The 144179-nt window shown below is 38.6% G+C and overlaps 2 protein-coding genes and 1 long non-coding RNA gene across 5 annotated transcripts; 1 reads left to right on the forward strand and 2 right to left on the reverse strand.

Moving 5' to 3' along the window:
- Positions 1 to 2842: 2842 nt before the first annotated feature.
- On the reverse strand, positions 2843 to 55043 carry LOC134527912 (kelch domain-containing protein 1-like). Of its 3 annotated transcripts, none has more exons than XM_063360943.1 (10): positions 54701 to 55043; positions 50880 to 50968; positions 50704 to 50792; positions 46534 to 46687; positions 43664 to 43810; positions 40932 to 41093; positions 39441 to 39556; positions 29651 to 29811; positions 10401 to 10453; positions 2843 to 3706 (listed from the first exon to the last, which is right to left on the reverse strand). In XM_063360943.1, the coding sequence occupies exons 1-10, from the start codon at positions 54821 to 54823 to the stop codon at positions 3598 to 3600; spliced, it is 1203 nt and encodes a 400-aa protein (XP_063217013.1). In that variant the 5' UTR covers positions 54824 to 55043; the 3' UTR covers positions 2843 to 3597. The 3 variants fall into 3 exon arrangements, 2 of the variants coding, with proteins under 2 accessions (XP_063217013.1, XP_063217014.1); XR_010074313.1 differs by lacking the exons at positions 2843 to 3706; positions 10401 to 10453 and adding exons at positions 25848 to 28780; positions 29090 to 29244 and having other exon boundaries at positions 54701 to 55030; XM_063360944.1 differs by lacking the exons at positions 2843 to 3706; positions 10401 to 10453 and adding an exon at positions 20733 to 21018.
- LOC134527913 (uncharacterized) lies at positions 13668 to 35141 on the forward strand. The gene is made up of 3 exons (XR_010074314.1): positions 13668 to 14974; positions 20369 to 20478; positions 34552 to 35141. It is a non-coding gene; the product is annotated as an uncharacterized LOC134527913 (long non-coding RNA).
- Positions 55044 to 60209: 5166 nt separating the features above from the next.
- LOC134527946 (uncharacterized) lies at positions 60210 to 63250 on the reverse strand. The gene is made up of 5 exons (XM_063361036.1): positions 62295 to 63250; positions 61020 to 62181; positions 60677 to 60854; positions 60330 to 60631; positions 60210 to 60242 (listed from the first exon to the last, which is right to left on the reverse strand). The coding sequence occupies exons 1-5, from the start codon at positions 63248 to 63250 to the stop codon at positions 60210 to 60212; spliced, it is 2631 nt and encodes an 876-aa protein (XP_063217106.1).
- Positions 63251 to 144179: the final 80929 nt, after the last annotated feature.

Here is a 144179-nt window from a genome sequence, read left to right on the forward strand (position 1 = left end):
TTTAGACAGGAAATTGAAGCCACTTTGGGGAATTTTAGTATTTTCAAAGGAAAAAGTCTTTTGACGTTTATGTAAATCCTAATTATTTATTTTTTTACGTTTTCTTACCTAGATAATAGAATTTTTGAATTTCCAATTTTTTTTTAGATATTTTGGTGAAATTTATTTCCAAAAACTAGAAATATTGATGAAGTTTTGGCAAATATTGGTAAAATTTAAACTAATTTTGGCCTATTTTAGTAAATTTTGACAAATTTTGAAGGTCAAGGTGAAAGGTCCAGGTCATCCAATATGGTCGCTATGACGTCATCGGAGATTTATGTTCTAAGGCAGCAGACACCGCCACACACACCATACCCAGACAGAACCCAGTAGCCGGAGCCCCTTTTATATACTACTCTCATCTCTCAAGCCTTAATTTCATTGGCTACCACACCCACTATGCTCATCCCCTATTGGCCGGCACCACCACCCTCTTATTAATTCCAATGCTATTAACTACCACCCCCCACTATGCTCATTTGCTATTGGCCGACATCCCCACCCTATTAGTAATTGCAATGCGATCTGCAACCACCCCCTACTTTTCTTATTTTCTATTGATTCCCCACTTTATTATTGCTATAGCCTTCCCATGTCTTATTGACTAGCACCCACCCTCAACCCCTTCCCCGCCTTGATTTTATGCTATAAATACGGAATCAACCCTTCAGTTCGCAGCAGATCCTCCGCTCAGTGCGAGTTGGCCATGGAAGAGCCAGCGAATTGAAGCATGTGCAATCCTCTAGCAAACGCGGAAGTTAGCGACCAGTTCCCGGCACCAGCTGAAACTACACCAGTCGAACTGCACCAAGCGATCGTCAAACTTGCATTCGGATACGACAGTATAGAAATGGACATTGTTCGCAAAACGGTGATGTCCATCAGCGAAGTTTTAAATGAAATGTTCTTCACCGGCGTCGTCATCACCAACTTTATTTCAGTAGCAATACGAACGCTCTGCGAGGAGAGGAGGGCAGCACACACCGATGACGACTGCTAGAGCTGTCAGCATCACCACCGGGGGGGTCGTTTAAGTGGACATGCAGATGAAAGATTTCATCGATAACCAACGGAGGGCTTTGGGCTTGCCGATATAACCACCGTCCGTCCTGGACGTCCTGTGGCACTTCGCATGGCGAGCCGTGGCAGCCCCACATTCTGGACAAGACATGCGCCAACCCCCTTGCACGCCAACACCCAGACACCCGCCGTCGTGACCGGGAGCTCCGCCACCTGGTTTGCCCAACGAATATCCACGTCATGGACGTCGTGGACGAAGACAGCGGAGGCGACGAAAGTGAGCATGACTTCTCCACGTGGTGCTGGGACCTCTGTCCAGATCCTCGTCCGTTAAAGATGAACAAGTGTGCATGGTTCTAACGTATACACATATACTACTCTTAAACTTTAAACTTTTTTTAATACTAGCGCATAATGAAGCTAAATAGTAAATAGTCATCCATTTATTGCATTCAAACTAAATTTGATTGAAGTTTTTTTCCCATCAATGTATCAGTGATGAGGTTTTTGAAGACAAAAACTACTGAGTAAAAACTTTTTAAATTATGTACCTTAATTGATTTGGCAACTAAAACAGTACTTGTAAAAGTTTTTGACGTGACGTCTAATAAATCGATGAACGCCGGCTGCACGCACGAAAGTGTCCCGTTACGCACATTGTCCCGTTATGCTCATTTTATATTGCTCTTTGCTAACCTGAACCTCCTAGCATTGCGACCGAGTCCGTGGCGTAATTCTGTTTTCATGCATTTCAATGTAACATTTTCAGTGCTCTTTGCTAACCCGTTCCTCCTAGCATTGCTGCAGAGTCCGTGTGGCGCAAATATATTATTTTTGACTGCATTTTGGTGTTGAGTAAGCCATTTTCCTTCACATCATCCTTGAAACACTCCCAATCGTTTCCTACTTTTCCTATCATCGTCCTATCCTTAACAGAATAACACAGATTGGATGAAGTTAAATAGCAAACATGTATAAAAGTTATAGTTAAAATAATCTCTTTGTTAAAGTAATAAACATATTTGAATTAATGACTGCAAATAAAAGTAAATTTATCAATTAAATTGTAGATTTCATTTCACTCCATCTTTGTATCCATACAAAATAGTGATAATTCAATAAAAAGATTCAATTTTATTCATAAAAGTATGCAATCATTTCATCAATGTTTTGTTATGACGTCACGTTAAACTATCGTCCGTAAACCGACTTTACAGACAACCAATTTTTTTTTTAAAGAATTTCTTGCATACAGTACTACTGGTAATATAAGTATGGCATGGGTCTTTTATCTTTTTAAGTCTCGTCTATTTTCAAATGCCTTACTACTTCTTAATCTCACTTCTGGAAGTGAGAATATATTTTGCTTTGCAATGTACAAGTTGTAGACTTTTATAAAGAAATAAAACCATTCAGTAATTTCAATATTTCACTGAGATTTTGTAATTTCATTGATAGCAAAAAAAAAACCATATTCCTTGATATGAATTGAACATTAGTAGTAAAAATACTTGTTCCCGACAAATATTTAAATAATTCTATGCTTAAAAAAGAATTTTTTGTATCCCTTTAAATTATTATTTCTAAAAGCTCTAATTTGGGTGAAAACAGTCTTGTACACTGCCTGGCAGATACTCTTGTTCTGCCAGATTTGGTCATGGGAGAATGCACGCTCTCATTTGACTAGACAGCAATGATAAATGATCCAAAAATGTCATAAGCAGTTATTTTATAATCATGTAAAACATACCATTTAATTGTCTAGAAATAAAACTACAAGTAACACAGCCAAACAATTTTAATGATCAATGTACAATGCAACTTTGATCTGACCACTGTGAATGAATTAAAATACACCCGTTTAAGCAGACACTGTGAATTACTATTGTTACAAAACACCAGTGAAATTTTATTGTAACATAATAAAATGAGAATGTACATACTCTTCATTACTACTATTATGAAAGTTTAGTAATATACATGCACATTTAGCAAGTTTCCATAATAAAATTTAAATATAAAATTTTATTCATACAAATTGCTTAATTTCATGTACAAAACTAAATATTTATTAAATTGTACATCGACAGAATAAATTATAGACAAGGAAGAAATCATTAACGTAATCTAAGAAAATAAATTAAAAATTAGTCACAAGTTCCTGATTTAGTACAGTTTTAATTGGAACAAGATGCAACAATGTGGAATACTCAAACAAAAAAATATTTTCTGCTTTTCAACAACAACATTGCATTCGTCTACTCTGAAGAGATAAAGAATGGCATAAAAAGCCAAAAATTCTTTATAAAAATATATTAAATGCTCCAAATGATATGAGCAAGGATACAAACAGCTTATTAAAGTTCACTCAAGCAACATGTTAATGTTTAAATACAATTCACTCACCCTTTTAACTTATGAGTTATGTACAAATATGATATGGCAGTTTGATCCCTTTCAAATAATGAACACGAGGAAAACATCACAACAAATATCAAGCCTGACAACAGCAACAACAACTTAACTCTATAATGTTTAAGAACACTGCAAGCGCCGGTCAATCACATCTACAAGTTGTGTTGGTAAGAGTTTGTAGTCGGAAGAGAACAAGCCTATGTGCTTCACGACCATGTCCAAACACCACCTACAACACAAGCACAACATTATACCATAAAGTCATACTGTCACAGCTAGTCAAAAATAATCACACAAACAAAAAATTTTTTTTGAATTCATTGTAGTGAAATAAGGTTTTTGCAAGACTTAATATACACGAGTTTTGAGATTACAGTGGCAAACCATTAACCAACCCATTTGGGTGCTCATAATTTTTGAGTACGAGGTTAGGCTTAGTCCCTGTTAGTGCTTACATGAAGAAACCTAACAAAAAAAAAAACTAGTATCATCTTCATTATCAATATTCAGTATCCAGGCAAATTCTATCAAAAGTATACGAAGTTTCTAATAATAATAAGATAAAACTTTTAACAAATGAAGTTTATAAATAAAAATAAATTCTACAAAAATTTAATATATGTTGACAATAATGGTAACAAAAGAGAGTGAGATATAAAATAACAGTAAAAGACTTAAGGGCAAGTTTCCAAAAACAAGATTAACTTTCACAACTTAGCAAAATTAAAAAAAAACAATAAAAAATTTAATTTGAAATGAAGTTTCGGTTGTGTTTCATTTTTTTTTTAAGAGTTTAATTTATTTAGATTAGTAAAAACTATGTGGCCTTGATCATGTTAGAAATGCCAAAATTCAAATCACATTATACTAAAACTCAATTGGATACTACAATGGTTTAAGAAAAAACCAGCAAAGGAAAACATAAAAAGAAATTGTGGGAAAGGAAACAAAGAAAAGTAATCTTTATATTTACTTGTAATAAATATATATAGCTGGGGAACATTTTGCTGTCAATGGTAATGGTTTTATCTTAATTTATTTGTACTTGCCTTTTCCCCAACCTCATTCATGTGGCAAGAATAACTATTACTGTTTATTACTAAGTACTTTTTTGGTTGTTTCTTGTTTTAGGTTTTAATAGCAAGCAATAACTGGAAAAACTTGCAATGTTTACCAGATCATTGTTCTACTTACTCTTTTTTTTTTTAAAAAAAAAACCCTAACTAAAAAAAGTAGAAATTTTGCAGTGACTCAAGTTATTGTTTGGAATTCATTTATCAACATACAAATACACCATGATTTGGTTTTTAAGTTATTGCAAAATATTTATCTATCTATTTACCAATCATCATTTGTTTTTAATTTAGCAATACAATTAAAAGATATTACACCTGCTATTAGATTTTGGTAAATTAAATTATCATCAAATCTTTGTAACCTATTAGGAATCACAATAAAATAAAGACTTAATTAATCCTAGAGATTAATTTCTAAGACTAATCTGAGTTTCAAGTCAAATAGCTTGATCAGTTTTTAAGTTGAGTCATATAAAACAGACCGACCCCAATTCTTTAACGCTAGATTTGTTTATGAATTTGCCAGAAAGAAAAATATTTAATGTGTAAAAGTTTGAAAATTACAAACAGACCCTATGATTTTATTGATCTGTATTAATTAACAATGAGTTTCATTGGATGAGGTCTAGAACTTTAGGAGGCTAAGGAAAGCTAAATCTGTAGATTTTATTTATGTTTTATATATCATACACTACTATAAGCAATACATGTTTTTTAAACAACCTGTATACAGACATTTTAACAAAGGGAGCTTAATTTAGTTAGCAATGTACTAATAACAATTTTTCCTAATATGGGAGAGAAAATAGATTGAAGGCATAAATCCTATCAGTTTTACATAGTACATTAGGCTGAAAAAATGGCATGTAATTTTTAATATCCGTAACTACAAATTGCCTAAAATAATGCAATACCAACGGCAATAACGAAGGTTTACAAATATCTTGATAAAAATAAATTTATAATTGGTAAATCTGAGTATACACTAGACCCATATACATTATAGTGATAACACTTAATGCATTTCTAATACAGTAAAACTTGCTTAAGATGTTCCTGCATAAAACATTTTCTTGCCTATTACATTCACAATATTATTTCCTTCATCACTTCCAAATACCCCCTTGTTAATTCTTTCCATTTAAAATGCTAGTTTTTATAGATGCTTCCCACATTAAGTTCAGTGTTTGAGGAAAAAATTAAAATAAAGTTTATCTTTAAACTTTTATAGTTAAACTTAAAACATTTATCTCTAAACAATAAAAAAGAATTTTATGATGGCACACAACCTTTGTCACACCCAACAAGCTGTAACAAGTTGAATTTTTCAACCAATCATTAGCTTGCATTTGTATCGACTTTGTGAGGCTGTTCCATCTGTACACCATTTCCTCATTTAAGACAGAACGTCTGCCAAATATACAGCAAACCACCAGCCATTGGCGCGACTGTGATGTAACTGGCACAGCAATTTTGTGGAACTAAACACAGTTTTATTGTTTGTTGAGCGCTTTAATAAAAATCTTTGTGTGATGGATGTAATGCTGAACATTTTAATTTACAAGTCTTTCTATGATTTCCGTTCTTGGCCAGACGTTGTCTCTTGTTTTAAGGTTTGAGATCCGCATAGTACTTGTTAGGGATGATGCATGTATAGAGTGTCCGCACGTAGTATAATACAGATTTAATGAGATCCCTGATAACATGCAGCATGCACTTGTAACGTTGCAAGAACCCTGCCCTCCTAGCTAAATATTTTTCTTTTAAACTATTTTTATGCATATAAATATTTCTTAAAAAGTCTTTCCAATGATATTTAACCGTTTTTATGTGTTTAAGGGTTGATATTACACTTGCTGAGTGTTTTGAGAAGGTATTTTGTATTTTATTAGACATTTTCAATCATTACAATTTTTTATGTAATTATTCACCAATAAGTCGCTGTACTAGATTTTTGCCTGTTTAGGCCTACTTTTTCAGGTTTTTCTCAATAAGTGGAATTTTGTCAAGAAATTTGTATTATGATTGCTGTTCTTAATTTTAATTAACGTGTTGCAATATAATTATAGATCACGGGACTGTGTCTGCTGGGCTGGGGTGATGTGTAGAAAGAGAGAGGCATAAGAGATATGTAAGTGCAAGTGAGAAAGAAACCGTGATTCCCCAGTAAGAGAGAGACAAAAGCTGGGATTCCCCACTGGTCGTGGGAAATGTGTGATAACTGCTGTCTCACGGTGTGGGAGAGAGAAGGAAAATATAAAGTCCCGGGCTCTATGGAGAGAAAACTGTTTTCAATGTGTGTTCTGTTTTCCTATTGGCTTGTGATTTGTAGAGTGAATGAAGCATGCGTGTGATTGGTCGGTGAGGTCATGTGACTTTTCCTCCCTGCGTGGAGGAGACAGTGGCAAGACTTCACCAGTCGTCTGCCGATTGCTGCACCAGTAGGTCGCGTTCGGTGGCTTCTCGCCAAATTATGTAGAATTTGTGGAGAGATAATTTAACGTTGGTGGTCAGAGCCATGCTGTGTATTAAGTTAACCTAATTTTTTTATATTTCATTCGGACAGTACCAAATTAGAAATTGCGATCACCTTCCTCGGCGGTTGGCTCGGGGCGAAATTCATTTTCGCTGGGTGCGGCCACGTTTGAGGCCGCACTGACTTCTTGTACTTACAGTAAAATATTACTGAAGGACGCTATTTTCGTTAATTCTCATCGCGCAAGCTGCGTGCGTTTTTCGACAGGCGGATGTACGATTGGAACGAGTAAGAAAGAATTGAAAAGGGTTTGGATTCGTCTATGAATTCTATTTGAAAAAATAAAAACAACAAAATTACAATCGGCGTTGAACATCTGTTTATTTCTGTATGTAACGAACCGTTACACACTCTTGTCGGGTGCACTCTTTCGTAGTTAGAGTGTACTAGGACAATGATAGTTATGAGTATTGCGTACGCTACATTAGTTCCGTCTCACGTTCGGATAACAGTTTCGTTTTATTTTAAGCTGAAAATAAATATATATTTGTTTCATAGTACTTATTTAGTAGTAATTTGGTGTAAAATAAAAGTGGGATGAAAAGCAATGTTAGAATGTATGTTCCATGTGTACATTCTTTCATAGAAACTTTTACAAACACAACCTCAATTTGTATTTTTCTTTTTTCTTTTTGTTTTTATTCAACCATAATATACAAGTAAGAATTAATAAAAAAAATAGTAACTTTCTGTTGTTTTAGAGGTTTAGGCCTTAATTATCATAAGAAAACATTACCATTTGTCAGTTTATTCATGTTCACTTTTAACAAACTACAAAGGGAAAGATTTTTTCCCCTTTCCCTTCTAAGAAGTTTTCCCTGATAATATGTTTTTATCATCTAGTCCCTTGAAAATGTCCTAACAGGGCTTTACTTAGTTTTTGGCCGATTCCTAAAATATATGGATTCAGATTCCTCAATTTTTTTTTATGATGACATTGAACAGAATAAGATACTCAGAAAAAAGGATCCTTCTGATTTTAAAAATGTAATTGCATTACTTTTCATTTTCTGTGCACAAATTAATATACAGCTTACATCATTTTAAAAAGCATGTTACTATTACCTTGAATTTATAGCACAAAAAAAGCCTTTTAACCTTGCATACAGTTAGATGAACCAAGTGCTGAACACTGCCAACAATCAAAGATGTCTAAAGATGTAATTGGAAATCATGTTATAACTTACAAACTTTATAAACCTTACATTATTCCATCAATGTATTTGATTTAATGCAGTTTTTTGGACATACGCCATTGCAGTTTTGCACTGTTTGTTATGGAAAAATTCCAAAAATTAAAAATATATATATAAAAAATATGAAGATAAAAAATTCACAGAAAACAAACTGAATCAGCTGATGTCGGACAAATGGAACCAATGATGAAACTAAACAAGTATTATGGACAATACGACAACAGCACGGACAAAAAATGTTCAACATATAAATATCATACAGCACAAGAATTCAGTTGAAGAAACTTAGTCATGGAAGAAGTAATCTAACATAAATGAACCCAGTGGGCTAACAACGACGAGACAAATTAAAAGCAGGCAGACAACAAACCTGGACAATGCAGCAAACATATAAACACAACGACGAAGATAAACAAGCTTTATGGACAACACAACGTTGATAGCACTGATGATCACAGAAGGTTTCCAGTGACAACAGTTGCGACGTTTCGGGAACTGACATCTGTTCCCATCAGGCACAAACAGACTGATCTGCACTGCATTGCATCCTGAGCTGCAATGGCATATGTCCAAAAAACTGCATTAAATCAAAATTCCACATTGCATGAATGATTTAAACAACGTATCAATGTATTTATTGTGAAAAAAAGCTTGTATGGTTAGGCTAAAAATTATAATTTCAAATGTATCTAACTACTGATCCAAAATAAATTATGTATTTTAAAAATTAGAAATAAATGTCCAATTTCTTTATATTGTCACGCTGTAAAATTTGACGTGAAGAGTTTATTAAACTTGGTGTTGTGCAGTGGTGCTTTGTGAGCCCGCTTAAGTTCCTGATGCTTGCTTGCGACACTCGTTTTTTTTTCTTCGCGGCGTGGTAGATTGCTAACGCTCTCTGTTTTTCTGGGACTGTGGCGTGATTTGCCGTCCGGGGCCTGGCCAGCTGCGGGCAGTTTCGACATTGTGGCCTGGAATCTCCGGGAGCGTTGGCCGCCCTATTTTGTTTCCGCTGCGTTGCTGTCTCTGCGCAGGCGCGCTAGCCTGTCGCGAGGGTGTCTGTGTCGCAATCTGGCGGCAGGAATGCGAGTCTGGCATGGCCGGTGGAGAGGGGATAGCGTCGGCTGGCTGCATGGCCGTTGTGTTGTGAAATCGCGGCCGGGATTTTTGCTGTCGCGTAGAGTGTTCTTGACTTGATGACAATGTGAGAGGGAATTAATAAATGGGCCACCCAGGGTGGGCCTGGGGTGGTCCTTCTCGGTGAGGTGTTTGGGGACTGTCGGAGCCTCCCTGGCGGGTAGCGACGTGCTAACGTTCGGAGAAGGTGTTGTAAGTAATGGCGAACTCATAATTAATTTCTTTCAGCTAGAATAAAATGTAGGTGTAATTTTAATTGTGTTAGGATGGCTTAACTTTTTTTGTTTCTTTCCAGGAGTGAAAGCAGTTTGGTATCCAGAAATGTTAGCTACATTCCTTTCGTTAATTTAGCTTAAGGAGGGGTCGAGGTGTTTGTAAACATTAATCATTTCGTTTTAAAAGTTAATACTCATGCTAAGAAGAGGATAAATTATAGTTTATTTATTTCAAAGAAGTATTTATTTATTTATTTATTGTGAAAAGAGTAGTTTGACATTATTTATTTATTTATTTATGTGTTGGTCATAGTTTACCGGAAATAAACCTGAAATGATGTGGGATGAATAATACTTTTTTTTTCAGTCAACACCCTACACCCCGTGTTCCAAGGAGGTTAGACGTACCTGTAACAGCTCTACTGCTACCCCCCTCCCCAATGTTTTTGAAATCTTAAGATATTTTATTTTTTATTTTGAGTGACATTTTGCAGATCTTGACGGAGTCCAAGGGCCTTCCGTCACAATATTTTCTTATGTTGGGTAGAAAATTTATTTTGCAAGCTTACAAAAACAGTAAAAGAATCGGACACGGTCAATTCCAAAACCATTGTATTCTGAATCCTTAGATTATAGTGAAATTGATGCAACCAACCGATTCCGGAACCAGAATCAACTTATAAATAGTTTTACTGTACATGAAGATGACACAAATTACTTTAATTTTTTATAAAAACATAGAAGCATATTAAAAAATACTTACTTTACTAATGTTTTTGGAGAAAAGTTGATGACTATCATTTCATCTGCATGGTCCTGAAATCAAAACAAATATATAAATAGATATTAATATAGCTCAGTCATACATATTAGATTCATTAAACCAGGGTTTCCCAACCAGTGGTACACAGCAATGTTGCAGGTGGTACTCTATTAAATGCTGACAAGTTAGGTTCCATTAACCCTGATATTGAAAGTTTGATAATGAACAAACAGCAACAAATTTCCCATTAAAAATAATGTTTTCTATGAATCTTGATTTTTGGACTCAATTAAAAATAATTGTCTGAAATTATTTTTTTGCAACATTGTTCAATTTGAATTAATGTCTATAAATTTTGTTTTCAAAGTTATGTGCTATAAATAAAATTGCCATTTTGCAATAGATATTTTATTTTTTCCTAAATTTCCAAAATAACCAAGCTTATATATTAATATCTAAAACTTAAAGATTAAGTAGGCCCAGTGCCTAGTGGTACACCAATGTTTCTAAAAATTTAAAGTGGTACACAGTTGCTAAAATGTTGGGAATCCCTGCATTAAATCATAACTGGTGTTTAAGGTTATGTATGTATGTAGTACTAAAAATCTTTTGTAACCATCATCAACAACAAATTGTTATAATATAAAATTAATTTGTTTCTAAATTTATCAATGGACTAGAAACTAATGTTTTTTTTCCCCCCCAGCTTGTTGCTTGTGCGCTTGTGATCAATACAGAAGCTAACTAACAGATCCCAGCTCAGTGTCTCTGCACACCATCCATTATTCAACTACCTATACTCAGGTGGCATTTTTCCCCAGGTACTCAGGCGTTTTTTAATAACCATATTGTCAATCTATCCATTATCCAATCCCACCCCATCTTATTTCTAGTGCAGTCAATTGCATCTATAAAAAAAAAATTTCTCATCAGAACCAAAGTACAGACCTTATTTTATTACCTAATGAAAGAAGGAACAACCGTTTTTAAAGAAACTTCTGTTGAATATATTCAGAATTGAAATAGAAAAATCTTAATAATGCAATAAATGGCTCACACCAACGCAAATTGCAATTTACAGGCCTAATTTTAAGAAAGAGAGTGCATCTATAATTGATTTCAGACCTAAGCCTGCATAGTATATTAAAAAATTTTAAACAAAAATTAAAAAACTTAATAACATAATGTAAAATCTCGAAATTCATGTTTTAAAGATTGTACTACTAACTGGCAATGTTAGTGCCACATTTATCAGCACAACATATTGTATACCTCCATGATGGCTGTAACTTAAATGAGAAGGAAAAAAACAGTTTTATTTCCACTCAAACAAAAAAAATTGTTAGATATATTTCAGTAAATCAAAAGGGATTATGTTCATTTGTAGCTTATGGCATTAAGCCACATTTAAATCGTTTTAAATTGGTTTTATACTAAAAAAAAAGTGTGTATGTACTTATGTATGCATTTTAGAAGTTATACTTGGCATAGTAATAATTTAACTTCAGTTTTGCATGCAAATAACTGACAGAAATAAAATAATAAAAGGACTGGAATGATCTATGAATACATTTGGTAAAATATATATTCAATCAAATAACATTTTTTAATAAATACTTGTATTCAATATTAATATATAGTATAAAAATAGTTATTTAATTTAGTAAAATCATAGAGATAAATTTTAATAAATAATAAAAATCAATAAATATGCAAAATTTATATTCTAATTGATTAACTTTAGTTATGTATTAAAAAATGTAATTATTTATCATTTAAACCAATCCCTCACTTGACGTGACTAATGGGTTCCTAAAATTGTTTGTGTTATTTGAAATTGCATATTCTGAAGAATTAGTCTCCCTCCATAAATAACAAGGCTAATTTACTTAATGTGTTCCAAAATGTGAAAGGAAATATTCTTTACGTAATACAAATCCGTAGACAAACACGATAAATACATCACACCATTTATCTTTATAAGCCTACCATCGAATCCTTTGTATGTCAAATATGACACCTCATAACGGGAGATAGATCATCAGTCAGCTGGTTGGCTTGCACACCCGGGCGTGACCTTCAACTCAAGTCACGTACCTTTACACGAACTTTCCAAACCATCCTTTACTGGCAGTGAAACCAGTATTACATACTGTCCAGATATTTACATTTTAATTTTTCAAAAAATAAAGTGCTTATTCGCATATCACTGCTTGGTTCCCATCAATCCTGTAAAGCCTGTGATATTTATTTTTTCATTGAACCATTCATTTAACAACCTTTGCCATGCGAATTACCTGTTCATTTCTGTTCCGGTATCTAAGGTCAAATATATTCCCGCTAGTACAACCAACAGCATCAGATTTATATAAATGTTTGGCAGAGTCCTTATTTCGTACGATTGTGCACACAGTTGACTTGCTTAAAACTAAAGTGCGACCAACATAAGTGTGGCCTTCATGACATTCTGCACGCCGTAATACTTCTAGTTTTGTCTCAAATTCTTGAACACGATGCATTACGCTCTTACTTGGAAACCATGATTCCAATACAATTCCAAATGCAGATGCTTACGTACGTACAGTTACCAGCAGACGACTGCTTTGTGTTTGTGAGTGCGAGTTCCCTGCCACTGGCTAGACTGAAGTTTATCACTGCCCGGTCTGAGGCCGGGCGACAACGGTACGGCCCGACGGCGTATGCGCGTACATAAGAACATTTTGTCCTTTACACACCATAGCCGCAACTGAACTTGCCATAGCTGATGTTTGTACAACAGCCAGTAGTGTAGTCAGACCTGTGCGTACATCTCTTTCCCCCTTGTATGGCTAACTGTATGCCACAGAACATCTGTTGTTTACCGAGTTGAAGCAGACTTTGTGGAGTCATACCCAACTTTATTTTTGCCTGTGACCATTTCGTGGTAACTGAAATTTACAGACTGGGACAGTAAAATGAATTCATGCAATTTGAAGATGTGCTGAGAGATTGGTGTATAATGAAAATAATTATACAAAGAGGAACATAACTTCACTTATAAGTTATAAAAAACCAATTGAAAAAGTTTATATACACAATTTATATCACTAATATTAATAGTAAATAAATGGTTTAACTTATGAACCAGTATTCAATATCAATCACTGAAGTATACATTTTAAAAGAATATGCACAATTTTTACATGCTTTTTATTAGCTTCACCTGTATGTTTGTTTGTCTGTCCGTCTGTAACTCTTTCGACTAAGAGTGAGTGGCTCATCACTAGAGTCCCGTAAAAATGGTTTTATTTTTCCTTAAATTTCGTTTTGAAAAAATCAAATTTCGGTTTTATTTCGCTGTTTTGGTTTTTCATGTTTACTTTAACTTTTGAGAATGGTTTTATGACCTACAAGTTTTGCTTGGCTAAATAATAGTGGCACGGCGTATACTCGTATACTGCACTCTAAAGTCAACACTATTGGCAAATAAAAATTGTAGGCTTGAAACAGCTCGGCACGGCCCGGTGCCGCCTAGCGCGCTGCCTCGGCACGGCCCAGTGTCGCCTAGCGCGCTGCCTCGGCACGGCCCGGTGTCGCCTAGCGCGCTGCCTCGGCACGGCATGTCTCAACTTAGTATTCTTTTAATATTTCTTGCTGCTGTTCTTTGTCCCGTTGACGCCGTATTCACTTGCTCTGCGGTCGTATTGCATTTGCTGAGAAGTGTAGTTACGGCAGTTAAAGGTCACTGATTTTGCTTATCAATCGGCGTAGTGCCATGTGTTCATGTTTACGAGTAGTAGAGGTGTAAAAGTAACGAAAAAAAGTGTACCCGTATGTATTCGTTACTATAACAATTAGTACTCGTTACTATCGTGTCGCTACGTTACTCGTTACTTCTGATACCGCATAACATGCAATGTTATGTTGCAGCAACGAATCGAGTCGTATTGCGTACGCGTACAGTATGACGTCACGTAAATAATAATAAATAGAATATAAACAATTAACAATATTTGATAATTAACAGTTTTTGTTAACCAAGAAACAATTAAATCTCATTAGAGCGGTTTTATTATATTATCTCTTTTAAGATAAAAACAACAAAAAACGTGAAAATACGCGATAATAAATAACAAAAACATACATATTTCTAATTTGTAAAAAATACTTTCTTATAAACAGTAAAAAACTTGGACGACAAATTTCCATATTATACTTAATAAACAAACATCGTTCTTTGTAACGTAAATTCATCGAATATGCGCGCGCATGCGTAAAACATACGAAAAATGTGAGTAACGAAATCCAGCCGTGTGTAACGTTTCGTTACTCGATACTAGATGGCGCACCCGTTACTCAGTCAGTACCGAATACATACGGTTTGCTACACCTACAGCTCTAACGAGTAGGTTGCCAAGCCAGTCAAACGTAGTTGAAAGCATGAGGTTGTTAACTGTTCAACATGAAAAGAAGAATTACAATTTTATATTTCTCTACAAGATTAATGTGTAAATACAGCGGGTTGAAAATCATGGCAGCTATATTGTGTTGAAAACATCGCCGGTATTTTTTATTAACTTTGTGTTGATGCTCAGGTACATTTTTCTCTTTTTAATTAGTTTATGATTGCAATTACTGCTTTCGTTTCAAATTGTAATGATTACGTGACGGGAATACTGTAAATCATTATTTACTTTCATTTCTACAAAGCGGCCATGTTGAAACTTAGAAAAATGGCGATGTGCCGTCAACGTCGTGTTTACTTGTTTTTCGCGATGTCTTGCATGGGTGGTCTAATTCATTATTATCAGTTTTATTTCTCGATGCTGTGCGATTTCGGTGTTTTGTCGCGAATTAAGGTAAATTGCGGTGTTATTTCGCGATATCGCGATTCGCGAAATTTCCGTGTCTCTACTCATCACTATAAAATGTCCCACTAATTTCATTATGTTCGTTAGCCGAGCGGTCTAAGGCGCGCGACTTCTGTGACGTCAGCTTTCGGATTCAGCGATCGTGGGTTCTACTCCCGGCCACACCGAAAAAAAAAGTTTTTTTTTTTTTCCCCGGTAAATTCTAAGATTATATCCATACATCTAACTGTAAATGATTCGGAGAGACTTTACCATTTCTTTGTTACGTTGCAACTCCAAATAGTTATCTCAGATGGTAATAGGTAGTGTCGGTAACTCATTTCCCTATGATAATTATAATTATACATAAATATAGTTTAAAAAACTAAAAAAACATGCTTTTAAAGAATATCAAACTAAAAAGTTAAAAATAAATATAGTTTAAAAAACTAAAGAAACATGCTTTTAAAGATTATCAAACTAATAAGTAAAAAATAATTTTAAAATTTAATTTATGACAATAGTATATAAGCAATACTAGTATAAATGAGAAAAAAGCATGGGGCGCTTAATATACAAAAAATATGGCACAAAGCGCCTCAAGCTTTTTTCTCATTTATACTATGCACACACATAGTAACAATTCACTCTCATCATTTTTTCATAAAGCACCTAAGAAGTAGAACTCAAACAATGTATTTTTACATTTATCATTTCTGGAATAGTGTATTTATTTCTACTGTTGGCAAATTGGCTATTAAAAATTATTTTGAATTATTAAATATTTTTTGTCAGTTACCTTTAATCTAAAAAATGCTTTAAAAATCTAATTTTTTAAATTTACTTTCAATCATATAATATAATCTTTGCATTTATTTAAGTCATTGTGAAATCTTAGTTGGATTTAACTTTACAACAAACATAGGAATCTTGGTACTGTAGGGAAATTTGGTTTTACATGTGCAACAAGAAATAGTGCCAGTGTGCTGTGGTGTGTTGAAAAAACTTAGCAGCGTGGGCAGTTGGCATTGTTTGTGGTGGGGCGACATGATCGAGTGAGCCTTGGTGGACACCACAGCGTGAAAAAATGGAAACTGACGCTGGTGTGCAGCGCCTAATTACATCGGTGCTGCATGTTGGGAGCTTCCCAACATTTTCTACGGAAGCTAAGACGTTCAGACCTGGCAATGCAACATACCATGAGTCACAGCAATTCAATTTATTTATTTTTCGCATTACGGGAATAAACATTTTACAGAGAAGAAATCTTCTGGTTCTGTGGTGTGTGCAAGCATTGTATGGCGTAAATTAAATTTTGCGGACAGAAGCTATATTTATCTTAATCGCTACTTATTTAAAAGGAAACTGCTATTGCTTTTAAGTATGCAAATGTGGTGGTGCTGCAAAATTATATTGTGCCTTTTTTTGCACCTATACTTTGGTTTCAAGATAAAGACTTTTTCTTTGTGGGACTGAGATTTCAGTGGCATTGAAAGGTGGAACAAGCACCAAGTTAGTTTATTCGTTTCCTTCAAAAAATGTTCTGGTTGTACCTTACATTGTTTAGCCACACTCATGCAAAGTGCAGTGTGCCCAAATAAATAGTTCATATTGCAGTCCATTACAGTCAAATTTCTGAAGAAATAAAAATCATTTGAGACTTTAGACTTAAAGATTGTTATTTGCATGAGAGAATATAAATTTAGGCAGTGTCAAATAAATTGGAAGCAGATGGCAGACCAATTTGTTCTTTTTTAAAGTTGGACTCATCCCAAGTTTCAGTGATAACCAGAAGAAATAAGTTGTCCAGAAGTATAAACAATATATTCCTAAATTTATAAAATTACAAAATTACAAAAGGAACATCTCAAAAATGCTTCATAAATCAATTTTTTGGTAGGTCGAGCAAGAACCAAAATTGAAACTACTTGAACCCTCAATTACAGAACCTTAATAAGAATTTCTAATGTTACCAACTATGTTGCCCAAAAGTATTATTTACAAACTCTCTTACACAAAAAATAAAATAGCAATACAGTAGAACCCCTCATATCCGACCTTCCCACAACCAACTCCTCCGGATATCCGACCTAGTCTCCGTGGTTGGCGAGTCTGTTCAGACTTGAAAAAGTGACGCATCTACATGTTTTCGTGTCGTAAACTGTCAGTTCCGCCGTGATTGTTGGTGTAGAATGTGCTCGTACTATAATCTTGTACTGTTCTATGTTTTTTAACGTCAATACTGTTTGTGTTTATTCACGACTACGCATAGCTTAATGGTGGGGTTACATGTGTGACAGTGGTAACTCAAAAACGTAAACATATTTGTGTTTCTCTCAAACAAAAACTTGATGTGTTACAAAGATTTTACCAAGGTGAGTCTGTTATTAAGCTAGCTTCTCACTTGGGTGTAGGGGTGGCTATGGTAAAAGATTGGTAAAAGAACCGTAAAGATTTGGAAGCGTACTCAATGACTGTTCAGACAGTTCATGCGTTAAAAAGTAGAAAAAAGTTGAAATAACCAAAACTTGAACTTATGGATGAAGAGTTATGGGTATGGTTTTGTCAGGAAAGGCGCAAAGGAACAACTTTGTCAGGCCCTATCATAAAGGAAAAAGCCAGAAAATTATATGAAAAGTTGGGAGGTGATCTAAAAATGTTTTGCGCTAGCGAAGGGTGGCTTCATAAATGGAAGTTGCGTCATAGCATATGACATGGTATAATAGCGGGGAGAAAACTCTCAGCTGATAATTATGCTGCTGAAGAATTTGTACAAAAATTTCAGCAGTTGGTTACAGAACAGAATCTTTTACCTGAACAAGTCTACAATGTAGACGAAATGGGCCTAAATTACAAAATGCTTCCAAAAACCACCCTTGCTGCTAAAAAAAAAAACCTGTGTTAGGAACAAAGCTTGCTAAAGACAGACTCACAATTACAACTTGTAGCAATGCCAACGGATGCCATAAAATTCCATTGTTCATCATAGGAAAATCCAAGAAGCCAAGAGCATTTCAAAATCTAAACATGGCAACACTTACAGTTTACTATCGGAATCAATCATCTGCTTGGATGGATGCTGCATTGTTTAAGGAGTGGTTTTTCGATGAATTGTCCCTGCAGTAAACAAACATTTAAAGTCTAAAAACTTACCTGCTCGTGCTGTTTTGCTCTAAGATAATGCTCCCAGTCACCCCTCTGAATGTGAACTAAAGAAAGGAAACATCAAGGCTATATTTTTACCGCCCCATGTGACACTTTTAATACAACCCATAGATCAGGGCGTCATTGAGTGGTTAAAGAGAAGATACAGAAGAAAATATGTCGGCTCTCTGTAGGACAAAACAGAAGGATGTAACCTTTTTGAGGAAATGAAAAATTTAAACATTAAAGACGCTATCTACACCGTTGCTGCAGCTTGGGATGAAATTAATGAAAGCACCCTTCAGAGGGCTTGGAAAAAAATTTTGGCTATCATTGAAACAAGAAGAACCTGAGACTGATCATGAGCCGACCTCGACAGAAACAGAACTTGAGACAGACACAACAGAAACATTACAAAATCTACAAGTGTTTCAGCGTGATCTCCAGATGACAGATGTAGAAGAGTGGCTTGTTGAGGCTGATGTTTCGGAAATTACCAATGAAGATCTCAACGATGACCAAATCATTGCTGTTGTGCAGAACAAAGCCGAGGAAGAAATCGACTCGGATGAAGACGAAACAGCCAGTGACAACGTAGTGAGTCATTCTGCTGCTAAGGACACCTTTGGAGTTGCACTGAAATACATCGAGCAACATCCAGAAGCAACCCCAATGGATGTATTGTGGGCAAAAAAGTGGAGGGACACTTCCGCAAAATCAAGATTGACAATACTGAAACAAAAATCCATTACTAAATTCTTTAAATAAGGTATGCTTACATTGTATTCATCTTCTGATTTATAATTTAACAACAGTAAATGTTTAAAATGTATACAGCAACATTTTTACAAATAAAGTTGTGTTACTGTACATACTGTATAGCTGGGAAAGGCGTTTTTTTGCTCCTACGGATATCCGACCTTTTGGCCGTTTCAACCATGGCTCGGTCTCACTATGGTCGGATATGATAGGTTCTACTGTATTTCAAAAGTTTATTTATTACAGGTAATATTAAAATCCCAAAAACAAATATACACAAGTATTTTCACACAAAAAAATTAGCAAAAAAATCAGCAACACTTGTCATGCCTGGTAAACCAAATTGTGAAGTTATTAAGCAATGAAATGTTGATATATTTATTTACTTTGCAGTTTTGTTTTGGCTAAAACTACATAATCTGTGCAAAATTGACTACATAAATTAATTAAAATTAGCCAAAGATTGAGCTCCTGCACTGCGAGATTTTTTTTGTTACTGAAAATGTTAAATTTTATCAGTGAACATTACCACAGCTGAAAATGCTGAGAGTTAAGATAAAGAGATAACTGATATAAAATGGAAACAAAATATGTAGGATTAAATAAAATATACCAACAGACATGACACTAATATATTGTGATTTTTAGTAATGAAATAGTAATAATCTAAATTCAGGTGTGCTCCAGTTACAGCTATAATCAAGATATGTAGATATAAATAACAATTGACACTAAATTTACCATGAAATTGGGCTGCAACATAGCCCCTTTGCTAGATCTAACCTATACCCACCTACCTGGTATATGATGTCAAACCAAATTTTTTAATAACTGTAAACAGAAAATTGAACTTTTTAAGTAAAAAAACTATAGTTGTATTATAACACACCATTTTGTTTTCATTAAAAATAAAAACTTTAAAATTAAGAAACTAAAAAAAAATATCGAAGTAAAAACTGTGCAAAAATATTATTCCGATTTTGTCTAGTAGGTAGATTGCATCGGAAAAAACATTGTTTAACTGTTTACAAGAAAATTTTCACAAACAAAACATTAACTGTCTAACAAGCAGGTAATACAGAGAACTGAGTTTTCATACTCTATATGCAAAATTTCATGTGGCTCACTTGCAGTTAATAGAAACTAGGGAAAAAAAACCTAATTTTTATTATACATTTTTACTATTTTTATGTCAGAGATTGTGATGATAGGTGTTGATGGTTCACTGTTTTCTAGCAATTTTCACACATTCGATGGATGAACAAAACTCATCATGCCTATGCAAGGTGAATGACGGCACGTGTGCAAACCGTACAGAGCAGGAAGAAAAGGAACACTTATGAAAGGTTTGTCAAAGTGTTAAATTGAACACAAAGCAGTTACTGTAAATATAAAAATCCCAGCAATAAGAAAGAAAATATGTTATCATTTCTAGTAAATGAAAATGTTAACTTAACAGTTGTAAATGTACATACGTGTGTGTTCACAAGCACTGAACCCTCCTCCCCCACCCCAGCACGCGCACACACACAAAAACCCAAAACAATGTGCACCTCACAATAACATGTAGATTACAAATAAATAATATTCACACACAACAAAATGAAAAAAACATACAGCACATCACACACGTCTTAAACCAACTAACACAACAACCCAGGGCACATTACACACTTCACACGAAACACCTCAAAACGGGAGCTTTACTTGCAGCTTGAGAGCAGTGCAGTAGTAGGGCTGGGTGAGGCCCGAGTGAACGTACAGTTCCCCGCGAGGGGTCACACACGCCCTGTGGTCGCAACGCGGCTCCCCGTGGTCGTACGGCAGAGCCAGCTCCCGCCACGCGTGGCCCGCAGGTCTTGGCAACTCCATTACCCAGCAGTCATCTGCACGCGCAACAGCCCATGAGGTTTGGGGGCGTAACATAAACTGATATCCCAGAACTCAACCTCAAGCCAAGAACAGTCAACAGGCCAACTGATGACGGTTCTGAATAAAAAAAAAACACAAACCAAATTACTAAATACTGTGATTACATGCACTGAGGCCAGTACCAAATAGTTTTACCATTTACTTTAATTTAATAAAATAATTTCAATGAATTCTTAGATTAATTTTGAATTTCAATGTCTGTCTGACTCTAACTCAGTAGTGTATATATAATTAACATGTGTATAAAATTAATTATTTAATTTAGTAAAATAATCTAGATAAATTTTAATTAATAATAAAAATCAATAAATATGCTGAATGTTTGTTCTAATTTATTAATTTTAACTACATATTAAATAATAATGTAATAATTTATAATGCAAATAAGTTATACATACAGGAAAATAACCTCATAAACACTCCCATGAAAATAACCTTCTTACTGCCAGTCTCACAGAAACAAACTGAATTCAATATTTGAGCTTTTAAATATGAGGTATGTATATATTATCTCAGTATGGGAACAAAAAAAAAATATATTTTTTTTTATTAAGTGTTCAGTGGTGTACCATTTCCGAATCTTGCTTAAATGAGCCATCTTTTAAAATTACTTGCATGGTTAGCGTAGAACAATTTTTTTTAGATTATAAATAGTCAAAATTACCAGCTTAAAAAGTAAAGCAAGTTTGGATTTATTATGAACTGTTTTCCAAGATTGTGCAGTAAAAATTAAGAATCCATAAAAAGGATATTTGTAGTCACAGTAAAAAAATAATTTGGTGTAGGATGGGGATTTTAAAATTTTTTGAAGAAAATCCTTTAACTGGAAAGCCTTTTTTTTTAAATCAGAATCTTTTATTTGGCCTATTAACTTTTTTCGACCTGATGTTGAGTTAACTATGTAATTGGAAAAAGAGAGATAAACAACTTTTCATGGATGTGCTGGTCTCCAAAAGACCAGATGGAAAACTGGGCCGCAGCATGTATCGCACACCCACACAGACAAAAACAGTCATGTCCACCCTGGTCAACATAGTTCAAGAAGTCTGTAGACACTAAAAACTAAGCTAAAAATTGAAACTTCTCACCATTGAAATTCTGCCCACTAAATACAAAAATAAATATATACAGCAAGTTAACAAAATAAATGCTACAAAAACTGCAGACCTATTTAATAATATAGCAGAGCTCCGATAAATAAAATGAGCCACCAATCATCTAGCCTGACTTTTGAAGAATCAAAATATATACACAAAACAAATCCTTGAAGAAAACTATAAACCTGTCTACTCTCACTAAAGAATAAAACTGCATTCGAAAAACTTGCTGGAATCTACCAAGTACCATGATCTTGTGGTCTGCTTTACATAGGACAGACAGACAGACAAGTAACTACACGAATCAAAAAACACGTCAGGGACTACAAACAAAGAACCATCAGTTGTCCATTGTGCACAACATTCACCCATTACCAAACACAGAGTAGATTTCAAAAAAATTTAATATTATTGCAAATAAAGAATTACATGAACATGATAGTCAGAAAACCTCTAAAAATAATCAAACACTTTAAATAACATAAAAAGAGAAGATGGATATAAGCTGAGTAAAATATGTATGTGTATCAGGGTGTATGCCAGTTACACCCCTTTCCAAGGGCAAAAACTAGCACTATGAATGCAGGCCAGTGAACTTACGGTGTGCCGCGTGGGTAGGGGACCATGGGAGAATAGACTTAGAGTCTTATTAGCAAGAACAAGGAAAAAGGTTCCAGAATTAAATGATGTCAGCCAGCCGGGGAGCATAAAGAGCAGGCTGCAGTCTGCTACCACAGCAAACTATATCAGAACCTCGTTCACAGCAGATCAGATCAGATCAGATCAGTTTATAACTTTGAACACAGCACAACCAAACAAGACACTTTGTACAACAGAGTAGCCAAATGAGATGTCCGGAACCAAGAAGCAGTAGTACGAGATACCCGAACCAGCGAGACGAGTACGGCACTCGCTCGGGCGGTTAGCAGTTGGACACTTGCTGCCCAACTGACCATGCGGCAGACATCAGAAAGTAAACTTTGAGTCATCCATTTGTCAGTACTGCCAGCAAGTACTGACCTGGCAGGCGAGGTGAGCCAGAGAGGCGAAGCTTAGGACAAACTCGCACTAGCTGTTTGAACTTGCCGTGCTGGAGAGCAAGTGTTGTGCTGTAGTGTGCCACATAGTCTGCAGTATACTCATCGCCCAGATGCACACTGCCAAAGGGGTGGACGACTACCTACCATGTTGACTCAATGGGTGAGTTAAACACAATGAACACAACTTGATGTGGCTGTTGTGAGACACCACGGCGGTGAAATGAAGATTAAGGTGTAATGCAAGTCCCTTAAGTGCTTTCAAGAATCTGTACCGGTTGTTTCACGCCTAAAAATTACTCTGAAAACATGCTTTTTAGCCATTTTAACTCTTCTAAAAATACAATTAATTTAAAAACTTAATCCGAAATCAAAAGTACTTCTTGGCCCTCAGCAAAATCTTAAATGCTTTTCGTAACAGCTCTACTCAGATATCTTAAGTAGTTTTGAAATCGCGTTGTTTTTCCTGAAGCTCTGCTCACCGTATGTGTGCCTGTGTAGACAAGGCCCTTAAAGTTTGAATTTCACAAAATAGCAGGGTTGGTTTGGACCAGTTTTTTTTTATTACATAAGTTATTTTGGTTTTCAGTATGTTCAAATGAAAGCTATACAACATCCCGCTTTATGCCACTCAAGTTGAATAGGAAAAGTTATAACATCAAAGACCTGGAGTCTTAGGATAGGTATAATTTACAACTTATTCATATAATTTAAATTATAAGATCTTGATTAGTATATAATTATTTGTTCCCAAATCACAAGAAACATTAATGAGCAAAATATTGTTGTTATTAGAGTGGAATTATACCTTTAATTAAAATTATTAAGATATTCTATTTAAAAATACATTAAAAAAAACCACTTGGTTTAAACCATGGTGGTTTAAATCAGCCAACCCTGCAAAAAAGAAAAATTTTAATTGGTAGTTTTGGTATGTTTATTATCTTTTCTTATGCTAGGTAAGTTGCCCCATTTTCACCCCCTTAGGGGTCCAATTCTGAAACTATATATAGCCTAGATTTTTATCACCTATTAACAGTTTTGAAACCCCAAAATCACTAAACATGTTTATAACTAGGTGACGACATATAAATAATTTTTAAAATACAAAATAAATACCTAATGTTTTTTTGTATATATGTGTGTATACACACACACATATATAGTCAGTCACACCCACACATGTACTTGGATTCTTCTCTTGCTCCGTGCTTGCTCCTCTCTTTCACATGCTCATGCCCATATTCACACTCATGCCCACATACCCCCACCCCCACCCACATACATGCCCACACACACACACATATGCCCACACAGCCACACCTACACAGTTTTTTTTAATATGACATTTAAACTAAGTTACTTTCTATTGTAAGTGTGAATCAAACTGTTAATCATAAAGGCAAGTAAAAAGGAAGCAGCAGAAATGCATAGGAAACCTTAAAAATCTCAAATAAAAAAAGCAAAAAACCATTACTCATGAAAAACCCATTTAAACAAAAAAATCTATCATTACAATAACTGTTAAGTGTAGAAGGCAAAACAACATTAGTCATAGTAATTGGTACATTTTAAACTCAATGTAAATATGTTATTGATTTTTGTGGTTAATTAAATTCATGCCACAAAACAAAGGTTTAGTAATAACAGTAAGTAAATATTGTATTTTGCACATATTAAGTATTTTTATTGTAAGTTAGAAATTACTTTATCACAAAATTTTATAACATAAGTTGTATATGCAGTCAGCCAAAAATCTTCAATGAATTTTTGGTTGATTACAAGTAAATTGTTTTCAATTGTGCCAATATTTGGTACTGAAGTGATGGCAGAAATACCAGGAACTATCAAAAGACATTCTGGGGCTGTACTTCTGAATCACCTCCATTGAAACACTACAGAGAATGGGCAAAATAAACAAAAACTCAAACCGAATGAAGCGAGTAGCTTTACCCTGAATCTGCTAGAAAGTCCAGTTATTTGTACTCGACCAGACAAAACTCAACAGTATTTTCTAAAATCTGGATATATTTGATACGTGCAACAACATAAAATCATGTACCACTATTTTGCAAACATCTTACAGTGAAATCTCTTATATATGTTCCTACATAAAATGTGTGACTGCTTTTATTTAAATTAGAAATTGCTATTACGAATTGTACATCTGGTTTATATTAAACACATGATACAATGTTTGAAAATTATTCATTACAGTCATTTTGAGACTGGAAAAATTGTATCTTTTTTTTTTTTTTTTACTTAAAATACATATATTTATAAGTAAAGCAAAAAACATAGTATTGAATCTAGATGCTGATAAAAAATATTTTGTTAATATGTCTAACTTAGTACCAAGCTACTTTCGACATTTACCAAAATAAGACCTGTATCAGTAAGTTTCTGCAACAATTTATTTTAAATAATAATAAAGTTTAATTAAATTTAATACCTTTTATTGTATCTACCTTAACAAAACATACTTCAGCTTGACACAATTTTAAAGGGCTCTACTAAAAAATAATCAATTTTGGACCTAACTCGACAGTAAATTTACCTATCTTGTAAAAAATATCCATAAAAAGAATGTAATATCAAATTTTTATTTATTCAACTAGTTAAACTAATAAGCAGTATTTTTTTTATGGTAACTGTTCCCCAAAATACTTTGATTCCACTCTCTATGGTTCCTTATCGTGAGCTAATCTTTAAACTCCTACAAGGCTAAAACATTCTATATTGATTGTGTCGGCTTCAGATATTATGTTTCTTCATCAGACTAGCAAACCATATAATAATTTTTTTCTTTTTTCATTAAGATAAGGCCTCAACCCATTGTCAGATAATTTCAGTTTTACATAAAAAATTTTTAGGATTATTGCTAAAAATTTTTTGTAGTAAAAGCAATTCAAATTATTTTTGTTGCCCGTCTAGTTGAAAAATGAATGCTCAAGGTAATTTGCTGTCACTGAAAAGTAATGCAAGTAACATACAGAAAACTCTGAGTAATTAAATCATAGCCAATTAGGCAATTAATAAAAGTTTGTTTTCTGAGTTTCCTAGCTCATTAATGCTGACAAATCAAATAATATAGTTACATTAAAAAAAACCATTTTCATTCAAATCTGTAACTAAGAAAATATATATAAAAAAATCTGACGTGACTGAGGAAGCACCTCAAAACTTAAGATCTCTAAAGGTTTCTACATTTAAATTTTGACTATTGACTACACAATATTTCTGAACATTTACCTCTATATATAAAAAAAAACTTGCCTTAAAATGTATGTTTTGTGGTAAAGTAATGAGACAATGCACTGAGATAATAAGTAAATGGAAGGCAGGAGTATGCACTTGGTAGACATTTAATTGTATCCTAGGAAAAAAATAGACATCTATATTATATTCTAAAAAGTATTTTTATTTAAGTAGCTATGAAACATTAGAATAAATTTAACAAAAATAACAAACATACAGTCAACTATAAAAAACACAAAAATTTCAAACAGAGGTTAAACGTACGCATGAGCAGTAATTAAAAAGAATGGCCCACTGACTTCATGAGTTGAAAAGCCCTCATGCCACCACTCGTCCCAGATACCACACAGAATATTGTTTTAACAGCAACAATGTTCACATCATGAATCTTGGGCAAGTAATAGATTCATTATTTTATGGGCCAAACTTTTAGTTTCATGTAGGTATTCATTTATAAATTTCACTTCTTTATATGCATTCAATTTCTTCTTAGTAAACCTTATGTTTTTTCACATGCCTTTCTGCCTTTTGAAGAGCTCTTTTTGCCTTTGCCTTCTCTTGGTTTTTTTTTGTTCCAAGAGATTTTTTGAAGGAGAAGAGATTATTATTTTGACTTCTGTGAGAGTCCTCTTCCTTTCTTAATCTTCAGTTTCTTTGAATTTGTAATGTTAATGTGGCAAAATCAAATTAAAACTAACAAGTATTCTTTTTAAAGTCAAGTTTTGTAAAATAGTCAGTTTATCTTCTGGTAACAAATTGTCAGCTTCAGGGCTTGAACCAGCAGATTTAGTTGGAACTTTAGTGTTTGATTTTCACCCAATGAAGAGGCAAAAGTTTCTCATTTATTTGAGCAGAATTAAATGGTTTGACAAAAATTCCTGCAAAGTAAATAAGCCTTATTACCTCTCCTGGATGTTTAAAGTACCTTCTCCACTTCACTTGCATAAACACATTTTCAGAGGTGCAAAAAATCCTTTACCTAAATGCTGCATTATATAGCTTTGTAAGACATATGAGTCAGAAATCTTTTGACAGAATAAAACTGCAAGTGAGAAATATAAGTGAACAAGATTGGCTATACAGGTAATGGCTTCACAAAATGCACAAAATGTTTCAACCAATCTATAAATATATCTGAGTTAACATAACATGTTACGGTGGCACAAAAATTCCTGTTGTAATAAAGCAGCATACTGTAGAAATGGCATCACTTCTTACTGCACTAGATATCTTGCAAGCAAAGTTTTTACTCGGAGTCAATACTCATTAGTCATTAGCTCATTACCTTTAAAATCAGTTTGGAACTGCTGTCAAGCCTGTCTCTACTGTATTAAACTTCTTACTAAGAGAAAACTTTTTTGTCAAGACACCAATCTTTTACAGTAACATAAATGTTGCCACGTGGACAGAATTGAATTTAATTGCTCTTGCCATTTTACACTGCTCTGGGTTCCGAACAGACAATTAATTTTGTTTAAAATATCCTTTCAACAAGTCTTTGCTGGCTATTATTCTGTGGCTGGCTATTATTCTGTGTTAAGTGAGTTGGATACTCCATTCTTTTATAAATAATTGATTTCAAATTTCATTATACGTTTTCTTGTAGGTCTGTAGAATCGAGAATGCAAGTGTCAGCAATGTTAGGCCAGCTTTAATTCAATTTCATAAGTAAAAGCCCGTTTGAAACGTCCAAGGGATACTGAGATGGTAGGTGCCCTGTAACAAGCAAACATATGACTACTAATTGTAAAAAAAAAAATCAACAATATGTTTTCAAAAAATATATATATTATTCCTTTGTTTAATCCTCTACACAAATTAATAGTCCATGGCGCCTGGACTGGTGAAGTTTAAAAAATAATTAAAGGAGAAAAACTATAAATCAAATTTTTTTTATCTTTTCCTCAAGGTGCACTCACTGATTTCCATCTTTCTAGCATTTGACCCTCCCCAGTGTCCAATTTCTACCGAAACTCATCAATTTTTGCTGTATTGGCACTAATCTTCATTTTCAAAGAAATTAAAAATTTTATGATAAAACCCTGCACGTTCGTAATTCAAAAATTAAGTGATCAGTTGTGTAATGGCTTACATAACTAAATACTTTATTTTTTAAATGCAAACCATATTACTCATTTCAATGAAAATTGTATGCTTGCAACTTTAACATGAAAGAGATTAATTACAGTTTATGGAACACTGTCGCAGCCATTCTGTGGCAGCATGTAATCTTGGTGTAGCATATCTTGTGGTCACAAGACATGGTTAGGTGAAACTGCTTGTGTTTGATGCTGAGCCATAGTCCATTATGAGAATGTAAAAACCTACGGTCAAACAAACAGTACACGTAGTCATGAAAGAAGTCCTAAAACTACAAACACAACAATGCCACCTTGTAAACTGATCACACTTTCAAAACAAGTTGCCCGATAAACAATCCCAGGAGGATGCCAATGCATGTCAACAGCAAAACACCAAAATGAACTGAGCCATTTTGTTAAAAAAAAAAAATAGTTTATTATGATATTGGTTGAAACAGTATTTATTTTGTGCAACTTATGCAAAAAAATATTTGTGCAACACCTCACACTATTTCTGAAAACATTAAAAGACGTAAGAAAAGTGTATTTTACCTTGTACATATTTTTGAAAACAAAAGGCAGCAGATCAAATTCTTCCGCTATTGTGGGCACAGTAAATCATCACTCCGCCAATCCCTTGCAGATCTGCTGACAGCATGATTTTACTGTGCGTACTCCTGCCGGTAGCTGGGATCAAGTCCGTGTCCCTAACCACATGAAAGTGATACGTCGGCAATCATGACCATGAAGAACCCTTCACCTTGATTACAGGAAACACAATGTCGTCATCGTATAGTAATATTCGATTTCCTGTAAAAAATACTTACAAGCAACTATGTACATACTCCTAATATTGTGCTTAAATTAAACCTTAGTTAAAAATAAAAGATAATTCTAGACATTTTTTTTCCAGCAATTTAGGCCAGGAATTTTTCAGTTTTTGTAAAGAGTTATTACACGTATTCAACAATAAATTTTGGAGTGCAGCTTGGGAGTAGAGACAAAACTGTCGTGATCAGCTAGAAGACAGCTCTGTTCAGTTTTAAAGCGATCCTGGCAGTGGATTCCTGTGGTCAATGCTATGAGCAGGAGAGTGTCAGTGGCTCAACTCACTTTCTTCATCATAGGGTTGAGGATGTTGTGTTTGTGGCCGCCGACCATCAGCAGTTGGCAGGACTGCACGTACTGTGCCTTGTGCCACAGCCGCGGCTTCTTGTGCGCCAGCTGCACTTGGGTCCAATGCCTCGTCGCCAGGTTCAGGCACCAGCAGTCACCTGAGTCGCCAACCACAATCATCTGTTGGTGTCTCCAGCACACGTGTGCCACACTTCACTCATGCAGTACTGAGCTATCTCACAGAGGGGCAGCCGGACTAAAACTGACATCAACTATTAACACAGAGTACTTAATCAATAAACTTTTAACTGTTTTCTCATTTAACTGTTTTCACATTTAACTTTCACATTTTCTCAAAAACAAAAGAAAATGTGTAAAATAAATACAAGTCTATACAGAGATATAAATAACAACTGTAATATAATTTTATTAAACACACTGAAATTTTCTAAACAAAATAATAACCAAAACTATGCTGGTGAGTCCATTAAGTAAGTCCAAATAACTGAATAATGGTTTCATATTTATTTGGTGCCTGACAAGGCATGGTTGAATTGTTTTAGAAAAAGGATGTTTCATGATGATAAAGTCATGTATTTAGGAAGGTAAGGATGTTACAATTAATATATCCATAAGTGTACACATCACTGCATATATCACTGTATATATCACTGCAATTTGGCCAAGCACATCATCTCTAAAAAAAGAAGTGTACCATTTAAAAGAAAATACATTTTTTTGCTATTATACATTAATATTTGAAATGTAAGACTTCAACAACAGGACCATTTTAATATATGGCGCCCTTGAATGGAAGATCACAAATTTTAGGGAAAATGTTTTATATTTCTGAAATAACTTGCACCATGAAATAAAACCTAAATGAAAATTTTTCTTTTTTCTCTCATTTCCACAAAAGTTTGTTAAAGAATAGCACTTTTCCCTCAACCCCAAAAAATGTGATGATGTCAAATAATGAAAAGTATATAATTCATTAATTTAACATTCTGGGTTTATTCTTGTTAAAGGGGGGAGGGGGATACATAAGATATTACATATTAAACATTAAGATATAAATAAATATTAATATATGAACCATAAAAAAATGTGCCACAAGACCACGGCATAACTTGTACCTGAATGATACATTTTACTTTTTAGTGTTTGTGAAAAAATGTGATGCTTTTAAACAATAAGAATGTAACATAATAAGATATAAGTAAATTTCAGGTTAAAAAAAATCTACAAACTGCAGATGTAAGAAAACATCATTATAAAATCTTTGAAAATATGAAAATGTTTTGGTTTAGCATGCCCTGCCCAATGGAACTTGGTTTGACCTAATTATTTTTACGATATTATTTTTAGGGATGTCAAAGTAAATTCCTCGATTCTCGCAATTCTGTAAGTGTTGACTATATCAAGGATTGTACAGCCTCCATACTTCTTTTATAATTTAGCATATTTTAGCCCAAATGAAATTCCATTATTATTTTCCTCAGTCTATTTTTCTTTTGAATTCACAGTTTTTAACATGAAAAGCTATTCAAAGCATATGAAGAATTAAATTTCATATAAACTTGTAGAATCTCAATTGGTTTGAATGAAAAATATAGGGTCAATAGAATATTTGAATTTTCAGAAATAATGTTCAAGTCTGACAATTACATTTGTACTATGATCACAGTGTGTAACAAGTCACAATCGTGCCCGACTAAGACGACAACTGTTCCTTGCACAAACAAAAACACTCAAAGAAACTGTCTATGACTGTTACAGGTATTATTTCTCCAAATTGTAAGGATGTAATTTAAATAAAAACATTTGAAATTAATTTCGTGATTTATTCTTATCAAGACAATACAATCGCCGAGTCGCTGGGACAATATCCGGCCCAGCGTTCAAACAACGACTGACGAAACGAAGTACATCACCAAGCTTACAGAAAAAAATCACTTAGGTGGGGACTTCCCCGTGAAGCTGCCTTGCTATTGGCTACAATACTTATTCTTACCATTACTATTTAGTCATTCCCTATGCAGCTGGCCTTCCCCCAGTTCTCTCACACTCTCACGTCTCTGTACTTCTCTCACACCTCGGTCTCTTTCTAATCTAATACACAATTGGGGGATTACAGTCCTGGTGAGCGTCTGTCTCTCTCTTAAACAGGATGCGATAAATTATCATCTTATCATTTCAGCCTTGCTGTGACACAGCACGTCTCTGTTTTTTTTCCCACAGCACTGTCTTACATTCTAGACATGTCATAACCACACCAGGAATCAGACACAAAAAATTATAGTTATGAAAAGAACATTTAATTGAAATAAACTTTAAAATCACATTTACATGATTATCAACCTACCTAGAAAAGGAAAAAAACCAGTAAAAATATAGTTAAAAGATTTTTATCAATACAAATAATTAAATATTCAAATCAATTACCAGAATTTTACTAATTACAAACCTAGGTCACTGTGACCTTGAAGGCTGTATAATCAGATAATATACTGCAGTATTAAGAAAACCCAATATGTATTTATTCCTTTAAAAAAATATTTCTAAAAGCTGGGGAGGACAGGTTCTTGCAACGTTACAAGTGTAAATACTAAAAAGCATGTTTGATTTTAGGCAGATTTAGTAAGTAAATAAATGTAGCATGTTCTTAAATTTATTAAAATATTAAAAATACAAACAGCATCGACAACATGTTGCCTGTTGTGAAAATAATTAGTTTTCATGTTTCCACACTGTAATATACATCCAATTTGTTGCCTTTTCTTTCCTAACGTATTTTCTTCCATGAATTTAAATAATTTGAAGATAAAATTAACTTCAATCGTGATATTTTGAAATAACAACATGCTAAGTTTATTCATCAAACTTCTTGGTAACGAAACACTACATGGCATCTTGGCATCTTAGATAAATGTACACACATGACGTAAACAGAGTGGTGGTTCGCTCAGTGTCATTCAATGTAATGTTTGTCCAGATCATGCATTTCGAAGCAGTATTGTAGTGTACTTGCTATTTCCAAAATTGCGTTGTATGGTTACATGGTACCACGTACAGAAACATATAAAATATGTATTAATTGTGTTATTATTATTTATGTCTTCTTTGTTATTATTAATGTTACGATGTTTTTAACACTTCTATATATAATACTGTGACCATCAAACTACGGAACTGTCATGCTACAGCCTAGCATCTATAAACATTGAACTGACCATAATACCATCAAACCTAACCTGATTTAATATTTATATAATTGTTGTAATTTCACTTCTGTGACTTCTTGTATTTTTCTCACCACAGATATTTTATGTTTAATAGTTTTACACTTTGTTTAGATGTGATTGTTAATCACCTACATTATTTTACCTGTTCTTGGCTGCAGTGTTTACAGCCGCAGGCTATCTTGGATAATAGCATACCGCCGTGGGTGGAAATGCGTCCGTGAATTATGTCATGTAAAAAAAGGGGAGTAAGAAAAGGCGTCTCTTTGTCAGGGCCTATACCGACGCCGGCCTTATATAAATTGTTATATTTTACATAATCTTGTAAAATACTGTAAATTCCGTGTATTGAAACTAATTGGTATTGTTGTAACTACGACCGTGAGCGTTTGCAACCAGATCCGGCGGCAAAGAGATAAGTTATCTACTAATTAGATGGAGGCTTATGCTATAAGCTGAAAGTAGCCATTTTTGAGTTTGGTAGCGTCCATAGTACGGACTTTTACGCGATTGTACGGTTGAATATTATAATTATTTCAAAGTCAGTCACACATACTTTGGACATTTTAGACATATGATTGAACATTATTGCAAATTTCAATTATTATTTCAGAGTTATTTACAGTGTAATTCTACTCAGTGGTCCTATTGCAGAACTCATGCAAACCCTGAGCTATAGCCGAGGTAAAAACATTATCTATTGAAGAAATATTTATTTATTTCACGTATTTTTTTTTAACTAAACTGAGCTACGGTAATTTACGTAATTTGAAGAATTTGACCACTAAACTGTCTCTCGTACACAAACTTTTGGTAAAGGATATTTTTAATTTAACGAACTTTTGTATTGACTATAAATCTGTGCCTACATATATCCGGAATTTTTAACCAGATAAACATAACAAGGAAAGCCACAATAAACTATATCAATTCAGAATTCAGTCACTATCAACCTGCAAAATATATCCCTACTCATAATAAAACAGTTAATCACAGAGTATTGCAATTGAAGTGTTATTGTTTTGTTTATTTATTTGTTTAGAGTTAGTATTGTTAAGTGCATTTGCTATCGTTGTGTGTTTTTATTTGGTTATTAAATTGTGTTGTGTTTTCTATTGCAAGACACATACCTTCTGATCATTACACTTAGCTATTATTATTTTAATTCATCTTTTTATTTACTTATTTAACTCCACGCAACCCATATCATAGACCTTTGTTTAGTATAGCAACGGCGCCCAATTCACTACAATACTATTTATTCAGCTATACTACACACATAGGGAAATTGACAACACTACGAGAGGCAGATACATAGTGGTAAGTGTATCTACATAATACTGTATATACTCAACAGTATAGTGTTGACGTAGCATACCAGCGTGTTTCATAAATACGGTAGGTTTGAAGGTTTCTATGGTAAATTTTCAGTTTCTAGTTGGTGACGTGATTTATGGTTATATAGCTACATGTGCCTGAAGTTATTTTAAACTATTTTATGTATTGGTTACTACAAGTTTTTTTTTAACCTGATAATAATCAATACAATGACGAGTGAAGTGTGGAAATATTTTTATCTAGATAGTCGGATGTGAACTATGCTGAATGTAATCTTTGTTCCACGAACATCTCATATTACGTACATTATTATTTCAGGCATGTAGAGCAGAAACAGTTCCATCCAATCCTAAGTGGCAGTTCTACTTTGAGATTCAGACCAATGTTGGTGGGCACAAGTCTACGACGTCAGCAGCTGATGAAATGAACGTCCATCTTCAGGGCAATCTGTTGCCATTGGCATCAAACGTGCCTCAGTTTTGGAAGGGAAAAGTAGAGTTTCCAGCGCTGCAGAAATCAACTAAGAAATATCCAGCTATTCCTCGGTTACTGTGTTCTCCCAGCATCTTCCTGTATAAAAGGACTCATTGCAGGAAAAAAAAAAATTGTTTGGACCTTGATAGTGTCAAAATGCTAATCTTCTTAAAAAAAAAAGTGAATATTTATACTTTTTTTTTTAAATTTAGTTTATACTTTGGAAAATATAAAATTTTGACATAGCCATAGTGCTGAAATGAACAATTTGTACCCAAATCATATGTGCTAGTTTTTGTTTTTGGCTCTGTAAGACAATAACTTAACTTACACAGCTGTCACACAACACATGAATTGGAATTGAGCTCGAAATCGAGGTGAGAATTGATGTAAGCATCTAAATCAATAAAATTTCTGTATTTTGAAATCCATAATTATTTTGTAATTTTCTCATAATTTAAATTGAACTTACTGTATTTACTCGCACGAGTCGTCCCTTCGCATGAGTCGCAACCTTAATTCTGGGCAAAAAAAATTTAACATTTCCCGTAAGGGTTGCTCTCGAACATGAGTCGCACCATATAACTGTCTCCAGTAGAATAAAAGTGTGGTCCGTGTCTCAGCTTATTGCCACGCAAGGAATGACTGATGTCCTTCGTCTTTCCCCTCTTCTTCCTTTATGGCCCTTCCTCCCCCAAAAAGGAAAAGAATGCTATTTTTAATACCCATGTTTCCCTTCCCCATCTTCCTCAAGAGAGAAACGACCAAAGGTTCATTGTCATTGCTTGTTTCCAGAAGGTTTTTTTTCTTTTCAAATTTGTTTTAAATGTTTTTACTGTTGAAAGATGTAACTCTACCATATTGAAATCAAGTATTGTCATTATAGGTTACATATTTGTAAGCCTGTGCAGATCCCCAATTTTTTGGTTATGGTTTTGATTCCTTTAAAATACTCAACCCAAAACTGACTTTTGAAATCTTTGATTTCATTTCCAGGTATTTTTTTGTACATTTCTGTTACTTCGCTTAGCGATAAGTTTAAATTGTGTGAAAGGTAAACAAACACATTCTTTCAATTTTACCAACATCTCACGCTGTAATAATGCACAAAAAATGGTATGTCATAGAGCATAGTTACAATGAATTTTGCAGGGTGTCTAAAAGATCTAGTAAATGAAATTCCCAGATTTTTCCAGGTTTTCCAGGTATGAAACGGAATTTTTCCAGGTTTTCTGTAACACAATTACGACATTCCACGAAACTGAAAAAAAATGCATAGCAGTACATTCACTGGTTTCAAAGTAATTCAACTCACCTAAATAAGTAAAAAAAAATTACCTTTTTCCAGACGAGGCCGAAGTGACTCATTTAATGACAAATAAAACATGCTGCTACAAATATTTTACACACTTACTTTTGCAAAAACATTAGTAAAAGGAAGCTCCCATCAATTTTGCAGTGAATTAACTTTTGCGTCTATTGCACTTGCTTCATACCGAGCCAAATCCAACACTCGAGCCTTCTTCAACTGCAATGCCTTGATCTCCTCTTCAACTCTTCTTTTTTCTGCTTTCTTCTTGTCTGTAGCTTCCTTTTCTTTTTATTTTGTTTGCAGGGCTTCCTTACGCCTACAACTAGCATTTCTTACATACTGTAACATGGACTTGGTGATATCAACATGCTTTACACCTCCAGAACGTTGAACAAAGTCATACACTTGTCTTTGTGCAATCAGTGTTACTTCCTGCAAGTTTTCAGTTAGCAGATTAGAATTCACAGAAAATCCTCTATCCAATTATGCATTTCCATGGGAAAGTACCAACATCATCCTCACAAACTTTAGTAGGCCTGTTTTGGCAGCTACTGCATGTGCCTTAAGAATGAGCATCCACAAGTGATCAAGGCGCCCGTCTTCTCGAGAAAAAGACGAGAACAGTGCTTCAGAATCTTGCGAGGAACATACGAACTCATATGATTGCTCAATGTTATCAGCTTCTTGTCCTGATAGCCACCTGTTTTGAAGATCTAAACTGTACTTCAAACGCTGTTTCCTCACACCCGAATTTAAAGCCACAGACGTACATAAGCAGGAAATTCCCTTGGTAAGTTTGTACTTCAGGGGAATTTTGTCTTGAATCATTTTTACCATAACCTTTGGACAAGTCCTAACATCATTTTTCAGTAGCAGGACAGACTTTTCTGGTACTTTCTCTTTCTTGATGGTATGGCATACTGCATAACCCAACTTGATATTGTTAGCAGTCAATAGATTTTCCTGGTTATCTACATCCAATCGAGATACATTGCGTTTCTCCTTAAAGCAATTCAGTACCTCTGCTTTCACAAACTTTCCTGCCAAAGCTGATAAAATGTCTACCAGTGAATCATAGAGAAAAGGTGCAATGGGTGCTTCATTTTGGAACATTGTAAGAAACAATTCCAGCTCCAATGCCAAAGAGTGGAAGAATGTCAATTTTACTTCTAGAAGATTATCTTCAAGAGCACTTTTCATTACACTGAAAGAGACAGATGAAATAGAAACTTCACTAACAAATTTCTTCAGGTGGGGTAACTTTTTCATTGCATGCTCAGCAACTGCAGTATTCATCTGATTGCTCAAAATTTCTTGGGAAAATCTCTGATCCAGTTATTCTAATGTAATCTGCCCTCCTTGCAGGTAGGTGCTTAAACAAATAGTAACTGTGCCTCAAAAAACTAACTACGTCCCATTGCGTAGCAGAAATTCCACTTTTGAAAGCACCATGGACCGTATGAAGCCCACAGCTACCAATTTCTAGCAATGATGGCGAATCTTCACCAAAAGTGTCTGTAATATGTATTTTCAAAGCTAACAAAAATGCCCAGTTTACGTTGAGGGCGTTCATAAATACTTAAAATGAAATGCACCTGTCGGTATAATCTGAACGTGGGAAGCACATGCTGCAGCACGTCACGTCAGCAGGATAACAGACCAGCTTGAACCAGTTTGTATCACGTGATTTGACGCCACTTCCGAATCCGATGGTAAATAAAAGAAAATGGACGTGGGAACTGTTCGATATTTGCCATTCAAAAATAAAAATGGGCGGGGATACACTTGATGCTACGCCAATGCAAGCTGATAAATAAACAAAAAAAAAAGTATTGCCAACTACAACCTCCCAAACAAAAATTCCCTGATTTTTAAAAAAAATCCCTGATTTTTCCCTGATTACAATATTCCCTGATTTTTCTAGGTTTTCCAGGTTTTCCAGGGTCGGTAGACACCCTGATTTTGGTAAAGACAGGAACAGAAGTATGCCATCATAGATTAAACCATTTTTTGGCCATAATTTAGTTTGGTTAATTTTTGTCTTTGTTATAGCATAGTATAGCTAAATAGAATTCCTGAAGTTAAATTGTCTGGCTGCTCCACACGTTTTGCATGTGATCTCTGCTTTAACAAAGAAAAAATTTCAAATAACAAAACAAAATGTTATGGTACAAACACAATTGAAACAATATGGCATCTTTGAGTCCCTTCTGGCCATTCGTAAATTAAAGGCCAATTACAATATTCACAAACCATGCAAGCAAAACACATTGCATTAATTATAAACCAATGTACATTAAAACTGTAGAATATAAGGAACAAACTACATTTGAATTGTACGAATAAAATACATGTAAATGAATGCCAAAAATGTTAAACCAAAAAATTATATGTATTGTATTTTCGCTGTCATGATTTACATGTCAGCAACTACTGGCCTACCTATTCGAAGGCTTGAGGTTGATTTTAAATATTTAATAAATAAAGTTTTAGACTAAGCAAAGAGTGTATGCCTCTTTTCTGTTTTTTTTTCCTATTGTTTTTAATAAACAAATAATAACCCAGTTAACCTCATACATATTTGGTGTAGCGTTGAGATTTTTTTTTCTTTATAAGAACTGCAACCAGAACCACTAACCCAGTTTCTTGATGTAAAACCGAACAACCAATAAAAATCAGAAGCACACACCCCGTTATTTGTTATTTAACTTTCATCTTTGTTTATTGACTTAATTCTTTGAGGTATTAAATTGCAATTAATTAACTCTATTTGTATCTCCGTTTGTAATTTTAATTTATCATATCGTTATATATATATATATAGGGTCTATGACTTATTTTAATCAGCTGTTGTTACTCTTGGTACAAATAGTTGTTTGCAAGTTTCTCACCACTGTGTTTGTCTGTTGGTGTGGCTCAAGCGTGATCAAGAAGCCGATGGTGGAAGCACAAATGCCTCTGCTGTTTTTGTTTTTGCCTTCGGGGAATGACGAGAAACTTGTGATTTGGGAGCTGAACGATCAACATGTAAAGAAGGACTATAGGAATACGACTGCCTGACAGTGCTTTACAATGCCCAGTAGTCATCTTTCCCACACTTCACAAATTCTAGTACGCTGTGGGACAAGACCTGAGTAGCCAAACACCATGTCATCAAAACGACCTAAAGTTAGAAGAAAGGTGCAATTTTTGTGAGCCATATTAGTCTAACACCATTCTATAAAAAATAACTGGCTGAATTATTTTAGGCAAGATTTGAAGAATCTGTAAAAAAAAAAAAAGGTATACCTGACACCAATGAAAGAAAATACATTACAAAACAAGCTGTCGGTCATGCAAGTTTCTCCTACAGATCATGCATTACTTGCCGGAGAGGTATCGCGAGAGGCAAATTGTATGTACATGCTTGCAAGACACTCACTCAGAACTGTGTTGTGGCTGTTGAGGCCGCCGTAAATGACAGCTTTCTCCGGACACGTGAAGTTGAAGCTGTGCCACGATCGCCCAGGAGGAGTAGCCTCGCTCGGGTCCGTCAAGCTATACACGTCACACATGCTCACTCGTCACTGTTCACCACGCACTCAACTGCCACACTTGTGACCTAACACCAGACACTTGTGAACACTGGGGAACAAAACAAGTGAATGGCAGATTTAAATCATCCCAAAAGGCAAGCAAGAGCGAAGTACCCTCTTTTATCGCATAATCGTCGCACCTATATTTTTGGCCATCAAAATTGGGATAAAAAAAATTCTCGCGTAAACATCGCATGATGTTTTTGGTCCCGCTATTAGATGCCGAGCGCTTTGTGTAGGTATCTTTTCCGTATAAAACAATGTATTTTAAATTAGAAATCGAATATTTATTCGGACATTACCACTTACTTATTTAATTAACGGAAATACGAAGTTGTCTGACGTGTAAATGTTCTTTTAAAGATGTTTTTAAACATTATTTTCTTTATCTGATCATCTGCGTCGCCGCGGTGTACCGCTTGTAAACATATAGCCAGCGCTAGTTGGCAAAATTCATGTTTGGTTATGTTGCTTCCTGTATAGAGCGCACGCACGTAGTCGAATATCGATATCTCGCTGACTGCATGCAACGCGTGCTCTCTGTCGAGTGCCGAGTTAACTACATTTGATAGCCCGCATTCTTTCGCGGGAGTTACGCATTAGTTCACGTCACAGATTCAAGTCGCTTGCGTTCGTGTCACAGATTTTGTTTTTATATTTAAAGTTGAAAAAAGGTTTTTGTTTAATGAATTATTAATATAAATAGTTTGGCGTGTTCTTGTATACTCCACCTTTTTTTTAAAATAAATGTACTTTCCATGAATGGGTTTTGTTTTTACCTACTTTACCTAACAATTTTTTTCTCCACATAATTGTTGCACCCCTACTTTTCAAACTTGATTTTAGAATAAAATGTGCGACGATTATGCGAGAAAACACGGTAAATTAAAACATATATAATATACTAGCTGCAGTAACTGGCATTGCCTGGGCTGAACACAGGGTGACATATTGACATATTGTCTGCGAATAATGGATAGCGCTATATGACAGTGTGGTGGATAGAGAAATTACTGTTTGTATGCCTATGACCTATGATTTTCCTGTTTACCCATGGCAATCGGTTGAAGAGTTTAGAAGTTGAAGCTTTGCAGCGCCATCTAGTGGCGAGTTATAGCAAAATAGATAGCATGAAAAATCACGCAAAGGTGTCAACTTTCATGGCGATCGGTCAAACGGTGTCGGAGTTTATCAATGTCAAACATACGAACATCCTATTTTATATGTATAGATTACTATAACAAAAATAAATTATAATTATTATAATTATAATATTTCCCAAAACTGAAAAAGTCCAATGCATATCACTACAAAACAAGAACTAGAAGTGAATTTACTTGCTACTCCAGGTGAGCGTATCCAGATGAAGACAGTAGAGGTCGTTGACTCTAATCATGCCCAGGCGGCCACCGAACACATACACACAGCTGCCCGAGATGTCCGCTGCATGAGCTGCCCGAGGCCTCGGAGTGGGTCCTTTACTCTGCGGCCACTCCCACCTGTACCATCACATGCCATTACACTAGGAGCATTTTGTTACAAACAATAACACACAAAAGTGAGGGTGCTTCTTGTTGATTCTCTAGTCTAATATTTTCGCTCGTACTTAAGTAAAAGTAAACATATCACACATTATTATACGGTGAATTAAAATAAAACAGAAATTACACTGAAAAGCACGTTAATACACAACAAAGAACTGAAATGCAATTTAAATTATGAAACTAATTGGCATTTTCAATCATAACTTAACTCTAATGACAATTACCTAAACTTTGAAATATTAAATTCAATTAAAATTATTCATTTAGCATGATGTTTGTACCACAATTTAATATTTAAAAAAAGATTGGTAAAAGTTTACTATTTTTAACTGTTATTGGTTACTCATTTTTTACATTATGACCTTAGAACATTTTTTCAAACACAGAAAAACTTAACCAATTTTTTTTTTTTTTGTTCCAAGAAGTTAGACATGCTTAATACAAATCATTAATCATTATATAGAAAAAGTGAATCATGTATCAGTCAAAATGACACCATTTTGGAGAAATTAGTACCATAGAACATTTAAGTAACATATTTGATCTGTAATATATCTTTTTTAATAAACAGATTTCATGAAAATAAAAAATAATAACATTGAAAACCCTTGATTTAAAAATGAAATTGGTCTAGAAATAAAACCATAAAATCTTGTCTCTAATTATTATTAGGTACTGTATTTTAAGGCTCACTGAATTGAAGTTACACACTGATAAAAATTTTCTATGCTGATATATTTTTGGATGTTTAATGCCTAAAATAATATTTTATTTGCAGTACAAATTTGTAAACCACTGATTTAATGTATGGTTTATAATAAAGCAAAATAAAAATCAGAATAATTTCTAATAATTTACTGAGAAAAAAAAATCAAATGTCAAGTACAAGTCATTTGAGATAGTAAAGTAATAAGAAAGAAAAGATTAAGAACTGGAAACAGTAGAAAATAGCACAATCAATAGTCACAATCATGCCCAGTTAAGACAACAACTGTTCCTTGCACATATATACACACACTTGAAAAAATATCAGCTGAAGTCGCATGTAGTTGGGTGTAAATTTCGGTCTCTGACTTGAAATTTTTACGATAATTATCTAATAAAACAGTTGGAGTGATTTTAAATTTGTTATGAATTAAATTAATTCGAAAAATATGGAATAAGTTAAAGTAAAAGTTACAGAATACTTTTGTATACCGATAATAGTTATTAATTTTAAGAATTTTTTTAATGGTTGTGATGAAGAATTGTTTTTTTTTTTTTATATATCTTCTTGAGTAGTTTTGTTTGCTGTGTTCAGTATTCTTGTACTAACCAAGGTATCTCGATCTCGATCCGGCGCATTACGTCATGGCACCCTCGCTTGCTTGGGACGGCCTTTTGAGTAAGACAGGTATGTGCTTGGAACTGATATTTATCTTGTTCCTTGAAAGCGCTGTGCATGTTGGTATCACAAACATCAGTCAGTGGTACACAAAGGCCAATAACCATTATATGGCCGGGTTCGATCCCAGTCTGCCCAAGTCATACAAGGGCACACGATGTTGGACAAACTTCCATTTGGCGGCTTCGAGTGGGGGCAGAAATCTCAATACAGTCAGTGGAGAGTGTTGTGTGTTGTTAATGTATTTCATCATTTGCTGGCCAAGGTGTGCCATTGTCATCATTGTCTTGTGGGTAAGAGTGAGCCAAATTATGTTCTTTGTTGTTTTATGGACCAAGAGTACCTAGTATTTCTTCGTTGTGTTGACCTAGAGGGTCTAGTGTATTTGTGTTGTCGTCAATTGTAATTTTTCACTATGGAAGACAACTGCTAGGGATTTGTTGTTGTACATTTTTTGGTACAGGCATGGACTTAAATTACCACATTGTAACATGGCAGATGTGAATTCACTCAGCAGCGATAAACGTTGGGTAAACTTTTTATTTCTTAACATTGTTGTTCACCAAGTTTTTTATTATTGTAAACAAATTTTGAAGCAATTATGGCATAATAAGATGACTTAAATTTTAACAACCGAAAGTAAACATTGATTTTTTTATTTCAGGTGTAACAAGCTGGTATGATGATGTTTTCATTTCATTTTTCAATGAACAATGAATTATCTATGTTAATTGTTCAGTCAATACTTATGATAGAAATGAAATTCTGAAATGAAGTGATATGATGAAATGTTTCTTAATACTTTTGATGAGGTAACACTTCTGTCTTTTGAACTTTTCAATTAAATATGTTTTTTAAATTATTGTTAAGTATGAGTCATTCGAGATAGAGTGTAACAGGAAAAAATAGATTAAGACCCGGAAACAGTAGAAAACAGCAATCACCTACAGACCCAAACCTATCAGCCTTTACCAGCCTAGTCCTCGTTCAAACCTCTGCAGCGCTCACTGCCAACAATCACCAGATTTCCCTGAATGTATCTGTGTTGTCTGGGCCTCACGCAGGAAGCCACATGTGAATGTGCTTGTAACTGAAACAGGCACAAACTCTCAAGTTAACAGATCTGTACAGCCATTCACACCTGTTGCTGGTGATGTCGTACGCCACGAGCTGGTTGTTCCAGCCTCGCGGCCAGCCCGTAGTCAACGACGGTGGGTCCATGATGAAATCAAAAAGTGATACGTATGCCACAGTTGGAGTTGGTCCAAAACCACCGAAGAAATACAATCTGAAAAATAAGAAAACAAAAATCTAAGAAGCACAAATTTGCAAAAAAATATGCAAGTTGATTATGAACAAAACTGCAAGTTTTCAGAAAACCTCTTAGATAAAAATAGTTTTAACTCCTGTGTAATGAGCTGGATAATACAAATAAAGAGTTATTCAGTAATTAATTTAGGAAAAAATAGTTATAAAAATTGCAACAAATTTTACGTTCACAGTAGTAATGGAGTATTTATTCAAAACAAATTTTGAAAAACTGTTGTAAGTCTGAACACTTTACCAGAACTTCAATGACTAAAATTTTTATAGTAACTTGATAGTTTTTGTTTAACAGCTGCACAGCAACAAAACAAAGTAAAGCTTATTTTCATTAATTATGTAAAAAATTAAAACACAGCAGAGATAATAATCAAAGCACAGGTTTCATAAGCATGCATAATTTTCCTTAAAATTATTTATCGTAGAAATACCAGCCCTTATACTTATAAAAGAATATGTAATCTCTAATGATGTTACTGTTGTATTTGCTTGTGACAGAAACAATGTCAAAGACGGAAGGAGATAACATGCTCGAGAGAAAACTATTGGGAAAGGACTGCCTTGGCCTATAGAATAGTAAAGGAAAAAAAACTACATTATTTGAATGGAGATATTTCAGGAAACAAAGAAAAATTGGAATCAAGATGGCTGGTACGGAAACCGGACCTGTATCATCCATGACAGTCAATAACTGCCAATGACTACCTCGCTCTGTGTAATCCGGTTCAGTGCATCCTCTGTCATATGTTTAGGTTACACTGGCTTGGAACTAGTGACTGGTATTCATGCATCATAAAAAGTGAATTTTTTTAGAAAAAAAAAACAGCAGCGGGAATTCTAAATTTTTATAAACAAACAAGTTGCCACCAATTCAAACACTGCTTCTGTATTTGCACTGACAGTAACAGAACCACTAATGTGTGTATAGCAAGCCACAGTTATTAATGCACAGAAACATTCTGAGAGTTCATTCAGTTTATAGACTTGCACACAGTTATTCACTAGTAATAAATAGTGTTCAGGGCTAGATTTTAAGGAATATTTTAACCTGCCCAACGGACAGGTGTAATCGAAAATTTGCCTGTCCGCCATCCAATTTGCCTGTCCGCTGTTTTACCCAAATAAAAAAATTTTCAAAGTCGCTGAAAAAGTGAGAATAAAAGATTTTTGCTATATTTTGCACCTATTTTTATCACACACTTAACATCCTTATTTAATTATCATTTTCAGACGAGTCTCTGTCTGAGTCACTGCACAAATTACTTTGCTGATTCTCTCTTGAACATCTTCGATAAGGAGGCTGAAAGGGTTGCCGTTTTCTCTGAACATTATGATACCAGAGATTTATTGCTGGTGCTGGATCAAACTCACTTTCAGAAGGTGACTGTATTTGAACATGCATGAGGGCAGACAGTGTGTCATCATTTAGACAGTTTTGCCAGTCTGTCTTTATAGACTTCAGTCTTTACAGACTTGAGCAGCCCGTAACAAAAACTGATCCAGATGATTTTGAATGCGTTTCGCAGACTTTGCAAAACATTTGTTTTGTTTCTGTGTCGTAACGAAGCCAAAGAAACTCGGAACACCAAGACGTTAAAAAGTTACGGGACCGGGCGATTTTGTCATATTTAACATTATATTCTGACTTGTCCTAGTCCGTCTTTGTTTTCTTTTCTGGTGGTTTTGAAGCACCAGTAATGAATTTCCACATTGTGTAACGCAGTTAATTAAATACTTAAACAATTGCTGTGACAAGATAAACTGTAAAAGATTACCGTGTCCTCTGTAAACAAGTAATGTTTATTTTTTGATGCAACAGTTGACAGGCGAATTTTCAAGCAGTCGCAGTCACTGCGGCCACTGTCAGCTGTATCTGGAGTACGCCGTGAAATGTTAACCACGCGAAAACGCTTTTCTGTTAACAAACTATGTTAAAGTAGAGCAAGGAATTAGTAAAGTCGCGATTTATAAAGACAATAAATTTAAAAAATTATATCTTGAAAGTATACAACGGTAAATTACGTAATTGTTGGCTGCACTGGAACGAAATTAATATTAAAACATGGCAACAAAAACAAACATCATCGGTGTGAGACGTTTAGCATCTCTAGCATACGAATACGACTATGTTAGTGAATCATGACGTGAACGTAAGATTTTAAGAATTATGATTCAGAAGATTTCAGCACGGTTTGTACATAACCTACTTTTTTTCCCCGCGGTAAACAATAGCCAGAGTTGTCCGTCACAAAAGAGCAGCCATTATTGTTTATTTATAGATATTGTCAAATACGTTTTATTTGCGGTCGCGGTCGCATAAATGTTATTAATCACCTCTGCTGCATTAGTGCGTGCGAATAACCTCGGCGTCACAAGTTGCACCTGTCCACCGGACAGTTGCCTTTTTTATTTTGCCTGCCCGGACGAGATTTTGCCTGTCCCGGGCAGGCGGACAGGCGCTAAAATCGAGCCCTGATAGTGTTTGCTAGAGTCAATTTAAGTGTAGCTGATTTATAACAGAGTAAACAAAGTTCAAGTACAGCTAGGATACTACCTATCTTGAGTTAAACACAGAAGAGCCTCAGACAAGCTGTCGGCACTCGACTGGCTTCTCACTACTCGTAAACCACGCCACGACACGAGGGTAGCGACGCAGAGGCCGCGACAACGGAGGGAGCGCTCACTCACTTGTCTCCGTAGACCCACCCCACCAGCTTGTCGCACGGCGACGGACTCAGGCCCTCTGGGTGCAACAGGGTCCACATCATCGTCGGGATGTGAAGCCGATACAAGTCGTCGCTGTTGCCATCCAATGTTTCGTCCTCGTCATCGTTCTGGTATCCTGCACAAAAGCAACAACAAATAAATATTTTAGCACTGCCACATCATATTTAATTATTACAACTTTCTACATTTTTAACTGTGGCTGTTTTTTAAGTGACATACCAATGCTCAATGTCACAGTTTTACATGTAAAATACATTAATTATAAAATATAATACAAGAATATTTAAAAAGACTTAGGCATGAATAAAATCATTAAAGAGACTGTTAAACATGAACATATTACATACACGAAGCCGATTGCAATAATATGGCCGCCACACCACCTGGCATACATCAGAAGGACTCTGATTTGACATGAGGGCTAGGCTAGTGATGCCGCTGGGAGCAGTATTGCTTGTTTGGGCACTGATTACTAAATCGCAAATAGAAAGTTGACGATCCATAAAAGTAACCAACTGGGTCACAGTTGCATAATGAGTGGAGTGTTAAAAGGGCAGCAAAAAGCAAATACAATATTAAAATGTACAGTAATATTATTTTACTTACCAATATTCATTTTTAGATCCATGTTTATCCTTGCCATCGTCTTTAGATTTGTCAGAAAGTCGTGAAGAAAAAGCCGATTGTGTAGAAAATATTGTGTACAACGGTTCTGAGGAGGTACTCAATTCGACTGATGGCTCCAAATCCAGTGGAATTCAGGTAGGCCTAATAGTATCACTTAAGTTATTTATTTATTTTATTTTGTTCTGCTGAACATAATTAATCAATCTATTGTTCCTTTTATGTATAGACTGCCAGCATACCTACAGGAAGCGACCTTCCATGTGGCGAAAATAATAGTCAGAAGGACCAACAACAACTACTGGAACTTGTCATGGAGTTAGAAGTAGAACAATGCTCAGCTGCACAGCAACCATTGTATATATTTGATCTTCCTGATGATGATCCACTTCTTCAAGGATCTACAAACACTAGTCATGAGAAGAAAATTGATGACCAAGAGACAGAAAGAAATTGTGACATTCAACACAAAATTTTGTTGGAGGTGGATTTAGAACAACATGTAAATACTCTGCAGCCACTTCATGAGTTTGATGTTTCTTTATTCCACGAGTCAGGAAATGAAAAGCCTGCATTACAACAGAGTATAGAGTGTGATACACCCCAGGATGAAGATGTTGATGAACGTGTTGGCATTGAAGAGGAAAATGATGGTGTCGAGAAAAAAAAAGGAAGAAACAAAAAGGGAAGAAAACGGAAACATGCTCAGCAGAACAGAAGTGATTGTAAGAAAAAGCGGGACAGTAATGAAACCTACATAAATAGTAACGGAACAGAAGTAGCACCACGTGTATTTGAAGATTATGACTGTCAATGCACAAACAAATGTTCGTCAATAGTTGCTGTAACAAAAAGAAAACATTTGTTTAATGAATTTTATAGATTGGGGTCATACAACAATCAAACAACTTTCATAACATCTCTTGTCTCAGAAGCACCAAAAAAGAGACACTACAGAGGAAATACAGAAAAAGTACAGTTTTCTAGAATATATAACTTGGACGGTCAAAGAGTGTGCAGAGAAATGTTTTGCAAAACATTAGGTATCTCAACAAAACGTGTAAATACAGCACTGAAAAAACTACGGAATAACCAGTTGTTGGACAAAAGAGGTCAAGTTCAAGGTGGAAAAAATGAAGTCTGCGCTGAACGTGTGAAAGTAGTGATTGACCATATCAAGAAAGTGCCCAAATATACATCACACTATACAAGAGAAGAAAACAGTACATCTGAATTCTTACCATTGGGCATGACCATATATAAGATGTATGAACAATATAAAACAGAAACTCCAAATACTGTGAGCTACTCTAAGTACAAGGATGTGTTTTATAACAACTTCAATCTTAAGACAAAAATTCTGAAGAAGGATACATGCAACAAATGTGATTCTTTATGCTCTCAGATAAAGAATAAAAAGGACCAATGTCAGAAAGAAAGGCTCCAGGAGGAACACAAAACACATTTGTCATTAGCAAATATTGCCAGACAACAGATGAATGCAGATTTGCTTAGAGAAAAGAATGAAGAAAACATTGAATGCTGTACTTTTGACCTTGAAAAAACTTTACCATTGCCTCGCCTGCAAACAAATATTGTCTTTTACAAACGACAGCTGTGGGTGTACAATGCAGGAGTACACAGCGGCAAAACCGACGATGGCTTCTGCTATGTATGGAAGGAAAATGAAGCTGGAAGAGGTGCGCAAGAAGTGGGTTCTTGTCTATTAAGACATCTCAAAGAAAATTTGACAGACAACATAACTGAACTGATACTATGGTCGGACTCATGTGGTGGCCAAAACAGAAATATAAAACTGATATTGATGTTGAAATGTTTCTTAGGGTCTTCCGAAGCACTGAACTTGCGTGAAATCACTCTTAGATTTCTAGTATCTGGCCACAGTTTCCTACCGAATGACACAGATTTTTCCCACATTGAGCGATCATTGAAGCACCATCAAAGACTCTACAGCTGTTCAGACTACATTGACGTCATGAAAGCAGCTAAGAAGAAAAAACCACTAAAAGTAACAAAAATGGCAAGTAAAGATTTTGTTGGGACAGCAGCTGTTGAGAAACTCATTACTAACAGAAAAGTTTCTGTAACACATGACAAAGTGAATTGGTTGTTTGCAAGAGAAATAGTGATCAGAAGAGACGAACCATTTCTTTTCCATATGAAATATGAACTAGGTTCGGAAAGATAGTACGAGGTTGACATTTCTAAGAAAAGACCAGGAAGACCGATGGAATGTGGCTCTTCCCTAACATATGATCAGCTTGTTCCTTTGTGGGAAAACGGGAAAACCATAAATCCTGCAAAAATATGAGACCTGAAGAGCCTAATGCAACTTGTACCGCCATGCTATCAGGGGTTTTATAAACACCTGAGAGCATCTGCTACAGAAGAAGGTGAAGATGTCAATGGTTTAAATCAAGACCTTGACTTCGAAGTAGATGATGAATAAACACTTAATATGTTGTAGAGCTGGTTCGCAATACAAGTTCAGGATTTTGATGTACAAGGTATTTTTAATCTCACCAGCATTTTAAATTTGGTTTCTAAAATGCCCTAAAATATTTTTCATGTTTATGCTATAAAAGATTATAATAGTTTCTATTTTAAATGTCGTAATGACATTCTCATGTGTAGTGATGCTTATGACGGATAATGCGCAAAAGTGTAACACTGATATTGTTTTCGCATTATCAACATTATTGGTTGTAACACTAGTTTATAATGAATTATTGTCATACTATTTTTTTTAATGTATAGTGAAACTTAGAATATTAAAGTAATTCATGTAGAATGTTGTGCATTAGTAGTTTAAAGACAAAACATTAAAATTCCTTCGAGCCTGATAACAACAATATTGCATAAGAAAAATACAGAACACATGTTTCCTTTCTGCAAAATTCAGATGTTGTAAATACCTATTTCTGCAGAAAAGAACCAATCAACAAATTACACTATTTTTAACTGATAATGAAATTAAATGTGGTTATGTTGTATGAGATAAGATAGCCTGTTTTAATCTGCTTTGTTTGAAAACACTATAACATTGATCTATGTTATGTGTGAATTAAAGTAAACCTCGAACTTTGGGCCTGTTTTTCTCAGTTTGGTTTCATTGTTGATTGGTTCCTTTCTGCATAACACCATCCAATTGCAGCATGCATGTAAAAACTCAGAACATCTATGTTTCCCGATGACCCTATCATGCCACATTAACTAATGAGTCTTGCTCATTTGGTGAAAGCTGTGGATTTGATCCCAACCAATGGTACGAGTCAAATTTGAGAGCATAGAGTCAGAACAAATGTGTTTTTCATTTCACTATATGTATGGAAGTCTCATCGCTTTAAACCTCTGTACATAACCACACAAAATAAAAGCATACTGATCACTGTGCATGACAGCTAGTATGGAACATATTTTCAATTTTAACATTGACAGTTATACTCAAGGAAAATGCCTGTTCGAGGTGATCGAAATGAAACCCACCTCCAAAAACATACATGTCATCTCCATGCACCACGGCACAGGAACCAGAAGACTTTGGTGGTATATCACCATATGTTTGCACACGATCCCTGTAAAAAAATAACAGTTGTAAATATTTGAAGTTTAAATAGTGTGTTATAGTTAAGAAAAAAGGTAGTAAAATATATGATACACACCACATTTCTGTGAAGCAATTATACACGTACACCTCATCTGGCATATGATAAACACAATGGGGCACCACTTCATCCCCAACATAGTATTCCTGTAAAATAACCAGTAACAACACAATATTAATGCTCACATTTGGACAACAAGCCTGTTATAATGGTTGGTACACAATTACATTTTCTCTTAGAGCTTTATTGACTGTACGTAAGTCTTGACTCAGTACCTACATTATATGGTGTAAATTCTCATGGGAAGTTATGAATTGTAGGTATGTATGTATATTTTTTGGGCACTTGGAAAACAAGGAAAACAATTTACAATTGTAATTTTTTTTTCAAAGCATTATTAAGAAGCACAGATACTTAAGAAGTAGTTCTGGTTAAGTAAAATAGTTTAAGTTTATCATTCATAAATACAAAAAGTAATGAATGTTTATTGTTTTGTTTTTAAATGTTGCTGCGAGCAGTGGAGACAAGCTGACCTTGAGTCATAAGTCTAAGCTATAAAGCTGGAGACGCACATAATACAGGTATAACAGCTTCATTACGAACAATGGTTTGAAAGGTTCTTGCCAGTAAAAGAAATTGTTTCTTGATGATGAGAATATTCAAGAACCTTGTTTAGTACCTAACTTAAAATATTAAAATATTTTCTATTAAAATTAAAAAAAAAATTATTGCTTTGTGATGTCATAACATTTCTAGAGTATGCCAATGTAGCATAGTGACGTAAAATCATTAAAACCTTTCCTCTCCACAGTTCTTCTTCCATGTTTTCCACCTTTCCTACATAAGTTTTCCAGTTTTATTTGATATGTGGTCATAACCTTGTGTTATTAAGGACTCCAAATCAGGCACCTCTAAAGTTGTGTTATGCAGTCTTATAAACAATTTCACTTGGGCCCATACAATTTCAATTGGGTTAAGCTCGCAATGATATAGGGGCACGCAAAGTGGGTTACAATTCAACCTAGGTTTTTCGCCATTTCTTCAATTATGTATTATTTTTAATTAAGCCTTTCCCGTCGTACTATGTGTAGCAATTCCCGCTTAAACATACTGACATCATAATAAATGCTTTTCTCCATCAGCCACTGGTTATATCCCCCCACACACCAACATTGCATAGGAATCAGTTCACCCATCTTGATATGGTATGATGCATTATCTAAAACAATAACAGATCTCTCTGAAGTGTTTGGCCAAAGTTGTTTGGCAAACCATGTTTCATACCCATCTGCAGTCTTTTCATCATAAGCTCAGTTGTGTTCTTTTTGCACAAGATGTAAGGGCCGCATTTCGAACAAAACCGTCCTCATTACTTGCAGGTATGCTACCACCAAATTATGCCATCACGTTGTACCCCTTTCTCGGGGTACCGTTTTACAAGGAAATTAAAAGGAAGTTTATATTATAGTTTTCCTTTAGTATAGTTTATTTGAGTATTGGTGTTATCCGTACGGCGGTATTTTTGAAATATTGGTAACGTTTTTCAGCGCTAGTGTCGCCCGGGAGCACCTGGTAACAGTTAGTGAGAATATCAATAAATAATTGTGTTTATTAGTTATATTTATAATGTAGTTATATATTTGCATTTGTATAAAACTATTTTAATTATTAATGCGACATAGCAAAGTTGGACAAGTGGTGATCGGGGTAAAATGAAACAAATCACGAGCACAGCGCGCATGCGAGCGAGGGAGACAGACTTTTTCCCCTCCCTTTTTTGAAGGAGGGGAGGGGAGGCAGGCGATCAGCGGTTCTGGACGACGGGCCGGTGCGTGAGGTGGTCCGCGCAAGCGGCCTCGCAAAAAAATGACTTTTGCGAGTGTGGGGCCGGCTTGGGCAACAAAATAACTCGTTGGTATCTGTGTGCAAGAGTAGCTGTAAAGCTCGTCAAGAAGATGGTCGCGGTACTATCGCGGCGGAACGAGGCTCCTTCCGGCTAGTATAGCCGTCAGCACCGACTGGCTTGAGGACCAGTGGGGTTTAGCGAGGATTCGCTAATCCAACGGAGACGACGAGCCGATACGTGAGTGACTTCCCTTGTGATTCCCCTTGTGCAACGGGGTTATGCTGCAAGAGATTGGTGGCAGAAATAATTACGTCAAGCCTGAGAGTGTTATTTTACGTCGGAGGTCTGTTTTTCCCCAGCTACATTTAACAACTTTATGATATGGACACGTGAAGTAAATAATTGAAACTTATGAAGAAATTCAAATGGTAGAGACTCGCGTCGAACGTTTTAAGGGTACCCATCCCCCGAACACTTGAGCACGTCGCGTAACAAGGAAGGTGTTAACTAGCTTGAACTTGGTTTATCAGAGATTTTAAATCACTATAAGGTGTCTATTGTAACTGATGTTAAGTTTAGGGTATTTTTATATTTCCTTATCATGTGCTGGGTATGAATATATATATATATATATAGTTTATAGCATCGGGCCCGATTTAGTTAATATGTACCGGCGAATGCTTATATTCTTTTAATGCTTGTAATAGTTTGATTTCAGAGGTTCAGATTAATTTATAATGTTTTGTCGTACTTGCCGCAAAAGTTGTGCTTTCTCAAGCAAATTCCTTTCTTTCGCTGTTTAATTTAAGCCCTGATTTTTTTTATACCCGTGTTGAATGCCGAGAGGTTTGGTGAACTGTGTGCCGTAACCTATTTTTCTGATATGTCGGATGGCGATACTCTATACCAGGTAATTCCCGGCAGTTGTTCGCGGTTTGCGACGCTCCCTTGGGGCTTACGGGGGCGTCAACGTTATAAAAATGCTAACTTGTTTCTCCTTCTTAAATGTTCAAATCCAATGTTGTAAATAAATCCATGCAGGGTGGTACAAGAGAAATTTGGCAGTGACTTAACTCTATTCACTTTTGCTAGATTAACATTTTTGAAGTGGGAGGAATATTAGTAAAAAGAAAAAAAATGTAAACAATCCACTGTAACCCACTCTGTAAAATACCATCATAAGTTGGTTTACGGGAACTTTTCTGTTTGCCACTGTATTTCCGGCCTAAAAGCATAAATTGTTCGTTCGGAACAGCCGGTTCCTTTGGTAGCTTCCTTAATTACATTTTGCATTCTCATATTTTTTTGAAATATACTTAAATACTTTCAACACAATCTTGTACTCCCTCCCTCATAGCCTACTAATGTAATTTCTCTTCTGTGTTCTGACGTGTGTATGTGCCGTGTGCGTGTAAATGAATATTTCTTCATCATACATATGCATTCCTATATCATTCATCTGATTACAATGAAACTTTGGTGAGTTGTGCGCATGCCAGATAAAGTTTCTGAATTAGTACACCCATTTTACAATAAGAGGCGTGTATTTCCATGCACCAATGCAGCCTCAGAATGGACTACAGTGAATATTAGGTTAGCAGATTCTGTGATGTATTCTCCATGAATAAGAACATAAAAAAAAATTGCCACGGATGCATTGATGCATATGTATTATAATGTAACCTATAAACAGTGATTTCACAGAAACCAATTAGAATATAAAGGTGCAGTTTTCAAGGTAAACATAACTGCTTTTCTAGTTTATAAAAGAAACAGTGCTTACTGGATTTTATTATTAATTTCTGGAAAAGCCGTAACACAAGAAAATTAAAAAAAAAAATATTGTATTATTTTCACGGAGCCGTTAGTCTTACATATACCCAGTTATCGAAAAGAATACTTAACTCAGTTCATACTAAAACGTTTAAATTACCTTTAATCCAAAACAGTATACCTAATGCATAGCAAATTTTCACAATTACGAAAACACTGATATTAGTAAACAAAGACCTATAAAAATTGCAACACTCACCATATACCCTCCCCACAGTATTAGAAAGTCATTGTAATAAACCATTGTGTGTCCACTTCTTCGGTGAATACGGTCGTGAATGTTGTTAAGCGCTGCATCATCATTTACGACAGATACGCTCATTTTAAAGTTACACAGTTTCTCCTTCGTTTACTAACTGTGATCATGTAGATTTAGTAGCCTGCACTACATTTGATTAGCTACTATTTTAATGCATAGTATATATGTTTAAATTATAATGCCTAAAACCAACTAACAAGGTCCGAAAATAAACGAGAGCTAAAATTTCAACCCCTACATTGGGTTACCGTTTTGTTAGTAAACACAAAATCCGGGACGTCATAGATGAAATAAAAACATAGTGTTATTATCAGTGATTGCTACTACTGACACAGGCATATAGATAGGTTTGAAAACTTCTTATTCTTTGCCTTGGCATGTCGCGGCGGCCTACAAACTAACGATGCTAGTATTACAAGAACCCATCATTAACATAGTGTTAAATGAAAGTTTTATATAAAATATGATATTATTGCTAATTCCATCTCAATTTTTGAAATATTTTCCCGAATACTATTTTCTGATATATTATATTTTAGTTAAGTTGAACTTAGGGCCGAATTCAGAGAGCTCTTTCGACGGTCATCCACACACCGAAAGGCTTTTCCATTGAAGCTGCTCGGCAGAGACGTTTTTCAGTGGTTGGTTGACTGCTGGATAAGGAGAGCCAACCACTTGAAAGTGAATGTGGTCTGAAGCTCATTCGAATGCCTGTTCAGTTGAAAATCGGTGGAGCAGTTGATGGTTTTAATATATAATTCCCACATAAAAACGTGTTCATGTATGTTTGTAATTGTTTAAAACATTTTTGTCATATGGCAGATATGTAAAATATGTTTTGGAATTAAATATGCGTTTTCAAAGAAATCGTTTCGCCCGCAAAGTGTGCATCAGACAAGTGTTTTGTAGCGATGGCAGAAGATTTTGATGAATTTCCAAATCACATTGACGAGGTTTTTGAATTTTTTGATGATCTTAAAAATGAAAATCCGCGAAGGTATATAATAAATTTAGCAGACTCGTTTGATTTTTGTCGGGATCAAGAGTTCGAAACACAATTTTTTTTCTCTGTAAGAAACTGCATCTGTTTTTTTTGTTTTGTTTTCGATTACGGTTTTGTGCTTTCTCACGAGATCAAAAATAATCGCTTTTTCATCTGGAGAAAACACTTGACTTGTCCCGGGCTTCTGAGAGGGGCACAGGGAGGAGCGGGAGCGGTCCCCGAGCAGGGGTCGCTGCCCAAGAGCAGGGAGTGGTAGGAGCGGTCCCCCAGAGAGGTGGCTGCCTACCAGAGGAGGAGGGAAGGAGGAGGAGCGGTCCTGCAGAGAGGTCGCTGCCTACCAGAGAAGGAAGGAAGGAGGAGGAGCGGTCCTGCAGAGAGGTCGCTGCCTACCAGAGGAAGGAAGGGGGAGGAGCGGTCCTCCAGAGAGGTCGCTGCCTAAAACAATACTGCTCAAGTATTCAGTCACTTTTATTGGCCCAGAAATACTGGGAAGAGCTTTCTGCCTGGCTTAGCTCAGCCAGGGTAAATATACAAAATATGTACATATTCAGTAGGGAGGGCACATCTGTACCCTTCCTGTGCATACATATTCGACTTACAAAACTCTTTACATTCACTTGTATCATTAACAGTTTCTTGTCACAACACCATATATTTACATATTTGCCCTGAGTTAGACGGGGCAGGTAGACAAAGTCACCTTACTTTACATTCCCCTTTGTCTGCCATCTAGGGGCGGGTGGCGAACTAAATGTCCTGCCCATAGAGTGTGTAGGAGGGGTGGCGCACTTGGGGCTTGTGCTATCATACCAGCCGAGGCCAAAATGGTGGACATGACAATTCGCCCCCCTCCCTCTGTGGCCTTGGCTGGGATCGTTGCACATGCCAGGAGTCAGCACGCTGGGCTTCAGTCCCAGGGCTGGCTCCTCTACACTGGCCACTACACTTCGCGGAGGTTAGTCGGTAGCGGGCTGGGCTGCCCAGCCGTTCCCATGGTCGTAGGGTCCTGGAGGTAGTTGTCCTGGTGGAGAGGGGCTAGTAGGTTCCTGGGGTTCGGGGTTTTTGGACAGATCTGTTTTCCGTCTCCATGGCTGCAGGTGAATCCTGTTCTGGGGAAACCATATTCCTCGGTCTGGAAAAGGCTCTTTCTTCCAGTGGCATCTTGCCTTTGAGAGGGTGCCGCTCAGCGGCTGTCTACATGACTGCATGGTCGATTTCCCCTTTGGGGTTCCTCCTTTCTGGCACCACTGAAAACCACTGCCCGAGTTATTTTGGCTTAGCTTGGTTGTGGCAGAGCGAAGGGAAGGAATTTCTTGAGGTCTCTGGTCCCCTTGCGTCAACACAACCATAGGTTGGTCTCTGTGTTGTTCAGTGCAGATTCCAGGATTAGGGTTAACACCACTTTGATTAGGGGCATTCAGGTCACCCATTCCTTTGGTGCCCCAGTCAAGAGTCCGGCGGGACGTTCGTCCAAAGTGTATAGTTTGATCTTCAAAGTCCAATATCGCCTGCTGCTGCGTGAGCCAATCTTGGCCCAGCACAAGTTCTTCTCGAAGGTCCTTTGCGACTAGACATGGGATCTCCATCTCCACATCGGCTATGCAGCATTGTACCACAGCATTGCCCAGTAAGGTCATGGTGGATCCCTGGGTGGCAAGCTGTGCCATTTGGGGTTGGGAATTAATAGGGGTCCCTATTATCTGCACAACACTCTCGCGCACATAATTAGTGGTGGCGGCTGAGTCGATAAGAGCCTGAATGGGCTGTGAGTCCAGTTGCACCTTGACTCTTGGCAGTTCTTGTTGTGGGTGGTGCTGTACGCACATAAGGCTCGGGGTCGGTCTACCTTCGAGCCGAGCTTGGGAGTTGAGGTCTTCTACCTTCGGTGTAGGGGTAGGGCTCGTTGGCACCACTCTTTCCCTCCAGGGGTCTACTGTGTTGAGGCTGTTCCTTTCAGACTGTTTGCAGCGGAGCACTGGGCAGTCTTGGTGAAAGTGTTGTTCAGGGCAGTGCCAACACTTCGGCAACCTTTTGTTGGGGGTAGCATATTCTTGTACCAGGGTTGGTGGTGAACAAGGTTTACTTGTTACAGTGCCCCTAGTTTCGAGACAGTCTCGCTGCACGGCAGTGGCTCAAACCATAAGTTCGGATAAATTCTCGGGAGGCGGATGCCGTAGAAATGGCCGTAGGTTGGGCCGCACCAGCTCCAACAAGGTAGGAAGAAATTCATTTGGGTCTCTCCCTGGGTGTAGCCTCTTATAAAGTTTCCTTTTCTGTAGTAAGAAACTTTCGACATCCTCTCCTTCCTTTTGTTTGGTACCATATAATTGGGCAGTAAGCTTTGCCAGTCTTGATTGGTTTCCAAAATGGTTCAGGAAGCCCCCTGTGAACTCTTCCCAGGTGTCATACAGCCCTTCATGGTTATTCCACCATCTAGAGGCTTCCCCAAGTAGTAATGGACCTATCTGGTCCACCCATTCGGTGGGGTGGATTGCATGTGCCCGTAGGGCTTGCTCCCATTGGAGGACAGATTGCACAGGGTCCTCATGATCCTGCCCTCTAAAGGGCCGAGGTACACTTGCAGATCCTGTACTTGAAGGTAAAGTGGGATTCACTCTACACTGGGCGCAGGTAAACGACATCCCAGCAAGGTCCAGTGGTGTATCTTCCCAGCCTAGACAGGCGAGATGGTAGTCGCGATGGCAGGCCTGGCAGGTGACGAGGACTAGGGCTGTCTCCGGGCAGTTTGGCGCGAAGCAGCGCCGGGGAGCTGGAACTGTTGGCTTCTTCTCTACCAGAAGTTGTCTGCAGGGCTGGCACATGTGGATATATGCCTGTTCACTGACTTGTTCCACGATACCAAGGCATTGTAGGTGAAACTGGGCATTGCAGCATACACAGGGAATGCTGGGTCCATCCGGTGCACTGCAGCGAGGTGCGGCACAGGCTCCAGAAGACATCCTTCAGTTGGGTTGGGCGCCACCAGGTGTTTTCTGCACTCCTGGAAGTGAATGTGGCTCCGGCTGTGCTGATAGCTCTCGTAGAGGCAGGGCGTGGTCCTCAGGTTATCCAAGCTGACTGGCCCCACGTTGGGCGCCAAATTGACTTGTCCCGGGCTTCTGAGAGGGGCACAGGGAGGAGCGGGAGCGGTCCCCGAGCAGGGGTCGCTGCCCAAGAGCAGGGAGTGGTAGGAGCGGTCCCCCAGAGAGGTCGCTGCCTACCAGAGGAGGAGGGAAGGAGGAGGAGCGGTCCTGCAGAGAGGTCGCTGCCTACCAGAGAAGGAAGGAAGGAGGAGGAGTGGTCCTGCAGAGAGGTCGCTGCCTAAAACAATACTGCTCAAGTATTCAGTCACTTTTATTGGCCCAGAAATACTGGGAAGAGCTTTCTGCCTGGCTTAGCTCAGCCAGGGTAAATATACAAAATATGTACATATTCAGTAGGGAGGGCACATCTGTACCCTTCCTGTGCATACATATTCGACTTACAAAACTCTTTACATTCACTTGTATCATTAACAGTTTCTTGTCACAACACCATATATTTACATATTTGCCCTGAGTTAGACGGGGCAGGTAGACAAAGTCACCTTACTTTACATTCCCTTTTGTCTGCCATCTAGGGGCGGGTGGCGAACTAAATGTCCTGCCCATAGAGTGTGTAGGAGGGGTGGCGCACTTGGGGCTTGTGCTATCATACCAGCCGAGGCCAAAATGGTGGACATGACACACTATAATTTTAGGCAACGTATCCATTTTAAGAAAATTTCTCAACCTCGTGTAGAGTTACCAGACGTCTGGCAAAAGGAGGACATGTCCTCCTTTTTATGTATTTTTTTGCGTCCGGCCGGATTTTCCTTAATGCTCCAAAATTTTCGGCTTTTTTTTTATAAAGTGAGATAATTCCTGCAGTTACACTCTGGGCAAAGCGCGCGCTGTCCGCAGAGTCATCCCACTAGTAAGTAGTACTATGACAGCTTGACAGGTAGCAGCACATGCAGAAGCACGTGTTTTTAATATGCTGTATATGCGTAGTTTGTTTGATTCTTTATACTGAAACTGTATTAAATGCCAAATATTGTAAAATATCGTACTCCATTGTAATTAATTCATGGCTTTTTTTAAAAAATATATATATTGTCCTCCTTTTGCGAGATGAATGTCGTCCTTTTTTATTATCAGTGTCTGGTAACCCTAACCTCGTGTCCAATCCAAACAAAATATTATTTTCAGCGGGAGAGCAAACAAAAGACAATCGAAATGAAATAGGGCGCTTTTCCACACACACTCCAAGTACTTGATCTAAGAAAATTTTTGTGCCATGTTGCCAGATCTTCACTGAAAGTGGATGGGAACAAGCTTTCAGCTGGCAGTCATTCGAAAGGCGTTTTTGAAGTATGAGAGGTGGAGAGTCTGCCAGATGAATGAGAGTTGGATGCGCTTTCGAAGGTCAACTCTGAATTCGGGCCTTAGACTTCCTTCCCTGCATTGTGTCAAGCCACTTTAAGCACTGACTGTCTGTGTGCAATGTGAATGATCTCCCCTCTAGATGGTGCCGGTAGCGGCCTACCGCCCACACCACGGCCAAGCACTCTTGTTCATTCACGTCATACCTGCGTGCTGCTGGGCCGAACTTCGCGCTCGCGTACTCAATGACCCGTCGCTCACCATCGGGTCCCAGCTGATATAGGATGGCCCCCATACCGACCTGACTTGCGTCCGTCTGCAAGTACAGGGGCTCGTCCGGCCGCAAACGTGCCAGGGTATGACTCTCCCTGAACAGGCGCTTGACCGTGTTCAGGGCGTGGTCGGCCTCCGCCGTCCAGCGATACTTAGTCTTGGGCGATAAAAAGTCTGTCATAGGGGCTGTGACTGAGGCAAAATCCGGAATGAAAGTCCTTAACCAGTTAAGCAGACCTAGCAGCCGCTGCAGCTGCTTTCTCGTTCGGGGGGCTTGTTTCGCGGCGATCAGGTCAAGATGCTCTGGGAGAGGCCTGCACCCCTCCGCGTTGACCAGGTGTCCCAAAAACTGAAGCTCCCTCGCCCCCAGACGGCACTTGTGCGGTGCGAAGGTCAGCCCATCCCTCGCCAGCCGCTCGAGGACCATGGCCAAGTGACGTGCATGGTCCTCCCACGTTCGTGACCAGATGATCACGTCGTCCAGGTAGGCCGTGACAAACTTGCCAACGAACCCATCCAGGACGCGGACCATCATGGCCTGGAACATCACGGGGGCATCCATCAGCCCGAACGGCATGACGCAGAACTGGAACCTGCGGCCGTCGGGAGCAGTGAAGGCTGTCTTTGGGCGGTCTGCTGGGCGGAGAGGCACCCTCCAATATCCCGACTTCAAATCGAGGGATGAAAAGATGGTGGCATCGCCAAGACCCGCCAGAGCGTCTGTGATATTTATTAACGGAGGTGGGGCCAGAATGGTGACAGAATTTATGGCTTTAAAATTAACACAAAACCTCAATGTCCCATCCTTTTTCCGTGCCATGACGACCCGGCTGTTATAGGGCCCCTCGCTAGGCTCGATAATGCCATTCTGGAGCATTTCATCAATCTGCTCCTGAATGACCTGTCGTTCCTTGGTTCCAAAGCCGTGAGGTTTGACAAAAATCGGGGTGTGTGGTTTGGTTGGAATACTATGTTCCGCTACCGTGGTCCGCCTCAGCAAATCAGTGGTGGCGAATACCCCCGGCTGCTGGGCTAGCACATCCTCGAACAGCTCCTGGTACTCCTGTGGAACTTCATTGCGGATTTCCGCGAGTCTGATAGGTGTGTGGGGAACTGGGGTTTGTGGGCGGCCGACGCAGTACACCATTCTGCGGCCCTGCCTTCCCACATGTAGCTTACCCTCACTGACGTTGATGCTCGCCTCCTCCTGGATCAGCCACGGGAGGCCTAAGATCAGGTCCTCCCGTAAGTTCCGCATCACTAGACAGGTGATCCGACTGCACTGGTTACGTATCTCGATGTTTACCTGGGCGCGCCCAGACGTGGGCGCGCTGGCTCCCTCCGTTGTTAGCAGGACTTCCTCCCGCTCCGGCTGACAGCTCCCCTCCTCCACCAGGTGAGCCACGACGTAGGAATGGGTAGCCGCCGGGTCCACCAAGGCGTGGATGGGTCGCCCATTCAGGCGGACAGGCACCCGCAGAAGTGCAGCCCCGTCGCTGCCCAGCCTGCCCAGGCTGGCTGGCTCTGCCTCACGCACCGCTGGCGCTGCTGCCGCCCCTGATAGGGCCTGGACGTCGCCAGGTGACGCGGCGTGGGGGGCAGTGGCCCTTGCTGCGTTGCTGCTGCTGCGCGGGGTGTCTGCCACAGCCATCCGCGCCAAGTTGGTTGGCGGGGACAGTGGTGCTGTCGGTAGTGTCTTGGCCAGTGGTACTGTTGTCCGCACGCCGCTCCTCGTCGGGGACCTGGGGCATATTAGGGGCGGGTCGCCCAGGCCCCGGTCACATCCGGTCGGCGCCGTGTTGTCTCTCTGTTGATCCGCCGGGCGGGAGTCCCAGGGACAGTCACTGCCCCCTACTGGGAGTTTCCCGGACTGTGTCCCTCCTGCTCCATCTTGGCCCACACGGCTGCACGAGTGGGGCACTCCCCATGCCAATGGTATTCTGTGCTGCGGCAGTACTGGCAGCGAGGTGGTCGGCCTCCTCGTTGTTCCCTGTTCGCCCGTGGTTCGTCCCCCCTGGCTGCTGTCCCTGGTCTAGGTGCCGTCGGCGTCCTCGCACCGCGGCTGCTGGTCGGTGTCTGGTACGGGACTACTGCCAAAGCGTCCTCCGGTGTTACTACAGTCGCCGCTCGTGGTTCGCGGTGGGTCCTCTGATGTCCACTTCCGAGTCTACTCGCCTGTACATCTGCTTCCACCTCACGCGCCCTTTCCACGAATTCCGACAAGTCCAGTTCCGTGGCACCTCGCATAAATGGCCTCAAGTCCGCCAATAAGAGTTCACAAATCACTGGCATAATTACACTAGTAGAGCCCTCTGGATCCAGGTGGCGGTACAGGCGCACCTTCTTATGAATGAAAGCTTCGACGCCCTCGCCCTCAGCCTGCCTCTCACTGTACAACATCTGTTGACAACTGACTCGTGCTGACTGCCCGTCAAAACGTCTCTCAAGCAATTTTACGAACTCCTCCCACTCTACCACATAGCTTCCCGTGTCCGTCCACCACGTCCACGCCCCGCCTCGTAGCTGTCCACACACTTTGTCAACCCAGTTGTCGTTTGACACGTGTCGCAGCCTGGCTTTGCACACCCTGACGAATGGCCTAGGATTCTCATGTGGTTCTCCGGCAAACTCTGGTAACAATGTCGAGTCCGGTACAAGGCGCATGGCAACTGGCAGTTGTCCGTAGTTGTCCCCACACATCACACTGTCCCTGGCGCTGCCCGCGAACTGTCCGTCACTTGCCTCTGGAGCCTCCCCCTTCACCGCCGTGCCCCATGGACACCGACATGTCTCCTCTGTCTCCCCTCTCATGTCACTCGTCACTGGATATGTTAAGTCACACCACGCACACGTGTTTCCCGTGTTCCCTGCCGCCGATAACATGTTCTCCTTTTCGCGGTTGTTATCTCCGCGTTCCAGGCTCGCCTGACACTTTCCCTCCCGGCTGAAGTTACGCGGTATCTCCGCCGCCTTATCGCTCAACCGATCCCGGCGTGAGACGCGCCATAATACAAGCGGACTCATTATCTTGCGCTCCGCGCCGGTCTGTTGCGCCGCTCCGTCGCGCCGACTTCCTCTGCACCTGCGCGCCTTCCTTCCCGTCCCGTGGCATACGTGACCTGCACTTTCACTGTCTTTACCAGATTTTCCCAAATTTGAAAAAATTTGAAACTTTGAAAAATTTGAACATTTGAAAATGTAAAAAGTTTGAAAGTTTGAAAGTTTGAAAGTTCGAAAATTTGAAAATGTTTGATAGGCCACCAAGTTGGGCGACACTTGTCATCGCCTGGCCGACTAGCCCCTGAATGATAGAATTTTGCCGGCTACTCAGTGTTCGGTAGGGAGGGGTTCGGGCCGCGTGGCCAAGGGACTTAGTCACCAGGATAGCAATTGATACACTCAAAGACAGTTTCCAGGTTCTTTATATACGGAAAATCAAACCCTTTACAAGGGGCTGCCGCGTTCCCGCCTGTGACCGATCCTGTAGGGCGGAGCCCGGTTCCGCGCACTGTTGCTGTATGGGAAAATACCTGATGTCCCGTTCGTGAGGAGCAAGACCCGAAAATTACCGTGCAAACGAAGGCGAAAATCCAGTCCGCAAAAGAACTCCGTGACTCGTAAACTACCGGAGAAAACACGCACGCGAGAGAAGTGACTGACTGCATGCCGCGACTGAATGACACGATGACACACCTAAATGACCACACGACTATGACAGAGGAATCACTTCCTCTCGGCAATGCATGAACTGCAGCGAGACACTGCGCCCGTTCTCACCGTCTCGGAAAGCTCTCGTAGACACGTCTGTCGCCTCCTGAGTCCAGCTGCCGACTGACTCCCTCCCCGCCTCGCGCGACCCAGCGCCCGCGTCCCACCCCTCCTCGCGAGCCCGCGGAACACGCTGATTGGTCACAGGCGGAAGTCACGGCCTTGGCGCCCGGTGAACACGTGAGAACTTATTCTACATAACATTTCATACAATGTAATATACTATTTACAATAAAGAAAACACGACCCTTCAAATAATAATATAAACAATTTACAAATAAGAATGTTTCTTATGTATTTTACATTAAACTTCCTCTAGCGTGCGAATCTCTCCCCCCCCCCCCCCCTGCCCTACCCGCACTGCACATCGGCGCACACGCAACACAGGGCAGGAGAAGGCGTTGGCGTGGCGTAACGGGCTGTGAGAGATGTGTCGACGTCAGTTTTTATACCTACCTAACGAATCCAGTTAAAAAAAAATGGCAAGCTGCAGAACCAGGAAAGGGTCCGAGTTGGGGCTCACCGATTGGGCTTAAATTGTGTGAATAGACACAGGTAGGTGCCCCTTTCAACATCCTAAATTATCTGGCCTGAGTGGGCCCTACGAAGCGAGAAATAGCTAATTGAATATTTTAATGTATATTTATACAAATATTTTAAAAATATTGTTAATACAGTGGCTTGGTGTAGTAGTCAAATGCTTGGCCTATCTGTGAACTCGGGTTCGATTGTCACTCAAAACATTCTCTTATGCATTTTTTATTTCTCACAATATTAAACAATTAATTACATGAATTAAATATACTTAAACAGTTAAATGTGTCGTTACCTTCCTTAGCACATTTAAAGCTCATAGAGCTATGTTACTAGGCCAGAGAGGAGTGCCCTAGTTTTCAACATCATTTTCCTCTCCACTGTCACTGTCCTAGGGTTCCTCCACACCAACTCGGAAAGAGGAGTAGCTATGTTAAAGAACAATAAAATGGCCATCTATGGTCCGAGAGGGAACCTGTTTGAGTTTGGAGGAAGAGGTCAATCTGTTCCAATGTACGCGATGCCACATCTCTTGTAGTGTCCCTAGTGTGGTTGCATTGGTATGAATGTGGCATAGACCCTGGGACTGGTTCGCCTTCAATTTCCTGGTGGCAACCACCTTCCAATGGGCTCTCATTCTGCTCTTATTCCTCCTGTTTTTCCTTGACACCGAAGCTGAAAGATTTCTTGTGCATGAGAGTATGGGGAACTGTGGGGATCGCATTCTCAGCCATTTTGTATGGTATGGCATATCCGCTGTGGCAAACACTGATGGCTGTTGCTGCAACACTGATTCAATGCATGTCCGCTGCTCTTGTGGAGAACCATGTTTCAATTGGGACAATGAGTTCCTGACCTCAGGAACTGTGGGTTTCAGTGCTCCCAAAACATAAACATATGTATATGCATGTAGTTGCCATTGGTACCCAGGTGTACATTTCCCCCTCAGGTCTCGACCACAGCATCCTCCTGTGTCAGCCATGGGATTTTGTGGATCAGGTTGCCTCAAAGTCGAGGATCAGCAAGCACATTAGTAGTACGTACAATGTATCGGATCTGGATAGCAAGCTCTGCATAACCCACCATGGTGCTGACACCATCGTGTGTGGCCAGCTGCGAGGGCTTCCACTCACTCACAAGCTCAGCAGAAGGAACCAGGTGCTCTACGCAGTGGCGTAGCCAGGATTTGTGTATGGGGGGTGTTAAGAAGCATGGGCCCCTCGTATGAAAGTGGGGGGTCCGGGGGTCCTCCCCCGCGAAAATTTGGATTTTAGGTATAAAAAGTGCTATTTTAGCAGTTTTCAGTACTTAAATTTAAATATTGTAATGGTAAAATTTTTATTAATTTTAATATGAAATTTGTTTGAGTGATGAATAAGAAATTAATTAAAGATTTGGTGCTAAGGGGGGGGGGGCTTGAACCCCTAAAACCCCCCCCTGGCTACGCCACTGGCTCTACGACGAAAGAGTGGCTGATGGCCATGTCAACTAGTGCCTGGACGGGTTGACCTCTAAGCAGTAGTGGGATGAAAAAAAGATTCCCTGTTTCGGGATCTCAGGATCTGGTGCTCTTCTCTGATGGCTTGGTGTCTGCTGCCCCAGCAGGGCCCGATGTGGAAGGTGTTGCTGGTGTCATTGACGACCTGCCCAGGATCACAGCTGGCTGCCCCGAAGCAAACCGAGCACTTGGAGGTACACAGTGTGCCGCCCCAACAAGCTCCTGGTAGGGATTATCATTTTTGGTTGTTCTATGTATATTAGGTGAGTGGCAGATGGCTGTTCCCTGAACTGTCCTTTCTTCTCTGGTCGCTGGTCGTGTGTGGAACAGTCCGTCGGCCAATGGTAACGTAAGTTCGGGTGTTGCTTATACCGGTTTGCCCATCCCCATGGATGCTCCCTTCTCCGATTCCGAGTTTGCTCTTGAGACCTCTGGGCTTCTTCTCTCAGTTCTCCAGGTTGGGTAGGAAGCGAGCTATCACTCGGCATTAATGCCCTGCCTCTGCTACCCCAAAGTACTCCCGAATTTGGCTCTCCTTGATAGTACGTGTTGTCCACAACTTCAGTCATAACCACCCTGATGTCACATTTAAAGTCATTTGCCTGCGCGATAATCATGTCGCAGTCACTTTCTATCACTCCCTGTAAGAATGGATGTATCTGCTATAATACCAGCGCTTTAACAGTCGGCACTAAGTCACCATATGCCGCCTCTGGATTCATGCATCTGAATGATTGTCCCTTCTTCATGAGTCTCCAAAACAGAGCTTATCTCTACTGTCACTCATTCGTGGCTGAAGCATCATCGCCTGGATACTAGATGTCGGGTGTGTGCACTGGAGTGCAAAGTGGTGACACCTACCCCTCGTCTACGATTCTACACTGTCGCTCTTCCGCCGACACGACTCTCGCAGACATGCTACGAATATGAACTGTCCCCTCTCTATATTAATTTCGCCCATGCGAAGTCACCCGTAAACAAACAGTCTGTCAAATGAGGCCAAACACGATTCGCGCCACTCCTAGTACTTAGCTCACTCTTGCGTGCATGCCCGGAAACCAGTCCCGCATCACTCTTTCTCTCTTTCTTTCCTGCACCGCTGCGAGCCGACTTAGAAAAGGGAGGGAAAGAAATACGAGCCGAAATGGTTCAACATGTAGATCCATGATAAAAACTGAAATGAAAAATGGCAGCCGAGTTAACTCGAGTTGTATAGTCTTTGTATTGCACTGTGTGATATTCCAGCTGTCTCGCTGCCGTGCTGCGAGCACATGCGTATACAGTTATGTGCACTCTAATAACATGCACCTGCTTCTGCCTGATGTGCCGAGCTGTCACAATGCGTGTGATGTCACGCCTGAAATCTTTGCGGGTTACTGCATACAGAGGCATCTGGAACTTTCCGACCTAATTCACGGCAGTTAACTTGTCTTATGTGCACCTCAGTAAGGCCTCATGTTAGGTGTCAAGTGTCATATGTTCAAAGTTCCTAGAGCTTCGTTACTATTTACAGGGCCCCAGGTGGAGAATAATATACAATTGACTGTGTTCCAGCACACAGTCAGGGCATGAGGCTATTCAAGGTCAGGGGTTCGAAATCTAAAGGCCATGTTAGGGTGTTCTGGAGGTACGATGCACGACAGGTTAACTCCGGGTGTTCTGGCCACCTGAATGCCACACTGACAAATAACACACATACACAGAGACTCTGAAACACTTTTATTACTAACAATTTCACTATCAAAACTACAACGACTACTTGTAAAAGTGGTAAAATGTAGCAGGTCGACAATTTTAATAATGTATTACAGAGCTGGGGGAAAACTATGATATTTTATCATTATTGTGCTTATATTAGCTTTTAAAACAACTATAAACTAGCATCACAATAATACTCATTACCTACATAATAAAAATAATATAGAATGATAAGACCATCTCCTGTAGATTGCAGAGACTTTGCAGATGTCTCTCAGTAGTGTCGTGATTAGATGTTGTTGCAGATTTCTCAGTAAGAGCAACTTCCTATTGGAATAATAGTCGTGGAACATTCGGTCAATGTGGCTTACCGAGAGATGTCACGTGCTGGAAAATGATGCTATGAAGCATAGCCTAAACCCTCATTTACTCATGTGTTGCAGGCCCATGGGTATGCCCTTAGCTAAACGAGAAGTCTTGTGCATACTTACTGAGACAGGATAGCGATCGGGGTTTAAATACAGCTAAGGGTTAAAACAGTACTTACATGTCAGATAGTAGTCACATCCGACTTTACTGCAACACCCACATGTACTTACAAGTATAACTGCACAAATATCTTCACTCTTAGGGTAAATTATTACATCATGTATTTTATCTGGAATAATTCATGTATTTATTTTCTAATATTGCTGGGTGGCATGGGTTCTCAAAAATGTTATTTCACTTCAAATGTCCGCATCTGACAACAGGTTATCTACACAGTAGAGCTAGTGGACAACCTAAACTCGCAGTCTCAACACTCCAGTGCCGAGCTCCATCTACACGGTACCAAGGTCAGTTGCCGACTGACTCGCCACTACTTAAGCCCGCCGCAAACGGTACAATATTTCTTACAATATTGTATTCTGGGAGTCGTACTGGCTCTACTACTTGTTTCTTCACTCGAATTCAAACTGGATACTAGTAGCTGTACTAGCTGGGCTACTGGTTTTGCGTAATATACTGCGTCCTATTTTCGTTGCTTGCTGTGTTACAATATTTAAGGAGTGGCCTATCAGAACTCACGAAAACAGCACGAGGGGTTGTTTACACTTTTAAGCGCGCATGTCGTGATAAACATGGACGGAAAGAAGTGGACTAGTGACCAACTCCTCGTTTTAATAAATGCATACAAAGAAGAGCCTTGTTTGTATGTAGTAAAAAATGTGAATTATCATAATAAAAATTTGTTGTGGAAAATATTCTCTTAACAAAACTAGTAAGGCAGCTAGAATCGTGTGCAGCAGAAACTTGTAGCGCACCTAGTGTTTCAGCTTGTAGCCTACACATTACAGAAACCAGTAAGCATTCTAGTAAGCAAACTAGTAGAAAATATTGTACCGTGTGCGGTGGGCTTTATTCTCTGCTCCTCCCACCGTGCCGCCACCGATGGTGCGCGAATCTTCCCGAAGTCTACCTCGGGCAGCGCACTATTTTATATAATACTGCAGTGCTTCATAATACAAGTACAAAATACATTTATAACCATGCAATTACCCTTAAGAACTTACAAATATACAGTTACACTCTTAAATACTACAGTCCTGGTCCCTTTATATCTTACTAGCTGCAATACCCGGCGTTGCCCGGGCTGAACACAGGGTTTAGTTAGTAATTGTCTTCTTAATTTGAATGTCAAGTGTGAAAATTAATTTATATCACTTTCAGATCCCGACAGACGTTGTTCTGTCTGTTTATGGTTATTTACCTGGTCTGCATGTAATTTAGACTTTATAAAGCAATATAGAAAAAAGCTGAAAAATAAGAGATTACTAATATTGAAAAGATTCCATTATCTAGCTTATGTTCGGCCTGCATTGCAATGCCTCATTCCGTTTTGTTTTGTAATATGTTTGAAGTAGTTCCACATATACAAATCATCTATCCATCTCTCTATATATATTTATCTCTATCTACATCTATATATATCTATGTATCTCTCTATCTCTATTTATCTCTTTATATCTACATATATACTTCCCACTATCTCTATATCTTCTATATACTATAAGTCTCTATATAGCTCTATACATATATAGGTATATCTCTTTATTTAACCCATTTCATTCTCTATACCTCGCTCTATCTCAACTTATCTCTCCGTCTCTATCTCACACTATATATATATATATATATATATATATATATATATCACTCTATCTCTGTCTCTCTTTTATATTTAAATAAATTGTGTCATGCATGCGCACTTACAACAAAAACAGACGAAGTGCCGCTATATAAAATGAAATAAACACATTTTTTGACACGATTCGTGCTCCAACTATTGAAAAATAGTTATACCGTCTCAGTAACCTTCATGGGCATGTGCATAATAAATCACCAAAATTTCATCGCAATCGGATGAATGGTATAGGAACGCATACGGCACAAACAAACGAAAATTAAAGACATGACAAACGCATCAAAGGATGGTGCGTTTAAATTTCAAGGCAACTCTATCTATTGCCGAAGTTAAGAACAAAACTGTTATTAGCGTCTTTATTTTGCTAGCCGCTGCGAGCTCCACTAAGCGGACTTGTCTCACCCAAGGGCGTAGCCACGGGGAGGGGGGTTGATAGGGGTTCTAACCCCCCCTCCCCCTTAGCCCCCTTTTTTTCTTATCTGAAAGCAGGTTAGCTAAAAGCCTGGGTGTCTTACTGCTATCACCGGCCACTGCACTGTAGAGGAAGAGTAAACGAGCCCTACCGATTCTCCTTCCCTTCCCCTACCCCTGTCATGAGCAGAAGTTATAAGGTTGTGACGCCGTGACGGGTCCCAAGTTTTCAAATATCTTACACCAATTGTATTTAACCATCGCGGTAATTATAAGCAGGTGGTGACTGGGTAACTCTTCAAGCTAAAGCTAATTGTTTCCAGGAATAGGCCAGTTCTGCCGAAACCCAACCATTTTTATTCCTTTTTTTTTTGTATTGTCGAGCTTCGAGCATGATTTATGATTTTGAGTGGCCGTGGACAAGGCACTTGGATTGATTAAAATATCTTTAATTAATTTCTTACTTCATCACTCAAAACATTTTTTTATTAAAAAATTAATAATATTTTTATCATTACAATATTTAAAGTTAAGTACCGAAAAATGCTCAAATAGCACTATTTTACACCTTAAAATCCAAATTTTTCCGGGGGAGGACCCCCCCGACCCACCGCTTTAATATGGGGGGGGGGGAATTCTTCTTAACCCCCCCCCCCCCCATACACAAATCCTGGCTACGCTACTGGTCTCACCAATGAGAAAAATATCAATTTGCCAGACCTTACGATTGTGTGTCAGACATAGAGAAATGACACTCATTCACTATTTGTATGTCTATGACCTATGATTTTGTCTGTTATAAAATGAAATTATCACTTTTTCACTCCCTTAGGGATGGAATTTCATATTAATATGGGGTCTATGTGTTAATCCAGGTTATTAGCTAGCTGTAGGCCAAATTTCATTCAAATCCATTCAGTAGTTTTTACGTGAAAGAGTAACAAACATCCATCCATGCTTACAAACTTTCGCGTTTATAATATTAGTAGGATTGCAAACATATACATTGGGTGGCGATGGTCCATGGTGGCCTCAAATGTCAGGAGGGCAATGGCATTGCACGTCAAATGTATGTATTTTAAATTAATATATTCAATTTAGTACAGTATGATATAATTTAGTTAATATATTTAAAAAGGACTTGTTTGATACATTTTTGTATTGTATTTACTGTATTACATTGTTTGTGATTTTAACTTTAGTCCTTCAATATCAACATTTAGCAAGTTTTATGGTGATATATCTCCATTTGATCCTTTTTTTAAAATTCTCTTTTGTACATTCAAAGTACATGACTCTGGCAGCTGTTCCAAATACCCTGTATTCAGCTATTATTACCCCTTTTACCTTACAGTTTGTAACAGTCTCTACAGTTATGAACAGCATCTCCCCACGTGACTGCATTATTTGTCATAAAACCTATTATTTAATTGGAAAATGGATAAAAAAAATGTAAGGTTTCTTCTGATATTAAATATACAGCAGAGTAGATAATTACCTACCTACTTACTGGATTTTTCTAAATATTTATTTTAACTACAATATTCACCCGATTATTTAATTTAATTGTTTAAATATATTTAAATTTTGTAATTAAAAGTTCAATATTGCGAGAAATAAAAAAAAGAAAGAAAAAAGCACTCTGTGGTAATCGAGCCCGAGTGTGCAAATTGCCAATCCATGCATCTGACCACTGCACCAAGCCCCTGAATTGAATAACATTGTAAAAATTGTTTTCTTTAAAATCTGTAAAGAGATATTTCTTGCTTCCTATGGCACACTCAGACGAAATATTTTAGGATGTTGAAAAGGGCACCTAGCTGCTTCTGCTCGCACAGTTTAAGCCAAATCGGTGATCCCTGTCTTAGACCCTCCCCTTGTTAGATTAAAAATAACTACTGGATTTAAAAAATAACATTTGAAATAGTGACAATTACTCGAAGATTACGTATATGATATAGCAAATGAAAATTTTTGATTTAAATACGGACTTAACATTTAAAACATGCTTTCTTATGCTTTGTTTGGGATCTGCATTCTTAATATTAAAACTTTTAGTTGATAACTGCGGAAAATTTACAAGTTATTGCGATGCTCTCAAATAAAATAAAAATGCTAAACTGTTACCAAAATTTAAAACTAAACAGAAATATAAAAAATATGTTCACTTTATTACGAAACCCCCATTGAACACAATGTTAATAATGGGTTAAACTACAAGTGCCGTTAGATTGCAGACCACCGTGAGCTTAACTAAGCCGACGGAAAATGAAGGTAAGTTTCCAGACCTATCTATATGACCATAGTTACGGGAAGATTTTTTTTTTCTTTTCCTAACCTAACTAAAACTAAGTGTATTTTGGAGGGGTCCGGGTTAGGGAGGGACCTAGGTGCGTCTCAGGCCGAAGCCTATACGCCTAGTTATGCTGGGATCAGCCATGCAGGGAGAGGGTCGCATGCATCGTGTGCTAGGAGGGGATTGGCCAGCCATGGCAGCGATTGGCGCCATGACTAACTCCCCTCACTCTTAAATCTAGACTATAACTAGAGATAGGTTGGGCCCAGGTAAAACCTGCATAGACACAGGGGAAACTCTGAGCACATTCATGCGGGATGCAAATTGGCATGCATTACGTGTAGGAATTTACAGGAGACAGAGGATGGTCTGGATGAAGTGTTGGACAGAGTAGAAAAGAGTCTACCATGCGGGGGTTGGGCACTTGGACTCGTGGTCCGCTTTTCCAGTTTTCCAGTACTGGATTTAGTGACCAGGGACGCAAGCGCCCCTGGTGGTGAGTGGTTGCACTGACCACTCACTCCGCCGCCAGTCAGCACCTAAAAAACTAAGAAACTAAAACAGAAAAAAGATAAATGACTTACAAACTAGGCATTTCGTTACGAAATATGCAAACAGCCAACTCAGGGATGGACGTGCAGTGCTTAAGATAAAACTAAAATAAGAACTAAAAATATATATATTTTTTTTATTTTTTTTAAATTTATTTTTAGATTTTTTTATTATTATTTTAGAAATATATATTTTTGATGTCTATTACTAAGTATCTAGGACTTATTACTAATTTACAAATCTCTAATATCTACTACTATACTACTAGTTAAATATAGAGGAACTGTCGGTGTATAAAGTTACAGGTGTATTAAGTCAAGACCTATTCGCATTCTGGCATTTGTTGCAAGCTTGTAATTCAAAATCCCATGTATTTCAGAAACACAACCGGCACTGGAGGTGAAGCCTGCCAGGCGGGCCATGCCCATCGTGCATAGGGAGTCAGCCCTAACACAACAGGCAGTGAGCTCCCGGGAGCCAAACCTACACATGCGTGCTTCGGACCATTTTGAATTAGCTAATTATTCATTAATGTCTATAATTTAAGTTTCAACTCGCGGGAGACTGATTGGCCGATCGCTCAGCCAGCCACAGCATACTACGGAGGTCTGTGAGCCAAGATTGAATTTGGCATTTTATATTTTCCATGCAACTCTGGAATTTGTTCGCCCAGTGATGAAATATATGGGTTTCTGCTTATGGCACATTTATCATAGAATTTTTGCGCAGTTCGGAAATAATAATGTTTTAAAAGTTCGAGTTTGAGCTCTCTGTGCATAGCCCTTACGGGGCAATACACAGGCGCATCTGTCGCAATACGAATACTCTTATTCTGAATTCTCTGTAGCTTGATTAAGTGAGATTCCGCTGCTGTTGCCCACACCGGCGCTGCATACGTGATTATTGGTTTTATTAGTGCGTTATAAATTATTATTCCGTTTTTAACAGAGCTACCTAATCGTCTGCTCATGACGGGGTAGAGGGCCATGAGCCTAGTGAAAGCTGTTTTTCTTTTCGCCTCTATGTGATCGCGCCATAGTAGTTTTCTATCCATGTGCACGCCTAAATATTTAACAACATTTTTGTGAGGAATTTGCTCATTGAAAAGTGTTAGTCGTGGTCTATCTTCGAGTGGCGGGAGATGTTTACGCGTAAAAACTATAGCTTCTGATTTAGTAGGGTTTACCTTAATTCGCCATTTTGTACGGGAAGACTGTACATTCCTAGGACCGAAAATTTCCGATGTTCACCGAAGTTGGCAGGTTTCGGCTTCCCTTCCAGTGCTGGTTGTGTTCCTTAAAGGCATGGGATTTTGAATTTCACATTTAAAAACTTATATATTATGTACGAATGCTTTTTACAGGTGGTTTCATCTGAAGATTTACTAGAAAGGGTATTTGCAAACATGCGCGAAAGAGCGTCAGCAACGGTATTTAGTAATCTTCGGATATGTAGATATTTAAATTTTATTGAAGAAATCCTCATCGCCCAACGATAAACTTTACTTTACTCTCAAGGGAGAGTCAGAAGCCTAGATAAAGGTTGATTATCTGTCGCCAATAAAAATTTCACAAGCTTCAAATAAGGTAAAAATTTGTCAATTCCAAAGACAACACTAACTCTTAAATTGTATGTCTTATTTTCCTGTTGGCTAGATACGAAAGCAATGGGCTACTGAACACTGTCAATTTCTTGGGCCAGGACAGCTCCTATAGTTGAACCAGAAGCATCCGTTTGTAAAATGAAATGTTTCGGACGTACGAATAACTGGATAACTCATAATATAATTTTTAAATGTTTCAAAGGCCTTTTCCCACTCAAAATTAACATTAATTATTATGTAAATAATTCAAAGGGGTGCCTTTTCAGCCAAATTGGGGATAAATTTTCCAAAAATCTGAACCATTCCAATAAAATGGTCTATGCCCTTAACATCCCATGGCGAATGAAATTCTCTGATAGCTTTAGTCCATTCAGGATCTATAGAAATGCCTAAATAAGATATTTTGTGGCCTAAAAATGAAATTTCCTGAACTGCAAACTTTACATTTTATGGATTTACAATCAAACAAGTCTTTTCGAGGCCGAGACAGATTTCTTTCAAAAGCTAAAGATTTTCAGCATGATTTTCAGAGTACACAACAAGAACATTCAAATAATTTTATGCAAACTTAAATTTATATAACGAAATATCTGATCCAATAAGCATATGAGGACCTATGCACTAGTAGCAAGACCGAAATGCACATGCATATACTGATAAAGATTCTAGGGCACACAGAAAGGTGTGATGGGCTTAGACTCTTTTTTTTGAAGGTATCTGGTGTCATTAAGTGTTTAAATTAATGTTTTGGAAACATTTAGCCCTGGTAACTGTGAAAAGCTGAATGTAAATCAGGAAAAAGCCCATTTCTATCGTTAACTTTTTATTAATGCCTCGGTATATACCATTAGGTTTAGAAATCAAAATAGCAGGACTCGCATACTGTGAAGTAGTCTGTTCAATGACACCTTTATTTAGTAACTGCTGTAATTATTTTTCAAAAGATTCACCTGAAGCAATGCCAACAATAAGGTAATCTTTTAACAATACATATACTTTATCATAAAACAAGATCTCATACTCAAGAAGTTTATTAAGGCTTAATTCAGGGATTAGAGTTTTTGAAAATGGTTCAGATTAATTTTTAATAGCATAATGCTGTTTTTTTAGTTAGATTATTTAAGCAATCACATACATTAAAACTTTTGTCTACACTGATTTTTTCAAAGTTATTATGAGACTGATTACTATCTCAAAATTTATTTTAAGTTAAGTTTGGAATTTAAATAAAAAGGATTTCTCTTGCATGTTAAGAATAAGTTCAGATTTTACGATAAAATCTGCTCCGAGAATAAAATCTAAACCTACATCTTTTTACACCAAACAGGGAAACATCCAGGTAAGCTTTTTTGACGTAAGGTCTAATAAATCGATGAACGCCGGCTGCACGCACGAAAAAGTGTCACGTAATGCACATTCTCCCATTATATTATGTCCCGTTACGCTCATTGTACGCTTGCGCCGCATCTCTCTTGCACTCGATTGGAACAACCATCGATTTGACTTTTCAATCATATTTTCGTCGTTTGGATTATTAATATTATGTAATTTAACGATCGTCCACCGATTTTCATCACAATCCGTACGGTTATTTAAAAGTAATGATGAATTTTCAAATACGTTTTTGTACGAACAATGGTGTTTTACAGTTACGCATAATAATTCAAATTACACCCGGGATCTTTTGCACAATGTTTTAAAAAATATATTGTAACACATTATAAATAAGTTTGGTGTATTCTGGATGTGTATTTGTTATAAAATCGTATTATAAAAACGAAATAATATTATTCCCCTACGGTGCTGTCATCTATGGTGACAAACGCGAACCGAACGAATCTCGCTATCTATCAGCTTCCACGGCAACCAAGCACTCGTTAACACATATTTTCCAAGCAATCGTTAATACATATTTTCCTTTGTTTATCGCGAGGGGCGTTATTATTAATGAATTATAAATAAAATTTCGTGCCCGGGGCCACAATTGCATATCATTTTGAACACTGGAAGACATAAAAACGTAAAATATTCTCGACAAATTTTAACCTCGGCCCCAGCGCACCACGAGTGTCTGGGATGGAGATTAATGCCGAAATTCTTTCTTAAACTTACTAATACTTATTTTATTAACTGCAAGGGCATTTCTATTAAATTCTACGTTTAATTTCACGACGAACAAACTTCGTCGTTAAATGTGTAATTGCGAAAAAACGTAAAACATTCTCGACGATCTTGAAGTTAAATAGCAAACATATATAAAAGTTATGGTTAAAATAATCTTTTCGTTAAAGTAATAAACATATTTGAATTAATGAGTGCAAATAAAAGTAAATTTATCAATTAAATTGTAGATTTAATTTCACTCCTTCTTTGTATCAATACAAAATAGTGATAATTCAATAAAAATAATTCAATTTTATTCATAAAATTATGCAATCATTTCATCAATGTTTTGTTATGACGTCACGTTAAACTATCGTCCGTAAACCGACTTTACAGACAACAATTTTTTTATTTAATAAAAAGAGGTGTGGCACACTAGAAAGAACGACAGTCACCAATGTTCCAATCATCTCCCCTCCCCCCTTAATGTTTTTTATATTGAACCCCACATTGTTTTGAAACTGTAGTTGTAGATGTAGTTATAACTGTATAATGGTGTATGGTTATGTCTGACCGGGATTCGAACCCAGAGCCCCCGCACCATAGCCCGATGCGTTGCCGACTACGGTACAGAGGCCGACCCACTCCGATGCATCCACTAACGGTTGAATGGGAAGACGACAAGGCGGGGACACGTACATAGTGTAGCATGCTATATGCTAGTTGTAACGGCCGGAATGGGAGTCGGCAGGGGATAGGTAGAAATAACACAGCAGCAATGATGGTACGGAATTCTCGTAACACTGATTGTGTTTGTCTACTCATCAGTTTCCGTGACCGCTAACGATTGACGCTAACATATTTATTTAATTTAATTTAAAGTATCTACAATATATTTATTCGTGTGTAAAAGAGTTATTTTATGTGAAATTAACTTTATATGTAAGTAGTATAGGATAGGGGCTACTGGCACACGGGTTCTGGGTGTGGTGCCATTGCCGGTGTCCGCCATATTGGATTGTGACGTCACGGCGGCCATCTTGGATGGTTGTAACGGGACACAGCGTAACGGGACAAGTTTGACCTTGACCTTTGACCCTCAAAATCCGCCAAAATTGGGCAAAATATGCCCAAAATTCGCCAAAATTTACATTTCTGTGGAAACAAATTCCGCCAAAAAATCTCAAAAAATTCCACAATTCAAAAATTCCCGTTTTCGAGAGAAAAATTCCCGTTTCGAGGGAAAATTTCCCGTTTTTAGTCCTTAAAAATCCCAGCGGCTAGAAATGTCCATATGTAGGCTTAAGCATCCATGTCTACAGCCTACGATAAGCCTCTGACGTCATATTGGATGATGACGTCACCGTTGCATTTTCCGTTACGGCCGCCATTTTTAACTTTTTTATTTATTATCCGATTTTAATGAAATTTTTTTAAAAATTATAAAAAAATTAAATAATAAAATTTTAATAAAATATTTATAAAAATCATACATTAACGACACGGAGTTCGGAGTCCTCGGTTCAAACCCGGTGAGGGCGAAAAAATTAAAAATGACGACTGATCCTTCCCCCTAGGTGGGTGCTAGCAGACTGACTCCCACCACTTTTTTAAAGCATATATATCGTCACCTAGTATGACGTCATGTCCGCCATCTTGTCTTCGTTGCTGGAGACCACCATCTTGTTTTCGTCGGCGAGAGTGCGCTGACGCCATGTTAGTTTAGTTCTTATCCGCTAGAGTACAGTAATCATTTATTATTGCTGTGACACCCACCATCTTGAAATTTGGCCGCCATCTTGAAAATCCGTAATTATTTAGCTAGAAATTCGGGAAAAAATCCAAAATTCATCAAATAAATCACTCATTAACTTACATATTGATTCGATCGATTCCTGTCCTCGGTTCGATACCCGATCGATGCAATAATGTTTAATTTTATGTAAAAAATAATAATTTCAATAAACCATGTTCAACATTCGTAAAGAGACTTTAAATCATCTACTACCATCATCCTATCAGACAACAAGACCACCATATTGGAAATTCGTAATTGTAATGCTAGAGATTCGGGAAAAAGTTCAAAATTCATTAAATAAATTTGTAATCCATATAATGATTGATTGGATCGACTTAGGTCCTTGGTTCAATCCCTGGCCGATACAAAACAACTTTAATTTAAAAAAATACTAAAAAAAGTGTTAGGTTTGAGAAAATAAAAACACCACAAGTTCTTTTAAAAAAATTTTATTACATAAATTCAATACACTACTACAAGTACAAAAAAAAAACACTGACAAATTACTAAAGCCTTTTGGATTCCTCGATTCAAACAGTCTTCTTATTGTACGGACTAAGCCTTTTACATGACTTTAAATGTCTATCCGATCCGGTCATCACCGCAGCCAGAGACGGACTGAAGTTCATATCACTTATATAGTCTCATTAGCCGGTACAACACATGAGTCAAATCAATAACCATGTTCATTATACGTCTCGGAGCATTTTTTATAATGACGATGTAAGCTATAGAGACGTGAAATTAGTTTATTGCACTTATTGCACTGAAATTGTATTCTTTGAACATTATAAGAACAACCGCTTCTTTCATGTCTGCGAGCATTTGAGGTGATAGTAAATGATGCACCACAGTATTTGCACTGATGCGAAGTACGCTCTTCATTAATTGAAGTATTCAATGCTGACGAAACTTCAGATGATGGTGGATCAGCACATATCGAAGTCTCCTCCAGTGTTGTCAGAGGCGTTGTCAACGGGATCTGCTCCAAAATCGTCGGCGCTGACGTCATGGTTCCCGTAGTCGATGGTGCATCCTCCATCGAGTTCGACGTTAAAGTCGGTAAAGATGCCATCGAAGTCTCAAGAACAGGCAATTACACGACTTATTCACCAGAAGAAACAAACTAGGTGATCCGTACACCGTCGACGGCAGTAACAAACTGAGCGTCCTGCTGTCTAGGACCCGCTTATATACATGCACCGGCTGGAATAATACGCTAGTCAAATCAAGAACAATTTATTATAATACTAGAGTCAAAACAACATTAAAAAAATAGAAGCACCATCAACAAAAAAAAGGAAGCACATTTAAAAGCACCATCATCAAAAAGGAAGCACATTTGGAAGCACCATCATCAAAAAGGCAGCACATTTGGAAGCACCAACAACGAAAAGGCTGCACCATCATCAAAAAGGAAGCACATTTGGTAGCACCGACAACGAAAAGGCAGCACATTTGGAAGTACCGTCAACGAAAAGACAGTCCATTTGGAAGCACCGACAACGATAAGACAGCACATTTGGAAACACCGACAACGAAAAGGCAGCACCATCATCGAAAAGGCAGCACATTTGTCATTAGCACCAATATTCATTGGCTTCAATATTCATTGGCTCCATTATTCATTGGTTCCATCAGTCTATTGATTCCATCAGTCTAGTGACTCCATCAGTCATTGGCTCCTACAGTCATAGGCTCCAACTGTCTTTTGTATCATCAAATCCAAATATATTCGGCTAGAATTCTACGTGTCTAAGAGACTATGAGGCCACAAGGCTACGAGTCTTAAAAAATCTAGCTGGTTAAGAGTTATTCATGACCGCGAGACTGCATGACTAAACGAGCGCATGGCTACGAAACTACAGTTCTATGAAGCTACATGGATACAAGTCTACTCGGCTCCAACACGCAATGTACACACAGTACACACAGGAAACGGAACGCACACACAGTACACACAGGAAACAGAACGTACACACAGTACACACAGGAAACTGAACGTACACACAGTACACACACAGGAAACTGAACGTACACACAGTACACACACAGGAAACGGAACGTACACACAGTACACACACAGGAAACGGAACGTACACACAGTACACACAGGAAACAGAACGCACACACACACACAGGAAACGGAAACGTACACACAGTACACACACAGGAAACTGAACGTACACACAGTACACACAGGAAACGGAATGTACACACAGTACACACAGGAAACGGAACGTACACGCAATTTACGCAAAGTACACGCAATGTACGCAATGTACGCAATGTACACAATATATATGCAATGTACACACAATGACTACGCTTCGTTCGCGCAGGACAAGCATTTAATGAAAACGAAGCACGTTTGGACGGAAATTCTATAAAACGAAAGCTCATTTAACGAAAATGAGGCACATTCTCTCGTTCATTCAACTTGGTAGGATACGATCGTCAATGATAAGTTAGGATATAATCTCTCCAACAGTCTATGAATCCAACAGTTTATATTTCCATTAGCCATCGACTCCAACAGTCATTGGCTCCAACAGTCATTGGCTCCAACAGTCATTGCCTCCAACAGTCATTGGCTCCAACGGCCTTTTGGTTCATCAGCTCCAATGATATTTGGTTAGAATGCTACGACTCTAAGAGACTATGAGACTACAATTCTACGAGTGTACAAGACTCCTCCAACTACCTTCAAGTGTACAAAGCTCCAACTACTTCAGCAGCATTATGTTATAAGATTACATGACTGCTTGTTTACATAGCTACAAGTCAACGAGGCTACTTGGCTACGTAGCTACAAGTATACGAGGCTCCAAGCCATCATGACTACGCGACTACGAGCCATGAGGTAACGAGACTACGTGACTACGGGTATTCAAGCTTACGAGACTGCGAGGCTACAGAGCTACGAAGCTTCTAGAACATACGTTTACGAGACTGCGAGAATACAGGACTACAAGTGTACACGAGTACTTGACTACTTCTTAGCTTCATCAGCTCCAAATGGCTCCAACAGGTCCAACAGCCTCCAAATGCTTAACACAGCTCCAAATGGCTCCAAATGCTCCAAACGGCCTCCAAATGCTTGACAGCTCCAACAGCCTCCAAACCACCAAAATATTGACAAGAATAATCAGGAGCACACGGAGAAAACCGCCGCAAGTTTTCTTTGATATCATAAAATTTCAGGAAAAAATAGTAATAAAAAATTTTAAAAAAATAAAATAAAAAAAATACATAAAATTCTGGCTTGTACTAGAACTCTATCTTTGTTCAACAATGAGAAGTTCACAAGCTAGCAGAATCTGTTTATGTATTTTTTTTTATTTTTTATTTTTTTAAATTTTTTATTACTATTTTTTCCTGAAATTTTATGATATCAAAGAAAACTTGCGGCGGTTTTCTCCGTGTGCTCCTGATTATTCTTGTCAATATTTTGGTGGTTTTCTCCGTGTGCTCCTGATTATTCTTGTCAATATTTTGGTGGTTTTCTCCGTGTGCTCCTGATTATTCTTGTCAATATTTTGTTGGTTTTCTCCGTGTGCTGCTGATTATTCTTGCTAATTTTATGATGGTTTTCTCCGTGTCCTCCTGATTATTCCTGACTAGACATCTGATGGTTTTCTCCGAGTGCTTCTGGTTACTGATGAGGAATTGATCTCTGCATGAAGAATTTTTTACTTAATGAGTCATGTCATTTTTTATTCAAGGTTGCATTTAATTACTGAAATTCTGCCAATAAATCAGCACTTGTAAATTTTTATCAGGTGGAAATTTAAAAAAAAAATATATCATTATTCAGTCAAATAATCTCTGAGAAATCTAAGAAGCACTAACAGGATGGACGAACTTCCTTCTCCTTGGTGTCTAGCGAAGCCCTCCTTCTTTTGCGATCGTTAGTGAGCATCCCGCATCCCACATAAAATAACTAATTAATATTCACCTGCAAGCAACACGTGGCTACATCTGTTGATGACAGCCAGAACTACTTGCATCAATTTGCTTTGCATTAGATAACCTAACTCTCACCACTGAGTGGTGCTATTGTAATCAGTTAGAGTCATGTAGTCTCGTAGCCATGTAGCCTCGTGTCCTGGAAGCTTCGTAGTCCTGTAGCCTCGCAGTCTCGTAACCTTGTGTTCTGGAAGCTTCGTAAACATGATGCATTGGAACCTCGTAGACCTGTAGCTACGTAACAAAGTATCCATGGAATCATATAACATAATGCTGTTGGAGCAGTGGGAGCAAAAGAGAAAATGTCGACGAAGACAGATGCGATAATTGGAGCCTTTTGAAGCATTTGGAGCTGTGTTAAGCATTTGGAGCCTTTTGGAGCTGTCAAGCATTTGGAGGCCGTTTGGAGCATTTGGAGCCATTTGGAGCTGTGTTAAGCATTTGGAGGCTGTTGGAGCTGTCAAGCATTTGGAGGCCGTTTGGAGCATTTGGAGCCATTTGGAGCTGTGTTAAGCATTTGGAGGCTGTTGGACCTGTTGGAGCCATTTGGAGCTGATGAAGCTAAGAAGTAGTCAAGTACTCGTGTACACTTGTAGTCCTGTATTCTCGCAGTCTCGTAAACGTATGTTCTAGAAGCTTCGTAGCTCTGTAGCCTCGCAGTCTCGTAAGCTTGAATACCCGTAGTCACGTAGTCTCGTTACCTCATGGCTCGTAGTCGCGTAGTCATGATGGCTTGGAGCCTCGTATACTTGTAGCTACGTAGCCAAGTAGCCTCGTTGACTTGTAGCTATGTAAACAAGCAGTCATGTAATCTTATAACATAATGCTGCTGAAGTAGTTGGAGCTTTGTACACTTGAAGGTAGTTGGAGGAGTCTTGTACACTCGTAGAATTGTAGTCTCATAGTCTCTTAGAGTCGTAGCATTCTAACCAAATATCATTGGAGCTGATGAACCAAAAGGCCGTTGGAGCCAATGACTGTTGGAGGCAATGACTGTTGGAGCCAATGACTGTTGGAGCCAATGACTGTTGGAGTCGATGGCTAATGGAAATATAAACTGTTGGATTCATAGACTGTTGGAGAGATTATATCCTCACTTATCATTGACGATCGTATCCTACCAAGTTGAATGAACGAGAGAATGTGCCTCATTTTCGTTAAATGAGCTTTCGTTTTATAGAATTTCCGTCCAAACGTGCTTCGTTTTCATTAAATGCTTGTCCTGCGCGAACGAAGCGTAGTCATTGTGTGTACATTGCATATATATTGTGTACATTGCGTACATTGCGTACATTGCGTAAATTGCGTGTACGTTCCGTTTCCTGTGTGTACTGTGTGTACGTTCTGTTTCCTGTGTGTACTGTGTGTACGTTCAGTTTCCTGTGTGTGTACTGTGTGTACGTTTCCGTTTCCTGTGTGTGTGTGTGCGTTCTGTTTCCTGTGTGTACTGTGTGTACGTTCCGTTTCCTGTGTGTGTACTGTGTGTACGTTCCGTTTCCTGTGTGTGTACTGTGTGTACGTTCAGTTTCCTGTGTGTGTACTGTGTGTACGTTCAGTTTCCTGTGTGTACTGTGTGTACGTTCTGTTTCCTGTGTGTACTGTGTGTGCGTTCCGTTTCCTGTGTGTACTGTGTGTACATTGCGTGTTGGAGCCGAGTAGACTTGTATCCATGTAGCTTCATAGAACTGTAGTTTCGTAGCCATGCGCTCGTTTAGTCATGCAGTCTCGCGGTCATGAATAACTCTTAACCAGCTAGATTTTTTAAGACTCGTAGCCTTGTGGCCTCATAGTCTCTTAGACACGTAGAATTCTAGCCGAATATATTTGGATTTGATGATACAAAAGACAGTTGGAGCCTATGACTGTAGGAGCCAATGACTGATGGAGTCACTAGACTGATGGAATCAATAGACTGATGGAACCAATGAATAATGGAGCCAATGAATATTGGAGCCAATGAATATTGGTGCTAATGACAAATGTGCTGCCTTTTCGATGATGGTGCTGCCTTTTCGTTGTCGGTGTTTCCAAATGTGCTGTCTTATCGTTGTCGGTGCTTCCAAATGGACTGTCTTTTCGTTGACGGTACTTCCAAATGTGCTGCCTTTTCGTTGTCGGTGCTACCAAATGTGCTTCCTTTTTGATGATGGTGCAGCCTTTTCGTTGTTGGTGCTTCCAAATGTGCTGCCTTTTTGATGATGGTGCTTCCAAATGTGCTTCCTTTTTGATGATGGTGCTTTTAAATGTGCTTCCTTTTTTTTGTTGATGGTGCTTCTATTTTTTTAATGTTGTTTTGACTCTAGTATTATAATAAATTGTTCTTGATTTGACTAGCGTATTATTCCAGCCGGTGCATGTATATAAGCGGGTCCTAGACAGCAGGACGCTCAGTTTGTTACTGCCGTCGACGGTGTACGGATCACCTAGTTTGTTTCTTCTGGTGAATAAGTCGTGTAATTGCCTGTTCTTGAGACTTCGATGGCATCTTTACCGACTTTAACGTCGAACTCGATGGAGGATGCACCATCGACTACGGGAACCATGACGTCAGCGCCGACGATTTTGGAGCAGATCCCGTTGACAACGCCTCTGACAACACTGGAGGAGACTTCGATATGTGCTGATCCACCATCATCTGAAGTTTCGTCAGCATTGAATACTTCAATTAATGAAGAGCGTACTTCGCATCAGTGCAAATACTGTGGTGCATCATTTACTATCACCTCAAATGCTCGCAGACATGAAAGAAGCGGTTGTTCTTATAATGTTCAAAGAATACAATTTCAGTGCAATAAGTGCAATAAACTAATTTCACGTCTCTATAGCTTACATCGTCATTATAAAAAATGCTCCGAGACGTATAATGAACATGGTTATTGATTTGACTCATGTGTTGTACCGGCTAATGAGACTATATAAGTGATATGAACTTCAGTCCGTCTCTGGCTGCGGTGATGACCGGATCGGATAGACATTTAAAGTCATGTAAAAGGCTTAGTCCGTACAATAAGAAGACTGTTTGAATCGAGGAATCCAAAAGGCTTTAGTAATTTGTCAGTGTTTTTTTTTGTACTTGTAGTAGTGTATTGAATTTATGTAATAAAATTTTTTTAAAAGAACTTGTGGTGTTTTTATTTTCTCAAACCTAACACTTTTTTTAGTATTTTTTTAAATTAAAGTTGTTTTGTATCGGCCAGGGATTGAACCAAGGACCTAAGTCGATCCAATCAATCATTATATGGATTACAAATTTATTTAATGAATTTTGAACTTTTTCCCGAATCTCTAGCATTACAATTACGAATTTCCAATATGGTGGTCTTGTTGTCTGATAGGATGATGGTAGTAGATGATTTAAAGTCTCTTTACGAATGTTGAACATGGTTTATTGAAATTATTATTTTTTACATAAAATTAAACATTATTGCATCGATCGGGTATCGAACCGAGGACAGGAATCGATCGAATCAATATGTAAGTTAATGAGTGATTTATTTGATGAATTTTGGATTTTTTCCCGAATTTCTAGCTAAATAATTACGGATTTTCAAGATGGCGGCCAAATTTCAAGATGGTGGGTGTCACAGCAATAATAAATGATTACTGTACTCTAGCGGATAAGAACTAAACTAACATGGCGTCAGCGCACTCTCGCCGACGAAAACAAGATGGTGGTCTCCAGCAACGAAGACAAGATGGCGGACATGACGTCATACTAGGTGACGATATATATGCTTTAAAAAAGTGGTGGGAGTCAGTCTGCTAGCACCCACCTAGGGGGAAGGATCAGTCGTCATTTTTAATTTTTTCGCCCTCACCGGGTTTGAACCGAGGACTCCGAACTCCGTGTCGTTAATGTATGATTTTTATAAATATTTTATTAAAATTTTATTATTTAATTTTTTTATAATTTTTAAAAAAATTTCATTAAAATCGGATAATAAATAAAAAAGTTAAAAATGGCGGCCGTAACGGAAAATGCAACGGTGACGTCATCATCCAATATGACGTCAGAGGCTTATCGTAGGCTGTAGACATGGATGCTTAAGCCTACATATGGACATTTCAAGCCGCTGGGATTTTTAAGGACTAAAAACGGAAATTTTCCCTCGAAACGGGAATTTTTCTCTCGAAAACGGGAATTTTTGAATTGTGGAATTTTTTGAGATTTTTTGGCGGAATTTGTTTCCACAGAAATGTAAATTTTGGCGAATTTTGGGCATATTTTGCCCAATTTTGGCGGATTTTGAGGGTCAAAGGTCAAGGTCAAACTTGTCCCGTTACGCTGTGTCCCGTTACAACCATCCAATATGGCCGCCGTGACGTCACAATCCAATATGGCGGACACCGGCACCGGCACCACACCCAGAACCCGTGTGCCAGTAGCCCCTATCCTATACTACTTATGTATTATTTATTTTTATATGAATAGAGTGATTGCAAATTTAAATAATGTTTCACTATTTATCCATACCTTATAAGCAAGAAGTTTCACTTGTGACTCGCGCGGACTCCACGCACACGCACCTTTTTTACAGTGTAAATATGAAAAATTAGTTTTTTATGTAGGGAAGTAATTTACTGAACACGACCCCATATAATCCCCAGATGAATATTGGTGAGAAGTACGGTTAAGTTTAGAAAAGAGAGCAGGCGAATCAGGTAAATGGGAGTAAGAAAAAAACTACATAGTGGTGGTGAGGGCTGTAGGTTAGAGGAAATGGCAGAGGAATCAAAAGTTAGAGAAACTACGTAGTGGTGATAATGTTTGTAAAGCAGGAGACAGAGGAATCAGGAAAAAGAGAGTAAGTTGAAGAAACTACGCAGTGGTGATGATGGCAGTAGGTTCGCGGAGATGGGAGAGAAAAAAAATGGGAAAGGAAATTAGTTGAAGAAACTGCATAGTGGCGATGATAGTAGAGAAAGAAAGAAAGGCGAATGAATCAAGGAAGAGGGAGTAAGTTTAATTAACTACACTTTGGTGATGATTGCAGTAGGGTATATGAGAGAACAGAGGTATTGTGGAATAGTGAATAAGTTCAACAAACTACACAGAGGTAATGATGGTTGTGGGTTATAGGTGAGTCCAGGTAAATCAGGGAATAGAGAGTAAGAGTAAGAAAATTTCCAGTGGTGATGATGGCAGTAGGGTGAATGTGATAGCAGAAAATCACGGAAAAGAGAGTAAGAATAAGAAAATTTACAGTGGTGATGATGGCAACAGGGTAGAGGAGAGGGAATAGGAAGTAAGTTTCGGAAACTGCACAGTGGTGATGTCAGGGGCAGAGAGTAGAGGGTCCAAGGATCACTGACGAGGGAGTACAGTGTAAAGCAAATGCACAGTGGTGATGCTCGCATTGGGGTAGAGGAGTTGGCAGAGAGGTCAGGGAAGAGGGAGTTAACCTTAGTCGCTGCCCCACACAGCACTCCTAGTGGCAGGGCTGCCAGCTCTAAATGTTTGAGTGCTGGAGTAAGCTAACCACAGTGCCTCCGCTGCACAGTTTCCAGCATCAATTATTCCGGGCGCTGGCTCCGGACGCTCCTCGCAGTAGCCGTGAGCCTGTCATATCTTATTCTCCTTTCTTTTTGCCAAACCATTAATTTTATGTTCCGACACTGGATTGCCAACAGTAAAAAAATCGTGTTGGGAATTCGGGGGGGGGGGGGGGGGGGATTCCGTTTCTTTCACGTAGGGCCAAAATGTAGTGATAACCCTCGTTGAAAATGCGCTCCCCCTAGATTTTTCTTTTTTTCTTTTTTTGCGGGAACAGGGAAATTTCAAGCCTCCCGGTAAAAGTTACATTGAGCAAAATTGTTTGCGGTGTAAAGTTTGCGAACAAACAGGTCGTGTGAAATTCCCAACTTCTATTTTTATCAACACAAATTTTATTTCCGCATATGCTTATAAAAAAGACTAAATTATATGGTCATTAAAATATTTGATTTTTCATTTAACTACAAGTATCAAATATATTTCTGTCAAATGATGGGATATTCATGCCTGATTCCCTTATCAAATATCCTTTATTACCGATATATGTATGGATATATATTGTTACGAATCGCGGATTCGTAAAGGAAAGCCCAATTAAAGATTTTATGACACTACAGTTTTATTGATTTCCCAATATTTACTTTACTAACAAATAATCTAAAAATGCCAAATAATTAATTACACTTAAAGAAATGTCTCTTCCCCAGTCACTCGTTTCTCACAATCCACACACCTCGCTGGGCTGCACCTCTGGCGCCACTCTCGCCACAGCACCCCTCGTGGATCTCCGCCGCGGAACTCCGTCGCCGCACTCCGCCGCCGCCGTCGCACTTGCCTTCACCGAGGGTCCGCGCGACGCCTCGCTCGGAACTTCGCTCGGGACTCCGTCGCGCCAGCGACACTATCGCCCAGAACTGAACTCTCTGCCCTGGAACCTTCGTCCAGGGACTTCGCCGCTTTATCGCCCGGAAAAACCGCCGCGGGAAAACTCCCGACTCCACTCACTCACTCACTCCCTTCCCTGAAACCTTCATCCAAGGACTTCGCCACTCTGCCGCACCCGCGGCACTGTCGCCCCGGAAACTCCGCCGCGGGAGAACTCCCGACTGAACTCTGACTCCCCCCTGAGGCCGGCGTCCTCGTCTTATATATCAGCACAGGTGCCTTCCAGAAATCACGAGCGCGGCTGGGGCCAGCCGCGTCATTCCGCGCCGACCCGACGGCAGAAATCTCTCGAAACACGTGTCGGCAGCTGCCAGGTGGCGCGCAAGACTACCCAGCTGTCAGGTGTCAGATATCAAACTATCAGCGCCGCGTGGGGACTTTGGAAAGGAGGGGGGGTGGGGGAAGCGGCAATCCTTGTAATCTTCCAGGCGCACGCAGCGCATCTCATGTTGCGGCGGCCACGTGACGTCAGTGGCCGTGTGGGGCTGCCAGCCAGCTCTGTACCTGCACGTTCGCGGCCTTGCTCACGTTCGTAACTATATATATATATAAATAAAATAAGCTCAATGTTAAAGAGACATAAAACTATATCAGAAAGGCGAAGCAGGTTTCGGTAGTTAACAGTGCTTTGAAAAGATTATGAATATTTAATGAGTTTAAGACATCCGCAAAAAGCATGAGAGTTGCATGAAATTATTTACACGTATTCCAATAAGACTTTGTAACAAGGTATTTTACATGTAGAAAAAAACATATATTTATAGCAAAGTTCACATATTTTTATCAATCCGAGAAGTACCAAATATACACAGAAAACCAAGTTCATATAAAATTATTAAAATTTTAATAGGATTTTGAGAGATAGACAAATCCAGAGGATTTTTTAAACTTATAATTTTCACTCAAAAAGTACGTGATCTCCAACAACTATAGGATTCAAGTTAGTGATATTCAAATGTTTTGCATTCATAAAAATGTTTGTGGTTTAAACAAATATTGAGATAATGGTGTCTTCATTTCTAAGGAGATGATGTTAATGGTATTGTACATGTTAACATTCCAAACTGATCCTTATTTCTCTAATTAACAAATTCTATGATTGAAGACACAGTTACTTATTGTTAGAAAGCAACCCCTCACCACTGCGATAAAATACATGACAACCACCATAACACAAAGCAATAAGTTTATCGGGCCGATTCAATTTTAAGTAATCGATATTTGGATCTAAACTTATAAACAGTTATGTTCATCACTTACTCATTGACTCTGTAACGCCAAGAAATATGTATACCTGGGAGACATGTGTATCATGAAGAACAAATATTAGCCTATTCCATAGAGATATGTATAAAATAGAAAATAGAAGTGTAACGTAGAGTACACATTTGAAATACAGCTACATATTTGGAAGACTTGTTTGTTATTAAATTAAAGTGTTTGGTATGTTCATCATTCGTAACCTTACTAATAACTATTATTATAATTACTAAATAACTACAAAAAAATTGGTTGTCTGTAAAGTCGGTTTACGGACGATAGTTTAACGTGAAAACGTCATAACAAAACATTGATGAAATGATTGCATACTTTTGTGAATAAAATTTATTCATTTTTATTGAATTATCACTATTTTGTATGGATACAAAGAAGGAGTGAAATAAAATCTACAATTTAATTGATAAATTTACTTTTATTTGCACTCATTAATTCAAATATGTTTATTACTTTAACGAAGAGATTATTTTAACCATAACTTTTATACATGTTTGCTATTTAACTTCAAGATCGTCGAGAATGTTTTACGTTTTTTCGCAATTACACATTTAACGACGAAGTTTGTTCGTCGTGAAACTAAACATAGAATTTAATAAAAATGCCCTTGCAGTTAGTAAAATAAGTATTAGTAAGTTTAAGAAAGAATTTCGGCTTTCATCTCCAACCCAGACACTCGTGGTGCGCTGGGGCCGAGATTAAAATTCGTCGAGAATATTTTACGTTTTTATGTCTTCCAGTGCTCAAAATGATATGCAATTGTGGCCCCGGGCACGAAATTTTATTTATAATTCATTAATAATAACGCCCCTCGCGATAAACAAAGGAAAATATGTATTAACGATTGCTTGGAAAATATGTTTTAACGAGTGCTTGGTTGCCGTGGAAGCTGATAGATAGCGAGATTCGTTCGGTTCGCGTCCGTCACCATAGATTGCAGCACCGTAGGGGAATAATATTATTTCGTTTTTATAATACGATTTTATAACAAATCGCATCCCGAATACACCAAAATTATTTATAATGTGTTACAATATTTTTAAAACATTGTGTAAAAGATTCCGGGTGTAATTTGAATTATTATGTGTAACTGTAAAACACCATTGTTCGTACAAAAACGTATTTGAAAATCCAACATTACTTTTAAATTACCGTACGGATTGTGCTGAAAATCGGTGGACGATCGTTAAATTACATAATATTAATAATTCAAACGACGAAAACATGATTGAAAAGTCAAATCGAAGGTTGTTCCAATCGAGTGCAAGAGAGATGCGGCGCAAGAGTACAATGAGCGCAACGGGATACATCATAGTGGGAAAATGTGCATTACGTGACACTTTTTCGTGCGTGCAGCCGGCGTTCATCGATTTATTAGACGTTGTCACATCAAAAAAAAAAAATTAAAGTGACGTCGCTGCTGATGCACCCTCCACATCTACCGGTTGTCCCACCACGTACCTAACTATCCCCCTCATGCAATTGGAACTTTCGTAACGCTCGAAAATTGTAGCTCCCTCAGCAAATAAGTTTCACTTCAAAATTTGTGTTATTTTACATATAATGCATGTGGCAGTAGATTCTCCACCGATGCAAGTGTAACTTCACACATTATGTGTTCATGTATTTTTACTTAAACACAAGAGTAAAAATACACCAAAACGTGAGGTGTAAAATTACACTAACATCGGTGGAAACTCTTCTACCACATTTATTTATTGTAAAACAACAATCTGTATGGTTTGTCAACCATGCCTTTGTTGTTGGTGTATTTTTACTTTGTGTTATATAAAACTTCAAATAATTGCATTTGTACATTTCCAAAATCGTCAGTTTATTTTACTGCATAATTTACTTTTTTTACACAAACACTTTAACTACTTTCAAACATATTTTACTTTCTGTAGCTTATAGTTTGTTTTTGAAAAATGTATACGCTACATTTAATTTAATTTTTCCATCGTTTTATGACCAAGTTTTATGACCTGTATTCTCAGTGATCAAGCGGAGGATTGAAATCACAACTTAATTATTAGTCAAGCATCTTAACTTTGCTATCATAGTGCACAAAAACAACCACGAAGAAATTATAATACGACTTTCGAAACCTAATGTCAATGAAATGGGCTTTTTTCAGTATGAATATTAAAACAAATAGTATTTTTGTAGTTTCTTGGTCGTTATAAATTTACTATGACAAATTTTATTCACTTTTACAAAGACTTAGGTAAGTGGGTATGTACAATAGCCCAGTCAAAAAAGGGGTCACCCTCGGAATGAAAGATAATAAGCTGCAAATTGGAATAAGCCTTTGTTTTGTCGTTCTAAATGTTGTCTCAAAAGCCACAAATGTTATCGTGTCCGCGTCTTAAGATATTGAAGGTCAAAGGTCATAAAAATCTGTTTTTCGCTAATATCTCGCTTTCTATTGCTTAAATGAGATTTGCACCTATTATAAAAGTTATAGAGTATAAACTTCTCTACTACTTTTGTTTGAACTTTGTTTTCATTCGATCAACCGTTTTTGCGGTAGACCGCGAAGAGTGCGCCGCGTACAGTCATATATGGCCTAATGCAAGGTCAAGCGTGAGTTACGGTTATACAGTATAATTATTAAACAATGCCCATCATTTATGTACTAATTATTAATTATTTATATTTAATTAAAATAAGTGACTTAATTATTTATATTTAATTATTTATATTTAACTGTTTAACTATAGTATATTAATAATTCTGTAATGTATATTTTAGTTATATTTTAAGTTAAAACGACATTATATACGTTTTCTTTAAAACGTGTAAATTTTTTAGTACTTATATACCTGGAAATACTTGTCCCTACCCTATGACCTTTTCTATTTATAGCCGGGACAGATGTTCTATTGTATTCAAGGCCACTTTCTCTTTTAAGGGACCACTTTGTATTAGTCAAGATTATTCGTTAGTTTAAAATTGCATCTTCGCAACGACGGACGTACGGTTTTAAGAGCTATGGCTGATTTGTGTTTTATATGTGATAAGTCACTTTCAGAAGGTGTTTATGTGAATGTCTTACGTGGCCATATATGACTGTACGCGGCGCACTCTTCGCGGTATACTGCAAAAACGGTTAATCGTATGAAAAACACGTTCAAACAAAAGTTGTAGACAATTTTATACTCTACAACTTTTATAATAGGCGCAAATCTCATTTAAGCAATAGAAAGCGAGATATTCGCGAAAAACATATTTTTATGACCTTTGACCTTCAATATCTTAAGTCGCGGATACGATAACATTTGTGACTTTTGAGACAACATTTAGATCGACAAAACAAAGGTTTATACCAATTTACAGCTTATTATATTTCATTCCGAGGTGAAACCCCTAATATGACTGGGCTACAACTACAGTGTACTGACAAAGAAATGGAATAATGACTAATAAAATATGTATATATGTAATTTTACATATATATAATTTATTATTAAACACAAGTTATTGAAATAAAATATTTCAATTAATGTATTTTTAACAAAGACTGAAACACATTATTTAAATGATTTTTTAAGATTTTTTAGTGTAAAATGACACGAACTGTACTTTATTTAAAAATTACACTACAAATATTTAATATTGCTAAACGTTTGTGCATGTAATTCTACGAATAGTTTTATAATTCTGTCTGTAAAACTTTTAAAAGAATCGTTAATTCACATGGCAACTGTGTATTTCACACCAATGTTGAGTGTCTTAAAATAAATACACATATATTTGGTGTAAAATTACGCGATATTGTTGTTATTTTGCACGAGGAATGTTGCCTGAAAGGCATTCAGAGATAAAAGTGAGTAAATTTACTCTTGCTTATAGTGTTTCAAAATGCATACTCTTTGTGTAAAATTACACACACCCCGTTGGTGTATTATCACAACGTAAGGTGTTATTTTACTTTATGTAAATGAAATTGTGGGTGCAAAAACTATCAGAAGAATCGTTAGTTTATACGGCAACTGTAAGTTTTTCCACAAATGTTGAATGTTTAAAATATCAACCCATATTTGGTGTAAAAACACATGATGTAGTAGTAAATTTGCACAGTAACTGTGTAAAATTACACAGACTATATTTGTTTCAAATAACAAGAAAAAATGTAAAAAAATTACTAACACCGAAAAAAAAATTAAACTATAGTATGTTGATGAGAAATAAGTGACGTGGTATAAAACCATTAAATCTGGTGATCCGAAATTTTGAAATTGGTGTTGCCTAACAATTCTGCACATTTCATTTAACTATTTATAAATGGAATTTATTTAATAAAATACTAAGGTGGCAGTTAAACCCGAGGTGGGTCATCGCAAATAACCCTATATATATATATATATATATATATATATATATATATATATAATATATTATATCTGTTATATATCATATATAATCTATATGTGTGTGTATATACACACACATATATAAACTAGCTACATAAGATACATTTACCTTCAATTTTGTCATCATCATGTGCTTTTGTCTTTTGACATTTTACCCAAGCCTGACCTCCCTCTTTACCTCTTTACGAAGTATCGGCCAAGTAAAAATCATTAATACAAGCTGAGGGTTTATCTCGTCCTTTATGACCTCTAAAAGGTGAAACAAGATAATATTAAAAACATGCTGCGAGCTTCTGCTGGTGCAAAAATAAGAAATTGATCTGCTTTGGTAATCAAATCTATCAATCCTTTATTCATACTGCATTCTTTGGTGCTTTTGTAAATGGTAACCAAAATCTCCTGACATTCGTTTTTTTTTTTTACATTATTTCGTTTTAGATTTATTTTAACTCTAGTCTTTGATTTGACTAGTTAGTGTCCCGCTTCTGAAGTAATTGCCGTGATCTCTCTGAGTATTGAGATATTAATATTATTATATATTTTTTAGTGTAAACATTGAGAGTAATTTTTCTAAAAAACTGTATGTTTTGATGAATTTGTTTCTGATGTCTACGTTTTGTTTCGTGTTTCTGTTGCGTCTGTCATCGTGACGTCAGCGCAGCAGTGCACCAATCATAACCTCTGGTTTGAAAACTTCGAAGTTTTGAACTTTTCGAACTCACAACTGTCTTCTGTGTTCGGCCGCCATTATGAGTACACGTGGCTTCGGAAGCGCTACAATTATCTGAGAAAATTGTCTTTCTGCACTAGCATTCATTGCAATTTAAATGGTTAGCGAGATTATTAAAGTGTTTAAAATCTAAGTATCCAGGACAAAACCTCACTGTGTTGATATTAGGAGTGAACTTTTACGTGTAAAATTGCATCGCGTAAGTCCTCATGTCTCAATCCCGTAAATTAAAAACACGGAGTGGGTAGTATCACTACACTACCTTTTTTTTTTTTGCGTATAACGTCTCCCGTTGACCATCAGGTATCAGGTATGATTTAAGAGGAAAGGAATGGAACTTACCTTTTATTGCTGCACGCGTACCCGAATTCATTCTCGATAAACAGGCGCCTAAAACGATTATTATCACGCTGCCAGCACGTGCGATACAGATCCGTGCGCTCGTATGGAATGAGCTCACTTGGGCACTTGGCTGTAGACTTGTATCGGAATCACTAAGAACAATATGGTACATATTGCCCCGAGTATCAGTTTGAGGTGTTTCATTCGCTTCGTCTTCGTCCATCTGTATCGGGTCTCTTATAGTTCGGGTTGATATCAGCCATCCTAGCATCTACTGGTCGACGCAATCGGCGGCCCTGCGACAGCGGCCAGCGCTTCAAGTCTGCGGTGCTCACGAAGGCGCCTCACTCGCTCTGTTGGTGAGTTCTGGCGCTCGCTTGGTTCGGTGCGAACCGGCCAGAGCGCCAGAGCACTTAGCCGCTGCCTCTGGGCTGAATACTTCTGTGACTGCGCGGCGTTACCTGAAACAAGCAATTGCAGAACGTTTTTGTAAACTGTCACCCGGCACAACCTTTCACTTGACAACTTGATTTTTTTCCCTGCTTATCTAACTTTTTAGAGCACCTAAATATCCACACGACAAATAACTCGTGTAACCCTTTCCGTTTCGGAGTTACGACTAATTCTTTGGTCGCGCAGAGTGAACTTCGAGGCTCTTTTTCAACCTCCCTCCCCACTCAATGACGTAGGAGCACAATGACGTAAGCCCACTAACAGGAAACGTAAAGTGGTCTATTTTCAGAATATATACAACACTTGGTAATACAACCCTTGAGTCACGAGATATATAAAAAAAAATTGCAACAACAAAAGCATTTCAACTGTGGCGGGACCTTAGTATGGAAGTCTTTTTAAAAACTATTTCACGTTTAAATGGCGATGCCAAGTATAAAAAATTAAATATTACAAACTAGATAACCCCATACTGTTATAAATTACAGTAAACTAGAAGAATTTTATAATAATAAAATAAGAGTTATTCGTAATTTAAAATTAATGAATATTCGTAGATATTTCGTATATTTCGACTTCCGAGATGTATGTTTCGTTCAAGGAAAATCCACACGTGGACAAAAGAATAGTGTTATTACTGTATATTTCACCAGGTTTTAATTGTTTTATTAATATAACAAGAATATATATATATATATATATATATATTGGATTAATGTTCAAAGTTCAAAGTAAGTGAACTCAGTGTCTGTGAGTTAACGAAGATAGCAGTTGATTTACGAAAAATCCTCGATAAATTATATACAAGGTAAATAGAAGATGAAAAATTTCGACAATGCAGCTATAAGTGACAATAACTTTAAAACTTGAAAGTCAAGTTTTTCATTTTTAAATAACTTGTTAAAATCGCAGATAAAGAAACTTGTGGCATCAGAGCTCCTGGTTGAATGATATTGTGTTCAACCACCCATAACTGAAGCCGGAGTTTATCGAACCCTTATTTAAGCAACTATTTTTTTCATTTATTAAAATACTAGCTGCAATACCCGGCGTTGCCCGGACTGAACACAGGGTGTTAGTAATTGTCTTCTTAATTTGAATGTCAAGTGTGAAAATTAATTTATATCACTTTCAGATCCCGACAGACGTTGTTCTGCTAGTTTATAGTTATTTAACTGGTCTGTATGTAATTTAGACTTTATAAAGCAATACCTATAGAAAAAAGCTGAAAAATAAGAGATTACTAATATTGAAAAGATTCCATTATCTAGCCAATGCTCGGCCTGCATTGCAATGCCTCATTCAGTTTTGTTTCGTAATATGTTTGAAGTAGTTCCACATATACAAATCATCCATCCATCTCTCTATATATATTTATATCTATCTACATCTATATATATCTATGTATATCTCTATCTCTATTTATCTCTTTATATCTACATATATACTTCCCACTATCTCAATATCTTCTATATATAAGTCTCTATATAGCTCCATACATCTATAGGTATATCTCTTTATTTAACCCATTTCATTCTCTATACCTCGCTCTATCTCAACTTATCTCTCCGTCTCTATCTCACACTATATATATATATCACTCTATCTCTGTCTCTCTTTTATATTTAAATAAATTGTGTCATGCGTGCGCACTTATACAACAAAAACAGACTAAGTGCCGCTATATAAAATGAAATAAACACATTTTTTGACACGATTCGTGCTCCAACTATTGAAAAATAGTTATACCGTCTCAGTAACCTTCATGGGCATGCGCATAACAAATCACCAAAATTTCATCGCAATCGGATGAATGGTATAGGAACGCATACGGCACAAACAAACGAAAATTAAAGACATGACAAACGCATCAAACGATGGTGCATTTAAAATTCAAGGCAACTCTATCTATTGACGAAGTTAAGAACCAAACTGTTATTAGCGCCTTTATTTTGCTAGCCGCTGCGAGCTCCACTAAGCGGACTGGTCTCACCAAGGAGAAAAAAAATCAATTTGCCAGACCTTACTATGTGTATGATCGTGTGTCAGACATAGAGAAATGACACTCACTCACTATTTGTATGTCTATGACCTATGATTTTTTCTGTTATAAAATGAAATTATCACTTTTTCGCTCCTTTATGGATGGAATTTCATATTAATATGGGGTCTATGTGTTAATCCAGTTTATAAGCTAGCTGTAGGCCAAATTTCATTCAAATCCATTCAGTAGTTTTTACGTGAAAGAGTAACAAACATACATACTTACAAACTTTCGCGTTTATAACATTAGTATGATGTGAGTAGTATATGAATGGGTGTACTGGAACCGGCTTCTAGGCTGGCGGAGCTTGGAGCCGACCGCCATCTTGGATTATGACACCAATGTGGCCATCTTGGATGAACTTAACCTTGACCTTCAAAATGTGCCCAAATTTGCCAAAAATGACTCTAAATGTACCAAAATTACCATTTTTTTTACAAAAAAATTCCGCCAAAAAATATGACAAAAATAGAAACTAAAAATCTTTCCTATTGCTAGGGAAAAATTCCCGTTTTAGTCCTCAAAAATGTCAATGGTTTGAACATTCCCCAAAGCGGCTTGAATTCTCCATGGACAAGCCGCTACAAGCCACCGAGATGATGACCTTGTCAATCAGGAAGCCATGACCACCATATTGAATTGTTGCGTAACCGTTGCAATTATAGTTATGACCATCATCTTGAAAATGCGTAATTGGTATGCTAGAAAATCGGGGAATACTTTAAAACTCATAAAATTATTTAATTAAATTTTTTTTTATTTAAGTAACACTGCTGTATATATCGTCATGGTTGCCATCTTGTATTCTAGAAATATTACACATTTCGTTACGATCGCCATTTTGGATGTGCATGACGTCATCGTTGTGCGTTTAATTACGGTCGCCATTTGAATTCTAGATAGTTGCAAATTTCGTTACAACCGCAATCTTCAAAATCTGTATTTTTATGCAAGAAATTCAAAAATAAAATTATAATATTAAAAAAATAATAAAAATGTAAATAAAAAATTCCGCCATCATGGATTATGATGTTACGACCACCATATTGGACAATGACGTTACGCCTACCATCTTAAAATCCATATTTTGTATGCCAGAAAATCAGGAAAAACTTCAAAATATATAAAAAATCAATTAATGAAATTTTAATCAAATATAAATTTTTTAAATGTATTTACATCGTGAAGCTCGGAGTCCTTGGTTCAAACCAGGTGAGGACAAAAGTTTAAATGGCATCCTTCCTCCACGGAAGCCACCGACAGACTGATCTCCCACCACTTATGCCAACGTTTATATATCGCCAGCTAATATGACGTCACAACCGCCATCTTCTTTTCTTCTGCTGGATGTCATCATCGTGTTTTCGTCTGCTACAGTGTGTAACCGCCATGTTAGTTTCATTTTTAAATGCTAGATTACAGTAATTATTTATTATTACTGTGGCGGCCGCCATATTGAAATTTTAACACCATCTTGGAAGTTCGTAATTATTTAATTCCAATAATAATAAAAAAATCACTCATCAATAAAATGATTAATTCGATCGATATCTGACCTTGATTCGATACTTAATCAACGAAAACAAAGGTTTTTGAAAAAAAAAACTTATTTAATAAATTATGTTCAAAATCCTAAATGAAGCTTAATTTCCACGTATACCAGCCTCATATAAGCCGATATAACCGCCATTCTGAAAATTTGTATTAACTGACCTAGAAATTCGGAAAGAAATTCCAAAATTCGTCAAAAAAATCACTTATTAAAATAATGATTGACGCGACATATTTACATTCTTGGTTTGATTCTCAGCCAGTGATAAGTCTAACTAAAGTTAAAAATATTTTTTTTTTTAAATTTTCACTCTCGTTAATTTTTGTGGAGTTTATTAATCATTCACTCTACGAAAAACAACACTAGACAAAATACCTGTCTGACGAATAAAAATACTGTTGTGCTGCCTAACTTGGAAGTCTATTTTCATACCTGAAATACATTCCAACCAGTTCATGTACAATGCTATATGTAAAGGCCAAATGTCTTCGGAACACGAGCCCAGGTCATGAACAATGTCAGACGTATAGACCAGATATTACCAAAACTGAAGACCTTCGACGATAGCTAATATAACATATTTCAAGCAGTCAAGACAAACACTTCGAACTGTCAGACCTAAAGTATCGATAAAATCAATCACAATTAACACACAGTAAACACACTTGACGCACAGAATACACAGACAGGAAGCCTGCCACGAGGCGGCTAAGGAAGGCGGATGGCCTGCCATCAGGCGGTTAAGGAAGGCAGGTAGCTTGCCACTAGGCGGTTAAGGAAGGCGGGAAGCCTGCCACTAGGCGGCCGAGGAAGGCGGGAAGCCTGCCACTAGGCGGCCAAGAAAGGCGAGTAACCTGCCACTAGGCGGCAAAGATTGGCGCACTCTCATATTTATTACAAAAACGTCGATGTAGTACGTTACAAACTTAATAATATTATTAAATATTTAGCTCAGTCCAGTGTACTGATTATATCATACTATGTTGGCCTATGATTCTCTATTTTTAATTGAAGTAATATAAAATTAACTATTTTTTTAGGAAATGAATGTCAATGAATGAATTCGTATTGTTAAAATCAATAAAAATTTATTTAGTAAAATTATCCGTTAGTAATTAATAATTTATAGTCATCTTACTTGTGCTGAAACAAAACACTCTTAACGATTTAATTAATTTTAACACGGTGGACAATATTTTAATATAATTCCTTTTTAATCAGGTCAAAGTTAAGTTTAGTATTTTTTTTTAAATATTTTTAGTTTTTTATCGGAAACGTTTCGTTTTGCAAATCGAATGATTCGATATTCGACGTAGCTGCTCCGGTAGCGTATTGTAGCGATGGGTGAGGAACTATATGTGAGTCCCGTTCAGAAATTAAGTGATTGTAATTAAATACTGGTTTACAAGTAGTGTATAATAGTTCCTCCGGCACCAGGCTTCAGGCTTGAGGTGCCGGTGCCGGAATACGCCTTGCCGAATTTCTCGGTTAATTATTACGAATTATAAAGATGGTGGTTATATCGGCTTATAGGAGGCTGGTTGGTTGGCTAGAAAACGAAGCTTATTTTAGGAGTTTCCACCATATTTTATTGAAATTATTATTTTATACATAATTTTTTTTTGCATCGTCCAGGGATCGAACCATGAGCAGGATCTAATGGAATAAATCACTATATTAATTGCAAATTCATTCAATGAATTTTGGAATTTTTCCCGAATTTACAGCTAAATAATTATGAATTTCTAAGATGGTGCCAAAATGTCAAGATGGCGGGGCCACAGAAAAAATAAATGATAACTGCACTCTAGAGGGTAAAAATTAAACTACCATGATGGTAATGCACTCTAGCATATTGCATGTGTACTACATGACACTATCACCCCTTGTATAGATTAATGAAAACATGATGTGGACAACGCTCTCTAGCATGTGATGTGCGTTAACTAGCGCTCCTGGTAGCAAGTATTGAAAATAAATATAGCGGCTTGGTCTCGAACAGACGATGCTATTATTCCTTCAAATTAAAAAAAATACGTATTTGAATATGTTTCTTTTATTTACCTTATTTATATCTCAGTCTGGTAAATGTCTCAATGGCCGTGTGGTTAAAGATGTATGTTTTTCAACCTAGAGGCCAGAGCTGCGATGGTTCGAATCACAGCGCTTTTGCATAAAAAATAAATTTAATATGTCTATAATGACCATAACAGCTCTGATAGGTAATGGAACATCGACCTAATGTGATAATACTGTGTGACGCTGGCGCTCTCTAGGAGTAAACAGAGGAAATAAAGACGTCGGTATCCATGATGGCGGCCTCCAGCGGAACAGAAAAGGCCCAGATGGTGGACGTGTCGTCATCCAAGATGGTGGCCTCCAGCAGACGAAAACAAAATAGCGAACATGATTTCAGAATAAAAAAAAGCTTGAAATCAAATCCAAGATGGCGCGCATGTTATTATAATTATATATTGTGACCGTAACGAAAATTGCAGCGTTCTAGAATCCAATATGGCGTCGGTAACGAAAAGTGCAATGGTGATGTCATACAGATCTAAGGTGGCTGGCGTAACGAAAAGTGCAGCGTTATTGAGCGGGGCGCTAGATTTAAAGATGGCGGATCCAAGATGACGTATCAAAGATGGCCGCCAGGGTCAAGGTCATCCAAGATGGCCAACGTGAAGTCACAATCCAAGAAGGCGGATTCTAGCACCGGCATCTCAAGTCTGAAGCCTGGCGCTAGACAAACTATTATACACTACTTAAATATAATTGAAAACATTTATTTATTGTAAATATTAGTAATATGAATTGTGTTGATAAATGTCTTAAAGTTAAATTTCAAGTTTTTTTTATAAGTGAGGTTATATTCCCGCATGTAAATATTATTTTCATTATAAATAATAAATTATTACAAAATTATTATAAAATAATTTGAATTATTTAAATTAGAATATATATTTAGTTTAATTGATTTTTATTATTAATCAAAATGTATCGCGATTACTTTACTGAAATAGATTAATTAGATTGTACACATGTTTGTATTAATAATGAATATCAATTATTTATTTAATTACTTTTTCTTACGGTAAATTTCAGATTAGTTCAGTGGCTTAAATCAAAAAGAAGTATTACTTCTGAAGAGTGTAACTAAGTACACACACATTTTTTATGCTTAAATAGGCATTATAAAAGCAAATATATTTGGCATTTTCTGACATAAATACTGTCACCGAATTGCTTAAAATAACTCTACTGCTGTACGAGTACAAAATGGCTAATATAACAAAATTAGCACCTTTAACAATAATATTATTAGGCTCATTCATGAACAAAATTGTTGCGAAAAATACACGAACATCACAAAACCAAAAAATCATCTGGCCAATTTACTTCATTATATCAGAATTATAGCAAACATGTTACTAGCCATTAACAAATGAATACAAGATAAATACTTAGCTCTCGCAGACCACAAGTAGTGTCTCTCTCTCTCGGTTACGTATTTTATACTCGTTCCCTGGTTGGTGCTCTCCGCTCGCTAACTCTAACCTCGGAAAAAAAACCAAATATACCAAAAACCCACATCAACTGAAAAACAACTGAAACCTCCTAGAATGATGTTTGCTTGTCGGTATCAATCTTACTACACAGGCGACCAATAGATAATCGATAAAGACTTCGAATATATTCCTTTATCTCAAACGACGTCCTATTTCTTCGACTGTCAGGTTGGTACCCATGCGCCCGTTCCTAGTGATAAATCGTGAAAATTTCGTACCAACCCCAACCTACAATGTCTATTGGTTTAACATATGAACACTGTTTTGCACAACTCGTACAGGTAAGAGTTATTTGTATTTTTCTACACCTAAACCCTTTTATTTCAACTAAACAAAAAATGTATGTTATAATATCTTTACTTACATACGGGCACATATTCGTACTAATTTTTCTAACTAAAAAAAAAAAATTGTATCCAATTAATTCAGTACATGCTTTGAAACACAACGGGAATTTGCCTGTCGTACAAGCTCTAAGGCCCAAGTCCAATAATAATCTAGTCGACTCTGAGGAAGATATCAACACTCGAGTGTTTGTTGTTGCTCGATCTCTACAGCAAAAACAGTCAATAAAAAGCATGCATTATGTTTCAATGTATTTATGTTTTACTATTCACATGTTTTTACGAAATTTTATTTTAAACCTACTACAAATATGACGGTTTGTAAACTAGTGCATATCAGTAAAACTTGACTGTATATATTTTGAAATTAATATAGTAATGGATAACATTGAAGTTACTTTATCTTTTTGTTAAATGGGTTTTAGTAATTTTTCTGTGGGACACCAGTGCCTCATATGAGTGATTTAGCTTTATATTACAAACTTACTACCTCTGGGACGTAATTTTGTGTGACATAGTTTGTTATTGTATTTTTGTTGGGTTTGAGAGTGTGTTAGTAGAGATGCGTGTTGAGGGCTTTTCTCAGATCATAATTCATGCTGCCTTCCAAACGGAATCATGTGGTGCTCAGTGGAAAAAAAACTCAAATTAGACTCCACTATCAGTTTCTGAGGATGCACATATCAAACGCTGACTGTTGTAAAGAGCCAGGGCTGTGTGCAGTGCCCAGGGTAAACAACTAGTTCTTTGATTGCCGAGAGTTCTTAGAGGGGTAGTAAGTTTCACTGAGACGACCAACGTAGTATTTTCTAACGTGTGATAAAAGTTCCTGAAAATGTAGGTCAATAGTTCTAATAAAAAATGTCTTAGCCAAATTTTGTAAATGAATTAAATTTCTAAAAGCAAAACTGAAAAAAATGTCGGGTTATCCAAGTACTGAGATTGCCGAAAAAATATTTACTTCAATATTTCAACTATGGCTACCAACAAAATGTTAAAAAAATATTGGACTACAGTAAAACAAAAATTTATAAAGAATAAAGCAAATACGGTTAGAACTAGCGATTGTATTACAAGCTACGAAGTAACACTACAAGCACGCATTTAAGACATGAGTACTACACCGGGCTATGACACATGGTGAGTTGGTTTTATGATACACTGGACTCCGATTCGGCAGAACAAGGTTTAAATGCCGGTTTATTCACGTTAAAATTGGTTTTAAGTGTGTTACTGATAATATATCAGGAAAATCTAGGATGGTTCCATTATATTTACAAGCCATAACGGACTCGTTACTCAAAACCACTGATTTGTGCTTCTTATTTATTGGCTTAGATATTAAATAGAGGTAGAAACTCATTAAAATACTAAAATGCCTGAAAAAAGGTAACATTTAACTATACCGTAAGACAAATTCAGCCTTTCTTGTGCAATATAATGAAGGATACATTATAATTGACTACCACCAAAATACACACAATGCTAACAACAGTGCTACATGGACTATCACACGTATTTGTCCGTCTTTGTGTAACAGGGCGTTGTTACGCATAAAATGTAACGTTAAGTTTGCAGGGAATTGTTAAAAACCTTGCCCCATGTAACCCAAAAATGTCAGTGTAAGCCACACCAAGTTGCTCCATTTGTCACAGGTAAGCGGCTACCGAGACAAACAAGCTGACGTCAAGAGGCCGTCACGCCCGGGGTCAGGATGCCAGTCCGACGAGAGAACTTCGAGCGACGACGAGTCATCGAGGAGCTGCTAGTTGCCGGAGCTCGCGGTCAAGTCGGTGCGGCGAGTGGCGCGCTCGCTGCAGCCCGGCACGCTAGTCGGCACCAGCAAGACGAGGCTTGGTCACTAGTGCAGCGAGCAGGGAGTCGTCACGCGAGTACAAGTTACGGTGGACTTCGACAGTGATTGTGACCCGTGATGCGAGTTGAGAGCCCAAGCTAGCTCGAGGACTGGGGAGTCCCCGGGTCCAGGTAGCAGTCGGCGAGGATAACAATTGTATCCCCAAAACTCGCTCTGCGAGTGCAAGCTGCGCCGCGAGCTGGCAGTTCCAGACGAGCTGCACAGGAGCCACCCCAGCTCGTTCAGCCAGTAGTTTTAGCAAGGAGCGATGGAGAAACTAGCGCTGAAGCGGGGAGTGGACGACGAAGTAGCTGGTGGGTGCTGATATAAAAACCAAAGGCGGTTACTCATCGTGTTCAGAACCCGCGCAGTCAGCATAAGAATAGAGGAACAGTGACCCCTTTTGCATTTGGCACCTAAACCCATTAGCCTGGAAACCACAGTAGCAGTGCAATTTTGACGATGAGCCGAAGAGGGCTCCAAAATAGTATATTGTAATTAGTATTATTGATGACATATATTGTGAGGTAAAGATCGTTTTAATAAAGAAAACTGTAATATTTATTAGAATAATTTTGCAATGAAACGATGATTGCGCAAAGCGAGTAAAAAGTAACGACATCAAAATAACTATGTTATAGTTTTCTTGAAACGCCTACAATTCTGTAGTAACTAAACATATGTCGCTGGATGTAAAAGTTATGCCATGGGATCGGAATGTTGTTTAACTAAGTGAACTTGTATTTAGGATACTGTTTCTGCCATGTCGGAAGGGAGGAATGGCGGCTCTAGTGAATTGTGTATACAACATAAATAATATTTATTTTATATATTCTGGTGAAAAAAAATCTTTTAAAGTTGAAATTTTTGCGATAAGTTGAAAAGACAACGAAAAGAAACAAATAAAGTATAAACTGTAAAGACTGCTAGTTACCTTCAGCAGTGTTCGGACCTGGGAGTAGTTGTGCGGTCACAAGCCCGACAGAAGGCACTGCCGGCAGCACGGCAGCGCCGCGCGGCTCGAGCGTGGTGTATTGATCCCGGCGCGCGGCGCGGCGGAGCGACAGAGACGGGGGAGACTCGGCCAGCATCCAGGGCCGGAGCAGGACCAGTCTGATCCCAGGACCCGGCGTGCTCGCGTCTGCCCGCCGCGCCATGCCCGAGAGCCCCGTGCCGACTGCGTGCCGCCGCGGCGAGCCGAGACTGCGCTAGGCCCTGCAGGACCGCGCCGGGGACCGCTGCTGGATGAGCCTGCGAGGCGTGGCGGTGCGATGGCGGCGGCGCGCCGGGCGAGCCTCGCGTGGACCGGCGGCCCGACGCGTCGCCGCGTGGTCTGATGGGGCAGGCGGGCCGCGTCGTGGGGCTGGCGCCGCGCCCTGAGCCCTCGGCCCGCCGGAGCGGGGCGAGTGCCCGTCGCGAGTGAAGTGTGGCGCCCTCGGCCGCCATGGTGGACCTGGGGGGATACGTGATCATCCTCGTCGAGACCAAGGACAAGAAGATCAAGCTGTACGGTGAGTGCGCCTGCCAGGCCGCTCGCCTGAGACCTACTCGCCTTCTCACCATCCCGGCGCCGGCGGTCCTATCCCGTCACACACCACATCCCTGAATAACATTGTACTTTTCACGTAAACATCTGCAACCAGGCAATGGATTGTAACCATGAAGGTCATAGTTCGTGTGTGTTTTTCAATGCACATATTCTCATCAGATGATATTAGCTTGCGGAGTAAAAAAAAACAAAAAAAAAAAAAAAACAACATAATTTGAAATGTTGAAGTGATTATTGTACATGTAGGCTGAACAAAAGATGTTTTAGTCAAATGGCTGTTTCTCCGAATGGAGAGGAAAACTGTTATACCTCATCCCGGCCATTTTAATTGTTTTCCTGTTGTAATGTATAATTCTGTAGTCAGACTTACTATCCGCGTGTATTATCATTGTTTCAGACATGTAAGTAGTGATAAATGGCAGTAAAATGTGTTGTGTATTGTGATTATTGTTGCGTGGTAAGGCACAGACGAGAAAAATAAACAATTACCTTATTTCAGTGAGCTTAAACTGTTCCAGTAACAAATTTTCGACCCATTTTACACAATTTTTTTATATAAAATTATACTTAAAATGCCGATTATTTTTAAATTTGTCTCATGCATGTTTGGCCCAGTTGGCATCATGAAACCAAAAGTATTTCTGAGCCGTGAACATTTACATTTGGGTATGCCGGTGCTTACTAATATTACTTTGCACTTCATCGAAATAATTATGGCCAGTGTGTTACACCTTTGTTTCAAAACATTTTTTTTTTTATCTTTACGAGATTGGAATGTTAGTATTTATTAGTGGCGGAATGGTATAGAATTTAGGCATCTAAACATTCCTCAATGCATTCCAATTTAAGCAAACAGATCCAAGTTAAACTTGCAGCGGGGGAAAAAAAAGAAAGAAAATTATGACTTCCAACACCTACTCACACACCTATTTTCTCACAATTGTTCTATGTAGCAATAAAATAAACAAATTTTATAGTTTAGTATTTAAAATTTTATACTTTCTATAATAAAACAACAACGTTATATCTTAAAACATAACCTTATATTAAAAGCCATCACTTTTAAAGGGAGTGTGCTTCACATCATTAAAATAATACAAGTGAAATACGCTAGGTAGTTTGTATAATAATTCTGTATTATTTACCATCTGTTATTAAATAATCTTGAAAAGAATGGATAGGATAATACCGCTCACTATTTATAAATATATTTATAAATTTTTAATTATTTACAAAAAATTAAAAATTTCCTTCGGTGGAAAACATATTGTTTACCGAAAAGTACTAAATTATTTATTAATGTCGTGACATACAATTTTTGGAAATTAATATGTATAGTATTGTAAACTGAAATTTTTTTCACATATGTTATTGGTATTCATACCATTAATGTTATTACAACAAATTCCATGATTATTGTGCTTCACCAAATATCCGCATGCTTATTCAAAATCATTAGGTAGTTATTGATTGGGCTACTTACTCGTTTTGTCGTAGCAGAGTTTTGTATTCACGGGAGCATTGCTGTGAATCAACTTCTCTATAAATTAATTATCTGAAAAATATGAGGTGGTATTGTTACCTGATGCCAGTCAGAAAAGATTAAATTGTATACTATAATTTTATAACTGACAGGTGTACTGCACGTTATATAGTTAACCAAGTGTTCTTAAATTTAAATGTGGTTTAAATTTGGTGTTATGATGACCGCATTAATTTTAAAATATGGTTCTTTGCAACGAAAATTTTACTTAATTGTGTTAAGAAACTTCTGCGAAACATTTTAAAACATACAAAGAAAATTCTTAATGTGATTCCCAGAATATGTGCATTACATAAAAAAAAGTTTACTTAAAAAACAGTTAAAATTTATATTGTAAATTAATTTTTTTTTTCAGATGGCTTAAAAGAGGACAATTATGATCCGGATATTTTTAAAAATCTTTATAAATATAACTATCCAAAATTAATACAAAGTATCGCTATTTTGACTTAAATAGTGAATATAAAACTAAATTAAAACCTATGAGAGTTTAAATTTTGTAAACATATATATAAAAAAAGGGTAGGGTGCTTGAATATTATTACTCCCCAAGACTACATACAATTGCGTGCATTTTAAAACATGAACAAGCTAACCACCAGCGTCATCGCTCATTGTTTGTGCTGTTTTTTTTGACATTTTAAGAAAAAAATGTAATCAGTTTCAAAAATTCCAAAATATAACAGTAGACACAATTACATGTCAGGTATTTTTAAAGTATATTCAAATACAAACCAGTGTTTGAATTTGTGTGTGTTTATATATATATATATATATATATATATATATATATATATACAGTATTTCCTATAACTCAACGTAATGCCTATAACAGGTGACTGACCAGTAAATAACGGTCCTGGAATAAAAAAAAAAACAAATAAAATTGTACCTTAGTTTTTATATTAAGGACATTTATTTCAAAAGTTTTAAATCCCACCCTGCATCGAATTAATTGTTACTGTGACTAAAAAATTTTTCTACGAAATTAAAAAACCTAGCATTGACAACAATTAAAAAATTTAAATTAGTTATACGTTTAGGAAAACCAATAATTAGGAAGTCTAATGCAGCAAAACTTTTTGTTTGAAAAAATTTGAAAAGTTTTACTGTAAAAAGAGTAACTTTTACTTAGCAAGTTATTTGAAAAGATTTTTAATTAAAGCAAACAACTTGTTGAGTTAAAAAAAATTAAAGTTTAAATATTCAAAGCTACCCAAATAAAAATGGTTGCCGCATAGGTAGAGCATATAATTGTGTTTCCCCAAACCTGTAGCATAACTAATTTTATTTAGCATTGTCATCAATAGTGGGGTTATTTATGATGCCTTAACAATACATTTTTATAAATGTATCTAATAATTTGGTGCAGGGTAGGAATTTAACAACATTGAACAATTGTATTTAACTCGAAAACTACGCATCGTTTTAAATTATGGTTTTTGGATTCAGAAACGTGATTAATTGGCCTATAAAATAATCTTTGCATGACATTATGTAATGGGACAATCTGCATGTAAATAATACTTATTTTATCAAGATTATGTGCGCCATGTTTTTTCTCCCATTTTAAATTTGATAAATTCACAAATAATTTTGGTTTGACGAAGGAGAATTTTTTTCAATGAAAGAAAGGCTTTTTTCTTTTATTTGTAGAGTTATGCCAAGTTTTACAATTAATGTAAAAATTGTATTTGGTAACATGAACTGACATACATAGTAAAATCAAAACATATTTATTTTTACCTTTAACAGAATAATTTTATCAAATAGTAAAAAACAATTGGTTTTGTCTTGGTAACATCTATAAAATATGTTACCTTCTGTACTTTATAACCTTCATAAACATTTTAAGACTTAATGATCCAAATTAAAAATTTTCACATCTCCCAATATTTTGTCTGTCAATAGTGGAATTAAAAAAACCAAATGCGTCTTTATTTTTGATATTAAAAATATAATGTAAGTAAAACTGTAGAACTCAAGTTGAGTTGTTGGCATACGAAACATTGTTTGGGATAAACAACAGGTGGTATCCACTAAGATACCCAGAATCACGTACAAATACAGGTTTGATATATTACAACAACATTAACAATTCAGCAAACATTACGGGGAAACCTGTCTAGCCAAACCTAGCGCTGTGTCGATACTAATATTTCGAACAAAAATAAATATTTAGAGCAAACCTTCTTAACACACCCATTTTCTTATTTTATAACAAGTTGTTCACTAAGCTTTTTGCTACCGCAGAACCTATACCAGTACAGCTAGTTACATTATATAACACCTCATCCTACGATCGCTCACTAAGGCACACAGGTAAAAATTTATGTTTACTTTTATAAACTCTTAAGTTAAATGTTAATCTGTATAATTTTGGAAAGTTCTTTCAAACGTTCGAAAACGGATTAACTGTTTTGGTGAAGTGCAGATGCATTAAATACATTGCAAGGTAAAACAAAACAATACATTCACCCACATAGACCGTGAGCAAACTGAAACAGAGAATCAGCCTCTGTGCTCGCTGCCCAGTTCTCCGTTCACTTGCTCAAAGGGGAGACCTGACAGCCTCCCCCACGCAGCCCAATGCTCCGTGCCAAGGCTCGTAGGGGAGACCTGCCTGCCTCCCCCACGCTGCCCAGTTCTCTGTGCCCTGGCTGGTAAGAGAGACCTGCCTGCCTCCCCCACGCGCCCAGTGCTCCGTGCCCTGGCTGGTAAGAGAGACCTGCCTGCCTCCCCCATGCTGCCCTGTGCTCCGTACCCTGGCTCGTAGGGGAGAACTGCCTGCCTCCCCCACGCTGACAAGTGCTCCGTGCCAAGGCTCGTAGGGGAGCCCTGCCTCAGCCCACGCTACCCAGTGCTCCGTGCCCTGGCTGGTAAGAGAGACATGCCTGCCTCCCCCACGCGCCCAGTGCTCCGTGCCAAGGCTCGTAGGGGAGACATGCCTGCCTCCCCCACGCTGCCCAGTGCTCCGTGCCAAGGCTCGTAGGGGAGACCTGCTTCCCCCACGCGCCGAGTGCTCCGTGCCCTGGCTGGTAAGAGAGACCTGCCTGCCTCCCCCACGCGCCCAGTGCTCCGTGCCCTGGCTGGTAAGAGAGACCTGCCTGCCTCCCCCATGCTGCCCTGTGCTCCGTACCCTGGCTCGTAGGGGAGAACTGCCTGCCTCCCCCACGCTGACAAGTGCTCCGTGCCAAGGCTCGTAGGGGAGCCCTGCCTCAGCCCACGCTACCCAGTGCTCTGTGCCCTGGCTGGTAAGAGAGACCTGCCTGCCTCCCCCATGCTGCCCTGTGCTCCGTACCCTGGCTCGTAGGGGAGACCTGCCTGCCTCCCCCACGCTGACAAGTGCTCCGTGCCAAGGCTCGTAGGGGAGCCCTGCCTCAGCCCACGCTACCCAGTGCTCCGTGCCCTGGCTGGTAAGAGAGACCTGCCTGCCTCCCCCATGCTGCCCTGTGCTCCGTACCCTGGCTCGTAGGGGAGACCTGCCTGCCTCCCCCACGCGCCCAGTGCTCCGTGCCCTGGCTGGTAAGAGAGACCTGCCTGCCTCCCCCATGCTGCCCTGTGCTCCGTACCCTGGCTCGTAGGGGAGACCTGCCTGCCTCCCCCACGCGCCCAGTGCTCCGTGCCAAGGCTCGTAGGGGAGACCTGCCTGCCTCCCCCACGCTGACAAGTGCTCCGTGCCAAGGCTCGTAGGGGAGCCCTGCCTCCCCCACGCGCCGAGTGCTCCGTGCCCTGGCTGGTAAGAGAGACCTGCCTGCCTCCCCCATGCTGCCCTGTGCTCCGTACCCTGGCTCGTAGGGGAGACCTGCTTCCCCCACGCGCCGAGTGCTCCGTGCCCTGGCTGGTAAGAGAGACCTGCCTGCCTCCCCCATGCTGCCCTGTGCTCCGTACCCTGGCTCGTAGGGGAGACCTGCCTGCCTCCCCAACGCGCCCAGTGCTCTGTGCCCTGGCTGGTAAGAGAGACCTGCCTGCCTCCCCCATGCTGCCCTGTGCTCCGTACCCTGGCTCGTAGGGGAGACCTGCCTGCCTCCCCCACGCGCCCAGTGCTCCGTGCCCTGGCTGGTAAGAGAGACCTGCCTGCCTCCCCCATGCTGCCCTGTGCTCCGTACCCTGGCTCGTAGGGGAGACCTGCCTGCCTCCCCCACGCGCCCAGTGCTCCGTGCCAAGGCTCGTAGGGGAGACCTGCCTGCCTCCCCCACGCTGACAAGTGCTCCGTGCCAAGGCTCGTAGGGGAGCCCTGCCTCAGCCCACGCTACCCAGTGCTCCGTGCCAAGGCTCGTAGGGGAGACATGCCTGCCTCCCCCACGCTGCCCAGTGCTCCGTGCCAAGGCTCGTAGGGGAGACCTGCCTCCCCCACGCGCCGAGTGCTCCGTGCCCTGGCTGGTAAGAGAGACATGCCTGCCTCCCCCACGCGCCCAGTGCTCCGTGCCAAGGCTCGTAGGGGAGACATGCCTGCCTCCCCCACGCTGCCCAGTGCTCCGTGCCAAGGCTCGTAGGGGAGACCTGCCTCCCCCACGCGCAGAGTGCTCCGTGCCCTGGCTGGTAAGAGAGACATGCCTGCCTCCCCCACGCGCCCAGTGCTCCGTGCCAAGGCTCGTAGGGGAGACATGCCTGCCTCCCCCACGCTGCCCAGTGCTCCGTGCCAAGGCTCGTAGGGGAGACCTGCTTCCCCCACGCGCCGAGTGCTCCGTGCCCTGGCTGGTAAGAGAGACCTGCCTGCCTCCCCCACGCGCCCAGTGCTCCGTGCCAAGGCTCGTAGGGGAGACATGCCTGCCTCCCCCACGCTGCCCAGTGCTCCGTGCCAAGGCTCGTAGGGGAGACCTGCCTCCCCCACGCGCAGAGTGCTCCGTGCCCTGGCTGGTAAGAGAGACATGCCTGCCTCCCCCACGCGCCCAGTGCTCCGTGCCAAGGCTCGTAGGGGAGACATGCCTGCCTCCCCCACGCTGCCCAGTGCTCCGTGCCAAGGCTCGTAGGGGAGACCTGCTTCCCCCACGCGCCGAGTGCTCCGTGCCCTGGCTGGTAAGAGAGACCTGCCTGCCTCCCCCACGCGCCCAGTGCTCCGTGCCAAGGCTCGTAGGGGAGACATGCCTGCCTCCCCCACGCTGCCCAGTGCTCCGTGCCAAGGCTCGTAGGGGAGACCTGCCTCCCCCACGCGCCGAGTGCTCCGTGCCCTGGCTGGTAAGAGAGACCTGCCTGCCTCAGCCCACGCTACCCAGTGCTCTGTGCCCTGGCTGGTAGGAGAGACCTGCCTGCCTCCCCCACGCGCCCAGTGCTCCGTGCCAAGGCTCGTAGGGGAGACATGCCTGCCTCCCCCACGCTGCCCAGTGCTCCGTGCCAAGGCTCGTAGGGGAGCCCTGCCTCCCCCACGCGCCGAGTGCTCCGTGCCCTGGCTGGTAAGAGAGACCTGCCTGCCTCCCCCATGCTGCCCTGTGCTCCGTACCCTGGCTCGTAGGGGAGACCTGCCGCCTCCCCACGCGCCCAGTGCTCCGTGCCAAGGCTCGTAGGGGAGACCTGCCTGCCTCCCCCACGCTGACAAGTGCTCCGTGCCAAGGCTCGTATGGGAGCCCTGCCTCCCCCACGCGCCGAGTGCTCCGTGCCCTGGCTGGTAAGAGAGACCTCCCTGCCTCCCCCATGCTGCCCTGTGCTCCGTACCCTGGCTCGTAGGGGAGACCTGCCTGCCTCCCCCACGCGCCCAGTGCTCCGTGCTAAGGCTCGTAGGGGAGACCTGCCAGCCTCCCCCACGTTGCCCAGTGCTCCGTGCCAAGGCTCGTAGGGGAGCCCTGCCTCCCCCACGCGCCGAGTGCTCCGTGCCCTGGCTGGTAAGAGAGACCTGCCTGCCTCCCCCATGCTGCCCAGTGCTCCGTACCCTGGCTCGTAGGGGAGCCCTGCCTCCCCCATGCTGCCCTGTGCTCCGTGCCCTGGCTCGTAGGGGAGCCCTGCCTCCACCATGCTGCCCTGTGCTCCGTGCCCTGGCTCGTAGGGGAGACCAGCCTGCCTCCCCCACGCGCACAGTGCTCCGTGCCAAGGCTCGTAGGGGAGACCTGCCAGCCTCCCCCACGTTGCCCAGTGCTCCGTGCCAAGGCTCGTAGGGGAGACCTGCTTCCCCCACGCGCCGAGTGCTCCGTGCCCTGGCTGGTAAGAGAGACCTGCCTGCCTCCCCCATGCTGCCCTGTGCTCCGTGCCCTGGCTCGTAGGGGAGACCTGCCTGCCTCCCCCACGCGCCCAGTGGTCCGTGCCAAACAGTGGCGAGGCGTGAGTTTTACATGAGGGAAAGCAACAACTCCGTTTACCCCAAAACATTGCGTGGGGGGGGGGGGGGGGTCCGGGGGCCCTCCCCCGGGAAAATATGGATTTCAAGGTACAAAAGGGTGCTATTTAAGTAGTTTTCTTAACTGAACATTGACTATTCCACCGGTAAAAAATTGACATTTTTTTAAAAATTATAAACTATTTTTGAAAAATAATGATTGGCATACATTATTCTGATAATAAAATACCTACTCTACATTATTTATATACTAAGTGAGAGTGTAGTATCATCGATATCTGGTACAAAATATATAAACAGACAACACATGGCAAATTAGGTACTTAAAATAAAGAGAAGAAGCTCATAAAAATGTACTAGAATAGTAAAAATTAAATGTTGGTATTTTTTGTACCAACACAAGAAACTATCTTCATACGTGATCAGAAACTCTGTTAACTGGTACGTGGTTATTCACAGTCACTCCAGCGAGATTGCAACTCTCGAGCTGGGATCCCGTATCCGCCACCCGCGGGACGCGGTCGGTAGCAGATGGCACTGCTAGGCCGCCCCCAGCACGCACACAAAACCAACACGCACTGCCAGCCTTTGGTTACCCAATAGGGCGCAGGGAACTCCCAGCCAACAGCCCGCGAGAGAGATGCGCGCGCCCCGAGAGACGACCGCCGACTGAAACGCCACCTCGCCACCTGCCCTGCCGAACTCTAGCGGACATAGCCGAAGCAGTCGGTGGAAGAATTCCACCGTCTGCTTCGGCCATGTTCGCTTCAGTTCGGCAAGAAAGCGCTACCTTCGTAGCTTCTACCACGTGTTTTTACAGCCAATCCCTCCTCGAACCTTTGTACCATGCCACCCCCCTTCCGAAAGGAAAGTACTGCGGCAGCCTTCCTGCTGAAAGCGGTCCTACCAGCGCTTCTAAACCTAGCAACGCTTCTAAAACAGCATGTTTTGTGTGTCAACGAGTTCTTATATTATAGCGCACAGCGGACAGTATTGGGTCCCAAGAAGATAATGTAAATAATACATACACCTAACTGCATGAGCCAAAGTAAAATACTATTCTGAATAAAATATTTATTTAAAAAATACATTGTCTGGAAACTGCCTGGGCAAGCACTGCTTGCCTTGCTTGCCCTGACGAGACGCCACTGGTGCCAAGGCTCGTAGGGGAGACCTGCCTGCCTCCCCCACGCTGCCCAGTGCTCCGTGCCAAGGCTCGTAGGGGAGACCTGCCTGCCTCCCCCACGCGCCGAGTGCTCCGAGCCCTGGCTCGTAGGGGAGACCTGCCTGCCTCCCCCACGCGCCCAGTGCTCCGTGCTCTGGCTGGTAGGAGAGACCTGCCTGCCTCCCTCACGCGCCCAGTGCTCCGTGCTCTGGCTGGTCGGAGAGACCTGCCTGCCTCCCCCACGCGCCCAGTGCTCCGTGCTCTGGCTCTTATGGGAGACCTGCCTGCCTCCCCCACGCTGCCCAGTGCACCGTGCCCTGGCTCGTAGAGGAGCCCTGCCTCCCCCATGCTGCCCAGTTTTCCGTGCCCTGGCTCGTAGGGGAGACCTGCCTCCCCCATGCTGCCCAGTGTTCCGTGCCCTGGCTCGTAGGGGAGACCTGCCTGCATCCCCCACGCTGCCCAGTGCACCGTGCCCTGGCTCGTAGAGGATCCCTGCCTCCCCCATGCTGCCCAGTGTTTCGTGCCCTGGCTCGTAGGGGAGACCTGCCTCCCCCATGCTGCCCAGTGCTCCTTCCCCTGGTTCGTAGGGGAGACATGCCTGCCTCCCCCACGCTGCCCAGTGCAGTGTGCCCGGGCTCGTAAGGGAGACCTGCCTGCCTCCCCCACTCTGCCGTTTTTGCCTCCCTCTGTTACCTCGGCAAGTTTCTCCCGAACCAAGGTCCATCTTGTTTAGTAATTAATTTGTATTTTAATATGTTACGTATAATTAAAAAAAATAATTCCACCTATTATGAATGGAGAAGCATAACTGGTTCAACATAGATAAAGTGATTTGTTGATATGCAATTTTGGTTCATTTTCTTTCATGTCTTTATTAGACCAGAGGTAAATATATAATTTAAACTTAAAATATCTTCTTTAAAAGCAATTATAGGTGAAATAACATGTACCTGGAAAAAATATGTACTTCACAAAAATTAACCTATATTTTCAATACAAATTTTTGTTTTGGGGGAAGGAAATTTCATAAACAGTTTAATAGTAGTATTTTTTATTCATACTTATGTCTGAACATAATATTTGATAACATTTAGAGATATGTTTTTCTTTATAATACCAATCTTACCAATATCACACACCCTTTGCTGCTGAATTTTGAGAATTAAACAATATCTTTGAAATCATTTAGGTTTTTTTCCTTAATTATTACCTGCTTATTTATGTTCGTGATTATTTTGTTCCCTATTACTACAACTCCTGGTAGTGAACGTTATATGTCCCAAAATTGTTGCATAAAAGATTTAAGTTTTACTATGTTACTAAAAAAGGCACTATATAATCTTAAATTTAATTACTTTAGAATATTTCCCTAGTAATAATGAAAATAAAATTCTTTTCCCCCCTTCTTCACAAACACTTAGGGGTAAAATTTCGTACATTGGTAAAAGGCTTTGTACATTTTGCATATTATTTACTTATACCGAATACCTTATCTCAAGCTTGGTTTGCTACAAATATGAGATTTCTTATAATAGAAGTAAACTTAACCTTTATTTTAATAACCTTTGGAGTCGAAATTAGAAAAAAAATATAAGTAATATGCTACTCATCTTTCGCTTGAGGTGTACAACATATGAGTGTCAGCTTACATATATGGATTTATATAGAAGCGTTTCCTCAGGTGCTAATTTACAAGAAACTTAAAAATATGTTATTCACATATGATGTTTATTACATGTATTTTTATTGTGTAAGTAAATGTGTGTCGAAAATGAGCATTTGAGTGGAGACTTGTGTCAGGATGTGCATTAAAATGTGTGTCAAATTGTGCATTAATGATGTTAGATGTGCGTCAAAATGTGCATTGATGATTGTAAATGTGCATCAAATAGTGCGTTGATGTTGATGAATAAGCATCGAATTTAGAGTCGATAAAGATTAATTTGCGTAAATTGTGCTTCTATGATTATGGATGTGCGTTGAATTGCATGTCTATGACGGTGCGTCAAATTTAGTGATTATGATAACGTAAGTTCATTGAAAGTGCGTTGATGATGATAAATGTGTGTCAAATTGGGCGTCAATGTTGGAGAAAGTGCTTCGCATTGTGCTTAATGATGGTGGATGTGCATCGAGTTGTGCGTTAATGATGGATGTGCGTCGCAACGTGTGTCAGTAATCAAAACTGTACATCGAATTGTGTATGTGAGCAGGAAAATGTTCGTTATTGTGCGATAATGAGTGTAACGATGATGATTGTGAATATGGTTACGAGCAGGGCCGGTGGAAGGTAAATTGACGCCCTAGGCAAAAACCCTAATGCCCCCCCCCCCCCCCCGCCGGACACCCCAAAAAAAATTTCCTTGCCTCAAAATACATCACGTAAGCCTAAGATTTTGTCAACAATCAAATGTAAGCAGGCTTGTGTGTTTTTTTTTTTACTTTACAAATCATAAACAGGTCACCGTGGACTTTAAATAATTACTTATATCAATATCAACATTCCAAACTGTTACAAAAATCTATTTTCATCTAGTTTCAATAATCGTTAAACATATTATATGAGCTGTTATGTGTCGTGCTGCGCCGCCCCCAGCTACTTGGCGCCCTAGGCGGTTGCCTAATTCGCCTATATGGACGCGCCGGCCCTGGTTACGAGGAGTAATGTCGTAGTCTAATGACTATGTGTAACCAAGTAGGCTACTCAGTTCTAAATATGGTCACATGTCGATGACATAATGGCTGCAATGGCGAAATTACTTTAAAATGTATGAATATGTGTTTCGAATTGTACGCAAATATGTAAAGAAGAGGAGAAAGATGAGAAAGAAGATTTAAGAATATGTACGATACTTTCTCAAAACTACCTAAAATCATAACATCACTGTCTTTCTCCATATCGAGTTTTACACTGGGAAGTTACGTTATTGTCTGGCGTCTCAAAACTCCTGCAGACAAATGAATGGTGGGACGTGATTCCTACGATGGCTCGCTACTCGCCGTCCAACAGTGCGGCTGGATCCAGGTGGCTGTATCGCCGCGTGACCCAGAGAGTGCAGTGTCGGGGCTCCGGGAACTGGCACCGCTTCTCCCAGCCCAGCCCAGCTCGGCTGTGGCTGGGGGGCGACCCTCCCAGCAGACCTGAGGCTCGGGACGACACCCTCCCCGCGAGTGTTGACGGGTGGTGACGGCGGGTCGGGCTCTCCACTCGCCCGGGTATCCCTATAAGTCCCTCCTCGATCTTTCAACTACTCGCTCAGCGAGCGGTGGGTCGTGGATGTTGGTTTACAACCAGTGCCCGAGTATTGCCGTTGCTGGCAGCTGTGTCAACTCCGGGTGCCACTCGCTGATGTTCACGTTACTCGCCTGCTCGGCGAGTCTCACAGTGTCCGTCACCGGTGTCGTCCGCTTAGTTTCCTCGTCCTGACGCCCTCCTCTGCGTCGCTGGACTGGGCCACGGCCGACTTCTGATGCCGGCGTACGTCGCTCCACCTCCAGTCGTGATGTTCTGTCAGGCAATTTTTTTATAACCTTAACTGAAACTTAAGTGTATTTGTTTGGAATGGGTCTTTTGCCACACTCTCTGGTTGGATTAGGTTAACATCCACAAAAATATGTGTCAGAGAAGCCACCAAGACCATCTCACCTTGCAGTGCAGGATAAAGTTTTAGTATTTAAAGTGCGCAGATTATCTCGCTAAGTGGCCCATACAAATGATGCAAAATTTAATAAAATATTTAACACAAGTAATAATGTAGGTGAACACAATTTAAATAAAACATAACATAAAAATAATGATTCAGACGTCAAGACAGTTTTTATTTCCCAAAACAAGCTATTAGAGAAACAGGATTTGAGAATTGGTAGTTGCTGAGTGTTATTTTTACAACTTAACGTTAATGCAATTTATGTATTTTTGGGACTCCGCAAATAATAATAAAATAAGATTAGATAACCAAATTATCTTAAAGAGTGAGATACTTATATAAAGTTTACTTTTCTGTGGTAGTTATACAGTTGTTACATTTTAAAACATGTACACAAAATTTTACTTTTATTTAAATTTCTTTGTGTTCCAATATTTAGCTACTGTTAACTTCGTTACGATATTTTATATATTCCTTTTGATTAGTAGTTCGATGTCGAGATGGAAACGTCGAGTTCTAAAGAGGGAAAGCACATGCGCAACATGTGTGGTGGGTCACCCAATCCAGGATAAGCTAAAACAAGCCAGATATCCGCCTGGGAACGGTCTCCAAAATAATTAAAAAATTACAATTTAATTTTTTTAATTTGACATAATTTTTGAGTGCGATTTTTCTCGCTGTTCCTTAATGCAGAGCTGACTCTGCCCACGGGAATTCAAGGTCTTAGGGGGCGGAGCTGATGACTTAGTTGCTCACTGAAGACGTCGCTGCGAAAACCAGGTCTCCTGACCCAGAGCCAAGAACGGTAATTTTGGCGATCCACCAAGCAGCTACTTGAAGGCTTGCCCGCGGCTCGTAGACTCGCTGTTTGGGCGCACACGCACTTGTTCGCCACGAATTCTGCTTACCAAAACCCCGTCCGGTACTCTCTACTCGTGCATTTCAAATACGTAACTTTTACGTAAAGTTATTTAAGTTTGGACATCACTCCCGTACAGCCCGCCCCGATCGCGGTTGCCGCTCTTGGCGGCCAGCGAACACACACACACTCGTCAGCACGTCCGCACTTGTCAGCTGGGTGCTCTCGAATGCCTCGTCGTACTCGTCATTACGTCACTCTTCACTCCCCCCACCCCCCTCTTCTTCCGCTCCTGGTGGCGGAGACGTGCAAACAGATTTTATTGGCACGCAAGTTCGTTAACGTACTTTATAGTTCATACTTGTCCACTTATTTTAGGCCTCGCGTAAAATATACTTAACGCTAAAACTAACAAAATATCTCTAAACAATTTAAACTAAAAATTTACGTAACGTAATAAAAACGAGGCTGCCAACTTTATCTAAAAATAACTAGACAGTTGTTTTAATCGGCGTTTACGTGCCAAAAAATTAACTACAAATTAACTAGAATTATCTAAAATTAATTACTAAAATAAACTAGTAATTACTTAAAATTTAGAACCAAGCAATAAACATAATTAACAATATCAGCCAATTAAAACACATTTTCTAGGGGATCTGCTGTTAACGTCTCTCAAGTCTTTTAGCGATAGCGCAGCTGGCCACAAATGCTTCATGCCAAAAAAATTTAATTGAAGGAACTTTCCTAAATTTTCGTTGTTGGCATCCCGAAGCCGAACGAGAAGGAAGAGAAAGGCTCACTTTCCCCCCTCCCCTTTTTTTCCAGTACTTAATGGAATTTAATAAACCATGTTCGGGATGCCTCACACCAAAACAAGGTCCGCTAAAAAGAGAAGAATAAAAAAGACATCGACTAAAAATAAAAAAAATAAAAAACAGAAATATTCCCTGGAAATCAAACTAAAACTCATCCAGATGGCGATGGGGAGAAACAAATTACTACATTAATAAGTGGATTTATGAGCAAAAGCCAATATTATATGTTTACATTATGACCAACCAATGAAGAAGGACGTGAAAGTCACCTCAAAGCGATCATAAATATCATCACAAGACATCAAAACTAGTATAAAATATCTAGCACATTGCTGCAATACCTTAGCAATACAAGTTCTGTTTCTAAATCAAAATTACAAAGAAACAACATATAAGATTAATAAAATTCTTTAAATATTTTCTTCAAAATTTGTTTGCAGTTCTTTTGTTTTTATTTCAGTCTTGAGGCACTAAACATTATCCCTATTCGCTGAACAGATTTAAATAATTAAAAACAAACAAACATAATTTTAAATTGTGATGTTAAACGAACTTAAAATCAAACTTAAACAAACTTAAAAAATAATGCACATTTCCTTATTATATACATAGGAATTACTGAAAAACGTAAGATTTTACATAACGTCCTATTTGTCAACAAAAAAGGGAAATAAAAGATAAAACAATGAGTAAATGCCTTGCAACAGCTGTGCAGTGGCACAGCCTGGTTCAGGCAAGACTATGTGTGTCCCAGGCCGAAGCCTTTACGCCTAATCATCCTGGGCCTCAGCCATGAAGAAAGGGTAGCATGCATCGTGTGCTTTGTTTGGGGTTTCTCCAGCCATGGCAGCAATAAATGCCATGACTAACTCCCTTATCTTAGATCTAGGATATAACTATGTATAGTTAAGTTGGTAACGTGTAAAACCTGCATATAAACAGGGAAAACCTTATGCTCATTCATATTGCAAGCATTAAGCAAGCAAGTTCAGTGAAGGAAAATAGGATGGTACAAGAAGAAGAGCTAGTCAGGGGCAGAAAAGTTCAACCTTGCTGGGGTCGGGATTTTTGGACCTTGTGGTTCCGCACTGGTGTTCGCGAGCTTCAGGGTTGGTACCAGTGGCGCATGCGCCCCTAGTGGCGGGTGACAGCATTCGTTCCCCTACAGGCTGCCAGTCAGCACGTGTGTTTGAGACTAGGGAAGAAGATGGCTGTTGAAGGCACATAAGAAAACAATTAATTGTGTTAACTTAATTATTTAATTAATCGCGACCTGGTGAGTCGGTTCTCAATCCAGAAGGGATAGAGCAGCAGATCGCCTGTGCCAGTAAAAGGCTGTCGGAAGTTAGCGAAATCATCCAGTCAGTCATTGCGAAACCCTAGCCTCTGCATCTACGCTTCAATAGCTACGAACTAATTGGATTAGGGTTGCCTTGCCGCGAGTTGGGGCATTGGGACACACTCAGGAAAAGACAGAGATGCAGCTGGACCTGTCGAGAGTAGGCTGTCGGTCGGTTAGAGAGATTCTCCATACCTTCATTTTGAGGCCCTAGCCTCAACTTCTACGATGTTGTAGGGGCTGAAGAATGGCTTAATATAAGTTTATGAGCTGCCGGCATACTAGTATTAAATGCGCCGGTATACTAATGGACAAGTTGTGTGCGTGCACTGCCCGGCTCGATGGTAAATCACAGGGCGGAGTTCTCTCACTCGTCAGCAACGCCAGGGCTGGAGTCGGTTTCGGGAATCCGCTACGCTGTGAATGGCTGAGGGCTCAGGGCTCAGCCAACCAATGAGCACTAAGGTAATCGGTGCTGAAGCATACCATTTTAGGACGTTTAAACTACTGTATCTCGTCGGGATCGCAATTACAGAGAGATTAAAAAAAAGTGGGTTTTGATGTGTTTCGCATTTGTCATATTTTTTTTTCGTGTTGGTAAGGTTTTTGTGTTCGTCTCGCGATGTAGTGCCTCTACTGGGCTGTATCTGGGGGCGTCTGTAGCAATGCTTTTTGTATTCGCTGCAGTTTCAGGAGGTTTTTTTTTAATTGACTGCAGTAGCCCACACTGAGGCTGCGTATGCAATTACTTATCGGACGAGGTCTTTGTAAAGCACCAGTCCAATTTATACTCTACTATCGACGCGCCTGCTTATTACTGGGAGTGTCAGGCAGCCAGATTGGCGGTATTATATTCTGCTCCAGCGGTTATGGTCGCTACGAGAGGGAAAATTCTAAGACACCCCTGCTGGTTCTAGGTCTCATTGAGCTCAAGTCTGTTGCGTTGCATCATACTCGCTCCCGCGGCACGTTCATTGACTCAGAGTCAGGTGACTCACTCGGCGAGTCGGAAAAAGACTTAATGAGCGTTCTTCACATTAAACCTTTTGAATTACTAGCATAGTTAAAGTGTATGATTGTATAAATCACACCTCTTTTTTATTTCATAACAGAGCCAATTCCAAAGAAAAATATTAAATAAATGCTATTTTTCATTTTTATTAAGATTATGATTTAGTTTACACTTTAATTTATTTTGATTATAGCTATCCTTAGAATAATTAAATAATTTCACCTTATTACAGAAAAATACATTATTTTAAGATTTTTGAAACAACCGCTTCTTTCTTTGAAATAGAGTAAAATAATCAAATTTATTTTCAAACATATTTATTGATTCTTAGATACGCTTAAAATTACTTAAACACAAATCCCAGAATTTTCACTCCTCTCCACTTTTTCCACAGGGATGCCAATGTGAGAATTCAGAAATACTTATTTAGTTAATACAGAAATATCGTTAACCAAATAAAATCAAACTCATACAGTTTTTTACAGCAGATGTGAAATCTTAAATAATTTTAATAACTAGATTTATATTGAACTAGCTGCAGTACCCGGCTTTGCCCGGGCTGAACACCGGGTGATATATTGTCCGCGAGTTACAGCACAATGGATAGCGATATGTCCAGTGTGGTGGACATTAAGAAATGACACATAATTACTGTTTGTGTATCTGTGACCTATGATTTTCTGTTTACCCATGGCGATCGGTTGAAAGGTTTAGAAGTTGATGCGCTACAGCGCCATCTAGCGGCGAGTTACAAAAAAAATGGTTAGCATAAAAACCTTCTCCATGATAAAAACACTTCGATGTGCCAACTTTCATGGCGATCGGTCAAACGGTGTAAGAGTTTATCGACGTCATACATGCCAACATCCAATTATATATATTCTTATATTTCGAAATTTTGGGGCTTTCACTTTTGCGGAAAGTGGATGTTCAGGACCTCGAATGGTTTGGAACACTCCATCTCGAAAGAATAGATATTTGAAATTCCTGAAATTGTCGAAATTTTTGGGGCTTTGTTCCCAGAGGAGGGCGGGGGGTTCGAGGACCCTGAATGGCTCGAAAACACTTAAAATCGAAAGAGATAGATTTTTAAACATTTTTAAACTTTCGAAATTTTGGGGCTTTAAGCACCTGGGGGGGGGGGGGGGGGGTGATGTTGAGGATCCCGAATGGCTCGGAAACACTCCAAATCGAAAGAGATATAAAGGAATTTAAGAATGTAGGCATTTACTGTATACTCCTATCTACCATAATAACAATATTGACAAATAGAAAGCTTATTACCTACCTATGAATAATTATCTAAATAAATTAATAAATAACTCTATGTTTAAGAATTTACGTTCAAACATAATATTAAACTTCAAACTATACACACCAAAAAAAAAATAAGGATGTTTGTGAAACTATTTTTTATTTGTCATAATGTTTAAAACATTTGTAGGATTTGTTTATATGTAAAACTGTGGTGGCAATATTCCGCTTATCCAGTATAGGAGTATAGAAATTAATAGAGATATCACTCCCTGTACACACCACAAATCTTTGAATTAGTAAAAAAAAAAAAAAAAAAAAACATAGTCCAAAATGAAACAAAAAGTATAAATAACAACTAATTTGACAAAAAAATTTATACAACTGGAATGACAATGTTAACATCCGCCTGAAATTTAATAGAAGTAGGTAGGTAAGAATATATATATATAAAATTAAATGAAATTAAAACATACATAAATAAAATTATCTCACACTCAACCAAACATAATGTTTAATATGAAATAAAGGAAGATGGCAATTACACGTAACTATTCTAATTAATAAAAAAAAATCAACTTTCCTGAAATAGTAAAATTCAAATTTTTCAACAATATATTACATAATTGATCAATATTTCTGGTCTTCGGTCTCAGCAGCCCTAAGACTCTTGACGCTCAGCACATAAATTATAAACACTAAACCAAACTCCTTGCAAATAAGTAGGTAATGTAAAAAATAACACTTAGGTACGCGCATGAGATGTTATACTTCTTTGGCATCATTAAGAAATAGTTTTTAATTGCATGCAAAAATATTGCGTGGAATCCCTCCGCGCGGAAGAAGTGAAACTTCGTAATGTGGAAATGAAAATAGAAGGGGTAGAAATTGATTTTTAGTGAAATCATATTGTATCAAATCAAACTAAAAATTAAAGGAAATAAATTTGTAACGATTCATAGATTGATCTTCAGAGAGAGAGAGAGACACACCAATTCAATGTCTATAAAACTAACTTTCTTATGAGAGCAGATTTTCATGAAATAAATCATGAAATCATTCAACGATAAAAGCTGTTTATTTAATTATTAAGCGGACGGGTTCGCCCCAAGGATAAAATTGACGCGGTGAGACCTCGTGGACATAGAGAAATGACACACACTCACTATTTATGTGTCTATGAAACATGATTTTTTTCTGCAATTTAAAAAACGGAGAGTAAAGGGGGAGAAGGGACTGCCAGTATTAAAGGGGAGAGAAGAGCAAGAGTATGTGAGTGACCTGGAAAAGGTTCGTTTACTGCAGGAACAATACTTATCGGTTTTTGTGAACGGGGGAGTATGGTGCGGAGCACAAGAGGAGAAGTCAGGGGGAGAGAGAGGGTTGGAAATACGGAGGGATGATGTACTAAGGGAGTTGAGGAGACTGAATGTGAGGAAGGCGGTTGGGCCAGATGGGATAGGGAACAGGCACCTCAAGCTGGGAGGGAAGGTGATAGGAAAGTACCTGCAAGTACTGTATGCGCAGTCACTGGAGGAGGGACAGCTGCCGAGGCAGTGGAAAGAGGCTGTGGTGGTGCCCATATATAAAGGGAGTGGGAATAAGGCACACCCGGCAAACTATAGGCCGGTCAGCTTGACGTCTAACGTAGGCAAGGTGATGGAGAGGCTGGTAGTGAAGTATATAGTAGAGAGGGTGGAGGAAAGGGACTGGATGGATGAGAGGCAGCACGGCTTCCGAAGGGGTTACTCCTGTGAAACGCAGATGGCGGGGCTGTTGGAGGACTTGGTGGAGGCAGTGGATGAGGGGAAGCAGGTAGACGCTATTTTTATAGATTTTGAGAAAGCGTTTGACAGGGTGCCGCACAGGAGGGTGATGGAAAAGGTGGAGGGGTTGATAGAGGACAGGAGGGTGGTAAATTGGACAGGGGACTTCTTGAGGGACAGGATCCAGCGAGTGAGAGTGGGTAAGGAATGGTCAGAAGAGGGAAATGTGATGTCAGGGGTGCCACAAGGCAGTGTCATGGGACCCCTGCTCTTCCTGATCATGATGAATGATGTAGGGGAGGGGTTGAAAAGTAGACTGCGGTTGTTTGCGGACGATTGTGTGCTCTATGAAACTGTGGGGGAAGGGGCGCACCTGGCAGAGGACTTGCAGAAACTGGAGTGCTGGTCGAGGGAAAACGAAATGGGTATAAATGTAGGGAAAACAAAGGTGGTGAGGTTCACGAGGAAGAGAAGGGTGGAGGGAAAAGTGTACTGCTGGAAGGGACAGGTGATCCAGGAAGCTGAGGAGTATAAGTACCTGGGAGTGATCCTGCAGAACGACTTGGGGTGGGGAAAGCAGGTCAAGAAGGTGGTGAAGAAGGGCAGAATGGGGTTAGGGCTGCTTAGCAGGACACTGAAAGGGACAGGTAGGAATGTAAAGGAAAAGGCGTACGTGACATTGGTACGGCCAGTGTTGGAGTATGCCGCGGCGGTGTGGGACCCCTATGTGGAGAAGGAAATTGAGGAGTTGGAGAGGGTGCAGCGCAAGGCAGCGAGATGGGTGATGAATATGTGGAGGAGAAGGGAAAGCGAAGGCAGGATGGGGGAAACACACAGACCATCGGTGATGATGAAGGAGCTGGGGTGGGCCACGCTGCAAGAAAGGAGAAAGGTGGAAAGGCTGGTGAGATTGAATAAGGTAATTCGTGGGGGGGGAGGGGGGCTGGGGAAAGCTGGGAGCTAGGTTGCACAGAGGGCTGTATCGAGGAAGGAGGGATCATGAGTGGAAGATTCAGAGAGAATGGAGACGGACAGAGAGAGGAAGACAGGTATTCCTTGTGAGGACGGGGCGAGAGTGGAACGAACTTGAGGGGAGGACACTGGATCTGGGAGGAGGGAAGGACTTACGAAGGAGGCTCCAGAGGGGGGAGGAGTGATGGTAGTTGGGGGGTGGGAACTCCTTGCCACCGGGCGGAAGCCCAATTGCAGGTGTAATTGTTATTATTATTATTATTAACGGTATTGAAAATTGAAACAAATATGGCGACACTACAAACTGTCAAGATCTTTATTTTTTTCTTACTCTCTACTTAGTTCATTACAATAGCAAAACGTAACGTAATAGCTTGAAAGCTATTGCTCGGCAGACATAGGGGAATGACACTAACAGTTTGTATATCTGTGACACACATTACATAAAATAAAGACATATTTTTTTAACTCGTTTAAAATTTATTTTTTTAGACAAAAGATAGCCTATGTCCATTCCCAGGATATAATCTATCTCCTTGCCAAATTTCATTACGATCCGTTCAGCCGTTCAGCCGGGAAAAGGTAACAAACAGACAGACAGACAGACAGAGTTACTTTCGCATTTATAATATTAGTAAGGATGAAAAAGTATCGTGCTGAAACTGCTAAGTAAATACAAAATTGTTTTATTTGGAATTTTTAAAATAATTGTTATCCCTGTTACAACTTAAAAAGTTTTATTACGGAATATGTTGAATAAAATACGGTAGTTTAAGGTTTGTTTATAAATAATTTCCAATATCCTTACTAATATTATAAATGCCTAAGTAACTCTGTGTGTCTGTCTGTCTGTTTGTTACCTTTTCCCGGCTGAACGGCTGAACGGATCGTAATGAAATTTGGTAAGGAGATAGATTATATCCTGGGGCCCTATGCTGGAGTTTTAAGTCGTATGCGAGTTGCCAGCCGAGTGGTCTTTTCCGATCGGTTTGATGCTTTGGTATGCACGAACTGTTCCAGTTTACTCGTGTGCGACTCGAGTGTTCGGAATGGAAACCGAGGGGTCCAACTCGAATGAGATAACCATTACGAATGCGAAAAGTCACGAAAACAGTGAAAATGGCGGAGTGGTTGGATGTGTTGGACATTGAAGAGCTTGAATTAGCTGAAATAGAAGCAGCTAGAAACCCTCGTCGATTCCTAGAACGGAAGGATGCGTTTGAACTGGACGACAACAAATTTGTTAAGTTGTTTCGTCTTAACAAGCGGTGTGCCGGAGACCTGATTAGCAGTCTGGAAGAGGTTATGCCGGCACCTTCTCGTACAACTGCACTTTCTGTTGAAACTAAAGTAATTGTTAGCACCTTATAAAAACCAAAGAAGCCCTATTGTTATCTTTATGTGCTTGCTTATGTGTAGTTTCGGTGACAAAACAAATGGTTCGTTAGCTGTCAGAGTGCAATGTTATGCAGAAGGCAGTTATGCCTGTAGTACATTTTTAATATAATTATTGACTGAAGTCAAACACTACAGCACCATTAACACAGAATGGCAGTTTATCCCTCCTTGGAGCATACCTGAATTAAGTTACCAGTTACAATAAATAGCTAATCAAAGATAAACATAAGTAAACCCCCTGTTTAAGCATTATACAGGTTTAAATAGGTAGGCCTATTTCAGTTATGTTAAAATGCTTGGTTTGTTCCTGTGACAGTGGTAATAGCCTGGCATATTTAGTTCCAAGTGAACGTCTATGTCTTGTGTGTATCCACATTAAAATTAGCCTATGTAGCCTGCTCCCTAACGCCAAACTGAACATTAATGGTTAGGCCTACATGTTCATTACAATACTGTAAACACAACACTAGTTAATGCTACTTAGTCTTAATTTTGGTAAATATGTAGAGTAGCGGTATTTGCAAATAAAAATGCTAAAAATCCTAAAATACTTTTATTATATGCTCCTTAACTTCTTCTTTTCAATAAACCCGGCGGAGATAAGAAATTCCAAATACTTTAGGAGATATCGAATTTTTTAATATTCATATTTGGGCGATATTTGTTAAAAAAAATTTAATTCCGAAAATACTTTTATTCTGTGCTATTTAACTTCCTCTTTTCATTAAACCCGGCGGAGATAAGAAATTCCAAATACTTTAGGAGATATCGAATTTTTTAATATTCATATTTGGGCGATATTTGTTTAAAAAAATTAAATTCCGAAAATACTTTTATTCTGTGCTCTTTAACTTCCTCTTTTCATTAAACACGGCGGAGATAAGAAATTCCAAATACTTTAGGAGATATCGAATTTTTAATTTTCATCACAATACCTGTGCTTTCATGCGGCGTTCAAGATTGTTGCTTGTTTACGAGTATCAATTCTTTTTTTTTTCGACGTACGTGAACGACTACATCATTTTCTACTAATGGCAAAGGAATTGTACCCGCCTCTAACTTAGGCGAGATTTTAACGTTTCAAATTTTAATGTTTTATTTGTTATTTTGATATTGTTGCGCAAGTAATAAGTAAAAAAAAAAATTACGTGAGTTCCTACTGTTCATCCTTTGTCCTGGTTTGTTAGGTCAGGTCAGCTACATTATAAATACTTTAAAACTGAACAACCATTAAAATTAATTCATATTATTTTTAATGTCAGTTTAGTTTGAAAGTATTTATAATGTAACTGACCTGACCTAATCGACAATTTTAATTAATTAGGCATTCACGAACACACGGCAAAATAAAAAAAAATGTTTTGATAAAGAGTTTGTCTTCTTCCTACCGAACACGACAACAAACGAAACGGCGATCGTTGATTGGCCAGTTGGAACACGAGCAGAGTAGCCATCCTGACAAATTCACAGTTCTCTCCGAATTCCCACAATCCACTCGACTTCTCCGTCTCGAAGACTTTTGTGTAAGTCGCATGCGACAAGTAGCACCTCGAGCATAGCAAATGTCGAACACACCAAGTCGTATGCGAGTTCATCACTCTACTCGACTCGAATGGTCTATGAAGTCGAACGATTTCGAGCATCAGGGCCCGGGGATGGACATAGGCTATCTTTTGTCTAAAAAAAAAATTTTTTTAAACGGGTTAAAAAAATATATCTTAATTTTATGTAACGTGTGTCATAGATATACAAACTGTTAAGTGTCATTCCTCTATGTCTGCCGAGCAATAGCTTTCAAGCCATTACGTTACGTTTTGTTATTGTAAGGAAATAAGTAGGGAGTAAGAAAAAAATAAATATCTTGACAGTTTGTAGTGTCGTCATATTTGTTTCAATTTTCAATACCGTTTTTGTATATTACAATTTAAATTATTTTTTTTTACAGTACCTACTTATAACTTATTTGCAAGGAGTTTGGTTTAGTGTTTATAATTAATCTGCTGAGCGTCAAGAGTCTTAGGGCTACTGAGACCGAAGACCAGAAATATTGATGAATTATGTAATATATTGTTGAAAAATTTGAATTTTACTATTTCAGGTAGGTCGATTTTTTTTATTAATTAGAATAGTTACGTGTAATTGCCATCTTCCTTTATTTCATATTAAACATTATGTTTGGTTGAGTGTGAGATAATTTTATTTATGTATGTTTTAATTTCATTTAATTTCTTATATATATATTCTTACCTACCTATTTCTATTAAATTACAGGCGGATGTTAATATTGTCATTCCAGTTGTATAAATTTCAGGAAAGTTAATTTTTTATTAATTAGAATAGTTACGTGTAATTGCCATCTTCCTTTATTTCATATTAAACATTATGTTTGGTTGAGTGTGAGATAAGTTTATTTATGTATGCTTTAATTTCATTTAATTTCTTATATATATTCTTACCTACCTACTTCTATTAAATTTCAGGCGGATGTTAACATTGTCATTCCAGTTGTATAATTTTTTTTTGTCAAATTAGTTGTTATTTATACTTTTGTTTTTCATTTTGGACTATGTTTTTTTTTACTTAATTCAAAGATTTGTGGTGTGTACAGGGAGTGATATCTCTATTAATTTATATACTCCTTTGGATAAGCGGAATATGGCCACCACAGTTTTACATATCAACAAATCCTACAAATGTTTTAAACATTATGACAAATAAAAATAGTTTCACAAATATCCTTAGTTTTTTTTGGTGTGTATAGTTTGAAGTTTAATATTATGTATGTACGTAAATTCTTAAACATAGAGTTATTTATTAATTTATTTAGAAAATTATTCATAGGTAGGTAATAAGTTTTCCTTTATATCTCTTTCGATTTGGAGTGTTTCCGAGCCATTCGGGGTCCTCAACATCACCCCCCTCCCCCCCCCCCCCCATCCCAGGTGGTTAAAGCCCCAAAATTTCGAAAGTTTAAAATTTTAAAAAAATCTTTCTCTTTCGATTTTAAGCGTTTTCGAGCCATTCTGGGTCCTAGAACCCCCCGCCCCCCTCTGGGAAAAGCTCAAAAATCTCGATAATTTTAGGAATTTCAAATATCTATTATACTTTCGAGATGGAGTGTTCCGAAACATTCGAGGTCCTAAACCTTCACCCCCCCTCCCTTTTCTTAAAAGTGAAAGCCACAAAATTTCGAAAAAATTGGAGAAAATTGTATTAAAATTAAGTCATTACGAACTAAAGTGTCCGGGGCATGGTGGAACTTTTAGCCAAAGTCGACTTCGCACCCAATTTTTTGGGAGGGGGGAGGGGGTAAGTGCAAAACTCCAAATTAACGAAAAATTTAAAAAATTTCTTAAATTTAAGTATACTTTTTTACTATTTGGAGTGTTTCCGAGCCATTCGGGGTCCTCAAACTACCCTCCCCCCACAAGGAGTCAAAGACCCAATAATAAAATAATTTCCCAAACTTTCGAAAACCTATTCTCTTTCGGTTTGGAGTGTTTACGAGCCATTCTGGGTCTTCAACATCACCCCCCCCCCCCCCTTCTCAGGGGTCAAAGCCCCAAAATTTCAAAAATTTAAAAAATCATTCTTTTTCGATATTTAGTGTTTCCCTGCCATTCAGGGTCCTCAAAATAACCCCTCCCCCTCTGGGGACAAAGCCCCAAAACCTCGAAAATTTCAGGATTTTCAAATATAATTTCTTTCGAGATGGAGTGTTCCGAACCATTCGAGGTCTTGAACCTCCACCCCCCCCCCCCCTCCCTTTTCTCAAAAGTGAAAGCCACAAAATTTCGAAAAATTGGAGGAAATTGTATTAAAATTAAGTCATTACTAACTAAAGTGTCCGGGGGATGGCGGAACGTTTACCCAAAGACGTGTTCTCCAACAAATTTTTGGTAAGGCGATTGGGGGAATGCAAAACCCCAAAATATCGAAAAATTTCTTAAATTTAAGAATACTTTTTTTACTATTTGGAGTGTTTCCGAGCCATTCGGGGTTCTCAAACTACCCTCCCCCCACAAGGAGTCAAAGACCCAATAATAAAATAATTTCCCAAACTTTCGAAAACCTATTCTCTTTCGGTTTGGAGTGTTTACGAGCCATTCTGGGTCTTCAACATCACCCCCCCCCCCCTTCTCAGGGGTCAAAGCCCCAAAATTTCAAAAATTTAAAAAATCATTCTTTTTCGATATTTAGTGTTTCCCTGCCATTCAGGGTCCTCAAAATAACCCCTCCCCCTCTGGGGACAAAGCCCCAAAACCTCGAAAATTTCAGGATTTTCAAATATAATTTCTTTCGAGATGGAGTGTTCCGAACCATTCGAGGTCTTGAACCTCCACCCCCCCCCCCCTCCCTTTTCTCAAAAGTGAAAGCCACAAAATTTCGAAAAATTGGAGGAAATTGTATTAAAATTAAGTCATTACTAACTAAAGTGTCCGGGGGATGGCGGAACGTTTACCCAAAGACGTGTTCTCCAACAAATTTTTGGTAAGGCGATTGGGGGAATGCAAAACCCCAAAATATCGAAAAATTTCTTAAATTTAAGAATACTTTTTTTACTATTTGGAGTGTTTCCGAGCCATTCGGGGTTCTCAAACTACCCTCCCCCCACAAGGAGTCAAAGACCCAATAATAAAATAATTTCCCAAACTTTCGAAAACCTATTCTCTTTCGGTTTGGAGTGTTTACGAGCCATTCTGGGTCTTCAACATCACCCCCCCCCCCCTTCTCAGGGGTCAAAGCCCCAAAATTTCAAAAATTTAAAAAATCATTCTTTTTCGATATTTAGTGTTTCCCTGCCATTCAGGGTCCTCAAAATAACCCCTCCCCCTCTGGGGACAAAGCCCCAAAACCTCGAAAATTTCAGGATTTTCAAATATAATTTCTTTCGAGATGGAGTGTTCCGAACCATTCGAGGTCTTGAACCTCCACCCCCCCCCCCCCCCCCCTCCCTTTTCTCAAAAGTGAAAGCCACAAAATTTCGAAAAATTGGAGGAAATTGTATTAAAATTAAGTCATTACTAACTAAAGTGTCCGGGGGATGGCGGAACGTTTACCCAAAGACGTGTTCTCCAACAAATTTTTGGTAAGGGGATTGGGGGAATGCAAAACCCCAAAATATCGAAAAATTTCTTAAATTTAAGAATACTTTTTTTACTATTTGGAGTGTTTCCGAGCCATTCGGGGTTCTCAAACTACCCTCCCCCCACAAGGAGTCAAAGACCCAATAATTAAAAAAATTCCCAAAATTTCCAAAAACCTATTCTTTTTCGATTTGGAGTGTTTACGAGCCATTCGGGGTCCTCAACATCACCCCTCCCCCTCTGGGGACAAAGCCCCAAAATTTCGACAATTTCAGGAATTTCAAATATCATTTCTTTCGAGATGGAGTGTTGCAAACCATTCGAGGTCCTGAACATCCACTTTTCGCAAAAGTGAAAGCCCAAAATTTCGAAATATAAGAATATATATAATTGGATTTTGGTATGTATGACGTCGATAAACTCTTACACCGTTTGACCGATCGCCATGAAAGTAGGCACATCGAAGTGTTTTTATCATGAAGAAGGTTTTTATGCTATCCATTTTTTTTGTAACTCGCCGCTAGATGGCGCTGTAGCGCATAAACTTCTAAACCTTTCAACCGATCGCCCTGGGTAAACAGAAAATCATAGGTCACAGATACACAAACAGTAATTATGTGTCATTTCTTAATGTCCAACACACTGGACATATCGCTATCCATTTTTCTGTAACTCGCGGACAATATATCACCCGGTGTTCAGCCCGGGCAAAGCCAGGTACTGCAGCTAGTCTTAAATAAAGTTTGGTTCGATTAGAAGGTATTATTTGTTTAATATTAAAACCATATTTGCAACCTTAAACAACTTAAAAAGTACAATTCAAGTAAATTATTAAAAAGAGTTGAATGATTTTGTATGCTTATAAATCATACCGTATAAGTAACATACTACTTGATCAGATTGAGTGATGTGAACTGTATAATAGAACAAAACTTACCACCCTTTCACACAATATGCAGTTGGATATAGAAAAATTGTAAAGGTAAAAAACATGCTATTAAATCATATAATTTACATTATTATTTCTCAGTTACTTACCTCCAGCTTAATTGGCTTGGATAGATTAATTACGACTATGAAATAAATGAACCCCTGTTTTATTACCTTATGGGTAGAATTTCGAAAAATTGTAGAGTTATCCTACGTTATTAAATACTTAAGTTATTCAATATCAGTTTATAAATATAGCTTTATTTTCTGTGAAGATATGATTTTTTTATGATTAAAAAAACCTTAACGCCTTTAACTCTTATATTTACTAATTTCGGAAGTATGAATTTTTTACTAAACCAAACTTCCCCCTTTTACACCACTTAGGGCGAAATATCGCAAAGTGATTATTTAATAATGTTTAGTTTATTATTTTTATTATTCTTACAAAATTATACACATCGTATGTAATAGTTTCAGAGATAATATTTCTTAAAATAAATATAAACTTACCTTCTTTTTATACCCTTAAAAATGAATTTCTATAAATTAAACTAATCAACGCCGTAGTCTACGTGCATGTTGTTCCTACTAAGTTTCTTACCTATATTTATAATTGATTCGGAATTTGTTCCTTTTTCGTTTTAAAACCGTACGTAGTCTACCCCTTTAACACATCTTAGGGGCTGCAAATCACATAAAGATAAAATGTTGGTTGATATTTTTTGTATGTTTAATAATATTACCCAATATATTTATTATGCTGTATTATATATATACACTTAGTTAAAAATTAATCCACTCCATATTTATCCCTTAACAGTAGAATTCCGTAGAATGATAAAAATCGTGTTTAGTAGTTTTCATAAGTTTATTTTTGGTACTAAATATATTTCTTTAAGGTTTAATAAGCTACTGAGATATAATTAATTATTTTAAAAACATATTTGGCCCCTTTACCCCTTTTAGGGGTTATGTATTTCGTAAATAGTAAAACTGTTGTTAGTAGTTTTTTATATTTATTAAAAGTACTTAATATATTTTATATTCTTAATTAGATTCGTAGATAAAATTATTTAACTTAACATTATATTCATCCCATTTTCGCTTCTTTGGCCATGTCCAGTCAGCGGCCAGGCACATCCAGTTGTTGGCTAGACACCTCCAGTCAATAGCCAGGCCAAATCGGTTTGTGGCCAGACAGCGACCAAGCACATCAAGTTGTTTGCCAGACACATCCAGTCTGTGGCCAGACACAAATTTTTGTAAGCCGTTCATGTCAAGTTGTAGCCATGCATATCAATCGATTGGTCAGTCATGCACATCCAGTAGGTGGTAAAACACATCCATTTGTTGGCCAGACACATCCATTCGGTGGCCCGGCACATCCAGTTTGTTGTGTAGGAACGTCAGATAGGTTGGCCAGACACATCTAGTAGGTTGGCTAGGCACAATTAGTAGGTTGGCCGAGCATGTCCATTTGGTGGTCAGGCACAACAGTCAGTAGCCAAGCGGCCTTAATTTCGATACTCGTCGAACATTTCAAAAAGTTCATGTACAATGTCAGGCATATGGGCCGATCGTCTCCGAACCAAGATTTATTTTTCGTCGATACTCGGCGTACCCTACAATCAGAACATGTACAATGTCAGACGTATAGACCAACAATCTCCGAACCACGTGCCTTCTTTTACGGTACTTGTAATACCTTTCAACCAAGTCATGTACAATGTCACCGTTAAGGCTAAGTGTATGCAAAACGAGAGGACTTTTTTTCGTTTCTTGTTATACTTTACAATAGGTCATTTCTAATGTCAGGCGTATGGACCAGCCATCTTCGAACCACGATACCAGGCCATGTACAATATCAGGTGTATATACCAAGCGTCTCCGAACCACGAGGCCTCCTTCGGCAATACCTGTAGTCAGAACTGAATAATTGTTGGTGTCAAAACTCTTGGTCTTGTAGTATGCGTAAAGCATTTTCAGGGATTTTTATCCCTATAGTAAGCGAAATAATACTTAGTTATTTGGTATATTTGCTTGTAATAGATTATATCCATAATCTAGGTGCGAAAGTTTGGAGACACTTGTCTTGTCTGCTTGAAATATGTAATATTTGTTTTTAAGATAATTAAAGGTTTCGCCGAAGACGAACTAGCTGTTCAGAATCGCTTGGTCTATACACCTTACATTGTACATGACCTGGCCTCGTGGTTCGGAGACGCTTGGTCTATGTGTATTTCGCTGGAAATGGCCTGCACTCGTGGTTCGAAGACGGCTGGTCCATACGTCTCACATTAGAATGACCTATTTGTAAGGTATAACAAGCATCAAAAAATAATTTCCCTTGTTTCGCATACACTTTACCTAAATGGTGACATTGTACATGACTTGGTTGAAAGGTATTACAAGTACCGAAAAAGAAGGCACGTGTTTCAGAGATGCTTGTCTATATGCCTGACATTATACATGTTCTGGTAGAAAGGTACGCCGAGTATCGACGAAAAATGAATCTTGGTTCGTAGACACTTGGCCTATACGTCTGACATTGTACATGACTTGTTATAAATGTTCGATGAGTATAGAAAATAAGGCCGCTTGGCTACTGACTGTTGTGATTGACCACCAAATGGACATTTTTGGCCAACCTACTAGTTGTGCCTAGCCAACATGCTATATGCGTCTGGCCAACCTATCTGACGTTCCTAGACAACTAACTTGATGTGCCTGGCCATCGACTGGATGTGTCTGGCCAACAAATGGATGCATCTGGCCAAATACTGGATGCGCCTTGGCACCTAGTGGACATGCATGCCTGGCCAACCGACTAATGTGTATGGCTGCAACGTGGTATGAATGGCTTACAAAAATGATGTGCTTGGCCACAGACTAGATGTGTCTGGCCACAGACTGGAAGTGTCAGGCCAACAACTGGATATGCCTGGCCGCTGACTGGCCATGCCTGGCTATTAACTGAATGGGCCTAGCCACCTATTGAGTGCCTGGCCACTCACCAGACGTGCCTGGCCACCGACTGTGCATACTTTATCACTAACTGCTCCTATAAACCTGACCAACTTACTAAATGTGCCTAGCCAGCCGACTGATTGGGTCTGGCCAGTTGCCTGGCCAACATTTGGACATGCTTGGCCACAAAAGATACTCAACAAGATGGTGGAAGTGACAATAACTGACTATCTCGTAATAAATACTACTTTACTCTAACGGGTAAAAATTAAACCAAATTGGTGGCAGCACTCTCTAGCAGAAGATGCCTGTACTACTTGACACTAGTGCTCTTTGTGTCGAGTATTGAAAACAAGACAGCAGCAGCGCTTGCCAACATATGTCCACTATGTGACACTAGTGCCCCTTGTATCGCGTATTGGAAAAAAAGATGGTAGCAACTTCCTCAAACAGATAATGCTATTATTCCTTCAAATTAAAAAAAATAATTCTAAGTCTGAATATGTGTATTTTATATACCTTTTTTAATTCTCGTTCTTGCAAATATATCGATAGCCGTGCGGCCAAAGGCGTAATGGCGGAAACCATGAAGGCGACAGAGCAAGGTCAAATGCTAAGGTTTAATTTCAAGGTCAAAAGCAAAAATGGTGACCGTAACGGAAAGTGCAATGGTAACTTCATAATCCAAGAAGGCGGACAACGTCGCCGGCTCCAGCTCAGAGTATTATACACTAATCGAAAACAAAAAAAAATATTTCAGCAGATTTGATCCAGTATGCATGATATATTACGTTTATACAACCGGATTTGCTCAATTTTATTCCTCTTTGTAAAATCCATATCTTTGCAAAGCTAAATCTATTAACACTGAGACTGTATCTAAATACTTTTAATTGAACTTATGCTTGATAAGAAATTTATTTAACTAATTATTGTATAATGATATCAAGTGTAATATTGTATATTAAATTTTACATGTCCTTTATAATGTTATGTAACAGAAAACCCTACATGATAATTTATTTGTGAGCTACCATTGCAAGGCTACCATGGTTACCAGTAAGCATTTACAAATAAAACATTTTTTTTTAATTATTGAAGAATACTAGATTGTTTTAGTATGGCTGATTAAATTTGGACTTTTAATTCTATCAGTGAGTTTGAAGTATTCAGCATTAATTCAAGTTATGTATTATTTCAGTCTATTATATACTGAATTTTGACAGCCTGAAGATTTTTATTTGAACTAGAATAATAAGAATTACAGGAATTCTGTGTTCTGTGTTAAAACTGAGTTTGGTACAATTTTGTAAATGATACTTCCAATGTTGAACTCTGTTGTACCCATTTTAGTTCAAAGATAACCAATGTATTGTATTACTTGAAAAAAAAATATTTTGTTCCAATATCGTGATTTTCAACTATATTTGAGAAGACTGTGTGACATGTATTTGGAAATTTAACTATAGACTATATTGTCTCTAAACTACTAAAGTCTTACACTGATATTTCTTTTGCAATCCAACTGATCACTAGCCAGGTAAAAGTTGGAAGGATTAATTCAAATATTGATATTTATACTTAAAAGCTGAATAATATTATATAATCTCGCCGCAAATCATTTTATTAGTTTATCAAAATTTTGATTAATAATTGGTGTCATACTTCACTGAACATTCCAGGGTATATAATTGCTATGTATGTATATGCGTTACTTAACACTAAACCTGTAGATTAGTTTTGTTTTGAAAGAGTATTGTGTATTTGTGTCTGTTTTAATTTGAGAGTCTAGTTCATGGTATAATTATGTATGTAGTTCTTGTTAATGTTATTGCGTATACTTATAACATGTATTTCGATATATTGGACTAAATTTCTTTAAATAAACACACAGTTGTTTAGAGATTATAAGATTACGACGTTTTTCACTATAAGAAGCATGATTTGTATAGTATTCGTATACTACAGATAAATTTAAACAAACTAGAGTCATATGTTGAAGTATACTTTATACAGAGCTACTGTTAGTAAAGCCATGGTATGTTCCCAATAAGGGATATAATACTTTCATAGAGTTATATGTAGTACAATTATTTGTGAAAGTAATAACCGCACACAGTTTTATCGAATCAGATAAAATGTTTAAACTGATACTTCTTAAACGTAAACATACGTTAGGGCTAGTATAAAATTCAACCTAATATTACTGGAGATAACTCTCTAGTATTTGCCTTTATAAGTGATTTAGTAACATATATATTCTTTAGAAAAAATAATGCAAGCCCTAGTGTTTTTTTTTTTCAAATGTTTACTGAAGGTTGAGATACTACCGTTATTTCTCCTGTTTCTAAATGCAAAGGATAATTGCCTGACTTAGAAAAACATTAATAAAACAAATCCCATTTTCTTCCAAAACACACCAAATAATTATTTTTTATTAAAACAATTAACTAAATGACTTGGCACTTAAAGCTCATTGTTTTATTTGCAATCAATTCTTAAATATATATTAACTTTTTTCAGTGGTCGCTCCTGAGGTCAACATCATGCATCGTCAGCATCATCGTGGGTTTTGAATGTCAAACGTTATTCCGAGTGTGTTTTTCTCCATTCTTGTTTTTATAAATGTTCTCGTGGACGTGTCTGTGGGCTGGCGGAGGAGTGAAGTGTTGTTGAAGAGAGGGGTGGGTTTATTGTTCTTCACTGTGCTCGTGTGTTAACCAAGCACTCTCCAGCGGCAAGAGGGGGGCGGGAGGAGTGGGCGTGGTTACTGTGCCAGCACACTTGAGCCTTCAACTCCCCCTCCCCTGCCCCTCCGCAGCTTCAGCCGCACCTCAGCTGTTAATTAAATCGATCTGGGGAGGCTGCAGCGCGGCCCTTGGAACGCGTCGGGGCCGCGACGCGCGCCTGTGATCGTCGTGAATGCAACCCGCTGAGCACAAGTGCCACGCGGGTGGGTCGGCGCGCCAGGGGCCCGGGTCGAGAGCCGGCTGTCCATTGTCGAGTGCTCTCACGTCAGTCAGGGAGGGACTGACGTACGTGACAGTGATCTCCATTGTCGCGTCCTACCAGCGTTCTGTCCCGCGTTAATAGGCTGTGTCGTCCAGACATGATATAGCGCCCCCTTCGATTGCGCACACAAAGAGTTGTGTGTATACCTATATTGAGCTCAAATATGGTAATTCGGCCACACAACCTTTGTAGCCTGACACTGCTGTCAAAGAATATGACCTCAAAATTAATCTTCATGAAATTTTTACCTTCGAAATATTTTTGTTATAAAAATATACTTCAGGTTAATTTACAGTGTAATATTTTAACTCATCACTACACAACAAAATATGTTTACATACATAATAGCAAACATTAAAAATACAAAACTTAACAAGTATATGTCTATTACTAAAATAAGAGTATTTTTAATAGGCACTCACTTCATAGGTCTTAGCGTTTAAGCTTCTTATGGAACTGGCTTCAAGCTGTTAAACACAAGCTTGTTTGTTATATACACATACATAAAAAATAAGCTCTGTAAACTTACTCCCTGGCTAGAAAGTAAAATAACTGAATTGTCGAAAATGTAATGTAGTTTAAATACAACAGAGAGGCAGTTTTGTGTGCACCAGAATTTTTGTAATTTTTTGCATAAATTTTCTTCCACAAATCTTAAGAGTTCAACTATTGAACTTTTGCATATGCAGATACATTTGCGTGCGTGCTTGCGTGGGGGTTCTGCAGTACTTACTTCAAATTTAGGATAACCTTCTTTGTAAACCTAAACGCGAAACTTCTTTGATATCTGGGAACTAAAAGTCTAAGAGTTGCCAGCAAACAAATTTGGTTTCTGTAAAGAATAAAACAAATCTGAGAATACTGATTTTGGACATCATATTTTTTTTTCCTAATTATTCACCAACATAAATATTTTGTAGTTACATAAAAATTTATACATAATGCTCACAAACCGTTGTTTTATTTCTACAAATTTTTCTGTTGTTACAAATTGGTCTAGCTAGTTTATTGATGATAAGACTTCAAAATGTTGCTGCCATCAATAAGTTTATTACAGAGATAATACTGAGGAATTTTTAGTGAAAAAATATAAAATTTTTGGTTCAGTGAAACAAATATGACGAACTTCTATGCACATAGAATGTTTTTATATGAGATTACAAAAAAATTGTTTCGACAATAGTCCCATGTCTGAATTTTAATGTAAGATACCTGTAACAATATGACCAACCTCAAATATTTCACCAAATTTTATTAAGGCGGCTCTCGCAAATATCGATGACCTAGATACACATATAACTTGTTGATGTTTCATTTTAAACAAATAAGGAGCCAGTGTGACATTTTAATAACCAGATCACATTAAGCACGGTTAATTCATATGTGATTTATGCAGCATACACTCTCAATGCGTTTTTATATTTTGTGGAAAGCAATTAGACATGTTATATAATATACGCCTCGTTAAACATTTTACTTAAAATTTCTTTAATACACAGTTTATTTAGTTCCTACAAGGAATATTACGCAGGTTATAAATCTGAAGGGTGTAGTATAGTAAATTATTTTGCTTCCATAGTTTCGTGCTCATATATAGAGCAGTTTTTACAGTTTTCAAAACACGTAGTTTTTTCTAAGTTCTACACACCGTTTGTGTGCTCGGGTAGACAGGGGCCTTAACGGGAAGGGCATACTGAGACCCGGTTCCTTAGCGGTTAGTCCTGGCTTCAACCTGCAGGACAACGGCAGATGATTAAGTATGGCAGGAATGTTAATTAATTATTTTAGTAAGCACTTCAGGTAGTGAGTGAATCCTGCGTAAGATAGGTGCGAACTATAATCGATAAGTAAATATGTTGGTATTCACTTTAGAAATTGGTGACGTTTATACTCGTATTATAGAATTGTCCTAACTGAAGTAACTAATCCTACATAAAATATTACCGCAATTAAAAATATAAATTCTAAAAACATATGTATTACGTTTGCATTCAAAGATCTCTAGAAACAAGTTATTTGAATGCCAGACTAAAATTAAATAAAGACTTTCAATTTTCAATAGTTTACTCAAATCAACTTTAAATGTGTTCGTATTTTTACATAAACTTTTCCACGTGAAGATATATGTATTAAACCCAATAAGGGAAAGGTGGGTCTATTAGGATCATTTCAAGTTTTAAGCCTTATATTAATTTAAAATTTTATGCGATCAGATACAAAAACAAAAACAGAAAATAAATTTACAATTCTTGCATCATATGAAATAAAAATATTTTTTTTTAGTAAATTATTTTCTTGGTAAAAAAATTATTAACGAAAACACTATGCCAGCATTAAAATCCATAAATCGTGGAGCTATTTGGATCGTTTGTGGGTCTATTTGGATCACGTATTTTTTTGCGTAAAAATGGACATATAAAAACAATAATAGCAGTATAGTTTGGTATGTACTGACACTGGGTTCTTGCTGAGGATGGAGGATGGGGTCAATGACCGATTTCTCTGACGTCGACTCAAAATTTACTAAAAATGACTCGAAAATCCTAAAATAATTCCCAAATTCGCGGGAAAAATTTACGTTTTGAGGGAAAATTTCCCGTTTTTTTTGTCTTCTAAAATGCCAACGATTTGAAATGTCCCCAAGACGGCTTAAATTCCATATTGAGGCTTAAGCATCTATGTCTACAGCCTACGATAAGCCTCTGATTTTATCTAACATTATGACGTAACCGTTGTATCTTGAAAATATTTATTTAT

This window comes from Bacillus rossius, chromosome 1 (genome assembly GCF_032445375.1).
Source record: "Bacillus rossius redtenbacheri isolate Brsri chromosome 1, Brsri_v3, whole genome shotgun sequence".
Lineage (NCBI taxonomy): Eukaryota > Metazoa > Arthropoda > Insecta > Phasmatodea > Bacillidae > Bacillus > Bacillus rossius.

Bases quoted from the DNA above. Each gene is read 5' to 3' on its own strand.
- LOC134527946 (XM_063361036.1), bottom strand. From the start codon at position 63,250: ATGAGAGGGGAGACAGAGGAGACATGTCGGTGTCCATGGGGCACGGCG. The intron at 62,182-62,294 runs GTAGGGGGCAGT...AATATGCCCCAG, and splicing joins CACAGTCCGGGAAACTCCCA to GTCCCCGACGAGGAGCGGCG. The intron at 60,632-60,676 runs GTCTGCTTAACT...ATTTTGCCTCAG, and splicing joins GCAGCTGCAGCGGCTGCTAG to TCACAGCCCCTATGACAGAC.
- LOC134527912 (XM_063360943.1), bottom strand. From the start codon at position 54,823: ATGAGCGTATCTGTCGTAAATGATGATGCAGCGCTTAACAACATTCAC. The intron at 50,969-54,700 runs GTGAGTGTTGCA...GTTATTTTACAG, and splicing joins TACTGTGGGGAGGGTATATG to GAATACTATGTTGGGGATGA. The intron at 10,454-29,650 runs GTGAGTTGAGCC...TTTTGATTTCAG, and splicing joins TCAACCCTATGATGAAGAAA to GACCATGCAGATGAAATGAT.